This window comes from Molothrus aeneus, chromosome 3 (genome assembly GCF_037042795.1).
Source record: "Molothrus aeneus isolate 106 chromosome 3, BPBGC_Maene_1.0, whole genome shotgun sequence".
In the NCBI taxonomy this organism is placed as follows: domain Eukaryota; kingdom Metazoa; phylum Chordata; class Aves; order Passeriformes; family Icteridae; genus Molothrus; species Molothrus aeneus.
The window spans coordinates 7802613-7946791 of record NC_089648.1 but is presented as its reverse complement, the minus strand read 5'-3'; the positions used below and the strand labels follow the sequence as shown (position 1 = coordinate 7946791).

Genomic DNA, 144179 nt, shown 5'->3' with positions numbered 1-144179 from the left:
ATTAATTAGGAGGACTAACCACTTTAGAAGTTCACCCTGACACTTGTTCCTTCTTTGTTTTCAGCCTTATCCTGAAGCTTACATCACAGTGTCTATGAACATGATCATATGGCATTAATTAATTTTACATTTTCTCCTATTTAATTGCTTTTGTCTAGGAAAAAGAATTCCCTTTAGCTGTGACAACTAACCATCCATCAAAAAAGGTGGACAAGAAGGAAAATACTATGCCCTGACTTCATATTTGGGACTGAGTTTGGAGAAAAAAAAAACAAACAAACAAAACTACACAAAGCAAAATTAAAGTCACAGTGTTATAATAACCAGCCTTAAATTTGCAGAAATCAAAGTCCAGCAAAGAATTGGAATGACCCAGAATGTTGTAACTCACCAGAATTTCCACCTGGTGCTAGCTCCTCCTCGGGTGCTTTCAGGGATCGGACATACAGGTAAATGCTCAGTGCCAAGGAAAAAGCTGCAGCTGACACCGCAAACTGCATGAGGTGATCGTACAAATAATGGAGCTCAAACTCAAAGTACAACAAAACTCCAACAGCTGCAGCAGTCAAAATAAAAGCATAAAACCCTAAAGGATGCAGGAGAAAGACATATTAGTCAAAATAAAAAAAACCCAATTTATCTTTTTAGTAGGGCCTACCTAATCCAACCTTTCTGCACTTTTACTTCTTCCAATATTTGTCCATATTCCAGGAACATCTTGGACATCCCATGGTTCAAACTTCTGGGGCACAGCAATATAACTAAGGGACTCTAAGCCCTGAAGCTGTGCTCACCATAGGGACAAGAGGCAGGAACACTCTGAATACTTCTCAATTTTTTATGCCATAGGACCTACTTTCAGATTTTAGTGGGAAAATGGACACTGACACTACTAATGGATAATGAGAGCAGCTCACAAAGTCTCATCTTTGAATTATCTTCATATATAGCTTGGCACAGATAGCAGTAATTAAAGTATTAAAATGACTTATCAAGAAGGCAAAACTTGAACACAAAAACTTTTGCATACATTGAGAGTATCATTTCACACAGAATGGACTGATGCCCAAATAGGAGCAGGCAGTTCTCTGCTGCCCTCAGCTAAGGAGTTGCTATGGTTCCCTTCACAGGGTCACAGGGGGTGAGGTTAGAAGGAACCTCCAGAGTTCATCTGGTCTAGCTCAGATGGAACCTCCTGTGCTTCACTTTGTGCCCAGTGCCTCCTGTCCTTACCTTTCCTCAAGAAGGCTTTTAAATTTGCTTTTAAAATTAGCCTTTGAAGCAGCAAGACAAGGCTTTTCTTTTTTAACAGTCCAAATTATGTAGCTTATTTCCTCCCTTTATCAGAATGCAGGGCACAACTACAGACAAAAGTCCAAAACGAAGACAGGTATGAGAAGCCCCAAGGAGACTCACTTTTGCAGGATGCAATTCCCCTTGTTTGTTACTTACAGCCCTATTCCAACTTTAAAATGGTGCATCTTACCAGACTATGACAAAACTCAGCTTTGTACTGCAGTATTTGAGTTCCACTACCACCCCATCCAGTGTAATGTCTTGCTCTTGGGTCACTGAGTTCCTGATGATTACTAAGCACCTTCTTCCAAGACAAGGCTCATCTGATTTTATCCAAGATTTACGAGATCTGTTCTCTGGACAAACTGTATCTTTCAACATTTGTATTTTATGGTGCTGAGCTCTGCAAATCACACAATGGAATCAGTTCTGGAATAACCAGCTGCACCATGCTCACCATTTATCCGGTACTGCAGTCTCCTTCCACTGGAAAGAGGCAAGCCTTCCACAACCTAAGGAGAACAAAATATTAATGCTCAACAAAGTATTTTCTGTGGGCCCTTCAGGTGAGGAAAACCAAGCTCAACTCTGTCAGAAAGATATTCAGTCAAAGCAACCAGCTGGACACACTCAAACCTGAAGCTCATGCATTGTTCTAAAAAGCATACTCTGGATAGCAAATGAAAGAGATCAGCAGTTTCAAATAAAAACATTTTTAAAAATAAACCTCTTCTTAAGCAGCTCCAAGAAAGCAGAACTTCTCCAGTCATTGTGAACATGTGCAGCAATAAAACATGACTGATCTATTTCAGAGTGTCCTTCCAGAATCTGCCACTAACCCTCAAGTCCCAAGAGAGGGATGGAGAGCCTTTGCCTGATATTCATACATATGGCTAGAAAGGTTTAGATTCCTGTAAATGAAGATTGTATTCCAAAATGCTGGATATCCCTAAGAAACTGAGCATCAAGATAGTTTGTGAAATTAAAAGTCAGACACCTAAAATTCTTCTAGAATTCTATCAAGCAAAGTCTGTCCACACTTTGATCTGAATGCCTATAAAATGCCTTCTGCCTTCTCTACTGGAAGGCTCTGAAATGCAAAAATTCTGAAACAGCTGTGCTGTTTTAAGCTTACAGAAATCTGCAGCTGCTATATTCCAGTTTATTAAGAGAAACTCATTAAATTGCTTTCAAATTCACTGCACTTAGAACACACCCCACCTTCCAGCCAGCCTACCTTTCCAATTGGCAGCAAGTAAAACGCAGCTTGTAGGAAAAACCACAAGAGAACGACACCAAACACCCTCCAATCCCAAAGACTCTCAAGTGCTGGCAGAGGAGGCAAGTTCAGAAGACTTGGATCATCTTGTTTGCACATCAACAGCAGGTAGAATACAGTAGCAGGCAGAAAAAATATCAGCGTGAAGGTCCCTGGAAACATACACCATGGCGTGTTAGAAGGTAAGTATAGAAAATTTAAAAAATAGTTTCAATCCCGCTAAAAAAGCTCAATGTTAAGTAACAAAGAAGATGTTGCCATTAATTTCTCCTGAACAAGACAGCAGCAATCCCATAGTCACGTAACAGGACACTGAGACATTCTTCTCACTCCCATACATGGTCACTGCATCCCTCCAAAAATAATCCAAAAACTGTCTAAAAAATACTTTACTGTCAAGTTTCAAGCACCTACATTTTGAAAATGTAAAAGCTTTGCTGGTTAATTCTTAAATTTAACTTGGAAATATTTAAATCTCACTGTGCCAAGGGGTGGCACAAGATCTCTGCTGCATTTCACTTATGAACCAAGTGCAATAAAGGTTCTTTGCCACTAAATGAAGTGAAACACAACAATTTTACTCTGAATTCTGCAGCCAAGGTCCAAAAAGCAGTTCTTGACATGACAGTATGGTCAATAAGTACAAACCCACAAAATAGTACCAATTTTCAACTATTAAGACAATTTGCACACGTACCAATTCTTCCCCCAAACTCCAGCTCCTTTGTTTTTGTTGATACTTTCTCAATTGGTTTTACAGCCACAAAAGTTTTTTTCTCTGAATAGATCTCTTCTTTTTTCTTGTCATCTTTCCTCGAACGCAAGCTGTACTGCTCAAGCACACGCTTAATTTCCAGGTCTGGTTTTAACTTTTGCTGTAAATGAAAAAAACAATAATTTACTGAAAGGTTTCCCAGTGATTTTACTTTATTTGATATTTCAGAGGACATTACTCACTGTAAAACACCAATATACAATTATCCATTCCTACAAAGAGACTGCTAAAACCAGGCACTATAACTCTTAGGCTGTGATTACAGATCAGCAGCAGTTCCAGCACAGATCATCCATTGCCACCCTCCCCTTTCCCTTCTGCCATGTGCCTGCCCACTAGATAACAATCAGGACAATAAAAAATCCCTTTCTCTGTAACAACTTACTCAACCTCTAAGGGTTATGTTGCCTTCTGTTTCTGATAGATTACTGGATTGCCCTTTTCTAGGAATTTCTGAGAGAGCCAAGCTAGGAATGTGACAAAAAGCTAAGAGCAAATTCCAAGTTCCTACCTCCAAGATGATGCAGGATGTGGCATTTTTTTCTGTACTTTCAGGTTCACCATTGTACCTTTTGGTGTTATTCTCACTCGGTTTCTGGTCAAAACAAGAAGCACAGTTTAAGCTCTCAGTGTCCTCTATATGGCACTGTTCTGCAGAACTGAAAGTTTGAGTTTCTATAAAAGACCTTTGAAGAAATAAATTCTCTCATAAAAATTCTTCTCTAGTGAGTCTAGCTTACACAGCTCTGGGAAGACATGACTCACATGTTTTATTTCAACTAAAGTTTTGCTGAAGAGAACCTGGTCTTTCCAGTCTTACAAGAGCCAACAGATCAATCCTACTCCTCAGATAGAAGCCAGGACAAAACCACCAAACACTTTTTGACCCTTTTATCCCAAAAGACTAAAAGTATTAAAAGGAAACAGTAGCTGCTGGCTAAAAAACTACTTGAAACCAGATTGTGAACCACAGGCACTGGATCACACAGCTCAAAGGAGCTCACTGCAAAACAAACCCCACAACTATTTCAGTGCCTAAGAGTACCAATTTACTAAACCTACCTAGCTAATTTATATTAATCTGGTTTAGTCTAGCTGAAACCTAACTAAAACCTGTTCATTTTCAATAGATCAGCAGAATGCACTCCCAGTTCCAGGGACTGTGACTCAGACAAGTGAGAAACTATCTCAAGGGCACAAGAGGCACAAGAAATGCTGTTTTTCTCTTCACAGAGAAACACCATGTCTACTCCTCTTCACTTAAAAGATGACCAGAACCATTTTTAGCAATCAATCTAAAATAAAAAATGCTAAGAACAAACCTAATAAATTTCAGCTAGACACCAGATACTGCTAAACTTAGAAATCCTTACAGGTTAGTTTTTATAATGAAACCAGTTTTGCAATATTATCCATCACAATATTTAAATATTCCACACTGCCTGTTCTCCACTACTGTGGCAAAAAACTGTATATGGTACAGAACTCATTTTATTTCAAATCCTAATACCTACCTGCTATGTACCAATAAACTCACCTAAAAGTAAGCTAACTTCCACTGCCCCATTTCACAAGTGGAAGCACGTGGCTAACAATTACTTCAATATTAAGTATTTAAAAAATTTTGTTTGTTTGGATTCCGAGTTCTCAGTATCACCAAATTCAAGTGAAACTTTATAACCTTGGTTTACCTCTCAAGAATTTCCTCAAATTTTGCAAGCTAGAAACCCAGTATCTAAAGAAAAAAAAAAAAGGCAGTTCAGAGATATACTTTTGCAGGTAATTATGCTGTCTGGGGAACATAAACTGGCTTTTACAATGATAAACCTGGCCTGCAAAAACCAATCTCTCACAAACAGCAAAAGTTTCTTGAAATAAAAATCCAGCAAACCCACGCACAAAAAGCCAACGAACAGAACCAATACCGGTAGAGCTAAGCTGGTCTCCTGGATGGTTTTCTTTTTGTCCTCCTTGTGCTCCCTGCTTTGGGAAGCAGAACGACGCCTGCCCTTGGCTGGCCGGCCGGGAGACCGAGAGCGAGAGCGGCTGCTGCTTCTCCTGGAGGGAGAACTCGAGGAAGACTGGCTCTTCCTGTGCTTGAAGGATGACTGCGACTGAAACAAAGAGGGAAAGCAAGCAAAATCTTAGCTGTGTCCCTAAGAACAATTCTAGAAACAGGGGGGGTTTGTGATGAGGACTCTTGTGGTGAGTTCTGTAGATCTGTCTCGTATTTCCTCTACTGATGCTCTACAAAGGCTGTTAAGAAAGAGCAACTGCAGAATACTAATTTTGCTGGCAATTCCCAAAGAAGCCTGTTCCAAGTCCAACTGTTGAAGCTACAGAAATCAGGCTATGGATGTAAGCTACCAAAGTGAGCACCAAGCTGTTGAGCACACCACCCTCTCAATCCTGTGCACAGGGATAGGAATTCAGAGCTGTCTCTCAAGCCCTCAGTGGCTGCTCTCACTTCCACTGCTCAGCTTTATTAAAGCATTTGAGAGAGCGAGGTTCATCATCTGTGTGAGGCAACACAGGCTCAACACTACAAACCCAAGTCAGCCTAATCATTTAATTATATCTGGTAACTAATCTCATAAACAAAAGCACTTTACTCCAAAAGCACTGTTTGATTTCTCTGTGAAGTCTACAATGCTGATTTCCCCATGTAAGATTTCCACAATGCAACTTTTATAATGCATCAATGTTTCATGACAAAGAAAGGCATTTGCCCAGCTTGAGTCTGCTAATCTGCATGCAGAAGTAACAAATCCTAAAGTGTTGAAACAGTGAAAACAGCTGCCTACCTCAAGGCAGAAACATTTTGGTCCCAAAAGAGGCCAGTGACTGGGCATGGGGACTGCCACCCAGAAGTGGCACAACAGTTCACATAAAGGCACACAAACTGGCTTTGAACCTATGCAGGTTTCAGAGCAGGCCATAGAAATGAACCACAGTGAACATTCAAACAGGGTCTTTCCTCCTGCATTAATCATTTTAAACTGGCTATGAAGTTTTAAAGGTCTTTATTAACAACAAAAATTAAAATAATGATAAGTAAAGAGGAAGAAATATGCTTATATGACATGAACCTTTCTCAAGGGATTGCAATTGTCACAAATACAGCAAAATACCTGATGAAGCCTCTGAGGACCTCAACTAGTAGAAGCTATTTGCAGATGTTTTAAGTATGAGCTTGAAGGGCATGCACCGTTTAAATTTAGTGACATTTAACTGCATCTTCACATTTGTTATCAAATTTTCTTATTTAGAGATGGAAAGCCATCAAAATTAATATCAACCCATTGATTACTACCTTGGTAAGGTACCCAAACCAGTTTTTTATGAAAAATCAAGCTATAGAGTTCCTGATGGATCAGACTTGGTTTTCCTCAAAAATATGATACTTTTTTGACATAAATAAAACAACTATGAAACGTTAAAAATGAGGTCATTCTGAACTTCTACTTGAGGTGTCACACAGGAAGAAATTTTTACTTAGCACCAATTCCTTGAAGACACAGTTAACTAAAAACTTGCAAAATAACTACCCAGTCCTAAGCTGAAGTACTGAAAATTAAATCCATGTGTACTCATTGTGGAAAATGCCAATCACTTGGTTTCAAAATTTTAAAAGTTTAATAGTAATAAAGTGGCTATAAAAATAGTAATATAATTAGAGTGATAAAAATTTGGACAAATTGGATTAGGACAATATGAGACAATAAAAACAAAGAGTTATGGACAGTCTGGGTACCTTTTTCTGGGCAAAATAAGCCCGAAAAAGGACCCACATTAACAGAGGATTAACCCTTAAAAGCAGCAGCCTGTTGCATATTCATACACCTCATCCATGATGCATAAATTGCATTCAAACACAGGATTCTGTCTGGTCAGTGTCAGCTTCTTCCTCTGAATCCAGATGGCATCATCCTGCCTGAACAAGGCGGGAAGAAATTTGTTTCTTCTGATAATGGGGCAATAAATTCTCTTCCTCTGAAAGATTGAGGTGTCCTGTGGCTGCTATCTCAGTGGGAGTACCTCATTTCTTTCTTAAAAAAATATCCCACATACATAATTTCTATTTTAACATTATGTGATAACCAAAAACTATATTGAATACACTACTTAAAAAAATTAACACAGCATAACTTTCTAACGTAACAGATACAATATTCATTTGAATATTTGCCAAAAGCCAATCATAAACTACCATTTTTCACACTCACCCTTATATCACTTTCCTTCAGTGCAAGCTCAGTTCCATCTTTGTACTTGACAGTGTAGAGATGAGCCACATCATCGTAGCTGGTCACCTGCACCTCGTAGTACAGGACGCTGCCCGGCCAGCGGCCCATCACCACCTCGCCATCAGCAAACTTCCGGCTGGGCATTTTCCAAACACGGTCCCTGCAAAACACAGCACTCAGCGCACGTGGCAGCCACACCTCAGCCCTCATTCCCCTCCTCTCCTTCTGTATCTGTAACTGAAAAGGGGACACCTTCCAAAAGTCTTCACTTGAAACAGGGAAAAGGCTGTGTGGTAAGAAAACAGCAGTGATCTCTTCAAATAGAGAGGAGATTGGAGGTGCACATTCTGGACAAACATTCAGATCTATCAGACTAGCACTGAGCTACGACACACAATCTCCATCATCAGGCAAAGCACATCTTGGACCAAAATTACACAATGAAGCTCATCTTATCTAGAGAGAAATGCAAATTACATGGTACTGAAGTGTCCTCTAACCCTGGTTTCCTGTGGTTCTACAGAAATTACAGAAGTGATGATTTCTAAACATTAAACATCCCCAATCATTCAACACTTACAGCCACATTACAGTCTCTCTTTAATTTATTATGCCAAACACTCCAAAGTTGCAAAACTTCAGAATTTAAGCTCCTGTCTGGAGCTTTATTTTCCACCTCTTTAACAAAAGGGCATAATGCCTTTTCCAGGGCTCCATGGGAAAACAAAGCTCAGCATCACAGCAATCCCACAGCAACCTGAAAACTGAAACTCTATCTCCCATCTGCATCATCAGGTTTTTATTTGATATTAACAAAACGTGGTGTAAGTGACTACTACCCATGGGCCACCCACCATGAGCTGGGAAAAACCACAACTACAACTCAGAGGAAGCTGCTTTCAAGTGTAAACGCCTGCAGAACTGTTTGTATAGTGCCCTGTGTTATGTCACTGCCTTCTGAAAACGGGTATCCCAAGCAGAATATACTTTTAATCTCAATGTATCAAGTGAGACTATCTTAAAAGTCTAAGGGGAAATACAAACTAACTAACACTAAGGTGAAGTACACACTAACACTGAGGTGAAATGCACACTCATACTAAGGTGAAATGCTCACTCATACTAAGGTGAAATGCACACTACCATTTGTACTGGCACCACGTGTACAACCAACATTGGAACTCAGAGGGGATGGCAGGGACAGGGAACAGACACAAACCACAAAATGTTGGTGTCAAAGCATTTCATTTTAACTTGTTTGATTTATCAATTTTGTTTGATAAGAAAGTGAAACCAAACAACTAGGGTAAATACAAGTCTGTAACTAGTTAATCATTACATATGAACTAACCTGCAGTGAAAAGTTAAGATTCTTGGGGAAAAATACTGTTAATATTCAATCACAGACCTTCATCACACACTGGGGGATGGGGCCCAGTGAGGTTTTACATCCAACATTCATTCTGGCATTTCCTGACATTGCTGCTGATGATAAATTTTACACCTGTGTAGCTCTCCAAGTCAAAAACCTAAAAAGTTCAGCAGAATTCCCTCATATGGATTTTATTACTAAAACACCAAACTGCTTCAGACCAGAAATATTTGGCCATCTCCTGTGCTGTATAATACTTGAAGGAGAAAAAACAAAGATTTATAATTTGGTTTCACTGACACTTGCCAGTCAGAAAAATGATGAGTTCTAGTCTATGCTTGTCAGATGTGTGCTATTCCAGCTCTTCTGCCTTCTAACAAGTGTTTGCTGTCCCAGTTTCTTGTTTTCTGTCTTATTCTTTCTGAATTCTCACTCCTCCAAGTTTCTTTTATCCCAGTCAGCTTAACCCCTTCAAATTCATAGCCCTGCTTCTTATGCTTTGTTTCTTATGAAAAGTTCTCCCTTTTCTCCTTAGCCCCAATCTTGGAGTCTTTGTGGATTTTCTGCCCTTGCTGACCAAAGCAGTCCTGGCTCCCCTTTGCCACCTCTGCCTAAATCTGATCTCACTCCCCATTTCTGTCTCCCTGCCCAGCTTCCTCACCCACAGGCAGTTCTTCAGGAGATCCAGAGCTACCACTGCTCTTTGCCAGCCTCCTGCAGCCACAGCTTCTTCCTGTTCTTCCAGAAATAATCTGAACCCAGGAGCACCTGAGTGCACTCAGAGCTGTCCCCAGATGCCACCATGACTTCACTTCCCCTCTGCTTGCTGCACTTCCTGCACCCCAGCCAACTTTTCTCCTCCTGACCTGCAGCACCTCAGGCACAGCTGCAAACCTGCAGCCTGAGCAGGACAAAGCTGGCTGATCTCACACAGAGTTGGACAAAACAGGATCTTTTTTCAAAAAGGGTAACATTTTTTCATGAAGTTGTTACTGAGGACATGTACACTGTTTTTTTTTCCAATTTACAGCAACCACTTCAGAATTTAGATACAATTTCTGAATTTGAATTCATAAGGATAATAAAAAGCAATTCTCTGCCAGATTTCAAAACCCAGCACTTCTGCATGCAAACACAAAGTCTAAAGAAAAAGTGACTTGATGAATTAATTACTGTGAAAGGCAGAAAGACCTTCCCTTCCTCCAACCTTGTTCTCAAAAGGAGCTGAAGTTAGTTTTAAAAAATTGAAAAACGTGGTTGAAAGACCTGTAGCTAAATCCATGTCATGTAATTCAGCCTGAGGTAGATACTGCCAATATGAGATTCCAAAATAATAAATGAGCAAGTGGAAATATCTTCTGACTCAAAAGTACAATCTTATTAATGGCAAAATTTATGTATTTTTCAATTCTTTGCCTTAAATATTACAGCTTAATAATAAGCTCAAACACTAAACATTAAAATAAGTAAATGTAACTTCTTACCCTCTTCCTCATTCCTTACATCCCACTTCAAAAAGCTGCACCTTTTAAAGGCAGCCTTCATCTGTTCAGATGAACACACACAATTTCTGGCATCCAGAAGAGAAAAGACAGGAAGTCTTTCCAAAAAAAATTGGGTTTAGAGATTACATTTTTAATGTACTGCTCTTTCAAGCTCTACACACCCCTGATGATTTTCATGGTATCAGCTGGCATCAGCCTATATTCCCAGCAGCTCTGCACAAACTTTTGAATTCCCATGGCTTTAAAACATAAATCCAAAGAAAATAATCTCATACAATGAACCCTGAACTGTACACACACCTGACTGCAAGTTTAACCACTGACTCAGGAGATGAAATTTGTATTTTCTCAACCATTACAATTTTCCCTTAGGAATCTAGATTCTAAGAGAAAGGCTCAAAAGGACTTTGTATCCTATACCAAGCCAAGCCAATTAATGCAAATCTCCCTGGAGCTTGAAAGTGGGTAAAGAACAAAAGTTTCTGCTGACTCAAACAAGAATGAAATAATTAAAAAGAAACTTGGCTGAGAAACATTATTGCCCCATGCATGCATTTCTGGTCTTCTTCATGACTCTCTCACTAGAGATGTAGGAAGATATTTCAGTGTGGAGAAAGTGATGACTGTTACCTTGTAGCCACAGGGAGATCACACCCCCATCAGCACAAGTTGGACCCGGAGTTTTAATAATAAATAAACAAGTTTTCCCTCTTGGGAGAAAAAAATTCACACACATTCAATGATTCCATTTACTAATTCTGACATTTCACCACTCTTAAGTAACGTTCTGGATGTCAGAGGAGGGAGCCAGCTGAATGCAAGAAGAAATGCAGGAAAATACAGAAAAAGCTGACAGTCAAGGCTAACAACACATGGAAAGTTATACTGAATTCACCACAGTGAGCTGTGCAGGACCTTTCCAGCAACACCACTATTCTCTCCACATCCAGAACAGTGGAGGCACCTACCCCTGTCCAAACCAACTTAACTTCACCGCTAAAAACAAGCGCCAATACGCCTCGAGGCAAAAATAACAACCCATCAACCCCAGGGCCGGGAACCGCGGATCTTCCCTGCAAAGAGCCTTTCTACCGGAAACCTCGCTAGCGGAGGGGACGCGGCAGGGCCCGGAGCGCGGCAGGGCGGGCCCGAGAGCGGCGGGCGCTGTTGACAGGAAGGGCCCCACGTGCCGGCCGAGGCCCGGCCCCTCAGCCCCGCCCCGCCCGCGGCCCGGGCCTGGCGCGGGGCCTCCGCCGCGGGGGAAGGGAGGGGCCGGGCCGCACCGCCCCTCAGCGGCCTACTCCCGCTCGGAGCCCGGCGCGGCGGAGCCGAACAAAGCGGGGCCGCTCAACCCCGCCACCTCCGGTGCTCCAAGCGAGGGGCCCGCGCCGTCCGCCCGCCCGCCCGCCGGGAGCGAGGCCCGAGGCGATCGGCCGGAGCGCTTCCCGCCGGGAAAGCCGCCAAGGAAAAGCTGCGGGGGAGGGGAGGGGGTGGGAGGTGGGGGTATCCGGGCCCGCCCGCGCCGCCGTTCCCGTTACCTGGAGCCCGCCCGCGCCGGGCCGGGCCGGAGGCGGTTCCGCGGAGCGGCGGGAGCGGGGCCCGAGCGCGCGCCGCTCTCCGCTGAGGGGAACAACCGCCCCGCCGAGCGACGGTTACGGCCGCGCGCACGGCCCCGCCCCCTCGCCCGCCCCGCCAAGCGCGCCCATTGGCCGGGACGCGCCGTTTGAATCGCGGGGTGGCCGCGCGCCATTGGCTGCGCCGGCGATGGCGCGGTCCGCCCTCCCCGCCCCGCGGCGCGCGCACGGCCCCGCCCCGGCGTGAGGGGACGGAGGGGGGGGGGGAAGGGGCGCGCTCAGCCCCCCCCCCCCCGCCGCCGCCGCCCCTCACGGCGGGTGATGGCGGGAGGGGAGGGGGAACGGGGCGGAAAGGTCGCTGTCGTGGCGATGGGGGCAGGCTCAGACCGCCTGCGCCACCCAGGCCCCGCCGCCCGGGTAAACAAAACGGAGGGTTTTGTTTACGGAGCGCTCGCGGTCTCGCCGCCTCCGCCGCCGCGAGTACTCCTACACTGTCCGAACAACAGCCTCTGTTCCTTCCAGCCCTGCACCCCCAGCACTCAACAATGACAGAATGTGGTAAAAATGCAGAACACAACGTCCCTTCTCGCTCAAAAAGAAAAATTAGAAAGGGCTTAAAAGCGGAGGTGGCGAGGCAGCGAGTGCTGCTACACTGACCGAACAACAGGCTGTGCTCCCTCCAGCACTAAAGAAAGCCAAAATGTGGTAAAAATGCGGTGAAAACGCACTGAAACACCCGTTTCTCTCCAAAAGAAAAACAAAAATAAAAGCAGAGGAGGCTTTTGAAGCCGTGAGATGACAAGTGCGCCTGCACTGACAGAACAACAGGCTGTGCTCCCTCCAGCCCTGCACCTCAAGCACTCGGCAAAGCCAAAATGTGGTAAAAATACAGTAAGAAAAGTGCAGTAAAAGACAGCACTATGCAGTGTGGTTACCCCTGTGCTTTTGGGGCAACTTTTCCAGAAAGGTTATTTGAGTTCCTGGCCAGATTTTGAAATCAGGAAGTCTAAGCAATACTTGAGCAGGCAGAAACAAAATGTGTTATGAAAAAGTTAACAAATCGTCCTTAACATTGAGGTTCAGCGTTCAAATGAGTTGTTTCCAGTGTTGAGATGTTTAAAGTGGTGTTAAGAAGTGTTAAGAGTGAAATACTGAGTGTTTGTGTCCGCACAATTTTTATGGACCTCCCAAATTTTCTAAATTTGGCTAACAAGTGATGCTCTGTGCTAATAAAGCTTCCCAAACGAAGGGAAATTCCCTAAAGACAAGACCACCATTGTCCCGTACAGAAAACTGCCAGTGCCGTACAGACACACCAAAAATCTCAGATAAAAAAGAACCCTGAAACAACAGCAACATCATAAAATAAAAAACGAAAAAAAAAACACCAGACCAAAAAACCACAGCCAAAATGAACTGACATAAACAGGCCCCATGGTAGTCATGAGCTTAACTTGTCTGAGACATTATTGTTGTATTTGGGGGGTTGTTTTTGCTGTTGCTGGTTGGTTTGTTTGTTTATTTCTATTGGGGTTTAAGTTTCTAGCTATAATTTTTGAATTAAGAGTAGGCCAAGCTTGTTTCTTCTAAGTGATTGCAGGAAAGGGGACATCCTGAGTGAATTATAAAAAAAATGGATATATTTTATTATTTATTCTGCTTATCTTATCCTTGAACTTTTAATTTTCACAAACAATTCTTTTTAAATTGTGTTTGTATGTCCCCGATTTTTGTACTACAGAGGCCCAGTTTAATTTATCAAGGATTCATTGTATTTTTCACTACGTGATACAGTAAAAGATGTCTAAAGAAGGTTAAGAGTTACTCAGTCAAACCAGAGCCACATGTAAGCATAGATTTTAATAAATGCAGTCAGAATAAATTTGGATATTAATTGTGTTAAGGCAATCAGCTCTATCTGAGAGACATTTGATAATTTACTACACAAAAGAGTGCAAATGAAGCTTGATTTCTGGCTTCAGATAATGAATATTTTGGTTCCAGCTCAGATTTCTGCTTTGCTTACTATTGCAAAGTTTACAACTGTACTGTTAAGAACTGTTTTCAGCAGTTCAGTCTAAATTACAGCAGGTATTGCTTGGAATGGACCTGCTTTGTTTTGTTGGCAGCAGAGGCCTACAATTAATATGTTTAAATAATGAAGGGTTTCAGTTGAAATTTTGTTTAGAAAATAAACTTGCCTTCAGAGAAATGGTTTGGGTTTGGGATTGTTTACTCAACTTGGATTAGAAAGCTCTTGGGCCACTAAGAACTGTTTATTTCAATTCTGCCAGTGATAATTGAGATACATTTGAGAGATTAGTTCAGAAATATTTATGGGACAACAATAGAATGGGACAAATGTGAAATCCAATCAGCATCACCACCACCAAAATGATCTGCTGCAAGTTAGGTCTGAAATTTGCCAAGATCTAATAAAGCATCCCAACCCCACACTATAAAACTAAGAAAATAATTCCATTTTAATGAGAATCCCAGAATCATCAAGGTTGGAAGAGATCTTTAATGTCCCTTAGTCCAGCCACCACCCCAGCCACCACCGTAATCACCCATAACCCAAAAAAAGTTGCAAAAACCTAAAGCTGCCAACACAAGAAGGTTGAGAAACATTCTGATAAATGCCTTTAGCAGAGGCTGCTGGGATGGGTGGGGTAATAAGCTTCTATTTCCTCTCCTGATTAGGCCTTTGCTAAGAAAACACCCATAAGACTCAGTAGTGTGGTGGGTTTTATAGTCTGTTAAACAATCCATGTATTCATATATATTCATATATATATATGTGTGTGTGTACATTCTATGTGTACATATATAAAAATGTGTGTACATCTATAAATATTTATATGTATATATGCTTTCTCTTTTTCCTTCTGTCATATTGGATCAAAGCATCCCAGCCTGTCTGTTGAAAATGTATCTACTTTTTGGAGGAAAATTCTTGGCTGGCAGCTGTGCTCCTGACATGAAGCCAAGAACTCACCTGCCACAGCCAAGCTGGTGATGAGGAACACATGCGCTGTGTCACATCACAAAACTGCTGGAAGGAAAGGCAGGCTGAATTCTGCATGTGGACAAAACCCATCTCCTCTCTGCTTCTCAAACGTTGAAAAGCTGATGATCCGCTTCTTAAAGGTGTCTGAGTGTGCTCAGGCATTTTGGGGATTTCCATTATTATATATAATTTGCTTCCTAGCTTTTTCAGTGGTTGAATGCTTCTTATTGAAGGAGCAGGAGATTTGGGATTAACCTCTGAATGTTACCTAACTAAATCAATAAAGGTTTTGTTTGCACAGACCTCAATAAGGCAGGGACTCCACCCTTGACCATGGAAAAAGTTTCTCACTGTATATTCATTTATGATGTAGAGATTGGAACTTCAGCCTGCCTATAAAGGAGCAGCCTGCTAACAAACACTGCTGCTCTGGGCAAATTAGGTTGAACACTTGCATTCTGGGAAGCTTTGCAAAATGTTTATCTTTGGAAACAGCTTTAAAAAAATACTCAAGGCTATCAACCATGCTGGGCTCAGCAATAAGAAGAGGGACACAGACACATGCAAACTGACTCCAGTTCTCTAAACAGGAGAAGGAGACAAAAAAGCACATTGAAACTTTGATCTCCACAACAGTGCAACAAATTTCCTTTCTGTATTGTATGTGAATTTATAAATAAGACTCATTATTAACTGAGGGAAGTTGATGCACTTCACCAAGAAATGGCTCTTGAGATAAGAGGTTTGGCTGCTGTATCTTCTGCTGGGCTGCTCACCTTGCCATTTCTGCAGCATGGCAGTTCAATTACTCCAGCAGAAAGCCCTGGGGACAGTCGAGTTTCTGCAGGTTTATGGAAAACACAGACTACAGGATTTCCAAGCATTGGTAATCCAGACCCATTTCTATGTAGCAAAGTTATGTCCTTGAAAGGGTTGTAAATGTTTAAACAGAAAGTGGCTTTCATTGTAGAGAAAGAGAGAAAATGTCAGCGTTTAAATGGCTTATTCTGAATACAAAGAAAAGCCACGCTCTTCCCCTGGGTACTCCTGACTCACAAGCAGTGTCCCAGAAGACTTCTGGCTTTTAAACCTGTGTTTTAGTCTTCAGAAAGAGGTTACAGAGCAGAGTGACTTCTGCAGGGATCTCCACAGGAAGGGAGGGACAGAACCTACCTTTTCCTGGTTCCTGTGTGACAACCTGCCCTGCATGAAGGGAGAAGCCTCAATCCCCACTTCTGGCACATTAACAATGTTCCATCCCTAAACATGAAGGCAATCTGGTACCTGAGGAAAAAGAAACAAATGAAACACGTGGCAAATGCAAAACAGAGAGAGCCCAAAGGCTTTGAAGTGTCAGCACAAACAAGTACACATGCCTATATGTGCATGTGTATGTGTATATAATACACATAAATATTTATGTATATAGATAAAGAATGAAAACAACATTCACTTTCCAGCCTTATTTTTGCAACCAGCACATGATTTTTATGCCCATGGCTGGCACTGTACACAACTCCCTGCAGTAAGACAAAAACTAACATTTCAAATTTATTTATTTATTTGTAAAACAGGCTGAAGAGGCTGCTGGTCCAGAGTGAGCAGGCATTGGAGCACCCATGGGACACAGCCAGGCAGGGATCAGCAGGGATCAGAGGCTGCTGACTGGGTCAGTGGCAAACGAGGCCCTGCATCAAGGCACAGTGTTGCAGCCACCTCCAGTTTTCTAAACTGTGTTTAAAATTCACTGCACTATGGGGGAATATTTAAGGAAAATGACTAGGGTAAATTTGGACAATTTGTAACAAATATTTATAACACTGGGATATGTGGAATAGATGATAATTCTTACCAGGGTACAGACACCAAAGATATGATTTTATTTAACATGGCATTCATATTCTGTCTCTTGTATTTGGTGCTACTGCTATCTTCCCACCTCTCATCTTATTCTAGAAAAAAAAAAAAAATCTAATTACTCCAAACATGCAGGCCCAAACCAGAAGTGGTAAATGAAGTAATCAGCTCAATGCATCTAGCAAAAGATGAGCTCACATATTTTGGCTTTAGAAGCTGGTATCACTGCATATCTACTCTCAATAAAATTTACTTCTTCTCTGATTAAACCTGCTCAACTAGTCCTGTTTATAATTTTTTAAAGCACAGTAATTTAAATATTAATTAACTCTTGGAACTTAGACATCTATATTTCTAATAACATGATAAGATATATATTCATATATGTATCTTATATATCTTATTAATGTATCTACTGTGGTTTATGAAAATGCAGGGTTTAAACTGATTCAGATGTGGTGTTTACTTTTTAGAAGAGATTTCTGAAAACCAAACTAGCATACATGCATCAAGTTCAGCATTTCCAGAAGTATTAGTAAGAAGTGTTAGAGAAGGGCTTCAATATATGTGTGATCCTTGTTCATTGTTTAATATTTAAAATCCTTGTTTCAAAAAATGTTCACATGGATTTAGTTCTGTTAGAAGCAATTTCAGTAAATTAATCAAGATACTTCAGGGTAGGATTTGCATGTACAAGCCTACACCTCCCTCATCTCCACACATCTCTCTTACCTTCCTTCCCTACATTTTACAGTCTGTTTGCTCTGGCCATAGCTTTATATGTGGACCATTTATGACAAAAATGCACAATGACAAATCTGTGTCCAGATTCTTGGTGAAGCACTGAGCATCCAACAGCTGGATCAGAACTGTTTATTTGAAAGACACTGAAAGACACTGTCAGTGTGAAAACTTCCCATGAGCCAGCACCTGGAGACAGATAAGGAGCAAAGATTGATACTTGAGAGTCTTATTTTTTTCTCTCTCCCTTGTTTCTCTCCTTTTACCAGGCAGGACAAGCTCAGCCCAAAACATGAGTTACAGCAAGCAGAGCCTAATGGCAAACCTCTCATTTAATTAAAGGAGAAAGGAGAGTTAGGATGATTCCTTACCTAAACTATACTAAACACAGAATTACCATAATACCATAATGAATTCTGGTACTAGGCACAACGCCAGTTTTCAGACATTTCTATGCTTAATTTCAACTGCAGAACCATCCCTGATGTTATTGCAATAGTTGTCTGTTCCCACCATGGATACCTCTGTAGTTTTTGAGTTTCACAAACCAGTCACAGCCATTCCCAAGGATCATTCTGGAAAAAAAAAGTTACTTGGATATTAAAAAAAAAAAAAAGATTTCTGTTAGGACCAATTCCCACACAATGTTTGTTTGTTCAGCACACAAAAGGAAACTGCACTTTGTTCTCCAAGAAAGCTGGCTGTGCTGCAGACATCATTACACTGGCTGAGAGTCCCAGTAGGGCAATTCAGATGGCTCACAGGATATTTTTCCCAACCTGTGCAGAGCTGACCAGACCACCAGTCCCAGAGAGCTTTGATGAGGTTTTTGAGTCCAAAATGAGACTGCTGTGCACACACCACATCTGGCATTTTCATGAGCAGTAAGTAAGTAGCAGGATGCTGGTTTAAGATTCAGTGTTGTTAAATACAATGTTAAAAACAAAAAGCAAAATCTTGGGTACCTGATACTGAACTGCATGAAACTGTTTCCCCTTGCCAGGTAGGATGATGATGCTGCTGGGGCAAGCCCTTATTTTGCTAGCCAGAAATGCACCTCAGTGATAACCTCCCCTGAGCACACTCCCCTGCACAAAAACAAAGACACTTCCTGCTGCTCCTACGTACTTTGTATTTATGCCAACAGGCAACGTGACTCACTCCCTTCACTTTTAAATTGTGTTTTTCCCTTCAAAACGGCTCTGGCTGACCTGGTGTGGATGGATCCCTCCTGCTACAACAGGTGGTGCCCAAGTCCACCTGCTGGAACCCCCGTGGATCTTAACTGTGCATAACATGGTGCTGCACTGGAGTTATTTATCCTTTTCCTCTCTTGTTTCATGAAGAAAATCCCACTGTGGCGTGGCTCAGAGGTTATTGCTGTAAAACTCTGGTGTTCCTTGCCTCACACAGCCCTGGTGGAGGCAGGAGGGCCTCGTGGTGCAAAGGGATTGGGCAAGCAGGGCTGAAAACCAGACTGCAATTGAAAAGCTTGGTTACTTCTCTGTTCCCTTCCTCTCTGCTATATATAATGACATTTCTCAGAGCACGTTTCCTCCAGTTACAACCATTGCACCAGCCTTGGGTGAAGCTGTGGTGGCTGCAAAGCCACTTCCTGGACTGGCTGAGTTCAGGCTCTGCAGAGGCGCTGCAGCCGCCCCATCTTCCCCTGCCACTTCAGCACTGCTTTGAGCTTTCATCTGATGGAGGGAGAAAAAGACACAACCCAGGCAGAATTACAGAGCAGCTCCTGATGGCCAAAAAAAGCCAGGGCTGCTTCTGCAGGCTGCAGCAGGCAAGGCTAAACAGAAATCAGGAGATCAACGCTGAAGCTTTGCTTCAAAGCTGGGGTTTTACAGCATTTTTGAGTTTGAAGGAGAGGGTTTTTTGTTTTGTTTTGTTTTGGTTTTTTTGGGGGGGGCGGTTCTGTGCATAAATCAGCATTACTTGGCTTGAAAATATGTTTTTCAGAAACACTATAATCTTCAGACCACTAAAGCCAATTTGTAGACAGCTACTGATCCAGCATCTCTCGCAGCTCCCCCTCTCTCACTTCAAAAAGGTCAATTTCATAAATGCACAAAATCTGGGGAGGCTTCTCCCATTCCTGCAAAGGAAAACCTCAGGGAAAGGCCTTTCTGTATATCCTTTCTTGCCTACATATTGACATTTCAGTGAAGGAACTGTGCAGCTCACCCAAACTGCAGACTTTGCCAGTGACACTGCCCTGCTCTGCTGTTCATTTGAAAGCCAGTTTTGCTTTCAAGTTCAAAATGAAATGCTTTTCTCTTCCTGCTCACAGCAGCCAAATGCTCATCGAGCCTTCTGAGGCACAGCACATTTCCTTCGCTGGGAGAGGGGAATTTCCTCTTTTCAAAGCACCAAATCCCTTTCCACACCACAGTCTATATCTGGTTACTGTATACAGCCTCTCAGAAAACTGAAAAAAATGTGAAATGCTACTTGTTTGGCCCCTTTGTATGTATTCAGTAGTTTTGGTTGTTAATTGTACTAGTCTAAACTTTCCTTTCCTTGCAGGGGTGGGGATAAGGACTTCAAATCATCACTTTTAAGACCAAAGGGAGCCCAGTTTCTGCTTTGCTTCATGCTCCCCAGGTGTCCATAAGTCAGCACCAAAGATTTCCACTGACTTCCCTTTGCAAAATGAGAGCCCTGCTAGTCTTTAGTGGCTTATTCCTACTCATTCTCTTTCTTCTGGCTTATTTTTACTGGCATGGTAGAGCTGTTATGGCTCTGCCATAGCTTTTCATGTGCAGGCAAACAAAGTGTCACAGCTCCCAAGGGGCATGGGAGGAATGGAGTCATACACTGGAGAGAAGTTTTCTATAACTCAACAGTTAAAACAAATCAGAGCTTATAGGCTTATAAACATGCAAGAAACTGCTTATAAATACATAAGAAATCTGTAACTGCAAATTTATCTCATTATATAGGCTATATATTGCAAATAACCCACAATATATTACTGCTATAGAATTCATTACTATACAGTTATGCAGGATGACATGATTTATAATATAAAACTCCCATGTGTTTATATATATATATATATATATATATATATATATATATATACACATATATATGTGTTTGTGTGTGTGTGCAATATAAACACTTTTTAAGTTTTATAATATAAAACTTACATGGTAAAGACAGCTATGAGCCTTCTCTGAAATTCCTGAAAGTACTTTCTGCTTGAAATCTGCTCAGCCCTCTTAACATCTAGTTTATAGTTTCAGCAAGCACATTCGATGTGTAAGAAGTTTGCCTGTGTTTCCAGAAGCCATGTGTTTGAGCCTTATTGTTTTGTTTCTCAGACAGGAAAAGTATTGTATCCCTGGCATCCTGAGCAGCTGCTCCAAGGAGGGCAATTCCAAGATACAGTCTTGAGCCATGCTGCCTGTCACAGCAATTTCTCCTAAGCTCCTGCAAATGACCCCGTTTGAGAGCACGGCACAGCGCAAGCGTGAAACAAAACACAAAAAAGAAAGGGGGTAAAAAAAAAGAAAGTAAAAAAATGAGAAAGAAAAAAGAAGAAAGAAAAAAGTGAGAAAAGAGAAAGAAAGAAAAAAAGAAAAAAGCACTTCAAGCTTCTGATTTTAATCTGTTTGGTTTCTTTCATTACTTGTTTGCATATTTCTTCCCACCTCTCATTATCCCTTTACAAAGCAGCCAAACTTGCTGAACATCTACGCTGGTGGCACGGGAGCAGAGCTGAGCTTTGATGTTGTGCTCTGGATAGGTATAACTTCATGTGAGGAGCAAAACAAACCCTCAGCCATTCCTGCACCCTAAATTTCATGCTCAGGGTGTGAGTTCTGGGCTGCATGGCACAGCAGGGCCACAGGGAGGGAAGATGCAGCTCTGTGCCCTTCCCCAGAGCAGCTTTACTGCAGTGACACCAAAACCATACAGGGCAGTTTCCAACCTGAGGCATTGAGGGGCTTAGATTTGGGACCATTCCCACAAATTGGAGATCTTTTTTTAATTTATTTTTTTTGTTTTAATGCAGGCTGTCACATCTCAGTAGAAATAGCTTTGAGAGATGTTATCAAAGAAACCACAGACACCAAGATCATGATGAGCTGCCTCTGGGTTTCACCTTGTGGTCTCAGGGGGTGGCTTCCTGCAGGATCATAGAGATGGGGGGAAAATTGGACAAGGCAGAGAGGAGAACTCTATAATGAATTTGTCCTCTTTTGCACAAAACCCAGCTGCTTTATTCCTAGCTGTGGTACCCTTGCAGTCTAGTCTACCCAGTCTAATCTGGGCTATATTTGCTCTTTGGTATACAGAACAAAATAATTTTAAAATAGCAGGGGTAAAATGAACAAATACACAGATCAATTAGGAAGAATCTGATTTTGGTAATGAGAATAAGACCTCCACCTAAACTGGTGAAAGCTGGAGAACTATGCTGGTAGGAAACATGGGAGCATTATCCTTAATGCAGCAGGACATGGAGGCTGTGGGCTATCCCATGTCTCACTGGCATTACTGTAATTCCACAGTCCTTTGGAATACCTATTTCCACTGCTGCAGTTTGTGTGAGATTGCCACTGGGCAGATGCCAACAGCCCCCTGCCCTGCCTGCTTTATGTGCCCACACCAAGGGAGGGCCTGCCTTGGTGACCCAGTGACATTGGCTGCTGCAGGCTGGCAGCTTGTTTTGGGGATGAGCAGCCCACACAATGCTCACAGCATGGAAGGAAAAGGCACACACAACTATCCTGGTTTCTTCCCTCTCCTTCATTCAAATTCTCACCTCTCAGCTGCAGGACCAGGTTGTTGCAGGGTTTTTGGATCTGAGCTGGCTCTCACTGGGTTTGGGGGAGGATCCATTGTCCTGCTGCCACAGCCAGCTCTCCCTCTCCTGTGCTTTCTGAGGCCCCTTGGAAACGCTTTCACGGAGACAGAAGAAAGAAGAGCAACTCTTACATCATAGTCCTGATATCTGGACAACCCCAGGAACTGTTGAGACCTAAAAAAAAAAAAAAGAAAAAACAAACCAACAACTTTGTTTCACTAGCTTGATTTTTTTTTTTTTTTTTTTTTGCAGGAAACAAAGTTTCCTCTACATTTTATCTATTGAAATTGTAGCAGCAAATTCCATCTGTAACAGCTTCGGCGGCTGTTGCAGCTCTCCCTTCTAAGGGATTTCATTACTAAAGCTTGCAGGGGACATTTATCACTGGATAAAACCACAAAATTCAGTGACTGCAGAACCAGCATTGTGTGACTTCGTGCCGTGATTTCTGAACCTGCACCTAGTGCCCTCTCAATAGATGTACTTCTTTTATCTCTTCTTTGAGGAAGCTATCTGCAAGCCACCTCAAGTGCAACTTGAGGCAGAGGCAAACCTATTTTTCCACATTCTACCTGAAAAATGGGATTTATTGGTCGTGTACATCTAACAAGCTGACAATACAGCACTGGTATGAGCTGAGAAATACTGCCCTGTGCTGGTGCTATTAATATATTATTAACTGAAGGATACCTCTCAGTATTAAAATGGCCTCTTTTGAAATGCCCACCTGGGGATCAGAGATATTCTCCGAGTGCTTTTGTGTCCAGCACCAACACCCTGCAACAGCCTGCAGATCTCATGAAGCAGCAGGTCGGCCAAGGCTGAACAAGCGAGTTCCCTTCACTCTTGGATGTACTCCCCTCATTAAAAATCCATCTGAATCAGCAGCTCACGGGTGTGTGCCAGCCTATAAAGACCAGGGCTGTGGGCAGGGTTTGCATCATCAGCAGCTCTTTCTGATGGAGGATCACACAGTACTCAGAGAGCTCCAAGTAAATGACACTTCTCTCAGCAAAGCCCACGTCCACAGCAACCTCACACACGAAACCAGAGAGGATAACACTCTCAGAGCACCAGAGACCATTCACCAGACCCTGCCTTGCACGTTGGAGCACGAACCATGAACATGTGGTTTCTGGCTTGACAGACTGCAATTAGAGCAGGGGAAAGCCAAGCAGTCAGTGCCTGCTGTGACCTCTCACGCTAGGTGTGTGTTAAACACATCGCAATCATCGTGCTAATTATCTGTGAGGAAAACTGCTGCAAGGCTCCAGCCCTGCCTTCTCCTGGGAAAGGGAGAAAGTACTTGCTAGATGCAAGGTATCTCACAGAATTCAACTTTTTTCCTATTTTCAGTGGAAGTCACTGCTTTGCAGAGGTAGAACTGGACAAAAGGCTTGAGTTTCTTCATTTTCCTCTGTTCTCCTCAGTCACTAGCAGATCATCGAGGGCACTGCTGAGAATGGCAGCACTTCCTTGCAAGGCTGTTTGACCTTGGCTGCCACCAAGGCATGGCCTGGGGTACCCTCCCTGCAGTGGTCCAGGATACTCCCCTGGGCTCGATTCCAGAGCCAGGAGCCTGTGGGAGAATGTGTGCCTGTGTGGTGGGTTTGGGAGCCAGGGTTTGTGCTGCCTTCCCCAGCACACAGCTGTGACCTCATCCTGCCCTACTTTAGATGTTGTTCTTGGGCTTATGCCCCGCTTAGCCAAGTAAAGCCAAGTCTGATTTATGAGGTGTTGGTCTTTAACAGGCTGTGCAAAAAAAAAATACCAAGGCTGAGACACTTCTCATCCCTGCTCCTTCTCCCTTCCCACCCGTGTTTGTGGGAAATAACTTACAGTATAAAATCTTGCCCTGATGCTTCTTCCATGGTCTCTTCCCCACCTGTATTTGATGCTGCTTAGAGGCCTCCAAGAGCAAAGCCTCATTTGCTGTGCCACAGCACTGCTGTGTTATTTATTATACCAGCATTATCCTATACTACACTGGTATAGTATTATACCACACTATACTGGTACTTTACTATACTGGTATAGTAAATATCCAGTTATTACCGGTCTATTATTTACCATATTGTACTTCTGAAACGTAGTTTTAATGACCCAAAATGCAGGAATCTTTCTCTACCACTTTACAAGAGTAATTTCAGTCTGTGGTGATAAAAGGTACCAGTTTTTAGCTGGGATTTCAGCATTGTGAGGTTCACAGTTTGCACTTAGGCTAATGCACACGTGAGGATGCTGAGCAGCACAGAAAGGATTGGTCTTGTGCTGCCTGGATCCACCCTCAGCTTCCACACAGTGCAGAAAACAGGGAAGGCTGCTTTGGCTGCCAAATTGGAGGAATTTGTTGGGCACACACTTTGATCAGTATTGCAATGCTGTGATGGCCCCGATGAGGGGAGAGAATGATGCATCTGACTCCATGGATATCAGAAGGCCAATTAATTATTATACCATATTATTCGATACATCTAAAACTGAACCTGCCAAGCACTCAGAATCTCGTGACTGTCACCCAACAGTCCCCACACACACACACTTGGCCCTGACAGGCCAAGGAAACAAAACACCATCACTGTGGGTAAACAATCTCCATACTGCATTCTCCTTTTGCACAAACACGGGCACAGCAAATGATAAGAATTGTGTTTTCTTTCTCTGAGGTTCAGAGAATGCGAAACCCAGAAATATTCTTGGGAAGTGGGGCTACAGATCAGGAAACAGCATCCAGCTCAGACCAGCATGCTTTGAACAAGCAGATGAATTTTTATCTGGAGAGAGTGCATGAAAACACCAAACCTTGAGGACCCGGAGGGAGCAGATCTCCGCAGAAGCTGCGGGTGCTGCACACATCAAAAGGAGCATAAACACACAAGAACCTGCTCCTCTTGAAAGCCCGGGAGACTCCAAGGGAATCAGAGGTTGTGAAGCCGATGCAAACCCCCCCTGGCCCCACCGCTGCCCCCAGAGGGGGATCCCGGCCCCGCTGTGACCTACATTGCTGTTCCCTACAGCGCGTTCTGCAGGGCGAGCACGCTGCCCTCGCCTCCCGCAGCACCCGCAGCATCATTAGCGGCCCTGGCAGCCCACGGAGCAATAATTGCAGGCATTATGAGGCAGCCACAGCCGTGACAGCCTCAGAGGGCAGTGCCATAATCGAGGGAACGTATAGATAAGAACAATAATAGCATCCGGGAACTCGGAGGGAGAAAACAAGAGGGTTATTGAAACGTGCTTCGAGGAGGAGGAAGATCAACTCAGATAGGAGGGAATCAAACTGGCATTTCTTTGAATTCAAGTTTGATCTCAGCTGTAATCTGTACATTCAGGGCTAGCTCCAGCTCAGACTACCAACAAACACATGCACACCCCACTGCTTCACGTATGGGATCGAGCTAGATCACTTCAGGCCTCAGCTGTTACAGACACATTTTATGAAAAACCCTTTCCTTAGGATTTTTTCTCCTGAGAAGCTGAGAGGCCTCAGGAACAAAATGTAAGCAATGGTTATCTGCTGCTGTGGAATGCAACAGGTGCATCTGTGATTGGTCTCATGTGGTTGTTTCTAATTAATGGCCAATCACAGTCCAGCTGGCTCAGACTCTCTATCCAAGACAGAAGCTTTTGTTATCATTCTTTCTTTTTCTATTCTTAGCCAGCCTTCTGATGAAATCCTTTCTTCTATTCTTTTAGTATAGTTTTAATATAATATATATCATAAAATAATAAATCAGCCTTCTGGAACATGGAGTCAGATCCTCGTCTCTTCCCTCATCCTTGGACCCCTGTGAACACCGTCACACTCAGCTGCACTATAAATATTTTTAAATGTGGATTTATATAAAGTTCTGAAAATATTCAGGAGTAAATTTTTCTCTAGAAGGTGTTTGTGTTGCTAGGCAAAAATGCAGGAATCATTCTGATTAAACCTTAGGGGACAAAATGATGATTTAAATTTTGATTATTGAAATACATATTTTGTGAGAGATTTTTCAAGAGTTGACAATGTTCAGAAAATCTGAAGTTTTAACAAACGGGAAGCTACACATGAAAAAGCAGTAGCATCCCTTCAACATTACACCTGTGGCCTGATCAGCTGCACTTGGTAGCAACTTGTGCATGGTTTGATTTTGGGGTGAGATACAGCATTTTATGCCAAGCCCCAGAGCCTGCCAGGTTTTATTGTACCCCATTTACAGTGGGATACTTCTAGACAAGCATGCAGCAGAGCAGCATCAGTTCTAGAAGAACCTGCCTTAGGAAAAAGGAACAGAGGCTAGTTCCTGGAATATCCTGGGTGCAGATACACCTCCAGTATGGTAATTTAGTGCTTGCTTTCCTCCCCTTCCCCAAAATAAACAGCACACACTTCAATGTCACGTATTTAAATTCCTAGAATTCAAATAACCAGGGCAGGGCCTTCCCAAAAACAGGACCCAAAGCACAGCTAAGCCGAGGTGCTGGCACCACTGTACCTCCAGGACTCCCCAACCATTTTCCCCCTGGGCTGTGGGAATTCAGAGCCTCTTCCCCAGTGTGAAAAATGCCAATCACTTGGTTTTAAAATTTTAAAAGTTTAATAGTAATAAAATGGCTATAAAAATAGTAATATAATTAGAGTGATAAAAATTTGGACAAATTGGATTAGGACAATATGAGACAATAAAAACAAAGAGTTATGGACAGTCTGGGTACCTCTTTCTGGGCAAAATAAGCCCGAAAAAGGACCCACATTAACAGAGGATTAACCCTTAAAAGCAGCAGCCTGTTGCATATTCATACACCTCATACACGATGCATCAATTCCATTCAAACACAGGATTCTGGTCAGTGTCAGCTTCTTCCTCTGAATCCTGACTGCATCCTCAGGGCTGAGCAAGGTGGGAAGTTGATTTCTCCTGATAATGGGGCAATAAATTCTCTTTCTCTGAAAGATTGAGGTGTCCTGTGGCTGCTATCTCGGTGTGAGTCCTCTCTTTAGAAAAAGTATCTTACATAGCATAGTTTCTATTTCAACATTACGTTATAACCCAAAACTATATTTAACACACTACTTAAGAAAATTAACACAGCATAACTTTCCAACACAACACATGCAATATTCATTTCAATATTTGCCAAAAGCCAGTCATAAAACACGCATTTTCCACAGCCAGCTCTCGGATTAGCAAGAAGCCCTTGCTCCTGCCAAGCCCAAAGAGTACGGAAACTGCGGCGGAGGTTCAGAGGGAGTTCAGGGCTGGCTTTGCAGCCGGGGCCGGGCACGGAGCGCTCGGCAGGAAATGAATCCTGGAGCTCGCCGGGGCTGCTGCGCCGAGCGCCCGCCCACGCCCGGCCAAGCTTCCAGCTCCACTCGGCATTTCCTGGCCCCCAGGACAAGCTGGTGGCACCTGGGAGGTGCGGGGCAAGCGGCCAGCGGTGTTGCTGGGGTTTTTATCGGAGTTTTTTGGTGCTGTGGCCGACGGCAGCGCCGGTCCCCGCGCCCCCGATGGTTTCCCGTGCGCTGCTGTCGCTCCGCTGCTCGCCCTGCAGCTTTCCCCAAGGACAGCGCGTTTCTGTAATCTGCCGGGATTCGCCCCCCACATGGCAGGGCAAGAGTTTTTAAAAAGGAATATATTGGGTTATTTAGGTCAGCGCTAAGCTGCTTTATGCCTTTTGTTCTTCTGTTCCCGCACAGATCCCGTGGTAGTGTTCCCAGAGTGTGGCATGCTGTATCGGAGCATCGGTCCTGTTGAGTTGTCTCTGTGAAAACCTCTGACACTGCTCAGACAAAAATTGCTCCCTATGAAAATAATCTGAGTTGTGCTGGGTTTGTGCTGTTGCAGCTCTGAAACAACACCACGACACGAAAACCTTTTTTTTTTTCTTTTTTTCAGAGCACATTAGGCTTCTTCACAAAGGTCCAGCAGTGCTTTGCTGTGTCATTTCTCATTTCCTGCTGTAGAGGATAAGTTACACATGGAAATGGCTCTTGAAACTCTGCAGGAAAAAGGTAAATGGTATTGTTATGCAGTACAGCAGTAGGCCCATCTAGCTAATTGTGAAAAATGAGTATTTTATGATTGGCTTTTCGCAATATTAAAATGAATATTATATGTGTTGTGTTAGAAAGTAATGCTGTATTAATTTTCTTAAGTAGTGTGTTAAATATAGTTTAGGTTATAACAAAATGTTAAAATAGAAACTATGCTATGTAAGATACTTTTTTCTAAAGAAAGGACTCGCAGCGAGACAGCAGCCACAGGACACCTCAATCTTTCAGAGAAAGAGAATTTATTGCCCCATTATCAGGAGAAATCAACTTCCCACCTCACTTGGGCAGGATGACACTGTTAGGATTCAGAGGAAGAAGCTGACACTGACCAGACAGAATCCTGTGTTTGAATGGAATTGATGCATCGTGTATGAGGTGTATGAATATGCAACAGGCTGCTGCTTTTAAGGGTTAATCCTCTGTTAACGTGGGTCCTTTTTCAGGCTTATTTTGCCCAGAAAGAGGTACCCTGACTGTCCTTAACTCTTTGTTTTTATTGTCTCATATTGTCCTAATCCAATTTGTCCAAATTTTTATCACTCTAATTATATTACTATTTTTATAGCTATTTTATTACTATTAAACTTTTAAAATTTTAAAACCAAGTGATTGGCATTTTTCACACTAATTTTGTGTTTCACTGTATAATTATAAATCATAGGTAGATCTCTTCTACAGAGATCTGAAACACCGAACCCAAAGAGCATCTGTGCAGGTCTACTATGCCAAGTTAAAATTTTCCCAGGGGAAAAACATGTATTTCAGATGATTGCTTTCCCCCTCCTTTTTTTGTAATTATGTATTTACTACTATAATAATTACTTGTTGTTTAAAATACATTTAATGCCATTTTAGATAAAATATGCAGCTTGAAACCAAACATGTAATTTGGGTCTTCAAAGACAGCAGTACCAGACTGCTGCTATGAATTATACAATGAAATGAGCTACAAGAATTTAAAGCTTCTATTACAATTGTTTCTCATTTACCAGTGATTTTACATATGAAGAGGTGTGTTAACTGAACTGAGTGCATCTTTTTACATCACCTGGAGAACAGTGAGTCCCTTCTGCTCTGAAAGCAGACTCTGTGTTCATTCACATGACGTGTGAGATTCAGTCGACTCCGTGTCTTTTCTGCTGGGGAGCCTTGGGGGTGAGTAAAGCAGAGTTTTTCCTGTTTAGTTCAAATCACTGAATATTTGTCTCCAAAGTGACTTCTTGCAGCACTTGAAACAAGGTCTGTCCCTGGTGGTGAAGGACAATTCCCTAAGCTTGCACGGTGTTTGATGGGTTTCCACAGCAATCTTAATTCTTTTTGCATGACGTCTGTTCTCTCTTCCACACATCAGCAACTCAGGGTGACCTCAGAGGGGCTGCACACATCTGGATGAGTGCCAGGGAAACTCTCACACAGCTGGAGATGGGCTCAGGACCCTTCAGTCCCTCCTCCTCCTCCTTGCATTGCTCCTGTCCTGGGACATATTCCTTCCTTGGACAGTATCCCAGTGAAGAGCATTGAAATTACCCAGCCTGGCTAGGGAAACACATCTGCCATTTTTCATTTGTGACAGACATCAGAGAAAAGTGACCTCAGCTGGCCTGAGATGTTCCAGGACTGACATTCATTCAAGGAAAGCAAATCCTTAAAGTAAATAAAGTAAATGAAATCTTAAAGTAAATAAGAATCAGTTTTGTTCCGTGATATTTAAAGCAAAGAATCAAACTCATAAAGTGGATTGCAGGGAAATTCCAGCTGGAACAGAGCCAGGCCTCATCTAACCTTCATCTCAAAACAAGGTCAGCTGTGAGGCCAGGCCTGCTCACTCAGAGCTTCCACTGTCCCTGATAAGGCATTTTAAATAGGTCAGCAGAACATTCCCTAGGGCCTGTACCAACACCCAGCAGTCCCACCCTGCATCACATCACTGCAAACTCTGCAGCTGCTAACCTTGCCAGCAGATGCCACTGCAGGAAATTTGGTATAAAATACATAAACCAGTCAAGATTAGGACTTTTTGTTACTTGGTATGTCACGGGGCCTGCCCAGCAGCTTTCCAGAATTGCTTAGATCAAAAGATGATGATTGGGAAAAAACTCCTAAGTCCTGCATCACTGTTCTCCCTCTCAAGGGACTGAGTTCTCTTGGGGTTGGTGCAGAAATGGCAGAGAGGGGCTGGACAGGGCAGATGCTGCTCGCTGCCTTTAACCCCCTCTGGCAGATGCCAGATGGACAATGAGGGACACAACAGAAACCTCAAGGAGCAGCCAACAGAAACCTCAAGGAGCAGCCACACTGCCTACAGTTTGTGCTGCCCAAATCCTCAGAGACCTGCTGCTGCTCAGCAGCCTGAAGTGTCACAGAACCAGGGAAGAAGGTGAGTTGGAAGGGATCCATCAGGATCACTGAGTCCAGCTCCTGGTCCTGCACAGGACATCCCAATAATCCTACCCTGTGTCTCAGCTCCTTCCATAAGGAAGGGGCTAGGAAAGGGTTTGGGGTTTTGTTAGCTTCTTTTCTGAAGTTTCACTGTGAGCTGTTGGTTCTTGATACAAGAAACCTGGCCGGGCACACACATGGAAATCCAGCAATCATCAGGCACCAGCAGCCACCTCTGGGCAAGATCAGGCTCCACCTCTGCTGGAGCATTTTCCTGCTGAGGCTCTCAGTCCCTGCACATCCTGACGCTGCTCAGAGCAGGGAAGAGCAGCACTGTTGCCAGTGAACTGTCCAGACAATGCATGCCTGTCCCTGAAGAGGTTGTGGGAGAACCCATCTGCTTTTCTTGGCCTACATTCTCTGGAGACAGACACTGACAGGAGCAGCCCAGCTGCTGGAGCACTCCTGCCTGCTCCCAGCTCAGCAGCCTGAGAAGCCTTGATAAGGCCCAAAATGCTGTGTGGGGCTTGGCAGTGGTGGCCTGTGACTTATCCAGGCAGCAGCACCCCAGCAGCCAGGCAGGAGTCACCACGCCCCAGCCTCCCCCTGCTCCTTGGCTTTGCTCTTAAATGAAACTCTGGGTGCAGAGGCTGTGGTGGGAGATCAGCTGTGGTGGGTCCTGTGCTCTGATAAAGGCTGGGTGATGTGGAGATGGACCTGCAAATTGCAGAGCAATAATTAAGGGGCCATTGCTTCTGAGGAGAGTGGTGGTGAGAACAGGAAGGTGAGAAAACCCACTTAGAAAAGAACTTCAAAAACCCACTTAGAGAAAAACTTTGAAAACCCACTTAGAGAAAAACTTAGAAAGGAGCAAGATGGATCCTTAAACAACAAGGTGTCCACATAGTTCCTGGACATCCTCTGGACTGAGGGATCCTACCAGTTTCTGGAGGAGGTGGAGAGAGACATAGGAGAGATACACTCACCTCCCAGCAGAAGATTCTACCCCAGGCTCCTGGATTTTTCAGAAGGGAATTTCTTTGCAGGTGCATCCACAGGAGTCCATTCCTTGTGCAATGAGGCTCTTTTCCTTCTTAATCTCCCTGATCTCAAGTTAAATGATTAAAACTGCCCAGCAGCAGCACAGCAGTCAGGGAACTGGAACAAATCCCATGGCATGAAGAGCCCAAAGGCTCTTCTTGGGCAAATAAGGGCCCCTCTTGTCAAGCCACAGTCTGAGAGGGATGGATGAAGCCTCCATCCTCTGGAGATGCTGGTTCTCTCCAGAGCTTTGTCTAGGCTGGGCAGTTTGGAGCTGGAGGCCTAAGCAAGATGGGGAAGCTGAGGTGGTGCCAGTCCCTCCTGGAGCTGTAGGTTTCCCTTGGGGCTCCCAGCATGACCCTTGGCATCCATAGCTCAGGACTTGTTCCTGTTCCCAAGATGCTTTCTCCCAGCCACAGGAAAAGAGGATTGTCCCCTCTCCCTCAGCCCCTCTCCTGGTTACTGCTCCCTCTCTCCATGGGCAGAGCAGACTGTGAGGCAGATGAGGGTGGCATCTGTCCTGCAGCAGGGTGTGACCCCCCAGCACACCCCACGGGGCAGCAGCACCAACGTTCACCTAACAAATAATATTTCTCACTTTACCACCTCCCCAGAGCCTTTTTGCCCTTCCAGCCTCCAACCCCACTGGCCATGGGATGGTACCACCTGTACATCTCTAGTCTGGAAACATGGGCAGGGTCAGGAGCTCACAAGACAGTTTTCTGCTAACTTTGGTGAACTGTGTGTTTGTGGCACACAAAGATGTTGCCTCATGGCAGGAAATAACTCAAACCACAGAGTTTCCTTTCCTTTCTTTTTCTCTTGAAATTTTAGCAGCATGTTTTGGGGTCAGCCCCTCAGAAATGTAGAAATGTCACTCAGGTTTGTGCTAGAAGGTAAAATGCATATAATTTTTTTTACTGGGTGATTATTTGAGAGATTTTTATTTTTGCCCTTCAGAAAATTCTACCTGAATGTAACATCAACAGCTGAGTTCGAGGCCACTCAGTCACTGGAGAAAACCAAAAGAAACAGAGGAATAATTTAATAAAATCCCTTAGAAGAATGAATGCACTTGAGCAAAACCATCACTAACGTGCACCAACTGCATATTTGGCAGAACTGAAGCAGCAGATGCAGATTTTTCTTTTTCCCCCAGCAACTATTACTGTTCAGTGGTGCCCTACCATCTCCACTTTTTGTTTTAACAGACCTTTTGGAACATGACACAGGATCTGTGCAGGCTCAATATCAATTTTGGTCCACGGGCAAAACAGACTAAACACCCAGAGTCCATCTGGCTGTCCACAGACAGAGTTCTCTCATCTGCAACTTTTTTTGCACTTGAAAAATGTGGAAATTGTTAACCATGGGCTTAAGCAGGAGTTCAGATTTATGGATGAAAAGCCTATCAAGAATTAAATTGCTTTTCTAGACTAAGAAAATAACAATTTCTTGTGATATCCCCTATGTAGTTTGCTAGGAATATTTAGCCTGAGTTTGGAAAATTCCTCTTAAATTGTAGTCCTCACACAAGCAAAGCTTTAGTTTTGAATGAGACCAAACGAATCAGATCCTGTAATCAAAATATCTCTATTGCCACATTCTACTTTGATGGTGTGCTTTTCATAGGAAATAGTGGAAATGAGTGGTTTCCCTGCATGACCCATCCATAGCCACATTTTTGTTACATTTTTCCAGAGAAAATCCATGCAAAAACACAAAGTAGATGGATGGATTTTCTTTGGAAAGGGCTCAAAAAGGAGCCCTGACTTGTCAGTAATTGCTGTTAATTTATCCAGTATCTCTACCTCAGCTATTCCAGCTATTCAGCAGGAAAAAAAAAAAAGGTGCCATTTCCTGCAATTCACATTATACTTTATTGCTTAAAATATTTTTCATAGATGCATAAAAAATGCTGGGCAATTACTAAATTTACTAATTGCTACAATTACTAGATTGTAGTAACTACAAGACAATTACATCTGATGGCTGGGAACATTTCAGACTAAAAAAACCCCAAACTAGTATTGACTTCAGAGAAGCTGAGAATACTCAGGGCTTGAACATGGGCAATGTTTTTCATCCTGATAGGTGAGAGTTATACAGGGAAACCTCCATGATTTGGGTCCAGTAAACAAATCACAAACCCTTTTGCCTTTAGAGTGACATGGAAGGTAAATTTGGTCTTTTCATTGACCTATTTGCTCTAAAGGTTGCAGGCTGACAGGGAGGAGGAGCAATGACTTCATGGCCATGAAGCTGTCCTTCAGCAGATACATAAAATGCAATTATTGCACAAATGCCAAAGATTTCCTGGTGGTGCTCAGGGATTCAGGGCCAGGCTGTGCTGGAGCCTGCAGGGCTCAGCCCAAGCTCTGCCCCAGCCAGGCTCTGCCCCCACTCCTGAACTCATCTCCCTTTGTGCTAACCAGATAAGTGAAAGGCATGATTTTGGTTATGTAGTTCACCTCTAATGAACAAATAAAGGCATAAAAGTGAAAAAAAAAACTCAGCAAGAAATTGCAGGAATTTTAAAGTGCTCATTCCACTTCTCTTCTTCTCCTCTGGCTTTCCTCACACACAAAACCCAGATGCTCCAACCAACATTAATTGTTTTGACCACGCTAAGTCTGCCACCACCTTTGAAGCCCTTTGCAACTCTACTCCTTCATTTTCAAGGAAGGAATTTACATTTTTGGCTGCCAAAACCCCTCTCTTGTGGAGTCCTCTCATTGCCCACCGCTGCTGAGGACTTGTGACTTCTCTACCTATTTTCCCTGAGGCTGCAGTACCCCAATTCCATCCCTAAGCCAACCAATAAATTGCACAACTGCCACGTTTTCAGCTTGCAAGTGATTTTGTAAAAGCCCTCAAAGAATGCTTTTATTTGTCTTTTAAAAAATAAGAGTTTAAAGAGTATTTGAAAGCTGTCACTGGTATGCAATGTGTTCCCCTTCCTTGCACTCTCAGATCTGTGTATGTGACCTTGTGAAGATTTGGGGTTAATTTGCCACCACGGCTCCACAAAAGCTCTCCTGACTCCAGAGTACCTCAGAAGAGTGTTTAAATCTTTTAAATCTGAAGGATTTTGTTTCCCCTCAAGGAACAGAACAACCAAAGCAAATCCAAAGCAAATGTTAAGGCCTCACTCAGCATTGCTGCCTCCAGAAATGTCTCGTGCACGCCCTGAGCTGCCAGGTTAGGGAGATCCCCCAGTCTCCAGCTTTGCTGGGTACCACTGACACATCTCTTTAAGGTGAGAACAAAAGAAAAAAGGTGACAAGCAGTGGATTTCCTTTCTCTGCTGGGCCATCAGCCAAAGCCTGAAGCTGCATCCTTGGCTGACTGCACTCCTCTCCCTCTGGGGGCACAGAATTCATCAGGCACTGCCCCTCCCATGTCCCTGAACTTCCAGTGCCCAACAGGAGCGAGCTCCTCACTGCTCCTGGGCGTGGTGGGCACCTCCTCCTCCCTTCCTGAAGGCACAGAACAGCCAAAATCTCAGTTTCCTGAGTGCCCAACTCCTGTTTCAAGTCACTCTGGGCAGGTGGAACACATGAACTGGCTCTGTGACTGAGACATTCACTCCCAGAAGAAGGAAGGTAAGAGCAGGCAATAAAAAGGTTCTCACCTCAGAGAACCCAAACCCTGGCTGCACTTGTGTCTCCCTTCACTCTGAACACAAGGATTTTTCACTCACCCCACAAACTCCTTGGTGAACCAGCTCCATCAGCACTGGACTCCTGGGACCCCTCTCAGCCTCCAGCAGTGCAGAATCCCCCTGTGGGACTGAGAGCCAGGCAGAGCTTTTCTCATCACTGCAGCAAAGATCACTGAGCTCGTGTCTGATGCTCACCTTTGAGCACGGGCAGAAAGAAAGATTTCAGCCTAAAAGCCATGGGAAATTGTGTTTCTCAACCTCTCCAGCCACAAGGCTTCCTGGCAGTGACAGACACCCCTGGATCCAGTCAGGAGGGAGTTAGGAGTGTGTGTGCACCCCCCTTTTCCTCAGGAGGGCTTTTGGGGCTGGTTCTGCAGCATCACAGGGCTCACTGAGCTATGTGGGGTCTAAGGGGTTTCACAAGAACAGGACTGGGGAAAAAATGCCAAGTAGCAGAAAATTTACATTTAACACAGAGATTTATTTTTTTTCTTTTACTTCCTAGCCCTAGAGTGATGGACAAGCAGCCTTCAGACTGCTCAGAAAGCCTGACTATCTCAATTTATGGATTCCATCAGCATCCAGAGTAGGTTTAAAAGCTGTTTGTGTTTTCCAGCCCCATTCATTCCAGCAGCACCCTTCCCTGCAGACAGCCTGAACACTTCCAGACTCCCCTACACCACTTTCTCCTCCTGTACCCACTTCCTCACCTCTATTTTTTTTTTCCCTCTGCCTGTGTCAGCAGCACAATTCCCAGAGACTCTGCAAGGAAAAGCAGTTCAGCACACTCCCAGCACATTAGCACAGACAGCTTTATTGCTGAGCTGATGTTGTTCAGGGAACAGCTGGGGACTTGGTGATAAAAAGTTACATTAAAGATGGCAAACATCAGATGATGATGGGAGATCCCTTCCAACTCTGCTGTGCTTGAGCAGCTGAGGCAGACAGAGAGACCTGCAGTCACAAAGAGAGGTGAAATTGTCACACAGGTGACAGCTCTAAAACAGGCTGAGAAGGGAGGAGAAGGTGGTGCCCACCCCTGAGTAACAATGATGGCAAAATGAAGCATCTCAGAGAAGATGTGAGCTTGCAGCTGCCACGGCCAGAGCAGCAGCACAGCCCAGCTGCAGCAGCTGCTCCACATCTCCTCCACTGAGCATTTAGCAGCAGGACATGAGAGCAACACTCACTGAGATCCTGGACACCGAGTTCTACAATGTAAATGTTAGAAAACACAGTTACATAATGACAGCGTTCAGCTGGGATCCAGTCATAGAAGGGAGGCAATTTCCAAAGCTGCTTGACTTTGAGCATCACTGTGACAACCAACCATCCAAGGAAGGCCCTATGCAATGAAGATGCTGATCACCAGGTATCCTGCACATTTCTGGGTTTGCCTGAGCTTTTCCAACATCCAGAACCACCCCTCCTCCGCCATAACTCGGAAAATTACATCCATTTCTATTGTACACAGTTTTAGTGAAGATTATAAACCTAGAATGATTTGAATATATCTCCTGACATATTCAACAGTCTCAGGTCACCATTTCCACTGTGTTCAAATAAATATTAACTCCTGGTAGGCCCTCCAAGAGGCTGACTTCAAAACATGCTCTTCTGAGTGTGCCAATGCATGTTGTGACAGCACTGACTGCCCACACAACTTCTCTCTCCCTTAAGGCTCACAGATAGCATGCAAAAGAAGCCTCATTTCCCAAAATCACCCCTTAAGACAATTTAAGTGATCTTTAGCCCATTCTTCAAGAACTTTGAAGTGGCCCCAGTTCCCCCAAAATCACCACCTTTTCCCTTTGTACCTTCTCTCCATCACCTCCTGCCCAGCAACAGCCTACAGAACCAAGAAAATTTTACAGCTTCAAAAGGAATTGTTAAGTCTTTGGTAAAAAAACAGTTGGGGGAAAATTTTTCTTGCTTCCCATCTTGGTCACCTACTGAAAACAGGGAATCTTCTTGATTTTGCATTTTCTTTGTATGACTAGATGTAAAAGACATTGGCAAGTAATATCCAGCACTGGAACTGAGCCAAACTGAACATTTTGAGAAGAGCCCATGGCAATCCTCACTTTGATCAACCAGTGACATCTCCCTACCTTTTCATGAACAACTTTAAAAAGCAGCTGCCATCCATCTCTTGACACCAATGGACTGAGTTGGTAACACTGTTAGGACATTTAAATCAGAAATGTTTACACCTGGTGCCTAAACACTGCCCCAAGGACAGCAGACCATTTCAGAATCTAGTGATAATTTTATTTTAAACACCCCAAACCTTTATAACTCACTGAGGTTGGTGCCAAACTTGGCACTGGGACCAAGGTTTGCCAAACAACAGCAGCAGTGAAGTACAGCCTCAGGATGTCAAGTTAAGGACATTTGAGCAGCTCTGCTCAGGATTCTGCTGTAAGATAAATTGAGGAAACTGTCCTTAGTGCACAGAAACCTCTAATGATCTGCCATGGTAGATCATTGCTTTATTACCAGTACTGAAAATAAGTCATGAACATAAAAGCAGCAAGAGAAAAAGTCAGACTGGCTGCAATTATTTCCCTCCCAGTCTTTCCTTCTCCCTCCATGTTCTCCATGGATACAGAGACCAAAGTGTGTACATGGCATGTGAGAATGTAAATCACATCATATGTTTGAAATTAATTTTAATTTATGTACAGCAGTCACTGTTCATGGATGTACACAGTCCCTGCAGTTACATTCTTTATAAGGTTAAAGTCTTCACTGTTCTCTACTGGATCTTCTGATGGAGAAACAGAAAGGAGAGGTGGAATCAAGGAGTAAGGAATGATCACAGTCATTAAAAATCTGGGGACTTTGAGCAGTAAATCTCAGAGAGTCTTCTATGAGGTTCCAGAAATAAATGGTGGCAACGTGTATATATTGCAATTTTATTTCATTCGCTCAAACAAAACGTTAGCATGTAAGAAATTTAAAATGACACAATATGATAAAAATAGCAGAGAATGAACTGAGAAACTAAAAAGAAGGTAAACCTAAATGCATGAAAAGTCAACATTCATTAGTGAACAGCTTCAGTCTTTGATTGACACTTGGTAACTTTAAAACAAGGAACTGGAAATCATTGTGACTGTCTGAAGAGATTTCAGCACCAGCACTAAGGGTTTTACATTCAGTTGGTTTGCGGTTGACTCGGGAGCCACTCGTCTCTAGTGCAGGTTTATCACAGGTCAGATCACAGTGTTGAGGAAAGCAACGCCCTCCTGGCATTAGGAAGGATCCCTTAAACTGCCCTCAGCTTAAGACATCCATTGTACAAAAGCACAGAACCACCACAATATGGTTTTTAAAGGACTTAGTCACCGGAAAGCAAAGTAATCGAAGCTTCTGCAGTTCATTTTCAATACTGAAATCTCTGGAAACGGTGCAACTGTCAGTAGGTCAGGAAATGTCTACAGTAATCTTTAATTCAATCCAATTTCCTGGAAAGAACCAGTTCTGCAGGTTGGGATTACAGAAAGTATGTATGTAGAAGCAGCACAAAAAGACAACATCTGTTCCTTTTTCTTTTAAACAGAAATCATGTTAATTGTAGACCAAGGCACAAAACGTTTAGTGCATAAGCCAGTTCCTTGCACAATCTAGAAGTTCAGCCTTTAAATTTTGGACCACTTATAGCCATCCATGCTATTCCACTGTGTAACTCCTGAACCCTCCTAGAAACGAATCAAACGTGATTTCTGACAAGGGTAAACATCCTTACTGCTCCAAAAGTCTGTGTAAAACAAAAAGCTACATCAACAAAGATGAAAATGCCTCCTCTTGTTTTGAGAAAAACAGTACTTGACAAGCTTACTATGGATTTTTTCTTTTTAATGCCTTCAATAAATGCATGCAGAAAAGTGATGTTGTTTCTCCTCTTTATTAAAAAAATAATAAAAAAATTAATAAACGGAGTTAGGCAATATTTCCACTGTCATCTTCCCTTAGAATCTGAACCTAAAAAGGATCAGGCAATGTTTGAATGGGAAAAAGATTTCCTAGTGAAGCCTTTCTGAAGCTGTTGAGTGCTGTTTTGCTTTGGTGTTCAACACTCTAGACAGTCTGTTATTGAAAGCATCTGTGCCACGAATGGAGCTGCCTGTACTCGTAAGCAAATCTCTCCAGAAGTTGTAAGTAAGCTTTTCTTCTGGATCAGCACAGATTCCAAAGCAAACAGGGCTTGGAAAAGTGGATAGTGCAAGGAAAAAAGGGAAGATTTTGATCCATATTTTTTGTTCAAAGCACTACAAAGCCAATTTGCAGAATTTCTATTCCACTGAACTTTACCACATTAAAAAACAAAATTAAAAAAAATAAAATTTACACTCATAAGACTGAAAACCCTGGGAAAGAGAGAGGTATCACCTCACCTCCCCTAAAAATGACTCTCAAACTGTTGAGCAAAACCAATAGCATTTCACTGCTATTTTTCAGGGTTTGTCTCGTGTGGAGCTGTGGGGGGTTTTTGTTGGCTTTGAGTTTTTTTGGAAAGGAGGGTGGCAGAGAAATTAGGAGGAGAAGGGGCCATTTACTGTGACCTGCTGGTTCTCAGGTAACTCCTGCTCTTCTGTTTCATTAAACAACCAAAACAAATGGAGTCTCAGAAAAGAGTGAAGCAGAGGGTCATGGTGAAAAGGTGAAGGACAATGCACTTACACAGGGGCATCCTCAGCAAGTCAGATGCCTACAACGTTTTTTCTCTCACCGAGAAACGAGTTTGGTTCACCTGGGAGTTTCAGAACCATTACTGGAAGTTATTACTGAATTTCAAATAGAAAACTGAAAAAAGATACAAAAGGATCAAGTACCTGGTTCCATTAACATGGTTACTGATAAAAGTCATGTTTTCCTCATTATTACACATGCATGTAAGATGAAGAAAAAGTGTAGAAAGTAATAAAAATGTGTCACCTTCCCCCTCCCTCTTCCCACATCTTCCTGGGCATAAATTAAGCCTTACAAATGAAAAGGCTACTCTGTGACATGCAATTTTTCTTTTAATTAAAAAGCTGGCTGTGTTGTGTTACATTACAAAATGTCCACATGCATAAATCTAAAAAAAGCCCCAAAATCTACTGTAAATCTACAACATACTAATGATTTACATTTGACTGCTGATTCGCTTTATGTCGAAGTCTTAGATTTGGTAAAGCATCGTAACAATGTAGGAAGGCATCTACATCTTTAAACTCTGGACTGTATTTGCTTTTTTTCTTTTTTTAAATTTTCCTAGAAAATTGCATGAAGGCTAACTAGAGAGGCTTCCTATCATAAAATTCCAAAATCTTGATATGTCATCACCGTCTAGGTCACCCTCACTTACAAATATTGCCCTTTCAAAGCACGTGTCTCCAATTGCTCCTTGTCTCGTGAACCGAACTTCTACACATCTGATCTTTTAAATTACTCATGGAAATATCAGATATGATAGGAAGACAAACCTGAGATACATTTGAAGTACAACAGTATAACTTGCTAACTCCTTCATTAATAAAGAAAACCTCTCTGAAAAGCCTTCCCAAGCTTTTCCCTGTTGTTTTTTTTTTTTTGTCTCAACAACAAATTCTGAAACGTGTGCAATTTTATCTTGACATGAGTAGACTTCAAAGCACTGTGATCTTGTCTGATAGATGTAGGAATTTCTGCATAATCATTACAGTAACTTTAAGAGTCTTTTCCACCCTGCTGTAAAGGTCAGAAAAAAGCTGCAAACTAGGAGGGGAATAGCATTATCACCAGAGTGATGTGTCTGAAGCTTTTCAGAATAGGTTGTTTCTCCCTCCTTCCAAGTGTCTGTCTGTCTGTCTCCGTTTTCTTCTACCAGCTCACAAAACGTAGTCAGTTTTATATCAAGTTAAAGAGTCACATCGGCTTAGTACGAGTCTTTCTATGCAGTATTGGACTTGCTGAGTTCCTGCCTGATAGCTGCAGAGAGACAGAGACAGGGTTAGCAGATCAAAGAAAGGATTCTTTACTTTAGGACAGCAAGCTGGAACACACAAGTGATCCCTCAAAGCAGGCTCACCCTGCTCTCACAACATGAAGAGCCAGCACCTAAGGCAGCCCCATGTGGCTTCAGGCAAGTGGCATTATCAACCAGGCACTGCCTTTTTTATTCCTGTAAAATTTATGTTGAAATCTTAATTTTTAGTTCCCACCTCCAGCAAGCCTGTGGGAAACACTACCATTGGGGTTTTCGATGAGTTTAAGTATGGACTCATTTATTTTATTTATTTAAGAGCAGCCTCAGGGGCCTGTTTGCACTCTATTGGTCTAAAAGGCCGTGGTATAATACAACACAAACAAAATAAGGGGAAAAGCACTACATTCTCCTTTGTCCCAAACCAGCCAGTTCTTTCTAGGTCAGTTGATGACATTCAGTATTTTATCAGCAGTGCTGTTAGATTAATATGACTTTTTTTCCTCCCCACACTTTGTTCGGGTACATTCCACAAAGCCAAAAAGAACAAAAGGCCCACCAAGGTAGTAAATCATACACAGAGTTTTGCCTAATTTCTGATAGGTGAACCTTTAGGATTATGTTTTCGCAATGATTTCCCTTAAGTAGAGAAGACTACATAGGAAAATAGCTTCTGTTAAAATAAAAATAAAAACTGTGAGACTTCTTTTCTTTGAATCATATGTTACAGACCAAAGAGGTAACTGAAAGCTAGAAGCTTTCATTAAAATTCTTTCAAATTCTCTTCTAAATATTTCTAGTTTTGAAATACATACCTCAGCAGCTCTGGATTATTTAAAAATAACCCACCTACCACCACATGATATTAAGGATAACTTCAAATCACTCAAATACAGCATCACTTCAACCACTCTTAAAAGACACATTGGTGTCAACATTCTACTAAAACAAAACCTCCAGGAGGGAAATCCCTGAAGCACATCAACTGGAACAGGTCTGGCACCAGTGCTTTGCCATCAGACAAAGAACAAAGCTACTTTTACCAATAAATCACTCTCAGGCTACCAATACATTGCATTTACATTTTAAAGCACCTGCAGCTACCCTAAAACTGAGCAGCATCAGTGAACAGAGCAATACTTACCATCAATGAGTTCTTCCTTTAATTTCGTTAACTCCTTCCTCATTTCATCTAAAATATCCTAAAATGTGTCAGAGCATAAATAACAGATTAGTTTTAGCAAACTGTAAATTTCTGTGGAGAGAAATCCAGAATTATCCCACTACAATTCTTCCCATTAATCCTTAACCCTTCTGAGCATAACCCACTCCTCAGCTTCCAAGTTAATCCTCAAAACCTGAGGCATCCCTAGAACATTATTAGTGCAGTTACAATACAGAAAAAACAGTCCCTAGAAGTGCCACAAATTGATTCCTGTAGAATTTATGAGAGGAGAAGGGATAAGAACGAGAAAGCTTTGCTACAGGTGAAATGTGATGTGGAATGCAAAGAAAGGAGCTCACTAAACGCCACAAGCCAAGGAAATATTTCAAGGAAACAAAAAAAAAAAAGGTAATCAAGGTATCAAGGTCCCAATCCCAGTGGAATGTGATGGAATGAAGAGAGCAGAGAGAAGTGCTGTCCCTGCTTGATGTTTTTTCCACCCTTTTCTCCAAGCTCCTCCAGAACCACTCCCCAGGCCAGAAGCCACTCTAGAACTGTTGAACCAGGACCCAATCCAGAACCAACCAAAACTGATCCATAAACCAACCTAAAGCCAACTACCACTGTGTGGGGATATGGTCTAGAAGCAACTAAAAGTTGTTACCAAAGTAGAAGTGGCCCTAGAATTACCCACTGAGCTGCAGCCTGCACCAGAATCTCTCTCCCCACTTGGGGATGATTGATCCAACCACCACTGGAGATCCTTCACCTCCAACTCCACAACTCCCACAGGATTCCTCTGCTCTTGAACTGGAGAGCTGCACAAAATGCAGCATCCCTGGGTGCTCTTCCACCACCCAACTTGTGACCACAGGTGCTGACATCTGATATTAAAACATGGTGGTACTGCTAGAGCTGCCCCAAGAGCTTGGTGTTTGCTTGGAAACAGAGAAGAGAAGGAAAGGTTTTCCAGGCAAACTGATTTCCCAGTTCCATTTATAATGTCAACACCATCCTATGAGTGCTGCCTCATGCAAAAGCAGGAACTTTGTGAGAAACTAACAGGGCTGTCTAAGCCTCCATCCTACAGCTCCAGCTCCTAAGAACACTGACACATGCCTGGGCAAAAATAAAGACTAGTAATTACTAAATCATTAAAACTTTGCAACTAACAAAACAGTTTAAATTTTGGTATTGGACAGCTGCAAGTTCTTATATCCAACTTCCACAGCAACCTTTTTTAAAGCATTATCCACATACCTGCTTCAATCTGTCATAATCTAGACCTTCTGACTGTACTCCGTTGGCACTGGGCTGTCCCGTTGGTGTAGATTTTGGTCTGCAGCACAAAAACACATCCAGGAGTTACTGGTTGCTCATTATTACAGGATACATAAGAGATTCCCCCATCAAAATTGCTGACATTTGTCTAACAAAAACATAGTAAAAAAAATCAGAATGGAAAACAAAAACTGTTGGGAGTGGGAGGATGGGAAAAATCAAGCAGACCCAAAATACCACACAGAATAGAAAGCAACACCCAAGAATGTTTTCCACGCACTGGAAATATTAATTACCGTAAGAGTTATTAGTTCAAAACAAGAACTTTCAAAGCAGCAGACAGATTTCACTGTCAGTGGTTTCTGATTTCCTCATAATGGGCATGAAAAGCTGAATGCCTTCCAATGTCAAGCTCTTTCCTTTTGTAACTGCCTGCTCATTCAAAAGAGGGTCTGTCTCCCAAGGAAGCACTCCCACTAACTAATGACTGCATGCTGATGCTGACTATGCTGAGCAATCACCCTGGGGCATTTTCAACACTTGACAGACCCAAGCAATGTTATCCAACTCCTCTGCAACCTCAATTAGTCCATCAGTTGCTTTCTAAAGCTACTGAAAGCAAATACTGTAACAGCAGCAAGATTTATCTTTATTTATGTTAACTGAGAGGAAGTTCTAATGTTTTGGATTATGTCATATTTCATGTTTGCTTATGAAATACTCTCTTTCAGATATCAAAAACTTGCTTACCCAGATCACCTTGCATTTTAAACACAGATTCCAAGAGAAGGGGTTTTTCCTGCCTTTCCACTTCTCTTTCCTGATCCCCTCTTTAATTTAAGGGGTAATTCAGACTCATGGACTTCCAGAGCTGTGAGCAGAGACAGAGCCTGGATGTTCACAGCAGGAGTACAAAGGAGTTCTCCCAAGAGGGAGGAAAGTTCTGCTGTTCTTAAATACATTTTACACCTTGGCTAACATTCTCCCTCCTTTACCTATAAAACTTCAAGCCAAAAAGAAGCTGTGGATAAAATTCCTGACAATTCATCTCAAGGGGCTTCCCTGATGTTTAGAATTATCACAGTATGCTAATTTTAAGGAAGGGCAGAGAATAAAGTAGACTAAGCTGGGTCCTATTTCATTGCCCTTGTATGTGGCATCTCTGAACAAAATAGCCTGGCCTACACTCAGTGTGTCCCTTCAAAATTCCTGCATAGGAGAAATTCATTCAGCACTGCATTTTTCTGCATTTGTTACATGAGGGTGCAGACAGATTTACTGCCACAAAGCTGGATAAAAATGAAAAAAAGACTTTACTTCTTCGTTTGTTTTACAAAATCACTGCCTTGAGCTTCCCATGCATCTTCCCTTACAAGACAGGAGTTTATCCATAAGGAAATGATCCTATTCTGCTGGTTTTGTTCAGTAAGAGCTGAATGAACCTCACACTAGGCTGTCTTGTTGGCTTTTACAACCTGACAGGACTGTGTTCTGACTTGCTAACTGGAGAACAACACTCCAAGTGTGATTCCCACAGAAAAGGGTGCACACATCAAAATGTTGGTTTGATACTTGTTCTTCCCTAGGATCACAGACCTCAACTGTCCCAGCTGTAAAGAATTAAGTCCACACAGCTTAAATGTAAATTCCCAGAGAGAAATTGCTAATTACTGTTCTTGAAACACACCAAACTTAAACACACAATCCACTGAGTAAGACAGAAGATGAAATATTGAGTAACTTGATAGTGAAAGCAGCTGGAAAATAGAATTCACCTTGCAACCACCAGAGAACCTACAGTGTGCACTGATGCTATGAAGGCAAACCACAGTTTAGGATCTTTTACAGAACTGTTTACATGTTACAGTGCTCAGTTCACTATGGAAGAATTCCTTGCTCAAAAACACTCATCTGCTGAGATCTTTGGCCACTGCTGGTTCATCTGGTATTTAAAGAGTTACTTGCAGTTTACACCTGAAATTGTGAGCCCTGACCTACTCCAGGCAGAACACTGATTTTTTCAGGTAGTTCATATATAGTTTCTGATAATTTCCATTGACTGTAGTTCTGTTCCCATACACTGTGGCATGACATCATTTATCCAACATGACTGAAAAAAATCCTCTTAAATGCAGCTCCTGGCAATTGGTAACAGTCACCCAGTATCTGCCTTAATGGAAAAACCCAATCAATAGCATGCTTTAATATTTTTTTTTAATTACTTATGAGTTCAATGTACTAATAAGATGACTTCAAAAAGAAGCTCTACACAAACTGACTGCTTCCTTTTCTTCATATCTTTGGAACAGAAGGTCAGTTTTATCCACCATAACTATTTTACCCACCATAACTATATTATTTTACCCACCATAACTATATTATCTACTGCTTCTATCTGTTAAAAATCTCCACAGGAAAGCTTCTTTATGAACACTGCCCCTCAATCTTGACAATGTGCTCACTTTTTGCTTTCCAAAATGCAAGACATTCTTAATTCAAACACTGAAATACCATAATTAGCAAAACAGATAATTTCTAATCTCAGGAAAATCTAGCTGCGTTCCTCCCCAAGTGATGCTAATGGTTTTTTTCCCTTTTTCAGCTTGAATGCAGCTGTCATTTAGGCAAACGTTAACTATTGAAATTGAGTGAATGCAAACATCCCAACGTGGCTGAAGAGCTCTCCCGTGTGGTTTTTCATAGCATTGCCTGACAGTCCCTAACACACCTTCAACCAAGCATGCAGAGGAAAGATCTTACCCATGCCAACATGCAGAATACAGCACCCAAGATAAGTAGCTAAAAGGGGAACTTTTCATACAAAAAGATTAAGTAATCACCACAACAAGTGCCTTCATGAGGAACAAAGCTGGAATTTGACTCAGTAATTCTGAGAGGCTCTGGAACAACATTTACCTCTGGAAAGCTCTCAAAGCCTGAAGGGGTTCAATGTCAGCACTTTATGACCACTAGAGAGTGAAACTTAAGATCTCCAGCAAAAAATACACATGATGCTAACCAACTTGTGAATATGTTCCAAGTAGAAATATTAATTTATGTTTTAAAAGTCTTTAATGAAAAAGCAGGTGTAAAAACACACCCAGAAAATTAATTCCTGTTCCTCTGTATCTGAACTAGCAGTTTTGAAAACCTGCTTCTTAAAACACTGCAAATGGTCCACTAAATCCTGGCATATTCAACAGGAATTTGTACCTTTGCAGGTGGAGACTGCCAAAAATCCAGTATTTTCTATGAATTCATACCTGGTTCTTAAGCCATCTCAATTTGCCTTTGACACCATCTGCTTTTAACCAGTCCAAAAATGGGCTCAACTGGACAAACAAAATGTGGGGGAGGAACCTGCTGGTGCATGTGGTGATTACCAACCCATGTAGAAAAAGTCCCACCCTGAACTGGTCAAAGGGGTTGTTAGGAAGTCTCAAATCCCAACAGGATGATACCTGTTTAATGAATCATAGAACCTGTTTTCAGAAGCAAGCAGATTTTTCCATGGAGATTCCCGTCTATTAGGGGGAGAAACACTACCTTTAAAAGCTATTATAGGTCTTCATTTTGTTCACTTTTAGCACCTTAAACACCATGGGGTTTCAGTAGATTCAAGAGTTCTACTTGCATGTTTCAGGAAATATTAAAAACCCACAGCTTCAGTCTTTTCTGTTTGCTCCAAAAAGCAAAGGCCTGATTTTAGACAGGACACTAACTTGTTTTAAAATACTTATAACATTCTCTCTGGATAACAACAACTTCATCCTCTATCTCTGGAGAGAAAATTTTGCTGACTTGCCAGTTTCTTAAGTGTGTAATCCCTGTGTGTGACTCACATGCTCTCCCTGCAGAGGTCAGGTGAAAGCAATCCTCACATCCTACCAGGTGAAAACAAATCCCCTCCTGGCAGACACAGTGTTAGTGTCTCAAACTGCAGCTCCCCTTGACTAAACAAGGCTAGCTGAACAAGCTGCTTGCTGAGAGAGACTTGGCAAATGGAGAGAGCTAAGAGAAATACCAGGATAGTCAAGAGAGACTTCTTCTAACAGCTTCTCCTTGTATGAAAATTTCCTCATCCTGGCAGAGAAAGCCATCAACACTGACTAGAAAATTGTATCAGCAGGCCTGAAGTATGGACTATGGCACCTTCCAACAGGTTATGACAGCACTGAGAAAGAAAATTGACATTAAATAAACACAGAATTCCTATTTTGGATTAGAGTATACAGCCAGGGAAGTTCATATCAAGTTAAATTCTATCTGCATTATCCACTGGATGAATGAAGACAAAAGCTTGATGGAGAGAGTGCCCCAATAAATCTAAGAGAGATCTGAAAAATCCTCTGTACTCCTCTAGGTCAGAAAACATTTTTAAACAGACCTCAGCAACCTCTGAATTTCATCAGCTGGAAAAAGATCAGAGAAACTGGAAGCATGAAACAGTTTACAAAAACCTACTGTAGAATTCAGACTTCAGAACATCCCAGACTCCCCAAAAGAGTCAGATATTGAGAGTTGCCCTACTTACTAATCCCTTTACCCTATGGATAAGCAATTTGAGCAAAGTATCTAGAGCCAAAGGGCCAGGTCAGCCCCTGTCTCACACAATATGAACTCTAAAATGCTCTCTAGGACTCCTTACACCAATTATTTCTGTGACAAGCTCCCCCTCAATGCCACCTTTTGAAGCAGATCAAAATATCAGCACAAGGGACCTTGGTCAAAGCATGTCAGAGCTCCTGGGGAGGAGGGGGAGAGGGCAGGGAAAGCCAAGGCCAAAGGTGATGCAGGATTTTGTTCCCCTGACAGGGTGGCAGAGGGAATATCACCACCAATGGCACCTGCTTCTTGACAAAAAACACAGCAAGCAACCAGAACCAAGGCTGCACACACCTCAAACTCCTGGATTTATTCTAAAATAAGAGATACTTCCTTCACAAGAGAGTGTTTAGTGCTGCATTTTAGAACTGAAGACCCCAAGGGCAATCTCAACTACAAGTGAGGCCACTCACAGAACAACTCTTTTTTAATAATCTGATCACCAAATCTTTTCTAGCTGTGCCCAACAGCCAGATTTTCATGAGAATTCAAGTAATTTCAAACACAGCATTCCCAAGTTGAACATGTTTCTCTTGCTTTCTCTCAAGAAATTCAGGGAACTTCCTCAGAATATATCAGGGGTCAGAACACTTGAACCTCTGTGTACAATACACAGGAATTCTAAATGAACAAGCCTCCTGCCTAAAGTCAATTACAATCAAATATATATCCAAAAACTTGCTAAAGTAGCCATTTCACTTGCTGAAAATGCCTTTCAAAACACTGCCTGCCTACCAGAGTTCCAGCTGACAAGTTATCAAAGATGGTAGATGCACTGAAGGATGTAAAACATTTCTATACTTCTTTAGGATGGACTTTCTTAGACTGGTATGAGAGCTACTGAAAATTGTCACAGAATCAAATCTTACCAAGATAACTGAAATATCCATAAAGGCACTCTGTGAGTGGCAGAGAAATAGAAAGAACATCTATTCTCTAGATTTACTACTGAACATGTGAACTGCAGCACTGAATTTGGTTTCACCTTGCTGGAAATTTCAGACTTCAAATAAAAAATTAAACATTGCTGTAGGCAAATATAGACCTTATTAATTGAGGTTATACACCAAAAATTGTTAAAAGAAACTTTTTTGGGTAAAACTTTTGATTTTACTGTCAAAAATTTCCCTTATTAGCATTCTCCAAAAGTAACTCTTCAGTCCTACTTAAAACTACTAAAAGCAGTTTCACAGCAGCAATTTTAAACTCATGAAGATGATCTTTACTATTCTAGTCCAGTATCTTTAGCAGCATGTGCAACAATAACAAATGTAAGGAAAAGCAGCTGGTACAAAAGGGGAGTACCTGGAAATAACAGGTGACTTGCTTCCATTCACTGTATTTGTCCTTTCCCAAGGCTTTCTTGTTAGTTCTGGAAAACAGAGTGAGGAGATGAAAAACTGGTTTTTTCTATCCACTGTGTAATTTATGTGAGGAAACTTCAAGCATCTGGCAACTCAAGTCAGCTGCTTGGTGTTTTGCTCTTTTTATTACATTCAGCTTCCCCTTGTACTCATCTGTGAATGCATCAAATGAGAGCATCTTGAAGTGTCACTGGTCTCCCAGACCCTGCAAATGCCATTTGATTCCTAATCTAGCTGGGAGAAGGTCTGCCTGTACTTTATAGGCATTGGATTTATTTCTAGGTATTTATAGGTACTGGATGGCTTCAGCTGTGAACCATGGAATTGTGTAACCAGTCAGCTGCAAACACTTGAGGAATAGGTTTCTATTCTATTCTATTCTATTTTCTATTCTATTCTAAAAGGAGTTTTCTTAAACTCTTCATGATAGAAAATTAATTCAGTGCCAGTTTCAGTGAAGTGCCAGCAGATAGAACCTGACACAACCAGAGTATCCTTTCAGCAACAAGAAAGAAGGAGGTTCATTCCTTACAACCTGCACAAGGTCAAACAGCCTTTCTGTAGTGTGGATTGTTATTAATTGCCATCATTACTTACTCAGGACTTCAGTGTGCCAGTGATCTTATCAGTCTTCACTTCAGATTTGGAGTTTGTTTAGTGTGCTCCCTTTCTTTCATATTGCTTAACTCTGCTAAGCTGGGCAAGCAGAGAGGCAGAAAGGCCCTTGCAGAGTCTCTTACTGACCAGAAAATTCCCTGGGATGCAGCTGGATACTGAGAATATCTAAATTGCAGTAGTCTGCCAGCACAGTCTGTAACCCAGCCAAGTGCAGGCTACTTATGCTAATAATAAGCCTTAAACTTAATTTTATACACCAGTTTTCAGGACTTGTCCTGCCCAGGAGTTATTTTAGTAGGATTTTAGCTATATCTGTAAAACTGTGAAACTTCTGCTATGGCTGCAGTTTGCTCAAGGATACCAAGCATTCCTCTTAAAACACTTTAAAGACCTGTTCCAGCAATGAGGCTCAGCATAACCAGAGCATCTCACAGCAAGAAACAAAGAAAACTTTCTCAACTGGAAGGGAATGGTCAAATTCTGAATGCATTTGACATTTTGAACAGCTTTGGTGAGGCTTCTTATCATCACCAATTAAAGAAACCAGTTCCAGAGGTTTTATTTTCCATCTTTTTGGGCCTATATTATCAGAAGTGTTCCAAAAGCAGTCATTTTCCCAAGGCTAATGTCCTTTCTGTTTAACACAATGCATTTAACAAAATGAAGCAGACTCTTGTAAAAGAAGAGAAAAATAAAGGAGATGTGTGTGAAAACCTTGATTTGTGTGATGTCATTTATTTCCTTGCAGTCTGACTCCTCTAGATGAGTGCCTGTATCTCAGGACTAAATTTGCCAGTTATTTCCATCTGGACACACAACTCCTAGCACTCCTTTTTATTCCCCAGCCAGGTTTTGTTCACACTACAGCAGTGGTTTTCAATATTAAAGGCCTGCACATCATCAAGTGGTTGAATCATCTGGAGGAGAAGTGCACACATGGGCAAGCAATCAGCAGAGGGAGCTGGACAGGCTGAAAGTTGGTGTATTCATTATCCAGTTATTTCCTTTCTGCTTCCACTGCCTTTTGGGGTGACAGACTGCAGGGTTAAATGGCACAGCCCCCCCTTTTGCAGGTATGTACTGAGAGGTGCTCAGGGAAACTGAGGGTACAACAAGGGACTACTAAAGGACAGGAAAACAAAGTCCTGAGTGTCTCTTGAGGGACAATAATTTACAATATTTTACATCTGCATGCTGACAATACCTCTTGGCCAGCTGCAGAATGTGTAAGTTTTCCTTACTGACTGTGTTGGCTACACAGCTCCAAACACTGCCCCTTCAGCAGAGGGATCATGGGCTAAGAATTTCAGCACTCTGCATTTATATTCTTTATTCACTTATGGTCTTTTTATCCATCATCTTCTGAACCAGGACCTATTCTACAGTAAAACCCCAGGCTGTAATCATGGGAGAAGAGGCATGCTCCAAAATTCAGCAGAGGTGACTGAGATTTGTCACTAGATTTTAGCATTACAAAGACCCAGAGTTCACAAACCTGAGCTACTTACCAGGTGTGCTTGTTGAAGAAACCTTAGAAGATGAAGACTCTGATTCTTCCTGATTAAAATGGAGAAGAGAGGGAACAGAGAGAGAGGAGGGAAGGAGAAAAATAATCTTTATAATCTGTTAGATTCACAAGAACCAATCTCAACTGTTTAAATATTTCAGTTTTTATATAAATATATTTAAAATGGCTCTGCACAACTGTATATAGAAAATGAGCAAGCACTTCACAGAGGAGTGGTTATATGTATATTTTATACAGTAAAGTATAAATAATCCCTTGTACACCACTGGAATCTCTCTGCTAATCCTTGTATTGAGTAATGTGAATCAGATAAAATTTCTCAACTCACAGCTTTATCTTCTTTCTGCTCTGGTTCTGTTGATCCCTTTTCAGCAATTCTTCTCCTGTAAGCAGAGACAAAAGTTACCAAGCTCATCATGGCTTTAAGATGGAAGAATGTTGTTTACTGCAATTAAAGACTTACACAGCCTCATGAAAAATAGTGTTTTAAGAAGTACTTTCAAAACACCTTCAAAGGCAAAGCCCTCCTGCCAAAGCAACTGTGCAATTTGAAGTCTGCATGCACTCCCTTACTGCTGCACAAAGGCTTACACAGAAGTACTGGATTACACTCAAATAAAAATGGCTATTCATGAAACATGATCAGCTTCCCAAAGCAACCCCGAGCTGCTCTCCATCTGATCCTCAGCCAGCTGCAAGCCCAAATCCCACCTGTGTGATGACTAAGCAGCTGGAGCAGAGCAGGAACAGCTCCTCACCTCCTGGCCAGCAGGGCACTCATTTCTTCCATCAACCCACTGCCTCCCAAGGGAAGGGGTCCATTTCCACGGCCACCGTCTGTTTTGGATGAAGCAGAGCCTCCTCCTCCTCCTCCTCCTCCACTCGAACTGGAGGAGTCTTCACCCTTCAGAGCACACAAAAAGACAGCAGATGTGCCAACAGAATGAGAGCTGACTTCATGGAACCAGCAAAGTTCACGTGCAAGAAAGGCACATATTGTATTTGCTGGGAATGTCCCGACAAAGGCAGGAATGATGAATCTGACTCCATGTTCTCAGAAGGCTAATTTATTACTTTATAATATTATATTATAATAAAGAATACTATACTAGACTAAAGAATACAGAAAGGATACTTAACTCAATGCTAAAAAGATGATAATGAAAACTTATGACTCTTTCTAGAGTCTTGACACAGCTTGGCCCCAGTTGGCCAAAGAGTCAAAACAACCCACACCAGAATCTAATGACTCCAAACACATTCCACATGTGAGCACAACACAGGAGAAGCAAATGAGATAAGAATTGTTTTCCTTTTCTCTGAGGCTCCTCAGCTTCCCAGGAGAAAAATCCTGGGTGAAGGGATTTTTTTCAGAGAATGTGAATGAAACAAACGTCTTACTTCCATTGAAATGGTGGCTATTTTGCTCAGGGTATGAGACATTAAAACTGGTAAGATACTGGGCAAGAAAATACTGAATTTCAGCAGGAGAGAAGAGCATTCTTATCCATTCTTATCCTTTTCTCTGAGGCTTCTCAGCTTCCCAGGAGAGAAATCCTGGGTGAAGGGATTTTTTCAGAGAACGTGAATGCTACAGGCACAAGTGCATAAAGGATGGTATGGGCTGGGAGCACATCCTGTAATGCTTTTTCCTTCATGAACCAAGCCTACCCCAAATGCCTTGATCCTGCTGCTGACCTTGACCAAAGCTTAGAAGCGGGGGGACAGGAAGGTGAAAAAGAAACCAGAGTTCTATTTACCCTTGAGACTTTCCTAAGTTTGGCTCCAGCGAGTGCAGCTGCTAGTCCAGTTAGAGGGCGATTATCCTCGGCCACGAATCCCGCTGAAAAGCCCGAGGCTGGCAGGGGGGGAGCCGGAGGGGGCAGGGGAACGGGAGGGGCTTGGCTGGGCAGCGGAGGAGGCGGCGGCGGCGGCGGGGGCGGCCCCGAAGGTGGCAGGGGAGGAGGTGGTGGAGGGCCAGGAGGAGCTGGGGCTGCTACTGAAGACTGAGCTGGGCCAGGGGGCAGGGGAGGTGGAGGAGGAGGTGCAGGTGGTCCTTGGACAACACCTAGTGTCAGAGAGAAAACAAACAGAAGACATTAAGGATTTAGAAAACAAAGGTCTCGCTCCCATTGAAATGGTGGTTCTTTTGCTCAGTGTACAAGACATTAAAACTGGTAAGATAATGGGCAAGGAAACACTGAATTTCAGCAGGAGAGAAGCATTCTTAAATAATGAGCTAAAAAAATTACACAGTATCCTGTGAGAGATCAGACAGTTCCAGAGACATTTACATGAAACCCCTCCAGTCAGGTTCTGTGCTGCAACCAAGAGCAGCTTTACACCAGGGAACAGGCAGAGAGTAAAGTCAGGCATGAGCATCGTAGCAGGAGAACAACAGGGTGTGCTCACATGGTGCTGAACAGTACCTCACTGCATTAACAAGCACTGACACATCACCCAAACATCTGAGCCCCTGGACTGGTCCAGTGGCAATGCTAATTTCTAAGCTGTATGTAAATCTTTCCTTTAAAATAATTCCAGTAATCAACTTTTACAATTTAATACAAACAGTAATTAGTGAGTTAGAAGACCGACATATTTCAAGCTAATGGGAAGAAGCCCTTCTATTTTTTATCTATCATTCTTCTACTTAATTAAATTCACATTGTTATCCAAATACAAAGTGTACTTTGAAAAAAGAATATTCTGATGATCACTGTACTATTATTATTATTATTATTGGAAGAGTTTAAGAAATCTTGACGTAGACAACAGCTCCACACCTCCACAGATCCTACCTCTGTCTCACCAAAACCACCAAGAGGCAGGAAAAATACTGCACAACTACCTTAATCTCTAAAGGCAGGAATTTCACATATGAGCCTTCCTGGTTTCCTGCTCTGCTACCCACTGCAGAAATTCAAAAGCCTTTTAAACGCTCTTGGCATCACTCACTGTCCAAGTGCACAATTTTATTCCATAGTAGAAGTGAGGCCATTTATTCTATTTCCACTCCATCCCAAAGCAGTTCAGACCTTCATTTCAGACAGGAGGATATAAACAGGGTCCATTCTGCAGGGCTTGTATCAAGCTGCTTATCCCCCAGGAGCCCTTCTGCCCACACCTTTGGAGCTACTGCAGAGTTCTGTACAAAGACCTACATCTACTAAATCCACCTAAATCTGTTAAATCAGTATAAAAGCAGGCTAACAAAAACATGTATTACCATGTAAAATGCATTTCTATCATATTGGTGGAGTGTTCCTTAAGGCTGTCACCTTCTTAATCAAACTTTTTGTCCAAAGTCTTCTTAGCTACACTGGTAAAATACTGCAGAAAGACCTGTCTCTCTCTCTCTGTATCTAAATACAAATGTACATATGTATGTGCACACAGCAACGGAACAAAATACAACCACTGCCCAGAAAGAAATGCTGTAGGTGTCACACGTTACTTTCTAAATATGAATTGTTCCTCACTGAAGGCCACTTACATGTCCAAAGCCACACATGTGCTCCTGTATGTTGGCTGCCATTAGGAAATGGATGATCTATGAACTAATGAAGTGGTAACACCACTTCCCAAATAAACCATGACCTCACTAAAGGTCATTTACATGTCCAAAGCCACACATGTGCTCCTCTATGTTGGCTGCCATTAGGAAATGGATGATCTATGAACTATGAAGCGGTAACACCACTTCCCAAATAAACCAACAGTGCAGGGTTTACCAAGCAAGAATGTGACCAACTCTGTTCTCCAAAGACGAGTTCTTAAGAAATTAGGACTTTACTCACAACGGGCCACAGAACAGTGGCTCCTAAGCCCAGAGCTCTTCCATTTCCCTTACCCCAGCAGTGTTTGGCATTGGGATCAGTGCAGCTTGGGAAGCACCGTGCTCATGCCTGGCGGCAGTCAGGGCTCTGCCCCTTAGCGCATTAGTAGCAATAACAGAAAGCCTTACCCTGCTGGCTCGGAGCTTCAACCGGCTGAGAGGCTGCCTGCAAGACTGGCTCAGAAGCAGAGGAGTCTCCCAGCACAGAGTTTAGAGAGTTCTCAACAGAGGCAGGGGTAGCTGCAGAGGGAGAAGGGAGAACACTAGGCTTGGATGAGGGAGTCGAGGCATTCGGGGAGTTGGGAGAAGGAGAAGCTTGAGGCCCAGAGAGTGACAGAGGCGGAAAGGAAGGCAGCGGGGGGGGAGGAGGTGGCGGAGGCGGCGTTGGACCTGAGGTAGAAGGTGAAGGAACCGGATAAGCCAGGTTTTCGGGAAGCCCGTTGGGAGCCGTGGGAGAAGACGTGGACGCTTGGGCCGCCGCGTTGGAGGCCGCCACGGGCAGGACGGGTCTGGGGCCGGCGGCTTTGCCCGGCGGGCTGCTGATCATGACCGGAGGAGACGGGGGCAGGGGCGCGAAGCTGGGCGCGGCCCAGGCCGCGGGCCTGCTGCTGGGAGGCAACGTGGCCGCGGCGCCCACGGGAGAAGGGGGCCGGGAGCTTTTGTTCACGGGCCGAGGAACCGTGGCGTAATGGGGGAGAACGGGGTGGAAAGCCGAGCCTAGGGATGTAGCAAAACGCGATGCAGAGTGCCTTAGAGGCGGTGTAGGGGGAGTGGAGGTCGGTGGTGCAGAAGTCACTACAGCGTACTCCGGTGTGGCCTCGGCCATTGGCGCTGAGACTGCTTTTGCATATGATGGAGGAGGTGCTGAAGGAGGCTGGCAACTGGAGTATTCAGGAAGTGGAGTGCTATACGGGGAGTTGTCGAAAGATGGAGCTGGACAGAAGATGGAAAGCAGCAGCAAAGGCAGGATAAAAAAAGGAGAAAGAGAAAAAGGGAGCTAATGAAGCAACAAAACCAGCATTCGAACAAAATGTAAAAATGTAGACTACAGTTAGTACCAGAGGATTAGGCACAAGTGAAAATACTGTTAGGAAAGTTTTACATATTATCAACAGCTGCTCTTAAATTCTACCAACTCTTCTTGTGCCAACATTTGAATTTACGAGTACGTTCTAGAGAAAGTTTTATCAAATCCCATCTGTGAGATTGGTTAGATATAGGGTTGAGCAATCAGTCTTTTACCAGCTTTTATTGTCTTGTTTGGTTGCAAACTGCAAGCAAATGGAGTGATCTTAACATTTGTTTCAACTCCACTAATAAAACTCTTACCATAGGCAGCAAGTGACATCTCCCTATTCCCCAGAGAAAGCTGCATAGCAAATATTAAAAGTACTGGGAATAAAACTACCAATAAAATCCTCCGCTCTAAAATGACTTACATAGTATTCCTTGACTTTCACCATGAGCTGACTTATGTAAATTGAGTTTGAGACTGAAGAACAACCAAGCACTTGACTAATGTTCCATTGTATTACCAAAATGAGAAAGCTTTCAGTTATCACTGGATACATTTCCACAGGCAGTGCATAATCTTATCTACAAATACAACACATTTCACTGAAATGTTACTACAATGATAGATTAAGCAAGGCTTCAGACTGAAAAGCATTTCTCACACTATTACTTTGCCTTATATAGCAACATACCCTCTATGTTAACACACTCAACCTGATACATTTTAGGGGTTTTTCCCAGCTTATGTAATGACAATACATTTGTTGAATAGAGCAAACAATGATAAGGTATTTAGAAAGTTTAACTCATCACACTTCAACCAATGTTGGAGGTGCCCAAAATGATTCAAGCTCTTCCATGCAATCAGAGAGTGTGGCAACGGAGTGAGCAAAGAATGCAAAAAAAATTTATTTCAGAATTAATGGAAAATTATGACAGGAAAGTCAAATATCTTAGACTTCTTGCCATAACAAAAGGGAAGGAATTCCAGCAAAATGAAGCCTGAAATACTGACTGTTGCTAACAGCTGTACACCCTTGCCATTTGTTGGTTCTCTCCCACTCCATCACCCAAACACATCAAGAGCGGTCTGGTGGTAGAACACGCTCGGATTTTGAAATTCTTACCAGCATTTGAAATTCTTCTCTCTCTTTCCCATTCCAACTGTTCCCTTTCCAACTGTTCTTGCCGTTCTCTCTCTTGCCTCTCCCGTTCGAGTCGTTCCAGTCTCTCGCGGTCCTGCCTCTCCTTCTCCTGTCTCTCCCTCTCCAGGCGCTCCTGCCGTTCCCTCTCCTGCCGTTCCCTCTCCAGCTGCTCCTGCTCCAGGCGCTCTCTTTCCAGCCTTTCCCTTTCCAGCCTCTCTCTCTCCAGCCTCTCCCGTTCCATCCGCTCGCGATCCAGCCTCTCCCGTTCCAGCTCCTTCTGCCTCTGCTGCTCTTGTAATTGTCTGCAGTGGTGAGAAAAGGAAAGAGACTAAGCTGCAAAGTGGAAACCTAAAACATCAGGCAGCTCTTCAAAGGACAAGGAGATAAACCCATCGACAATCCTGGTAGCAGCCAGAACAAAAGCACAGCATTTGTACCTACCTGGAAGTCTTAATCCTTGCACGCCACTTTTCTGAGCTGGATAATAGTTTTATTATATTTACAGTAAAAAGAATCACATATCTGATTTCCTCTTCACTAACTGAACATTCTGAGAGACAGACTTCAAGGGGTAATTTACTGCTAATTTACTAACTGATACAATCTTCCCAGTTTGGGATATGGAGTTACATTTGTTCTTTGCACGGTATTTTATACTCACAGCAGTGAACAGAAGTGCAGTGAAACAGCAGTAACACAAACACTCATTAAAAAAAGAAACACCTCAAATAAATTATGGTTTTTGGATTAACTAGTCAGATAGAATTTATCCATATTTTATTTTATTCCATATCCATCAAAATGCACACGTGTCCATCCCCACTTGCATCTTAACAGACATACACACAGCTGAACTGGCAACAACATGAAAACACCCTGAAGGCAGAGAAAAAATGGACATGGTCAAAAAAAATCCAGGGTGCAGCAGCCAAGGAAACACTGCAGGGAGCTGGCAGGGCTTCCAGCTCATGGGAGGCTTTGCAAAGCAAAGCAGAGAGGGGGAAGATGTGAAGAGGAAGAAAACAAGTAAAAGCCAGGCAGTGGAAATACCCTAAGGGTAAGAAGAAACCTTGCAAAATTCTCTGCCAAAGCCACTGGGTTGGCTGAAAGGACTTTCCTGGAAAAAAAAAATGCAGTGGGAAAAGCTATATACCACCTGTCTGATCCTTCCTCCTCAACTTGTTCTGTATTTTCTTTAGGGTTTTTTAGGGCTTTTTATATCTTCCTAGCTGGTTAAAATACAGCTTCTTGATTTTCAAGGCTTTTTCATCTCTTGGGGATAACTCAGTGATGAAACAAAATTAGGCTGATCCTCCTCCCAGCTGTGGCCAGTATGTTCCTGTCAGTACATAACACTGAAAATGCTGCTAGGTCTTGTTCTCTATTTAATTCTTGTTTCCAAAAATAAAAATCAAAATCATAACAGCTAGAAAGAAAATCTGGTCTACAAAGCACAGAGCCATTTTTTCTGCCATGTTTCAGAAGCAAACTGATGACAGCTTCTCAACAAACAAAAAGCACATCCAGCTCTTAACTATAAAGCAGAGAGGAGATCTGAATTTTGACATCTCAAGTTAACACATGTGTGTTTTCTATACTATGCCACTGGGCAATTTAATTTGGACAGTCATTGGCAATGCTATGCTGTATATGTAGAGTCATAAGGACAGAATTCTGAAAAGGAAGGGAAGTTCAGCTGTTTCACTCCTTTTCTTGCCCAGAAAATACCAGCATAACTGCAAACTCCAGCCCATGAACCATTGTTATTGAAATCCATTCAATTTTCAGACCATTGTTTTTCCTTTACAAACAAAAAAAATTACAAATTTTGAAATTTTATTATTTCTATAACCAAGTAAGTTCCTGTTGTGCACAACAAAGGGACTTTTTTCACTACTTAACTCATTACCCATCAGAAGCAAAAAACCCAGTTCTGTTCCTTGACCATTTCCTCCCTCAGCCACAAATCAAAGCTGTAAGAACAGACACTATGAAACCAGAGCTGCAACCCAGCTTTTGTTAAATGACTGATTTTTAGCATCTGAAGTCCACTAAAAAGTCTGGTGATTGACCCATACAGATTTGGAGCCAGTAGAGGAGTTCTAGAAATGTTAATATAATACAATATAATATAATGAATATAACACAAACCACAGAAATATTAATTTAATACCTCCAAGAGGTATTAAAAATATTTTTGATGTTACACTTTTGCTTGTTCTGTACAAAACTAACTTGACTATGTGCTCTTTTTTCCCCTCAGATCAAACCTATTATTAGAGGAAAACAGGGTTTTCATCAAGGCTAACTTCAGCTTGGTCATGTTGAAATTCTTTTTTTTTTTTTTTCCATAAAGGAGAGGTGGATGCACATGTTTGTATCTAAAAGACTGTTCAGAGCAGAAGACAACACTGACAGATTCCAAAACAGCTTTGTTTATTTTTGTCATTCTTTTGCAGCCATTTGCCAGAAATGAGCATATTCCACCTAGAAATGCACACTCTGTTCATCCTAAACCTAAAATGTAGATATGACATTTGAGATCATGAACATTTCACGTTATATTTAGTTTATAATACTGGAAGGTATCAATTCCCTGGGTTTAACAACAACACATCAAGCAACTGCCAGAAAATTTCTTTTGCTTAAGTTCTTAATTTCTTTACATAAATAGAAGCTCAATATAGGTCACTCCTCACACAAGGGCAGCATTGCCAAGGCTGGTTTGGAATAACCATACCATACCAAGGGCTCTGCCATAATTTTGTATTTCCATAAGCAACCAGGAAAAGGAACAGTGAGGTGCTTGTCATAAAGCTCCTTAATAATATTTAGTTATTTAGGACAGCAAGGCTGATGGCTGATTATAAAGAATTACTGATCTTCTAATTCCAACTAACCTGGGAATAAAATTGGCAAATAAACCTCAACTGAAGTGAAGCAGGACAGAGAGAGTGAAGTATCTGCTGAATGAATTTACAAAGTGCTGGACTTTGGGTTGCTTGTGGACCCAGGAGTGAGGTATTAGGGTTACAACAATTCATTGATGTGTCCTGTTCAAGAAACCCAACCAGATGCTATTCATGAAGAAAGGATTATGGACAGTACAGAAATAGCACCACCCTGCCTCACAAGCCCTGCATCCCTGCTCCCACCTCAAAACAGGAAGAAAATCAGAACTGAAAAGATTTTAAGAGCAGTAGAAAACTGTTATCAAATGTACCCAGCGCCTTCCATCGAAAAATAATTTATAAAGCTGTAATTCTGCATTCTGGGAAAGACAACTGGAGCTCTGAGTGATGGGGACACTCCTTCAGAACAGCTGGGAGGAAAGAGTCAATGCAAATACTGAGAGCAAAGAAGAAAAGAGCAGCCCTGCCCATCAGGCAGATGAGCTGTGGAACTCCTTGCCAGAGTGATTCAAAGAAAAAGCAGGAAAAAGCCCACAGGGGGGAAAAACCCCCCAAGAACCATGGGAAATAATTTGGAAAACAGAAACTCCATCATGCAGAAGCTGTTGAAGCAAGGGATGCCCAGAGGATGGAAGAGCAGCAGAGGGAAGCATTCCAGGTGTTTGGCCTGGCCCAGAAGGGTTTGTGTCATAACAAAATGCATCCAAGTGTTTAAATTTAGTCTGAAGCAAAAATTATTGCAACTGGCAATGAACACTATCAAATTGTATTGACTAAATAAAATTAAGATGAAAGACAGTGAAATAACCACTTTTATCCACACAGGACTTGAATAACAAAGTACTCATTATTTAGTAAATATTGAGTAAGGCCATATTTAACATTTCTTTCTTTCTTTCTTTTTTTTTTTTTTTTGGTAAAAGAATCGCCATTTCCCATTTCTTCAGAAAATAAAAGGAATAAACCCAGAATTTTTTGCCAGGAACAAAGTTAAGCACTTTGCTTACAATACAAAAGCTCTACCAAGAGAGGGCAGCAAAATACCTTGCAAGCATATCTTATACATATGAGATTAAATACACCATTGTTGAGAATAATTTCTCATTATATGTCACTGAAGCATCCCTTTGTCAACAAAGAAAAAAAAAAAAGAAGCCAAAACAACAAACAAACAAAAAAAAAATAAAACCCCAACCAAAAAAACCCACACCTCACAACACTTCTGATGTCATTTCAACAATTTTAATAAATCTTTTGAATAACAAACCAAAAGGTGCACAGGTCAGATGCCAGTACTGCAATCAAGCTGCTTGGACACAACTTAATAAGCAAGGAAGAATTCCATAAGCTACACACTACACTAGATCTTAGTGTACAAGTGTTACAGTTGTAGCTAAAAAAGATTAAAACCACATTTGATTATTCAAAAAAAAAAAAAAGGCATTAAATCCCTCTGGCTTTGTTTAGTCAGCATTAGATAGTATAATTTTATTTTTGAATTTTGTCAGAGATCAAAATCATATTAGACAAAAGCATTAGCAGATTAAGGAGAGTCATCACACAGCAATTAAAGTACATCTGAATGTCAAGACTGGCAGTTCAAGAACCCTGTGAAAGCAATACCTGCAAACCCTTCAGTCTTAGAAAGCGCATCTGGCCACCAGGACAACTTTTGAAAAAGCTAAAGAGACACTCAAAATGCCCCAGAGAGCTGTCTTGTAGTGAAATGCTTGTTATGCAAAGACAATGTGATTATTCCAACTATTTTAGAAGTGTGACTTATTAAATGGAAGAGGTAATTTCCATGAAATAGCTGAGCCTGCTGTAGAAGTGCACGTCAGTCACACACAAGGTGCTGTTACTCATGTTTAGATTCAGAGTCAACTTCAGAATCTCAGAATAGCTGGGACCTTTATCTCAGTGACTGTTCATGACACTTTCTTTGTGGATTTTAATGAGCTTCATGCCAAAAGCATTTTGGGAAGCTTCACTTTGGGGTGTTTTGGGAGAGGCTCTCAGTTATTTTTTTTGGTGGTGCTGTTTTTAAATTAGCTTACTTTAATACTGTACCACCTTTTAAAATTATTTCCCCTCTTGCCCTTATACTTTTGTCCAGTTAAGGAGATACTGGCTGAGGATAAAGAAAGAATCATATTTACAGTATTAACTTGTGACTTAATATGAGCATTAATCCTGCAGTTCTTTGGGCAGCCAAGCAGCAGGAGCATGACTACATTCTTGAAATAACACATGGGGAAAAAAAAAAAGATGCAATGAGCAGAATTAAGCACACACTGTTGCATCCCTGCTGGAAAAAATCCCCCCACATTCTGAGATGGTGACAATGTTTAGAATTTCTTCTACGTGACAACTGTAAAACAGAATTGCAGTTAATTTACTTACTCAGGTACACACACAGCCTTCCTGCCTTGCTCTTGATCATAAAAAGGAATAACAATTCAGCAGCCCTGCTGTCTCAGCTCCTGTTATTCTATGAAATGAGCCAGCACCACATGCACACTGAGATCACTTTCCATTTAGCAAAGCACCACTACATTCAAAGCCCAGTGTGTGTGATGGGTGACTAGGAAGCTGTCTCAAATGAATACTATTTATTATTTTTCATCTGTATTGGGGAAGGGGAAGGGAACAGATGGTTTTTTTTAACTTCTGCTCCTGAAGGTGAATGACTGTGAGATCCTGGGGCCTTCTGCTGAAGACCTCAACATAGTCAATCAAAAGAATGGAGCCCTCAGTTAATTGTCTTAAAATATGGCCATTACCACACAGGCTGAAGAGAAGACACAGATCTCAACTAGATTAAGAAACTTCAGTGTTTACTGGTAAAACAATACTCTGGTTCAGAGCAGAGTTAACAGCCAGAGGGAAACTGTCCTTTCCTGGGACACTTTCCACATCTAAGCCTCCATATCTTTGTCACCTGCAGCAGAGTTACTGGATTTGTGCAAAGACTCCTTCCACCAGAGCAAGGATGCCTTGAAACATGAAGAAACTCCAGCTGTGTCAAAACCCAGAGCTTCTGTCACAAGGGCACCAAGAGGGAAAAAAAACAAAAAAAAAAAAACCTATGAGTAACAAATCCAGAAGTGAAACAGTTTGCAAAAGCAAAGAGCTGCCTGCTCTGGCAGGTCACCTTGCCTCCTCAAGTGGAAGTTGTGCTATACATTCACATAAATCTTCAGGAATCTAACACTAGCTTGCTTTGCTCTTGGCTGTGAGATCAAGCCATTACATTTTTTCCTAAAAAGATGATAGGAAACTGCACTGAGGAGCCCATATATCAACCTGAATAACAGAGTTCAGCCACGAACCTGGAAGGCTTCTTGTCACAAAGCCAGATACATTAAAAACAGAGGTATTTCCATGAACAGTACAAAGGCATCTTTGTATCACATCCAAATTCAGGAGGCACTGAGCTGACAGACATTTCAAGATGAACAGAAACTTGTTTGAAGTATTTAATTTTAAAACTCACTGTAGAAAACAAAGATCCAAGACAAAGCCTGCAGAAAACAAAATATCTTGAGGAACAGACCTGACTGAAGGAATTGCTGCATTGAATGAAGAGGTCAGCTGCAGGCAGATAATTCATAGTATTTGACAGCTGTTAGTTGTCATTTATGAACACACCAATTTCATATTTCATTCTTTCTTGGCAGAAAAACTGTGTCAAAGCAGGGCATCAAATCACTCAAAGATCAATATGAACACTATCCCTGTTTTGTCTGCTTAAAGATACAAAAACAAGGCAAATGAGGGGGAAAAAAAATTCAATATGTGTATTGAAAGAAGACACCAAAAACTATCACTTGAGTTATTAAAAAACAACGTGGACTTAAAAACATACAATTGAGGGGAGATTTTCTGTGTCACTCACAGTGGTTTTTTTGCTTTTTTTGAAAAACAGTTTCTTGCTTGTGCTGTTCCTTTTTCTGAAATGACAAAGTGTGTCAGAAGAGAGACATAAGGATGACACTAAGAAGGCAGCATGAAGGTTGCCAGACTATTGCTGGTTATAACCATTGCAGTAATATTCTGCACTTATTGTTCTGAAAGTTACCATTCAGGCATTCAGTAGAAGAAACCAAATGTGGTTCTAAGGAAGTACTCAACAGCTTATACATCTTTCTTTCTGTGTTTCACTAGGGGTTTTTTTTAAGTTTTAAAGGCAAGAAATCTAGGAATAACTACTATGCTAAATTGGAGAAGTAAATGTATCACATCAGCTATGATTAAAGCTGGGCTCATCAATCCAAACCAACTGAGCTGCTCAACCTGAAGCTTCAGTGTACCCAAACTTTTGGGGCTGCCCTGAGCTCCTCTAACCCTGCCTCCAACTGCAGAGCAACAACCAAGCCAGCAATGTTTGGAGTTTGATTCTCAAATGCTGTTAGCCCCAGCATGTGGGCACAGATAGCATTATCTAATCCAACAGTCACTACTCACTAGAATACATCTCACATGATGGTTCTCCTCCTCCCAGCACTGAGTCACTGCAGCAAACACAGCAGCTGGCTGCAGACAGGCTACACAATGTCTGCCTGAGCCACAGGCACCAGCAGCAGAGGCAGGCTGACCTCAGCTCCATCTGAAGCACGCTGTCCTCTACCTTGTGGTCACCAGGAACTCTTCTCTGGACATCCACAGAAGTAGATAAAGTGGATACAGACACAGCCAAGCTACTTTAGCCTTGTTGAAACTATTATAGGGAAAACAAAAGTGCTTTGACATGTTATTTTGAACTTAGCTCCCCTAGCCACAGGCACCAGCAGTAGATGCAGGCTGACCTCAGCTCCATCTGAAGCACCTTGTCCTCTATCTTGTGGTCACCAGGAACACTCTCTGGACATCCACAGAAGTAGATACAGATAACCTACTTTAACCTTGTTGAAACTATTACAGGGAAAAAAAAAATGCTTTGACATGTTATTTTGAACTTAGCTCCTAGCCACAGGCACCAGCAGCAGATGCAGGCTGACCTCAGCTCCATCTGAAGCACGCTGTCCTCTACCTTGTGATCACCAGGAACATCTGGACATCCACAGAAGTAGATGAAGTGGATACAGACACAGCCAAGCTACTTTAGCCCTATTGAAACTATTACAGGGAAAAAAAAATGCTTTGACATGTTATTTTGAACTTAGCTCCCCTAGTCACAGACACCAGCAGCAGATGCAGGCTGACCTCAGCTCCACCTGAAGCATGCTGTCCTCTACACCTTGTGATCATCAGGAATCCACAGAAGTCCAGACACAGACACAGCCAACTTACTTTAGCCTTGTTGAAACTATTACAGGGGGAAGAAAGTGCTTTGGCATGTTATTTTGTACTTAGCTCCTAGCTTGATTTTTAATAGTTTAATCCTCTGATCATCTTCTGTACCAGTTCAGGAAAGTGTGTCCTGTTATGGCTCTTCAAATTTGCAGGAATTTATCTGAGTAATCAAAACTGAGTACCAGCATTAAACTTGCTCTTCCATCTCTAATATTAAATATTTATTCACCACTCCAAAATTCAGCATTTGCCACAGAGCTCACTCTCCTGTATGGTCATGCAAACCTACTGAATATTTACAATATCTCAGTGCCTACACATTATGTACCATGGAATGAACACACACCACCCCCCAAATTTCATAATTCATGTACAAAGAGAAAATACATCCACATCTTGGAAATTTGCAAGCTGTATTGACATCAAACACAGGCAGCCTCCACAGAGACTGAGAATCTTCATAAATAAGAAGTACAGGATGCACCAATAACAGTAGCTCAGCAGAGGTGATCAATATTTAACCTCTTTGCATCTTCCTAAACAATCTCAGCTGCATAAACTTCACTTTGCATTATCTAAACTTAACTCCTGCTCTAAAACTCTCACCAAGTCAGCTTTATTTTCTGTCAAGTGCTTGACACTCAGGACAGTTTCTACCTGAGCATAATCCACATGGTGTCAGAGAAGACCAGACCAGACTTGGTCAGCTTGGTACAATGAGCAGGACACAGGGACTCAGAAGATCTGCCAAGCCTGACTGTTAAAGGCCAGAGGTTTGTGAAGTGAGTTGATGTATATGCTCTGGAACTGACAATTTCTGCCACTCTGAATTGTGCTCTGCACCTTTGGTTCTTTCAGCAGCACCGAGAGGTGAGACTGGTTCAAATTATGGTTTGTATCAAACACTTGACACAGGGTGAAATGATGATGTAATTAACTGCATTTATCATGATTTTGAATCACTGCACAAATCCAGGTCCTTACAGCTATTTCCAGGTTCAGGCAGCTTTCTCTTGATCAGACACCATTGCATGTAACACTTCCAATGTCCATTTGATTTTTCCCTGTACACTAATGTGGTCTACAGGTTGGTGGTATTCCCCTCTAAAAACAGGACACCTACTATGAGAACTCTCATTCTATTCTGATCATCAAAATCTGCAATATCATCCAACCCCTCTTGTTCTCCTTCATTCTCACGTAACTCAACTCACATCAGCCACAAGGACTTGCTTTGTTCAGCAAAACACCAAAAGAAATTTGATTGCTACAGGTCCCATTGGTGCACTGATGCCTGTTCTTGTGCTCCTCACACTTCCACAGCAATCCTCCTCTCTTCCACATGGCCTGAAAATTCCCTCTTGGTATCTGTCAAATGCCTTACCAAGGCCCAGGAACAGCCTGTTTTTGTGAAGAAAATACTGTCTGGGTCCAGTTTACTGTCCAATGTTTTATCTGTTACCAAAGTCAAATTAACAGGCTTTCATCTCCTTGATCAAAAGGGATTTAAGGTTTAAGAAGAAGCTTTTATGTTATAAGCTAAAAATGCATTAGCTGCAAGTAGCAAGAACTAGGTTTTATCAGTCAAGCAAAAATTAGTAGCCAGTCACTATGATAAAGACATGAAGAGACAAGTAGAAACTTGAAATGGATTAGATAGAGGAATTCTAACAGACTGAGGGATCTGTTAATGCTCTTGGATCACACCTCATTAAACCTAATTCTCCTCATCTACATCTTTTCAATATATTATCTCAAACTAAGAGAACATGAGCTTTCCTGGCAGATGCTAGATCACAGAAAGACACCTGTACTCATGGAATTTGAAAAAAAAGAAGAATCTCAGCAGTAGAAAAACCTACTTTCATTGGCAACTCCCTCTCAGTAGTGAATTCCAGTGAGTACAACTGGAACACAATTTCTTAAAAGGGAACCACAATAACAAAAAATCTGGGAAAATGTAGAGCAACTTTCAACTCCAATTTCATGTTCTGCATTAAACAGAAAAAAAGCTCACAGAACTGAAAGATTTGAAAGCAATTCTATCAATGTCATCAGAATACTGCTTAATGGAAGAGTGGTCTTCTCAATAGATCAATGTTACCAGCATCTACAATTATGCTGTAACCACACAACACCCATTACACCTGCCCATAAGACAGGTTAGTCTCTGAAAACTTTATTACAAATGGAAAGAAAATGAGACACGAAAAAAAAAATCTTAAAAAAAAAGGGGGGGAAAAGCCCCTTTTGATTCCATCTAAACCACAGCTATGCAAACAATACAATCATATGAGTGGATTCTACTGACCTCTCAAACCCTAAACCAAAAAGCCAACAACTCCATCATATTCATGTGTATCTCAGCTTAGAGCTGTGTGCTCAGTTATAATCTAATCAATCCATTTGCCTTTTAAAGAAACCCTACTTCCTTGAAAGAAGCTGTTGGATAAGTGGCACCATTTCAGAAGCAAAGGGAAGCTGGAAGCTGTACATCTGGCCACTAACCAGGGAAAAGTTACAGGCTGTGGGAAATCAGTACAAACAAGGCTACCAGGGACACACAGCCATGGGCAAACTTTGATTCCCTTAAACTACAATAGCTACATTGACACTGAATTGCAGGATATTTTTTTTTCTTAGCATTTCTACATATGTTTTCAAAACAGCTCAGGAGTATGTAATAATTACTAAGTTACAAGGAGGAAAACATTTTACTATAGTTGAAGAACAAGATTAGCAAAATTCAGAAAAAATTTCATCTGTAAAATAAAAATATTGCCTTCAAGTCTCTTATTTACTAAGAAACTGCTACATTTGACAGCCTCTGAACTTGTACTAAAACTAAGAATCCTTCCACAGGATGTTACGAAACCCACACCATATTAATACTAAATTCTAGCACAGGCATACCTGTGTTTTCTTTAACAGTATCACCACAAACCAAACTAAACCAAAGCAAAGAAAGTATTTAATAAGTACAATCCCTCCTACTATTCTGCTGTTGCATTTTCCAAACCTGTAATGTTTTTGAGTACTTACGAAAGAATTCGGTCGAGTTTTGGTCCATGACGCCCCTGAAGGGCAGTGGGAGGCTTGTACACCCTCATCATTCCTTACTATCTGTACAGTTCCTCTGTTCCTGGAGCTCTTTATTTATGAAGCAGTGACCATTTTGAAGTTATTTATAAACATTAACTCATTAAATTCCCAAGTGTCATATTAGATACCAACTCAGTGACTCATATTCCTGACAATGTATTTACCACGGCTGGGAGAGAAGGTAAATTTACATGCACCAGTAGCACACACAGGCATGCCATGAACTAATCTTGTATTTTAAAATGGTCTTTGGCATTAGGTAACTCTGCAGTTATTAACAAATATGTATGTCAACTGAAGCTGGCTCATTATCAATCAGTGGAATTTATAAACACTGCCTGGCCACCACTCTGACAAAATTAAAAACAACTCACAGAACAAAATATCCCTTCAGTTTTGAGGATCAAAATGGAAGCTGGAGTGTTTTAAAGCCTGCTATTACTGTACTGAAGTGAGTGCAAATTAAGGAAAATTACAGCTAGCATCAAGTACCCCCTGAGAGGGAAAGCATCCACCATGTGTTAAGGTTTCTTAAAAGACAGTAACAAAGTTATCAATTCACCAGAAAAAATTAGTTCATTATACCTTATGTGTAATCTTGGCCTTATAAAAACCTCAGTGTTTCAGATGGCACATCTGGTCCTAGCAGCCTTAGGAACTGTATCACTGCCCAGTAAGCAATACAAATATTCAAGTAGGAAGCTCTGCAGCAAAATAAACAAAGCAGTTTTACCCAAAATGTAAGGGCATCTAAATCTTTTCTAAAAACAGAGAAAAATCTCTGAACCAAAATAATGTACTTCTGCTGGCAATGAACTAATTTCACTCTTCAATTCCCAATTTTCCCAAGATTCCTGAACACTGGTTATGAAAGCAAAGGAAAACATCAGACCCTGATGGCTGAAGAGCTCTCTTTATTATGCCACTCTTCACTGGTCAGTCCTTTGGCAAAATACTTCTGAAGAAATGTTTCTATTTCTGCCTAAGAAAACCCTGAAGCTCCAAGCCACATAATTTAACTTTGAAATTAGTCCTTCTCTGAGCAGAGGGTTAGACTAGACCTCCACAGGGTCCCTTTAATTTTCACACAAGCAGATATTTTTCTCCAGCTTAGAATAATTTAAAAAACCATTTTCCTGCACTTAACACAGGAGTCAGTTACACACTGCTAAATCCAGGCACACCTAAGAGGAGGGATGGGAGAGCAGAATTCAAAGACAACTATTACCAAGCCACACTTCCAAGAAAACCCCCACCCAACAGACACACATTCCACAAGGCACAGACTTGGCACAGCCTTTCTCCTGCTCCATCACAAACCCCATGTCCCTGCCCACGCAGTAACATTTATTCCCATTTCTTGCATTCCCTGTAGTCTTGCTGCTCCCCACAGGATTCAAGCCTGCCCACACTGCTTTTACCCTTTAGTGAGATTGGAAATGTCACTTGGAGATATGTTCAAAGTAATCCATACTTAAACCTTTTCTTCCCAACTATTTACTACTCTCTACATGATGGTAGTAACTCTTGCTCTTAGAGTCTGAAAGCTGCAAGACAGTTACTACAGAAGAGAAGGTCTAGCTTAGAGTTAATTGAACTTTGTTTTTACCATGTAGTTAGAGGAGTCATGAGACTGAAGAAGCATTTGTGAAATGTTTTAACAAAATTACATGTTCTTCTTAAGCTTAATGACACAGCAGCAATAGTCCTTCCACGGGCAATCTGTCTAGCAGCATGAGTAAAACACTCATTCCAGTGCTCCATCCTTGTTTCAGGGAAAAACAAAACAAACCCAGAAGCAGACTTCAAAGAGGACACTGCATTAAATGGAAACAAGTCGAGCACACTGATCAAAAAAGCCAAGCCATAAGAATGCCATCTGATAGGATGTCCTTCACATACCAAAAATTTCAAGAGACTTTCAGAGCTCTTAATATAGGGCAGCACTTATTCTGAGGAGATGCCAGTCTACAATGCTTCTCTCAAAAGTATTTCAGCATTATAAATTTCAGATAATGCAGCTTTCTAAAGGAACAGACAGCAAATAAAAATACTAAAAACCACTAATGTAGGACAGAAAAAAAAATCGAAAGAAAAAAGGCTTTTTAAAAGTCTGTCAAAAGAAGTGACATAAAAGACTTTTATCATGACAGCAAACTTGCACATAAACACATCAAACAGACAGATTTGTAATGAGGTTCTTGCTATTTGTTCTTAAACAAGGTAACTTTCAGATAAAGTGGTTCCTGCTCAGATTTAAGAAGACACAGAAGAAAAGAGACAGACAAGTATGATGCCAATTTTGATGGCAACCCTTTGTTCAACATATATAGCTTCTTTATCAAATGAATTATTCCTAAATTGGCAATTTGGTTCTGCTCACCTCTAAATGCTGAATAGCAAAATAGAGAAAGCTTCAGTGCTAATTAGAGCCAACATGTTGAAGCATTCTTCCAGTCAGCACAAAAAGCTGTTAGGTGCATTTACACCATCAGCCTGGACCACCTCCCATTTGTCCAAGGCTCCTGTTCCCTGGATCTGTCCTGCATGTGACCTGAATCATTCCCAGCATCCCTTCAGGAAGGGAACAGCTAATCTCCTGGGAGTGTTTTGATGGTAAAATAATCCAGGATTGCAGCACAGGCAGTGTGCTTGGGACAGCCCAAGGTCTTGCTGTTTTCCCCTAGCCCAGTGGGACAGCACTGTCCTACAAGCCTCTGCCATGTCAGACACCCATAACCCCCACACTCACCCCACACTGCCACAAAGCAAAACTGGGAATATGGCAACCACTGAGTTTGTAGAAAATGGGCACTTCATCAATACATAATGATTATTAAAAGAAATGTGAAAAGACTCTGTATGTTTAAAATGCTACAGGTGTGAAAAAATATCCCACAGGGATAGAAATGGAATGGAACAGCTAAACTTGGAGGAAGCCCCAGTTGGCCAGGGGAACACAGACCAGTCACTGAGGGCAGCACAGATATAACCAGCAATGCTTCAGTTGAAAATTAAACTGCTAAAGGCTCCATCAATTTATACACTAAAAGCAGAAAATGAAGGGGTTTTGCTAAAGAATACAGTGTAAAGGCAAACAAGATTTCCAATAGAATGTTCTGATCTAGCACATCCACACTCAGGACAAAAGCCCTGTCATTCATGATGACTCAGTTCTCTGCTTCCAAAGCTTCCTTCCTCACTTGCTGCTTTTTTCAGTGTCAAAAACTGAGCACACAACAGTCACTGGAAAATGAATTAGCCTGGTTGAAAATGACAACAGTGAAATCTCCCAAGGCTTCCTCTCTGATCTTCAACTCTTTCCTGGCATGCCAATTCCAACTGCATTGTTTGAATGGGTGGAGAGCAGGAACAAGGGATCCAGCAAGAAAGTTTTTACAGTGGCACTGAGAACGGCACACACAAATGCTGCCCTCGTGCAGGAGAGCAATTCTAAGTCCTTGACATTTATTTTCTCCTCATTAAGAGTTATCACTTCCTTGAACTGAACAAGCTGTTCACTTTTAATACCATACCTTCTCTGGATTTCCATTTCTTCTTGTGATGGACCATTTTGTACTTGAGAGGGAAGCTGTGAATTCTGTCGAGGCAATGTAGGACCTAAGAGCAAAAACAGATCATAAATTAATGGTTTGAAATTTTACCATGGAAAAAAAAAAAAAAAAAAAGGCACAAAAATCAAAGAAAAAAGCCAGCCATCACACAACATTTTAAGAACTGCTCACTTTTGCTTTTTAAGCCAAACAAGCTCAACAGCATAATGCAGCAAACAAAAACTGCAACCTCACACATGTACAACGTTACCTCACACATCTGCAGAATGAATTTATTTCACATGGATGGAAAGGTCTCACAAAAATGCAAAACAAACTCTTTGCATGATGGAATTTGACAAAAGCTTTGAAAAGCACTCTGAGGCTGATTGTTTTTCTTAAAACAATGAACAAATACTCTTGGAGGAGCAGGAAAGGCTCAAAAAATTAAACCACTCACCTAAATAGAACACTGGAAAGGGGGGAGAAAACAGAAAAAGGAAAAAAAAAAAAAAAAACAAAAAAAACCAAACCAAAACAAAACAAAAGAACAGGAGAAAAACCATCAGAACCATACCACCACACTGAGAGAAGGAAGATAAAGCATGTTTCTAAAGGTCACACCAAAATTTACTCAGATTTCAGGTCATCAACTTGGATCAAAGACCTTTTTTGCACTGATAAGTATTGTGTCCAAAGGAATTTTGAATTGGTAAGTATTGTGTCCAAAGGAATGGGGGCATATAACAAATGTGCAAACTGTGAATTCTGCTAAGCACAAGAGATGCAAAAGGGAAGGTGGTCATGCAAAATCATCTTCAGCCTTTACTGATGGGAAATTCTGAACCATACCACTTCCAAGTAATTGTCTATGTGAGATCTGTATTCTAGAAACAAAAAAAGCTTTACCATTTTAATCACAAATGTATTTACAGCACAAAACTGTGTAAAAAGAAGTGAAGAACAACAGAGTGTGGAATGAAATATAGGAGACCATGGATGCATTGCTGCTGTCAGGTGGTAATCCAGGAAATTATTTAGACTACAGCTATGCTCAAGATTATGGGATTTATAAGAAAAAAGAATTAAAATCAATTAAAACATAGAGTTTTGAAAATGTCCAAGAGCAAAGCAGTGATTTCCCACTGATATTCCACCAAACTAGTTAGAGTTATGGAGTTGTAATGAGATCTTCCCCATCTCAAATATCAAAATGCAAAATTTTTTCCTATCTGAATTTGTGAAAGTCACCCAAAAAGAGTGATAAAAAGACCACATGTGATACACTGACACATCAAGGACAGGCAACTTGCTTGAGACACAGCCAACAAGTGCCTTGTCTAAAAGCCCTACAAAAAGGTTAATTTCCTCAGAATGCCACAGTTTTGTGTCCACTGTGATCTTTAATCATGAAAATTATAAAAGTGTACACTATCTATGTACCCTACAATTACAAAAAGTAATGGGATTTAATTGTGGAGGATGAAAGCAGGCAGTGTACCCCAGATGTGGTGTCTTCCTTAGTTATTCTTTCAGCAAGCACTAGGCCCTTGTACCTAATGCCTTGATGCTGCTTGAGTATCTCCAAGAGACACCCCCAGGTATAAAACCTATATTTTAATGCAATATTTAAAAAACTATATATTTAAAATTCAATATTAAAAAACTATATATTTTTAACCTGTATTATAAATGCAAAAAAATTTTAATTATTAATTCCTCATTGCAGTTAAATGACCATTAAACAGAAACATCTGCCACACGGCTCATCTGGAAAACTTTTCTGCTTGAAAACTTGTGTAGGACACACATCCTCCTCTCCTCTGCCCTGTGAGACAGGTGGAAAGCTTTAATGCCCATGACAGCAGCTCCCAGGCAGCTGGGCTATTTGCTGCCTGCAGCCTCTGGTGGCCTTTCACAAGCAGACACAATCCAGCAGCACTGAAAGGTGCTGGAAACACCAGCTCTGCTGCTTGCCATGCCCAGCACAACACTTGGAGTAAGTCAAGGCTCACAGCTTGAGCTGCAAACTGCAAGCAGCACTTTTGAGTATCAGATATAGGATGAAATTCCTGGCTTATTCCTCAGAATGGAACACGCTGACTGAAAATTAATAATGAAAAAGAAAAATGAAAAGAAATGGTCACAATGTGTCCATATTGTAGAAACTGAGAACTAGAACCAGAACTATTTTGTGCTGAAAACGCAGTAGAAATGAAAAGATCAAACTTCAGCCAATTTAATCTTTAAGACCATTTAAAAGGTTTTTTTTGAAGAAGGTATTATCATGCTGCAGTAGCTGGGTGCAGACCACAACTCTCTAACCTTTTAAATCATTCTTTAGCCAACATCTGCAGAAAGTAAACACCAACCTTCATCTGCACTGGCTATTCCAACACACCTAGTTGTGAGAAAAACCTGTTCCTAATAGCCTCAAACTTTGTTCCAGAGCAGTGTCCTTCAGAAAACCATGTTATCCACCAATTCTGCACATGGCAAACACGAGCAAGCCCAGGCAGCTTTAGCTTGGCCAGCCTACTCCAGGGATGGGCTTCTTTCACAGCTATGCACACAGAAAAGGAAAAAAATCCCCTGCTGGCAATTAACCTGCTGGTTCCAGTACTTCTTACACATTTTTTGCCTTAAGGAAATGCAATCTGAGTATACCAAAGGCTTTCAGGAAAAGGGAAGTTCAGCTCCCAAGTCATTTGTCCTGTTTTCTCATGAAATTTCCCTCTGCAGCCACCCTGCTAATGAACATTATAAAATTAAAGGTACATGCCAGGTGGAAAAGCATGTTTTATCCTAGAAGGTTTATTACAGCAAGCCAAGACTACCACTTTACTGCTAAAATATAACTGCCTGGGTAGCATGACAGGTGGTATATTAAATAAACAGGAACTAGGTAGTGAAAACCTCTCTCAGAGGCTTCTGAACATTTTAAGATACCTCAGAAACACAAACCCCCATGAGAAATATTCAGATACTGCCTGGAAAAGAACTCTGATCCTTTTACAGGATCACTTTATCTTCAGAAGCCAATATAAGCCAAGTGAGAGATGAGGCTGAATGGTCTATTCATTCTGAGTTTTAAAGAAAACCTAACATCTCTCTTTTTCTAAAAAAGCACAGATGGTGCACTCTGCAGCACATTCTGACAGACAGAGGATATAATTTTATACTAATTTGTTCAGCAGCCATTCCAGTTTCAGTGCTTTCTGGTTTTTCAGCTTATTTTCACCTTTGCATCACCCTTCCTCTATGACAGTTCAGGCAAGTGTGTGGTGAGAGATGGACTGGCAATCTACCACATTAAAAATCTCAGGGGAAAAAAAGCCCTGCATGAAGCATTTCCACCAGCTAGATGACAGCCAGACCTGGTGCTTCATGCAGTAACAATGACAATTATAGTGGCATCAACATCAGAACACCAACATCAGACTGCTGGGCACTGCCTGAACCAAATCAAGCATCCCAACATCACCCTTTTAAACCACAACCAGAGTTGGAGTTTATCAAACTCCTTAATTTTTTTAGCCCTAACTGACTGGTTACTTTGTATCTCTGTTCAAAAGCCAAACAATTTCAGTTGCAGGTCCCTATGAAAGCATAGGAAGGAAACACAGGGTTTGTCCTCCCTCAATGCCTTTTGTTCCTCTGTTTTGTTCCTCTTTTGTGACCGTGGTTCACAGGGGTCCCAGGATGAGGGAAGAGACCAGGATCTGACTCCATGTTCCAGAAGGCTGATTTATTATTTTATGATATATATTACATTAAAACTATACTAAAAGAATAGAAGAAAGGATTTCATCAGAAGGCTAGCAAGGAATAGAGTAGGAAAGAATGATAACAAAGGTTTGTGGCTTGGGCTCTCTGTCTGAGCCAGCTGGGCTGTGATTGGCCATTCATTAGAAACAACCAACATGGGCCAATCCCAGATGCACCTGTTGCATTCCACAGCAGCAGATAACCATTGCTTACAGTTTGTTCCTGAGGCCTCTCAGCTTCTCAGGAGGAAAGGATTTTCCATAAAAGATGTCTGTGACACTCTCTCAGTTACCTCCTCTCTTTTGGAGTGTCACACCACACCCTACCGCACTTCTTTTCCTGCCAGCTGCATTGTATGTTATCAGTGTTGACACTGACTGATATTGAAAATATCACATTCCTGGAGCCCTAAAAAACCCCCCAAGCATCAGCTGCTCAAGATTGGCACAAGACATGTCCTGCAAATTATACACTGAGCTGCAGTGGGTGTTTTCCTTTGGCTGGACAGGCTCACTTGGGAGCTGGTAACACAAGGATGGATGAGAAGGGGCAGTCAGATCATGTGAAATCTTCCTCAGAACCTCACATGCCCTAAAAATCAAGAAGGCAAAACCACAAAGAAAACCTCCCACCTGCAATTACTGTGCTTCAGAGTACAGCTTATTCTCAGCCTAAGTTTTGAATAAATCTGCTAAGGCTGGTCAACTATCACACATAAGAATTTTAGTTTGAGGTAAAGATCTCCATTTTCTCCCCAGAGGAAAAGTTTATATAAACAACTCAGTAACTAAGAAATCCCACTCCTTCACTTCTCAGTATGTTAGTGCCAAAACTAAGCAGTGTTCCAATTATACAGTCTGATATCCAAATCAAAGTGGGACTTGTCTTTTAGAAGTCTTTTCCAAGACTGAAAGTGGACAGCAAATTTATTTATACATTTATATGATATAAACATAAGTGACCTGGCTAATTATAATCTTTAGAAAATATTTTCTTTAAGGACAGTTTGAATACTCCTACTAAACAAAGCCCACACCACAGGCAAGAGTTCAAAGCTACAGCCAAAAAGATTTATTTTTGTTAGGGTATATAAGAACTTAAAAAAAAAAAAAAAGTGTATTTAAATGGTTAAAGGTTTTCTGAATGAATGGAAAGCAGGCTTTTCAGAGATCTGTGCAGGAAGCAGTAAGAACAACAACTGTGGTATCCCTCTTTGATGTGTCTCCAGCTCCATTCAGAGCCTGTCCTGCTCCAGGCCATGCCAGAACAAAGGCTGGGTTGATTTTCTAACCAGCCTTGAGCAGAACCAAAACCAAGTCACTGCTCAAGCCACAGGAATTTATTTAAAATAATAGAGACAAGTTGTCATCTTCCAGTACAGATTTTTGATGCAGTATCATCAAAATACCAATGAGGACAGCATGGGTTAGAAATTTTTAAAACCCAAGCAGATACACTGAAAGAAACAAAACAAAACTAACCATAAATAATGTATTGATCATCATATCAGTGTAAAAGTTTATTTTATGACACATACCCTCCCAGCTGGTGTTATGGGTTTATATGCAGGACCATGATGGCCAAAAACCAGGGCATTAGCTAGTGACAAAATCTTCTCCAGTACTTCTGGTAGGGTGAATCATCTCCCAGCCAAGGCTGCCCCTCCCTTCAAGCCCCTGCTTCACTCACAGCTCCCTTCAGCTGAGTTAATTCACTCATCACTCCAAATTTCAAACTGAACACTTTCCACGTCAATCCACAAGCTCTTTTAACTTGATCAAGGCAATAAAAGGCAACAAGAACAACAAAACTATTCATTAAAGCACACGTGAATTTAAGTAGAGCTAAGCCTCCTATCAGTGCCAGCAGAAGCCCCTATCAGGGCCAGCAGTGCCTTGGAAACCAAGCTCTGATAACCTGGGAGCCAGGCTTGGCTCAAACCCAATTTTCTGGGGGACATCAGCAGCTCCCAGTGTCCCTCTGCCACCCTCCCATGCCCAGGGCCACAGCTTCACCAGCAGGAACTGCAGCTGCTGGATGAAACTGCAATAGCACAAACATAAAGGAGCAAATATTGAAGTTAAATCTATCAATAGCATCCACTGTGGGATTTTTAGAGCTCCCCCTCCACCCTCAGCTGTGCCAAAATTTGAGTAAATGATCAAATAGCAATGTTATAGGTGATGGCTGTCACTACTGGGGGATAACAATACAGAATTGAGCCTACCCAAGGTGTATTTCACAGCTATCTTCATGGCTTTCATGAAAACACCCTGCTCCCAAAAGCAGATTAAATCTATCCACAACTTCTACTGATAATATTTTTAAAGACAACACTATAAACCCCCACCTGTAAAATATGCTGACATTCCTCCATGTTTATGAAACAAAACTTTATCCACAAATTAATGTACTTCTATTAATATTTGCCATGCAGTTTAGACCAGCTACCAGATTTTAATTAAATCCTTCAGATTGTTCACCTAAAACTTAATGCTTTCACATGATACACCACTAATTCTGAAGAACCAAAAGAAAAAAATCAGCAACACCATACAGGCAACTCTTAAAAGTTTGTATAACTCCGAAAACTTAGCAACCCTCCCTTCACTTCCAAACACCACAGCCAACACTGATGATGCTTTCACTAATCTTATCTGCAATTACAATGCAGAGGAAATACTCTGCCTAATAAACAGGTAGAACTTCCTGCAGGATCAGCATTTTGGCACATAAATCAGGATTACCTAATCAGTATCAGCTATTGTAAACACCTAGAAACGACCTAAAAAAATTATTTAATCAATCCCACATTTAAAAGGAAGGGAAAAATCTTGTTAGCAAGACCAGAGATATTATCCAACATTTGACAACACAGGTAATAAAAATACCACCATGTTACTCCTGTTCTGACAGGGAGTGCTGACAGCCTGTTCCAGAGGCTTCCTAAGAGTACAGGTATAGCATCATTACTTCACTGCTGTAGAATTTTTATTCTCCCAAAACAAGTTTTAGCATGACATGAACCAAAGCAGTACAAAGAAAAGCAGCCCCCAAGCTCCACTTTTCTCATTTCAGTCTTCTGCAGTCTCTCTATATATTCCAATTAGGCAACCCCAATTTTTGTTTCAGTTTGCATTTCCCAAAGATATTAAATTATTCAATCCATTATTTGAGTGCATTCCTCTATCAGCAAGGATTTAATTACCTATCTCTGCTGGAAGAGAAGGGACTGAACATTAATGTACAGCTGTGAATAAAGATTTGTTTATTTAATAACTGGACAACCTAACTTCTAAATTTACTCATTCAAGAGAAACTCAAAAAACTTGAACCACAGGGGCTTTTTCCCCTCCAAGGTCAGAAGGATAAAATAATGAGACCTTGGAAACAAAAAAACCCCTCTGGTTCTTTTTCCTCCTCCCCATTTTCCTATGAATTACACTGTGATCTAAGGCAACACTAGAACAGATGCACTGAAGCCCTTCATGACCTTGCCTTTATATCCAGAACATTCCAAAATCTTTTCAAGAACCAATATATATATATAACTGCTACAGATTAGCACAAAAAGCATCACAAATCTTACATCTATGGAATTCTATGAGAAAGAATGAAAATAGATTGATTTACTGTTGTCACATCCTTGCTTCAGTTCTTCTGCTGCTTTCATCTTCTGCAACAAACAACTCCCAGGACCTCCCCAGGTGCAAATCACACATCTAGAAAGCCCACAGTTGGTTTCCTATTCTCTTAGCAAGGCTTTCCTGAGGTTGAAGACAGATGCCACACAAAGCAACACTGATTCCAGCTGAACTAGGAGGTGTTTTTTGCAGCAGTGCTGAGTATGATGCTCCTTTGTTCCTCCCAACACAAGCTTCCCTTCCGTGACCTTATTCCTTCAAAGAAATAATCCATTGTCTCACACATCAGAGAATTCTCAGCTGTCTGATTTCCCTTCATTGAAGCTTTTCTCTCATTCCAGAGCCACTTTGATTGCAGCAATGAGCCCTACTTAATGCAGATATGAAAATTTCCTTTGTAATGCAATGCAAAACCTTTGCAGCAAGCTGTCATCTCCAGACAAGACAATTACTGAATATCTGAACACACTGCACACAGCCTAAGAGCCAGAAATCCTCTCCATTTGACCTCTTAAACTTGATGACATGCACTTGGCATTTGATGAAGGTGTCACTTTTGACCATGTCAAACAGTTATTTAATGTAATGAGTAGTGAGTCTTTCCAAATTTTCCCAAATGAGGGCCAGAAATAAAACCCTGGTTCACTTTTAATGTATTTCTGAAACAGTGTGGGGCAGGAACCTGCAATATTCAATTTTATTTAATTAATAATTTTTATTTAATTCTCTTTAAAATTCCAGGAAAAAATGCAGTCCTGTGTTGTCCTACTCTTCTGGATTTGCTGGTTGCCTACAATCTGCCCAACTAGCCTGCAGGAAAATAGGGTTTGCTAATGCAGTCATTCGAACCAGAATAGAGCTAAAATAAAATAAATGCATTTAAATAAGCAGAGTTCAACCATTTGAGAAGTTAGCACGTTCATTTACCAGACCTATAACACAGGGAGAGGGTAAAATCCTCCATCAGCAGAGCATTTGCAGCAGTTTCACTGAGAAGGCAGCCATTGCTTCCCTGCCCTCTGAGACAAACCTGCGCTGGTTTCTTAGCAGAAAGCTGCCACTTGCAGTAAAGCCTTTGCTCTTAACTTCAGAGATTCTCACTCTGAACTCATCAGAAGGACAAAAACCTGTCCCTGAGAGCTCAGCAGCACCTCGACTCCAGCAGATCCACTAGAGGGAGATCCTAAATTAAACAAGCTCCAATTTTGCCAGCAGGCAGCAGAACAGCTGAGGATGCCAACTAAAAGATCAATGGCATTTTTCAAATATATGCAAGAGAAAGAGACCATGATTTAATTTTATTTTGAAAAGAGAGAGCCATACCCAACAGCTGACTTGCAAACCAAAAGGATGTACACAACTTAATCTTTAATATCCCTCAGAAGTCGTTTAGATTTCTGTGAACCCTTGCATAAAATTTAAAATTCATCTGCAGCTTTATGAATTTCTGAATAGTATGCTCAGCTAACATTAAAACTGCTTTCCTTTTATGAATAAAATACAACATAAAATAAGGGAGCTAATAAAAGAAATTGCCAAAATGAGAAAGCACAGCAGAAAATAAGGATACTGCAAGAATCTAACTTTAACTGGATGCAATTCTATAATAAAAGGGAAGCTATCTATGTAGGATCTCTTTATTTCAGTTGGAGGTTCTATATGCCATTTTGGATACACTAGGAAACACAGCAATTTATTTAAACTAACAGAGACAAGTTGTCATCTTCAAGTACAGATTTTTGAAGCAGTGTCATCCAAACACCAACAAGGATAGCATGGGTTAGGAATTTTTAAAAGCCAACCAGATACATTGAAAGAAACAAAACTAATCATATATAATGTATTGATCATCATATGTCAGTGTAAGTTTATTTTATGACACATACCCTCTCAACACCTTTTCAGAAAGAGTAATTTGTTTATAAAAGAGAGGCAGCTGCAATCCATTTCCTAAAATGAAGAGCTAATATTAGAGCCTCAGAGCCAGTGACCTGTCTAAGTAAATATTCATCTATTTCAGAGATGCTAGGGGGGGGAACCTAACACCAAGGATTCATTTCTAGCTGCACTTTTAGGAAATTATACCAGCTACAGAGAAACAAAATTCACTGAGCTTTGAGCAAGGAGCACAATTAATGAGTTTCTGAACTGCAAGCCACTTAGCAACCTATCTCCATTATTGAAGCAGCATGTTCAGAAAGATACTTTTCCACTGACACAGGTCAGAAAAATTAAGTAATATCTACATCAGACAGTGACAAACTTCCCAGCTGATAAAACTTGTTGACAGTAGTCTAACACAGAAACATTATGAACATTTATCTTTAAACATTGTCTGGGAGTGAGATGAGGCTGAGAGAGCAATTCCCTGTGCCTTATTAGGAATTTTTTTTTAGAAGCAGCAGCGCAAAACTGCTCATCTGTTGAAACAATGCTGATAATGTGAAGGTTTGGTTTTATTTCAGCTGGATGGAAGCTAGAGCACCTCTCTGCCTGTGGCACAGGTGACAGCTCTTCTAAAACCAGCACAGCCCTTGGCTGACAGCAGCCAGGGAAGAACAATTATCTCCTTTGCTCACCATTAGCTTGTGATGCAGCTAATTAATGCATTTTGACTTCTGCCTGCTGCTACCACCGAATTAAATTCACAACAAGGAGAAACAAAGTGACAATGCTGTAATTCAGAAATATTTAAAGGTTAACCCAGTCACTTTCAAACATAGTTACAAAGCTTAATTCGTGTCAATCTGAGAATTGTTGAGAACAAACCAGAGGACAACAGCACTGTAGTCAGCAACCAGGCTGTGATAAGTCATACACAGTTATGAAATTTTACAGTCATAAAATTTTAGTTTTATCCAAGTCTTTACAAAGTGAACTGGCACCTCTGTTTATAATAAAATTTCTACTACTGAGCAATATAAAAATGCAGCAGCACACAAATACCTTGCATAAAGTAGGAAGATAACAAGTCATTAGACAAATTACAAGCCACAAAATTTAAAAAGGACACACTGTCTAAGAAATGAGCAACGCCATGCCTGCCTATGTCATTTCAGCCTCTCTAGCAGCTCGGGTTCAGTGTTATGAGGAGTTAAACTGAACTACAAAGATGTGCATATGCATATATACACACTGAAACACAAATTCTTCAATTCTACAGGTAATGGGAAAGAACTTGAACCCCCCAAATCTGTGGTTACTACCATCAATCAGGCCTTTTCATCAAAAGAGTACAAACCAACACTTCATATGTTCCCAAATACTGGCTGGGAGACAGGTGATGAACACTCAGAATGCATGAAAAGTTTACAGCTGAGTAACCCTTAGGGAAAGCAGAACTGAGGGATGTAGAAGAGAAAAGACCCAGCTGAGAGGTGGGAGACTGGGAATCACAACTGGGTTATTTTAGCAGGCAAAAAGAAACCTCCTAACTCCAGCTACCATTTCTATTTTGGCCTCCTGTGTTGTGTAACAATGTAAGCGCTGCAGAATTTATCATCCACAGCCTAGACAGATTAGTTTCAAAAGGTAAGTCTTGAAAGAACTACCAGAAAAAACGCCAACTTGATAAAACCACCTTTTTTGCTGTAGCTGAGACAGCCCTGGTTATAGTTATCTACAGCCTCTCTTCTACACCAGAGAAAGGAAACTGGCACACAAGTACTATCTCTTGTTACACAGGCAATCTTGAAACTTTAATGAGGACAAAAGAATTCTATTTGGTTACAAGAACACAAAAGACTCTCAGTCTTTTAAAAGAAACTCCCTCTGTGTGTGTCACAGTGTTATACTGATCAATTTGCTGTAGAGCCTACCCAGAATATGTTACAGATATCAGCAGAATACTGACAGGCAGGGATTTTTCCACCACTGTTTTAAAGCCTATGTCACCCTGAACTTCAAACAAATGAAATTACAGACCTGGTGTCTAAATTGTATGTGCTCATCTGAATGTTAACCCTGGATTCAAGACTCTGCATGGTAAAAAGTGCCAGAGAATTGCAAAGTTTGGAGGAAAAAAACCTTCACAATTTTATAATAAACCAGTAACCAGTGAGAAGCAAAAATACCAAAACACAATAGGAACCTGGATGTGTCTAGAAATCCTGAAAAGTATCTTCCTTATGCTTCTCGGGCAGGTCTTTTTGTTTTGCTTCCTTAAAAAAAAAAAAAAAAAAAAGGCAAAGCCAGCAGTTTCTGTATGTAATATAGAAATATGTAAATTGATTTACTAGCTAGGAAGTGCAATTACAGAGATGCCAGTTCAGTTGAGAAGTACTGTTAAGAAGCAGTAATTAGGCAGACAAAACATCCAAATAATTCAAACACCTAGAGGCTTATTTATGATTAAAAACAAGACTTACAGACTTTTACACATAAACATTTGAATTTTTCTGTATTGGAGCAATCTTAGGGGAAGAAAATAAGTGAAGAGCCTCTTACCAGCTTCCTGTGAATTTAATACTTCTAAGGCATGCATCATGGCACTTGCGAAGACATTGGCATCTTCTTTGCTGCCAAAATTCAGACCATACACTTGCCTAGCATCACGCCACTGGTGGAAGGTCTGTGTAGCCTGATTGTACTTCAGCCCTTTTGGAATGGCACAATTTATTACCACCTATAATCATTAAAAAAAAAAAAAAAAATTTTACTTATGTTTCAAATTGCTGTTCCAGCAGAAGTTTCAGCTTTGTGTAGATTTTGTTCCTCCACCACGCGGGTTAATTCGTGAGCCATAATCTGTGAAACACAAGGCTGAAAGCACAAAACATTTCAATTTTGATTCCAACACTGTCTGTAATCAGTGGTGGGAATACACAAGGGGACTAATGAGATATTTTGTATCAACTTTTGTAGTTAAAGTGTTCTCACTTCAAAAGATGCAGCCATGTTTCCAAACAGCAAAATGCAGTAACATCAGCAGCAGATTACTGAAACACACATCTGAAATGCTGAAACTCATTTTCCCATGAATTTCACAGGGTATTTGTTGGGTTTCTTTTTTAACCAAGTTATCACCTTCTCCCTGTGGCTGCTGCACCCCTTGGTTTGCACAGCTTTGCTGGATTTGTACCATGGATCACAGGGTATCATTTTGCAAGATTGTTGTGGCTCACACAAAAGATGAAAATTTGAGCTATTAGGGCAGCCATTTACTACAAGCCATCCACTAAGAGGATCCCATTGCACTTGGATAACCATATCCTCTCACCTTTTTCTGCTGAATAATGGGACAAAAAAAACCCCAGATTCACTCTCAGATGAATGCACAGAGACCATTTATTACTTGGAGTAAGTATTTAGTAACAAATCACACAGGGGGTTACCAGTTTAGGCTTCAGGTGTGTAATAAATGACCAAAACCAGACCAAAATAATTCTTTTAAATGCTAGGAGGGAGGCAGGGAAACAAATATTAGCAGCTTTTCTCAAACAAAAGAGTAGGTTTTAACCCCATCCCAAGTATCCCATGGCAGAGCACATTTACAGACAGAGTGCTAATTTGCCATTTAATCATGATCCAGTAACTTCATCAAGGAAATAAAGATGTAATCCCTGTTACTCCCTTCTCACTCTCTTTAAGTGGTAGATGATCAGCATTACTAAACATCAGAAGGTTTTTTTGAGCAAAATGACCTGGGGAAATGAGACATCATGCATGCAAGTTTCCATGAGGTAGGAAGAGCTAAAAGAACTGCTGGTGTCTACACAGGCTGCAGCTCACAGTGCAGAGTGGGGGAGAGAAGCTTTCAGGTTGCCACTTTGCCTTAAAAAGAACCAGATGACTTCTGTGTACACCACTAGCCTTTATAAATAGATATCTGTAGGAAGGAATGGCAAAAGGACTATTGCCTTGGGGGTATGCAAAGTGCTTAGTTCACAGGGAAAAAGCAATAAAAGTTCTGCTACTTCAGTTAAAAAGCCACGATTTTTTTAAATTGCTCCCATAATTTTGCTGAAGACTTAATATTCTAAATTTTCAGAGCTTTCCTCACCTGATGATCCTGAATCTTCCTACCCACTACTCTGAATGTGTTGTTGCCTGTGTGATGATAGATGTGAACTCTGCTGAATCCAGTTGATCCTCCAGCTGGTACCCATTTCTTGTTGGCATCATCGTAGACCATGACAGCAGCTCGTGCTTGGCAGATACTCTGTTCACTGTTAACATACAAAGTGGAGGAGAAAATGAAATTACTTGTGGCAAAGCATCATCTTTCTGGTTAAGTTGTTTTAATTTAAAATGTTAAAGCATTAGCCCTTGCAACTTGCTGAAATTCCACCTTTCTGAACACAAAACCACCAGGATTTTGAGATTTTGCATATATGAGTTCATTCTGAAAAGCTGTGGTCCAGACAGACAGGCCTGACAACTAATAAAAGAGATTAAGAAGGTATTCACTTCTTCTTTTTGCACTTTTTCCCCCTTACAGTTTTTCCCCCCTCCTTTTCCTCACCACCAGCCATGAATTTTCATTAAATGCCATAACCATGTACAAAGCTTTCTGCAAAGAGCAAAGAATCTGGAGTTGCACAAGCTTCATACAATCTACACTTCCCAGTGGAAATTACTCCTACAAAAAATGAGAATTGGAAGGCCCTTGCACATTTTAACATATAGACAAGAAAACAAACACAGGGAATAAAGTCCAGCATAAAATTTTCATCAGCTTGCAAATGAAACACATTTTGGTTTTGACATATTTTACAACAGTTGACACCCAGATGTAACATTTGCTCCCTGAGAAAAGGTTCTACTGATCACCAGAAAGTGCAAATTCATCAGGAGATTGCTGTTGGTAGCTAATCCTGATTGTGCCAGTCATCTGGAAGCTGAGCTACAGCCTGAAGTTAAAAAGGAGCATATCATGAATGTCATCATCTATGAAACACATGAAATCAGACCACAGCAGAAACAGAGTATTTATTAGGAGAGGAAAGGGTGATACCATGCAGGTTCTCTTTGGGGGTAAGGTCCAGATGCAGACAGGAAACCAAAATAGAAAGGAATGATTTCTTATCAGTAAGTCAGATTCTGTGAACACAGCACTCCAGCACATCCAACATTATAGAAAGCACATGATGTCTGGCTTGCAAGGAATGTGGCCTAACATTTGGAAAACTGAGAAGGCTGAGGAGACATAGGAAAGTAAAGGATTATTTCTTCATATTTCATGGAAGAGGGAAAGGATTGCTTCCTCCACCCATCTTGTTTTTTGTGATTTTTATTGGTTGGTTGGTTTGGGAAGGGGTGTGTGTGTTTGTTGGGGTTTTTTTCCAAAGACCATGCTGGATTTTTCAGTATCTTATTCACATCTCTTGATACAAGAAAATTCCTAAGTACATCCAGCTGTTTTGTTAACTTTCAATCCTGATATTTTTGAGAAAACAGAATCAATTTCTATCACACTTTCCATGGCATTCTAACAATTCCAAAAGTGCTCAATACTGGGATGCTCTTTAGGGCTCATGGAGAAGAGAGAATACTGAGATCAAGTCTCTCATGCACATGGGAGATTCATGATCAAATGAGGAAATAGGTTCTTCATTTTCAAAATGCAAGTGTTCTAACCCCATCACCTATCCAACAACTAGATCAGAATGGGATTACAACCTTTAATTAGACCACCCTTCTTCTAGTTCAATTTAGGGATAATAAAGTAATAATATACATAACTAAAGTGCTTCTTTTCTGAGCAGAGTTTATAGCTTAGACTGGAAGGAGCACATTCAAAACAGGAAGACTAAATGCAAAGAAAATCAATTTTGGTACAGCTTTTAGGCATTTTGCAGTCTCATTAAATATATGCCACAGTGAAATACAGTTCACTCGAGAAGAGGACAGTGCAAGAACCTACTGGATTTCTTTATTTTTAGATATTTTTGGCACACATCTCAAAGTTCAAACCTAGAAACATTCTGTACTGTTCACAAAGTACATGACAAACAGTAGTGGTTTTTCTAAAATGCCTGATAGTAAACTTGGAAAACTTCTGATCCCATAATAAATTTTTGCTATATTTCAATTTGGATCAATCACAGGCATAATAAACCATAGGTGACAGGCCTAGATACTGATTTAGTTTGCAGAGTTCTGGCCAAAAAGTAACTTCTACTCAGTCATGTGCCAGACAGATTTAAAAAAAAAAAAAATTCTATTAAAAATGGAGACTGTGATTCTAAGATAATATGTTCCAATTACAACAAAGGTAGAACCAGAGTGTGACTGAGTAATGGTACAGTGAGCAGGAGACTTAACAGGACACACCATCAAATTTCAGGTGCTCTTATTCAGCCCAAGTTTATACAACTTTTGACATTATTTTATTTAACATACCAAAAAAAATTTAGAAATAAAGAAGAAGAACCTATTCATTTTAGAACTATTCAGTATTCAAGTGGCACTCTTCACAAGTGCAAATAAGATGGCCTTGAATTGAATTTCTAGTTTTTCTTTAACAACTGCTAAACTATTTTTAGTTCCACTTCTCTGGCCATGTCTTGTAACTGAAAGTATTAACCAAGTCTAGATCTCAACTGCTTCGTGTTCCATTTAAAACAACAATTTTCATAACAGGGGAATTAGTCCTATTCATATAATAATATGAGATGATTCCCAAACTTTAAAAAAATGACAAATACAAACCATTTCCAGCTGACCTTTTCAATCACTACATAATAAACCTTCTGCCTTCACTTCATACAAATGCTGTAACTAAAATTTCAGTGTTCCAAGTGTGTAATTTTCATATCCAGGTATCAATCTGAAGGTGACATGCTCCCCTCCTTCCAACAGTTCCCACCACACAGCACTTTGTTTATCAGAGTGCAAGAGTAAGATGGAAAAATGAAAGAAAGAAAAGATCCCTATCAGAAAGAAATTAAACCATCACAGGATGCTAGCCTGTTTCCAGGGTTCAATAATTATCAGGTGAAAGGCTGATTTATTCAATTATTCTCTCTTAGTAATGAGTTCTCTAAAATGAAGAAAAAAAGAAAAGCATGGAGGCATGAGCTTCAGTGAAAAGAATCATTAGTTCTGCTCTTCAATGGCAATTTGATAGTTTAGCATCTGAATATAGTATATTGTACATTATAATTAGACACCATAAAATATTTAAAAATGCAAAAAGAAAAGCATGCTAGAAATCCATTAACTTCAAAGGGTTACACCAAATCAAAAATCCACACTGTTAGCTCATGACTATCTTTGACAGGTCTAATGAAAAATACAGTTTAGGGTTTTTTTCTGAAGAGCCACTTTTTTCTAGGAAAATTCTAACTTTAACATACACACTGTTACTAGAACCAGTCTCTTGCATTCTACAAATATATATGAACTCCAGTGCAAAAGAGCAACAGCCAAGTGAATAAGAATAGTATCATTTATTGTATTTCTTGCTTTTCATGCTTATGACACTTCCCTGCTGTACTTGTATTAGGGAACAGGTATTCACTCAGTATTTATACATGAGTATGTACATATATATACATATATACATATATATATAGTATTTATATATATAGTATTTACTCATGTATATATATATATTCATATATATATACATGAGTAAATACTCCTGTATAAATACTCAGTATTTATACATGAGCTCCTCACAGTCCCCAGGGTTTGCTGTGACACCTGTGTCCCTTACATGACCTGTGCTAGGATGGCTTCCTTCATTCACTGCACCAGATTCACTTTGGTCTGATCACAAATGCAGATTTTTTTTTTTTTACATATTACCTTACACTGGTGGCAAATAAACAAATTGTCTCCAGTTATGTTGCAAGAGAAAAATGCCATGTCATTAGGCCTTCAAAAGCATCCTACTGGGTTTACTTGCCTATCTACAAATTTTCCTCTTCCTGGTGGGGTGTAATGGTTCCAGAAACCATTAGACTTGGATTAGCCTGCACCTTTTCAATATGTGAGTTGATTAGGGGATGTGGGAGATTGAGCATCTCCAGCTTCACAGGCTACTGCCAAAACGCACAGCTGCTCCAAGAACTGATTGCTGGATTATTAGGGCAGTGTGCTGGGGAACTACAGTGAAATATTAACAAAGAAAAACTGAGAATTCAGTATATTCCCAAGTAAATTTACTAAACTAAGTCTATGAAATTATTTGCAGAAAACATAAAATACATACGAGGGAACATTCATGCAAAAAAGTGCTTACCAAACCTTAGGAGACAAAGTGTACAAAGCTCTCTTCCCAAAATGTAAAGCTTGACAACTAGCTGGATAAATATATGTTAGGAGGAGCTATTCTCCAGACAAAGATGCAAGGCTCTGATTGTTAAAGCCAGCCATTATTCTGGGTAAGTCCACCTACAGCAGTACCATATAAAGCCAACGACAGGGTGGCTGGTTTTTATTTGGGGTGGAAGAGTGGGGGGAGGTCTGGCACTCAAAAGGCTCGCACAAAAAACCACAGTAGTAATGAATCATAAGATTATTCTTATGGGAGAATATACTTTCCTCCTCCAGTGATGAGATCATACAAAAAGCTCAAAACCCATAGCAAACTGAACCCTAGCAGACATCATTCTTTTGCCCAGATGGAATGTGTTCATTCTTTCACATCCCAAGTTCTTAAGCTCAATGCACAGTGACACCAATCCAGTCTGCTGACCTAAGCCTTTTTTTTTTTTCCCCTCTCCACAAGAAGTGGATGCTTGGTTTTCCTCCCTCAAGAAGTAAAAAGGATAAACATACTTGAAGGATCAAACTCATATGGAACACAGCACAATTGCAGCCACAGAAAAGGTCATTTAACTATACCAATAAAAGCTGTGACAGCTCTGATGCTCAACCTTTGCTATTTTTGTCAGTAATGTAACAATGAGGGTTTTGAAAAATTATATCCCATTACCACTGCCTCTGGTGATTCAGGTTGGTTTTTTTTTCCTGCTATGTTCTCAATTTACAGAGACATAACAACATGTTCTTAAAATGTGCAGTCTTTGCAGGGCAGAAGGAATGGGAAGAGACACTGATTCATCAAACGCCTGTTTAGGATTTTTCAAACCATGTGGCACAAAGCTAGAAAGAAACTCTAAACATTTCCAATTCTAACATCTTAAAAATACACATTTTTGAAAAGCAGCTAAATGCTGGTGGAGATATAAAGTTCTCTATCTTCGTGGTGGTGTTTTGCAAGGTAATTTTTCCTGCTTGTTCCTAAATCCCAACTGGCACATCACAGTGAAAATGTGTGTTCTCTGTTTTGCTATTAAAAAGTTAAAACCCAAAACATAAAAAAATCCCACACATACTGTACCACTACTTTCTATTAACTAAAGTAGACACTCTAGACAAAGTTGCCATGTATGCTAAGTTGCTCATCTGGCTTAACAGTTAGGCTGGTTTTCAGCATCTTGAAGTTAACACAGAAATATTTCCTATGCCCTCAAATGTGCTCCAGACTGAATTCAATTACACAGCTTAATATTTATTTTTTGGGAGTAGGGGGAAGGGCTTGGCTTTGCAGATGGGGATGGTGTGAGTGAGGAGAGGGGAAGAACTTTGGATTACTTGAGGTTTTTAACTCATAATCAGCTGCTTTAATTTTATTCATTTCTTGAATTTTAGCACTTCGGCCAGAAGGACATCTCAGAGGAGGCTGAGTACCAAAATTCTTCTCCTCCTTCTGCCAACAAGACATCCACACCATCAACAGGACATCATGGAAAAACACAAACCTTCAGGGCTCTGCAGAGGTGAACACAGCAGTTCAAGAAGTTAAGTTTCTCTAACTCATCCTCAGCTGGAAAAGAAGAATCTCAACTTTCCCTGCATTACTAAAAGCCAGTTAAACATGGTGCTGGCAAGGGAAAATCACATGCTTGGTACAGCAGCAGGAACTGAGCTGTGCTGTGCACTTGTATCCAGCTTCAAATGATGCAGCTTGCCCACTCCAACACTTCAGCCAGGACAGAATTTACTTGCTATTTAGGTTTTAAAGGAAGATTCAGTTAGGAGCAGCTGATTCATCTGACCTGCTTCCATGCAGATTTTTTTTCAGACACTACAACCCCCCACAGCACAAGAGTCCTTGCTGATTCCCTCCAGCAGATCCAATTCAAACAAGAGAGCCTGCTGGAACAGGAGGTGAATGCAGAGGGAAAAATCCCAGATTGCTTCACTAGCAGCTCTCCTGTCCTTGCCTGTGCCTGGAAAACTTTTGATTGATAACTGAGAGATTCATTCATCTCTCCCACTTTTCCGTCTCTGATAAGTGAGAGATTCATTCATCTCTCCCACTTTTTCTTCTCATGAATTACTCAGAATACAGATTAGCTGCAACAGCAGAAACCAGCAGAAAATCCTGCATGGAAAGTCCCAACTAGAAATAACACTAGTAGTGCTGAGAAGCAGGGGAAACTGAATCTTTGGGATTAATAGCTGGCAAAGGAAAGGTGCTTTGCTCTTGGCACAGGGTTCTGTAACACTCCAGAGTTTCAGCTGGTACACAGTTTGCTGAGGACAAACTTTCTTTGCTCAATGAGCACCTTCCACTGAAAGAAAATTGGTTTTCATCTTGTGCATAAAAGCATTTAACATTCATTTAGGAGAAGTCTGCTGTCAGAGCCAGAAAAGTCTCATAAATTTCTCTTGTTGCTATAAATCTGTTCCTTGATGATTCTGCATTTGTAGTTTGTTCCACAGCAGCAGGTGAATATCAAACAGCTGAAAGAAATCATTGCAGGACATTCAGGCAGAAAGAGAAATATTATTTAGAACAGCAGGTCGATGTCAAGTGAAAGCCTACTTTTCACACAGAATTCCCAAATTAAAACCCAAAGAAATTTTCTTTACCCGAACATTTCACATATTCATGTATTTCATGTTTTTATGCAATGGACAAAGCAATTTTGTGTTGGCAATTCAATATTGTCTCCAGGTTTGTCATATGCTGGTTCACATAAAAATTCACCTATTCCCTCAAAGGAAATCAGAAATATCTAGGAGAGAACACAACAAGTCAAACCAATAAACACTGACTCTACAGAGACAAACCTTAAAAAAACCCAGAAGTATTAATAGGAATTAAGAACAATAGACTGAAAAACATGGATTTTGAGTAGCATTAAACTAGTTGTATTAACAATGGCTAGCTATATATAAAATAATGTAGTGTAGGATTAATGAAATGTACATATGTGACTAATTTTAGCTACCCTTAAATTCAAAAATACTCTCTGAAGTCCAACCAAAGATGATGTTAAGATACTTCACTTCTCAGCTCTCAATTTAAACAGACTGTGTAGTTACCCAAAACCAGATACCAGTTTTTTAAGAGAAACAGACACTAAAATCCTTTCATACACAAAGGTAAGGGTGTTTTTTAAACAATTCCTTCAGCAGACAGAAGGAATAACCATTTGCTGTCTTCTTCCTTTAAAAAGTACAGAATTGTGAACTTTCATCATCCATCATTCCAATCTTGAGACAAAGAAGAATATATGCTAGAATTCTATATATACTAGAATTTTATACACAGATTCGGTCTTTGCCTTGTATGCAAACTTAGTGGTAACTTGATGGAAATACTTTATTAGAAGCCTTCATTATTTTAGCTTGGAGGTAAGATTTTCAAGGAAACCACCTGCAAGAGACAAGAGCAACGTTTTCCCACTTTCTTCCATTATTTTCTATATCTTTTCATCCCACAGAGAATCATGAAGATATTTTTTTCCAATAAATATTTCCAACAGATGTTTTGAAAAAAAAAAATCAGGACTATACAGAGGCCAAGGATTTCATTATAGCACATGTACACTGACAGGGGAAATCTTTCTAGCCATTATTTTTATACTGGTAAAATAAAGTCCTGCATTTAGACTCCACAGAACCATGAAATAAGATAATTCAGTTTATGCTTGCTCCATGCACTCATCCATATCCTTGTTTTCTTTTATCCTCTTACACAGGGGTGTTCCCTTAGACATGGCATTTTTGGTAATTTATCCTGATCTTTTCCTGAAAATATTACATTGTTATAATCAAATCCATTTTTCCACTGATTTTTCAAACATATTTCTTCAGGGCATTTCCCACTTTGCTTACACTAAAAGGCTGTGCAGAATCCATGCAGGAACTGAAGCAGATTCAATACTGTGGCATCACAAGCCAAAGGTTTTGCCACAGTAAAGGCTAATTCTGTCTGGGGAGTGATTTTACTCAACACTACAACAGGAGCAGAAGATTCCTACCATGACCTTTCACCTATCTCAAGACAGATTTTTATCAAAAATCAATCTCTTGGTTTGTCTCTGTTGTCAAAGCTAATGGAAAAAAACCTCCAGAGCAATATCTGGGAATGAAGCAACCTGCAAGCACCAGGGTACCCTGTAATTGAACAAAGCTACCAACCATAAAAATCAGTATCTTTACTGAATAGGAGCCATCATGATGGATTGAAAAGTTCAAAGCTTTTAACCTGAAGGCCTTAAAAGGCCAGGACCAAAAGCTAGCCAGACATATTAGTTCTTCCCTACAAACAGCCTATTTTTTGAGGGTTTGTTGCCTTCTTTGCTGCAATTCCATGAATCTGAGCCCAACATACTGTGGGGAAAGCATTTTAAGCAGGCATTGAAAAACAACATCTCCAACAACTAGACTGACAGCTGATGACTTCCTGTGAAAAACCACTTAACATCCATACATTTCCTATGTTCTATACATATTTTAACAAAAAAGTGACCTTCTTCTGTTATTTCCCAAGCTTTTGACACATGGTACAAATCACAGCTTTCAGAGCCCAGATTCCCCAGGCAATCCCAGTTCCTGAAGGTGCTGCCACAGAATCCATCATTACATTACCAGCAGCAGAGATCATGTAACTCATTTTACTTTCAGATAACCAATGCCCAGCTCCTCCTGAACAGCAAGAGAGCAGCATTTTTACATCACCTATTTAATATATAAGGGCAGCCTCTGATGTAGAGAGCTGTGTAAAGGGAAGGTGGCTGATCTCTGAGTGACACATTCTAGCCCCAGTGTTAACATATGAATATGCAATTCATGGTTCATTACAAAAAGATTCATTGCAAGAAGAAATTGTCTTCCTAAAATTTAATTTCACCTGGAAAGAAAAACAACCCAGCAGCCTATTTTGTTAATTTAACACTTGTTTTTAAACACCAGTTGACACTGACATGAGTGTAGGGCAGGTTGGACAGGGTCTAGGGGAAAGTGTCTGTGCCCATGGCACAGGGGTTGGAAATGGGTGATCTTTAAGGTCCCTTCCAACCCAAATCTTCTATGGTTTTATGGATTAATCATGAAAATGTGAGCAGGTGAGCAGCAAAGTACAAGAAAAGGCTTGTATATCTATATCTATATATATATATATCTATATATATATGTAATTGCCTTGGTCTCAAAGCCAAGTTCGGTCCCAGAGTTTCCAGGTTTCCATGAGTATTGCATTAGAGGGAAATAAAGTCAGGGGCTCCAGTTTGATAAACTGGATACAGAGAGTCCATCCAGTGAACAGCATGCACCCAACACAGGTGAAGGTGCCATGTGGTGACAACCTGAAGGTGCCCTGTGGTGACACCATGAGGCCACTCTAACAGCTCTACAGGGCAATCAAGAGAAGCTCCTGGCTGCCTGAAGAAGAGAAATGTCATGACCATCCTCCAGCAGAACAAGAACCAAGGCTTGGGGAGCCAGAGGCTCAGAGGGCTGCAGGGAGCAGTTTGACATCTCCCTGGTAAAGTGTCACCAGAGCTTTTCTCAGGGGGATCAATACCACCCCAATGCTGTTTAATGCATTTATCACCAGGAAAATGGGATGTAATGAAACTTCAGCCAGTCTGTGGATGCATTTCTGTCAATTGGGATAGACTGGTATGCTGGACAGCAGAGCTGCTGTTCAGAGGTTTCTCAACAGGCTGCAGAAATCAGGTGACAGAAACCTCAAGAAATCTGGAGGCAAGGGCTTAAAACTTGCACCCAGCACAAAATAACCTCAATGATGTAAGAAGTGATTGTTCCCCTCTATTCAGACTGCATCTGGCACATTGTGCCCAATTTTGGGCTCCCCAGTGGAAGGAACAACTTGGACAAATTGGAGCAAATCAAAGAGAAAACCATTAATGGGGCTAGAGGAAAAGATGCACTGGGAGTGGCTTCACAGCTGTGTTTGTTCAGTCTCCAGCTAAGGCAGAACATAATGGCCACTCTCAACTACTCAACAGGGAATTACAGGGAACAAGAGTCACAATCTTCTCAGAAGTGCACTACAGAAAGGTGGGAGATAATCAAAAAGTGCAGAAAAGGAGCTTTTAGCCAGGCACAGAGAAGCTGCACCAAGAAATCAGTGAAATACCAGGAGAGGCTGCCCAGAGGAGCTGTGGAATCTCCATCCTTTGAGACTTCAAAATTCATCCCAGCCAAGGTGATGGGAGCAGATGAACCCCAAGAACTCCCACCTTGACTAAGACAGTGTGTGGCTCAAGAAGAAATAAAATTCTTGGAGAACACCCCACTGAACTGCAGATATATAAGTACTTTATTTATGACAATTTCTGCCTTAGCACCTCATTTTATTGGAATGCTCTTCCCAAAAATAACAACATGCATTTCACACTTGAAGTTTCAAGCAGCCTCTCCTTCTGTAGCCTTTAAATGAAAATCTTAGAGACTGCTGGTGGTTCTAATATTCAAAGCCTAGAAGTAAGAGGTTTAAATAAACAACACAGTATTTATATCACTGATGTGTACTACCAAATAAATGTCAGAATATTTAATAATAAGCAATAATTTCTTTCACACTCTCCTCCCAACAAAACACATAAGATCGATTCATGAATTTCTGACATCTCTTAACAAGTCTGTACTACAAAATACTTCAACTATAAACAGAGCTCTTGACAATCCTGTCCTCATTTCCGAGGGCACCAGGATAAGGCAAAGTTCTGGGCCTTATTCAAGCAGCTCAAAACAAAGGAATCCTTAAGCAACCCAAGACCTGTCACAGTGTAGTAAGCAAACACTGATGTGTAAAAATTACCCCAGTTACAGCAGCTTCCTTGTACAGGAAAAGCTAATGAGCATCCTTATGTTGTGCATTCAGTAGAGATGTTTATGATAACGTGTAAAACAAAGGAATACTCAATTTCCACTTAAATGCCTCTCTACAGTAGAGGCCTGCTCTCCTCTTGGAGCACAGGTTTCCACACACAAATTTCACAAATCAAGGAGAGCTTATCATCATCAGGTTGACACAATCTGGAAGCATTCTGCTTTCACTTCAATTATGGGTTATTTACATTTGCCACTGAATGCAGTCAAAGTTACCACCTATATCGAAATATGAATTCAATTTTCCTGCCAAACTACTGCATTTACTCATGGAACAGCACATTTTTCTTGTACTCTCCTCTTCTTTGATCCAAATTACTTTTTGGCAAGGCTAAGTCAGTCTCATTTGAATAACTCTGATTTCTTTCCCACATCATTTTATCTCTCAATATCACTTTTTAAACTACTATTTTTTCACTCCTCCTATACCCTACATATTAGTAATATCCTTCCTGAAGTGGCTGCTCACACAGCTACTTCAGAAGCTCTTCTTCCAAGTCTGACTGCAAGTCAGTCAAGATTTTAACTTGAAGAAATTCCTGATTCCAACTCATCCACCACCCCCCAACTTCCTCCCTTCTTCCAGCAAGGCTTGCTAATACACTTCCCTCAAGCTACTAAGGCTTGCCATTAAAACCTAGTCCCTTAGGTAGAATCTCAATTGCATAGATTCTTTTATTAAATGCAGCTTAAATTAACCTATAATCATTCAAAACTGTGATCAGTTTTTTCCTCTGAATATCCTTCATATCCCAAAAAAATTCTGCAAAAAATTCTGCACTCCCTCAAGTCTGAATCTTGATTTCATCAGTTAACGACTTTGATAACAACAGGGTGGTAAAGGTAATATGATCTAAAAATTCTACCAGTATTTATACATTTATTTATAAATTAAATGCTTTTTCTGGAGCTGGCAGAAGGATTCAGAGGAATCTGTCCTGTCATGGATGTGCTGCTGTAATTCTAACAGAAGGGACAGGTTACTTGTACACTAATTGTTACTTGCACAAGCAATAGGCTTGAAGTGCTCTACTCTTCCTCTCCAGATTAGCAGGCAAAGAACAGCACAAGAAGAAACAGGAAAATCAATGTTAGAATTCATTGCAAAAGTATTTTCAGACTCAGTGACCCACTTTTAACTTTGAACACCAACAGACGACTGCAGTAACTAATTTCAATCTAGTTAATAATTAACATTTACATTTGTGCATTCAATACATCCAACGTTCTGTCCTAGAAAACTGGATGATCTAGATGCACCATGAAACACTGAGTAGAAGCTGTTTGATTTTCCCACAATGTCAGCTATTTCAAGCATCTCTTGCAATAAAAATTAAGCAGAGAGTGTGGTGGCAGTAAGCACACAGCCCTTGAACAGAAGTGTATCAACACAGATGTGTGCTTCAAACACTTGTTTGGAGGGGTTTTACCCACACAAAGCAGCCAGCACAAACGGACATTTGCACCATTGCAAAAACAAAAACTATTTTTCAACATCTCTCACCTCTCTCAAATAGGTCTGCATCAAAAATTCTAGCAAAATGGTTACACAGTAAAAATAAAAAAAAGAAAAAATGAAGGAGCAGTCTCACTCCAGAGCAGACAAAACCCACATAGAAAAAAATTACTAAAACACTATGCAAGGTCATCAAAGTTACTATATTGATCAACATCTTTCTCATGAGTTACACACCGGTTTTTCTTCTAGAGAGCAGCTCTTCTAGCATTTCAAACCTCTTGGCAAAGTAATTATTGCTTCAGACTGCAATACTTTGTTTCCCCCATTTTAGGATGCTTTGCTTGTTAGCTGCTTAAATGTTGTCACTGAGATCTGCCTTCACACCAGAAAAACAGTTCCCAAGTTAAACAGTGAGAAACTGTGTTTGCCTTGCTTTCCTGCTCCCAATTCCTCAGCAGTTCAGCTGTCTCTCCAGTTGTTCCCTTTGCTTTGCAAATGCTCATGTTTAGAGACAAAACCTCAATTTTAAGACTCGAAAGGCAACTCTCTTTCACATTTACTTTAATCTTAAATGTGTGTCCCAGCTGGAAACAGGACAATATGCTAATCTGTTAAACAGCAGGATCTACAGTAACAGGAACATATCCATGTTCTGTTCCATTAAAAGACCACCTACCTCTACCCCCAAGTTTTAGAGCAAATTGCATCATATCTACTGGTGATAGCAAAAGGAGATTGTATTTCCCAAGAGTCCTTTCATTTTAAACTTTCCCAGACATGACAAATCACACTTTCACGTATATCTGCATGAACAAATACAAATAATTATTCAACAAATCCAAAACCTCTGCATGTGAATTTCTATCTGTACTTGGGCACAGATAGAAATTGAGTCTTGACAATTAAGACTTGACTCCAGAACAGGTAAAATTTGATTAAAAACATCACTCAGAAGAAAAAAGCCTACAGATTTTTATGTTGTCATACATTACATTGTACACACAATACATGATTTTACAAAAAATTCCACTGTGCAAGTCCTTTGTACCCAATGGTATTACCAGGTCAGGAAATCCCTTAAAGTTCTGATAATTATTTTTTTTTTTTTAGGGCAAGGACAAAAGTAGTTACTGACTTCCTTTACTAGAAAAACAGGAAAATGAAGTTTTCAAAATAGCAATTAGATCCAAAACCCCCCTGATTTAGCAAGAGTACATTTATTACATTACTATCAAAACTGGGAGATATGTTTAGACATTTTCTTCTAATATTAGTTAGAATTGGATGTCAGTTATTCTATTTCTTCCTTTTCAAGGAGCATAACTGACTACACCTTATCTCACCCTGAGAGCCCAGTATTTAAACTGAAAATACTATTACTTTGTACTTAATTTTACTGCTTATCTCCTCTTACCCAAGTTTATTCAGTGAATCATTACATACAAGGAAGTAATTCTCATTAAACTGAAATTAGAAATTCAATCTAGAAAGTAGGAATACAAACAGCCCAAACAGAACAGCAGCTCTAGCCAGTTAATGCTTTTATTCTGTGGTTTTAAGTGTTAAAAATGCATCAGAGGAATAAAAAGGTAGAGGCCTGTACTAACCACTATACATTCCAAATGAAAAAACAAAAAAGACTTGCAAAACTGCAACTGGGATAAGAGTACTTAAAAGCAAATTTATATATTCATTGATTATTTGCAATGATAAATAATTTAGAGGAGAAACTACAATGCAAAGGTGAGCTGAAGAACAATTTTGCTCACACTAGAAAATCAAGACTCCTTATCAGCATATCCATTGTTTAGGGTTGTGCTAGCTGCAAGTGCCAGAAAGCTTTATCTGAGCAGGGATTTTCACTGGTTCAGCTAATCCAGCAGTAATTATCAGAAAATGCTCTTTTAACACATAAAGGCAGCACAATCCAGCTGGCATCCAGGGGCCTCTCCCATTGTACAAGACCAGGCTCCAAATGGAATGTGCCTTCCACTGCTCCAGATCAACACTCCAACCATTGTATTCTCCTCCCTCTCCAGCTTTTGGAAACCACCTTTTCCAGGCAGCCCTGCCTCGTTTGAACCTGCATTTTAGGATGCTGCTGTCTCTCATAACTCATTCCAGTGCTAAGATACCTTAAGATTTATGGCAGAGCACATTGGACTGCTGTTTGCAGCCCTTACTCCTAGGCTGGGTTTTTCCAGTGTCACGACACTCAACAGCTCCATTCAGAGGTTTAACCTTTAAACCACACAGGGAGTGTTCTGCACCTTCCCTCTTCATAGAAACTCTGGGAATCCTACTCTCCAACCAGGGCCTTCAGGTCTGCTTGCAAATAAGGACTTTTGAGGCAGTTTGGGTGGGGTTTGTCTGGGTTTTTTTATTTGTTTTGGGTTTTTCGGGTGCGTTGATGGGCGGTTGTTTGTTCTTTAACCCAAGAATATCTCCATGCTGTAGCACACACATCAGTTTGATAACACCAGCTACACACTTAGCAAGATTTAGCTCTCTTCAGTTGTTACCTGCCTCACAAAAGCCTTTTTTTAGGGAAATGATACACAAGACAAGGGGATTAACACCAAACAGCATTTTCAGACTAGTTTTGCATTCATACACCAGAATACATTATGTGATCAGCTGCTAAGCTAAGGTAAGCAAACAGACTGCACTACCAACCCCAAATAGGTATTTTGCAAGGAGACAGAGGGAAAAGAGAAGTTTTATTACCAGTTTTATGCCATATGTGGTTATATGTTAAAACCACAATTCAATTAGCTGGTCCCTGACATAGTCCAATTCAGATTCCATTTCTGCATATCCAATTGTCCAAATTAATTTCTTAAAAAGCAGGTGATGAAATGTAACGATAAAATTTGGTTAATGCAATGTGACACAAAGTCAACAGATCTCAGTTTACCCATCTCTGTGCATAAAACGAACAGGTAATGTTCCAGAAAACACTAACAACCTTTAAATAGGCAGCAAAAAATTACACACTTTCAACTTTTTTTCCACTGTGACCTTTTTCCTCCCCTACATCAGCATATTACTTGTGGGGTTGTTTTGTTTATAGAGTTTATCTTTAAAAGCAAAAAGGTAAACTGCCTGTTCTCCCTCCTCCCATGCACAAAGAACAGCATTCACTGCCTCTATGAAGGACCTAAGGGCTGTGAGTCATTTGTTTTGGAAAAAAGCTCCCAAAGGCTATCAAGCAAGACTGTTGAGATAAAGCCTTTCAAGACTTACATCAGGGTTTCCCAGACACTACGTGTACCAGTAAGTGCAGACTAATCACATTTTGTCAGACTGCTCCTGAAGCCATCCAGCAGCATGCCACCAAGGCTAATAATGTAACCATGAGCTATTAGGAGCACATGCTACTCCATGGAAGAGTTCTGCTGCTGCTGCTGCATCCTCATGCAAGCTGCTTCAGAAGCAAAATCCAATCTTTGAGTGACACACTGTAGCCCCATGAATATGCACTCCATGGTTCATTACAAGAAAGATTCGTTACCAGAAGGAATTTCTGCCTAAAACTTAATTTCACCTGGAAAGAAAAGCAACCCACCTGTGTATTTTGTTAATTTAACACTTGTTTTTGAACACCAGGTTTTTGTTAATTTAACACTTGTTTTTGAACACCAGGTTGGCACTGACATGAGTGTAGGGCAGGTTGGATGGGGCTCTGAGCAATCTGGTCCAGTGGAAAGTGTTAGGGGTTGGAACCAGGTGATGTTTTTCACAAAACTGAGACAAAATAGGAAGCAAAACCAAGCAGGGGGGACTTGGGGTTCCTATTACCAGCCAGACTGAACAAAGCAGAAAGCTGCAGAAAGGCTGCTCCAGTCTGAAGGAGAAAAGAAACCCCGGCAAACTGGTTAGCCACCCCAGCAGCACAATGCTCTGAATTAGCCAAAGCTCTGGTTTGGTTCAGAAACTTTTATTCCAGGCACCTAAGGCTGCCAGCAACCTGGGCAGCCTAATCAAAGCCAGGCCTTGTCAGAAGCAGTAGTTTGGATGTCAGTAGCTGTTTTCCTTATGGTTCTGGGTCAGACCTACAGCAGCACCCGCACTCAAAGCAGGACAGAGGTTATTTAAATCCAGCTATGGCAACACATCTCCCTCCACCAGCTGGGACATCAGGCAGTGTTTTTTAACAGCTAATATCTGCTAAATTAGGTGGACACACAGAGAAGTCCACAGGAGCAAGACTTCTCAAAAAAATAACCCAAATCCAACACAAAAGCACAGGCATTTTGAAGAAATATTCAAATGAAAAATACAATAACAAGCAGCAGCATGCAGCCTTACCTCTTCCTGCCTAACAATGGTCAGAAAAATAGCGAACACAATATAAGGGAGCATTCAAAGCAAATTGGAAAGTCTGGGAACAGGGCAAATGCTGTTCACAATTGCTCACAAAACACAGCATACAGTGGGACCCACCATGAGCACCTGTGTTTCCTTCACCTCAACAGCTAAAGAAACAAATAGAAAAAGCCTTCAAAGAGGTAAAGCAGCACCCTGAAAGACCTAAAAATACTGTTGCATCACATAAAGACATTCAGTTTATGGAACAGCCTCATGAAAAAACATGCATGTCTTTTATAGTGCAGTGTAAGCCCATAGGGAACACTTTTATACTATTTTTTTTAAAGATAAATAATTGTACTAAGTACAGATGTATCAAGCAATTTCTCCACCTCCATTAAGTAACCAACATTCACACTGCAAGATCTAGTGATATTAACAATGGCTTGGCCAAAACAATCCAAATAGTATTATTACTGCCAAGAGCAGAGGCTTCCTGTTGAGAGGCAAATCCACCTCCAAGTATGAAAAACATGCTCATAAAAACTAAGATTCCCAGTTACCTGTGAATGTAAGATTTACCACACTATAACCTTTTCTGTGACAAATCCATTGATGAGTAGGTTGTCATGAAATAGTGTATGGGAGGGGGAAAATAAAAGCTGTAGCTCCTAGTGGTCATTTGGGAACTATTTGTAACAATCTGGTTCAGGTAATGTGGGCACAAACAAGACTACAGGGGAAGTACCACCACCCTCCTGCCTGGAAGGACAAAAGATCACACAGAAGTGACAGGCACTGCCTTCCATCATCAGCCAGCTTGTTTAGGGCAGGGGGGAAGCACTGCATGCTAAGTATATGGTATTGACATCTATCCATATAATGTAAAATCTAAAGCATAAAGAGGAAGTAACTTCAGTTTGCTTTCTACAAACACGAGCACAAAGTAGCACACTTTGGACTAGAGCAGACACACAAACTGGGAAGACACTTGGCAAGGCAGAAGTGCATCAAAAAAAGACATGGGAGTCACAAGGTTACAAAATAAAAGAGTAAAACATTCCACACAGAGGGAAAAAAACCTGAGGATGGACTAATAACATCCTCTATAAACAAGAAAAACAGGAAAATTCCTCTAACAGTAACAGCAGTGAAATACTAGAACAGACTATGAAGAAATATTGTGAAATCTCATGGAAGAGTCTGAAGAAGTTACACATGTCAGGATAGGTGTATTGGATTCTTTCTTCCCAAGGTGCTATTTTTGGAGCACCCCTGTGCACAGGCAGCCCTTGACCTCACAGCCAGCAGGCAGAAGGTGCCAGCCCCCCTTTCTGAGCCCATCACAGGAACCCCTCCAGGCAGTGATGCAATTCCACAGGGATCCAGCCCAGGTGAGCCCTGGCGCAGGAGAGACCAGCGGTGGCAGAACAAGGTCAGGATCCAGCAGCAGAGTTACAAAATGTATTGCAGCACTCAGGTGCTGGTTTGAGGGCTCCCAGAGCAGCAGGAGGCTGTCTCAGAAGGCACAGAGGAAGAATCAATCAGCCAAATGTATCTGGCTCAGGTGTTCCCTGGCCATGGCTCTGCTCCCATGTCTGAGAAACACCCAAGGAGCATGCATAACTTCATTAGGATCCAAAGCTACAGCTCAACTCATTTGCAATTATGGCACCAGCTGGTGGCCCAAAGCACCGTGCTGTGTCATTTGAGCCTCTCAATGTCTGTGACAGTAAAAAAAACACCCATGCTTACAGTATCCCAACTTCCTTTAACATTCCAGAGACAAAGTTACATGTAGGAAATCAACTGAGCAAGGATCTAAACACTCACTTCTCATAGTTTAGGAAATGAGAAGTCTTGCCTGAATTCAGAATGCCTCATCAACATAAGTGAGACGCAGCTCAGCAGTGTTCTTACTGTTTTTTCTCACACTTCTCCAAGTGATTTTTTATTTTGACTTATCTGCCCAGGATAAACAGTCCCTCAAATGCAGCACTGTCTAGAAATGATGCTGGTAAATTATGAGCAGGCATCTGATTAATTCAGAGTCCCAGGATAACAGATTACAGAACAAACTCTTCATGGTTAGAGCAGAATGTTCTGCCTCCTTACACGTGTGACTTCACAACACACAGAGACTTTCAGGTTGCTGACAAAGGAACAAACAACCCCTCCCCACCAAAAAAAAAGAGGGCAGTGCTTGCATAATAATGATTCTAACTCAGTGTTTCCCATCCACTGGCAGAGAGACTAAATTGTCTGTTTTCAAGCTCAAAAAGCACTATTTTTCCTAAATATTTCAGACAATATGAAATATTTAGGAAATATTTCATATTTTCTATAAAAATGAAATAGGAAATTTGTCTCCATATAAGAGACAAATATTCCAAGTTTCAAATATTACACATGGTAGCACATGCAGAGATAATTTTTTGGGTAGGGGGGAAGAAACAAAACAGAAGTTCTTCCTTTACCATCATAGGAGGCATTTACTATTCTGAGAACCAGAAACTTGGTCCTCATAAACAATGAGGGACTGTGAAAAGTAAGGCTGAATAATCAACATCAAGTGTTATCTGTTTTTAGCATTTCTGGAACCCATTAACCTTTAGCAATAATATTCCTTAAGATGAAACAAAATGAAACCAATGAATCCCTAAATGAAACCAAATTAATCCCTAAACAGTCTAGAAACAGACTCCTGGTTACAGTTCCCAACATTTTTTAATATAGTAAAATAATAATTTTGGTTTTAGTATTATTCTGTTTAAGTTTCAGTGGTTTCAATTATTAAGGTGCCTGGTGAAACTCATTCCACTGTGGTTACCCAAATGGTATTTGTTCCAGCTGATAAGAATATGCAAATTTTTTGGTCAAACAGTCTGGATCTTTATCTGCTTCCTTTAAAAATTCTGGATTACAGATGGTTCTAACAAAGTCCTGAGTTCTCTTCATGTATTGTACGTGAAGAACTTTGTGTAGCTTTGCTGTCTGGAGCATCTCCCTTCTGAGGAAAGGCAGAGGGAGCTGGACCTGTCCAGCCCTGAGAAGGGACAACACAGAGGGGATGTCAACGTCATCAATGTCTCACTATCTGAGGGAGGGAGGGTGCCAGGAGGAAGGATCCAGGCTCTTCTCAGTGATGCCAGGCAACAGCACAAGAGGCAGAAACTCATGCACAGAAGTTTCACCTGAATATGAGAAAACACTTCTCCTGTGCAGTCCCTGAGCACTGGAACAGGTTGTCCAGAGAGGTTGTGAAGGTGTCCCCTTCACTGGGGACACACAAGAGCCATGTGGACACAATCCTGTGCCATCATGTGTGCTCTGGGCTGACCCAGCTTGAGCAGGGAGGTTGGACCAGACGACCCAGTGTGGTTCCCTCTGACCTGAGCCATGCTGTGAAAACATTCTGTGGCATCAAGGTTGTTCTAGAAACCCAAGGATGACACAAACACCTGCAAGTGCCTGGTTGTCGCAGACATCTTTCATGAAAAATCCTTTCTTAAGATTTTTCCTTGTGAGAAGCTGCAGTTTCAGCAACCAAAAGTGAACAATGGTTATCTGCTGCTGTAGAATGCAACAGGTAGACCCGTGACTGGTCTCCTGTAGATGTTTGGATTTCCTGACCACTCATGGCAGAGCTGGCTCTTGCTCTCTGTCTGAGACACAGATCTTTGTTATTCATTCTTTTCTATTCTTAGCTTAGCTAGCTTCTGAAGAAACCTTTTCCTTTCTATTTCTTTTTAGTATAGTCTTAATGTAACATATAAAATAATAAATCGAGCCTTCTGATCATAGAGTCAACATTCTCGTCTCTTCTTCATCCTGAAAACCCTTGTGACCACAGTCACACCTGGTAATTCCAACTATGTGAATTTGTGGCTGTTCACCACCTGCAGACATGCATTAGCTTCTCAGATGCTGCAGTCCACATTTAAGCCTAATTTAACTTCCATTATCAACCACTTCAGATGTTTATCCTCCAGCTGCTACTACTTCTGCCAGAGCATTAAGTGACAACAAATGGCCAAGCTGTCCATCTCACCAATGTCCCTGAGAAACTTGGTATCAGCTCTCCTGTGTCATTCTAGTGTCTGGATAAATTCTAACACCCTGGGACAACTCTGATAATTAGATTCAAACAACCTGACCACTGAAGGCTGAATAACTATTAAAACACTCTTCCTAAAAAGAGAGCTTGAGAATTCTGGGCTTGTGCTATTTGGTGTTGGTTCTGAAAGCAGATTTTGCTCTCTAAAGGTCCAGCCCCTATGAGTGGTCCTTCATGCCAGGTACATAAATACATATAAAGAGTGAAGAGGAGATGTTGAACCTTCTCTCCTCCTTTTTGTAACAGATTGGTCTGAATCTGTCTGCAGAAAACCAGAGAAGAAAATTGTGTAGGAAAGTTTGCATGGATGTTCTCTGTGTTAGAATCAGGTCGGTGCTATCCATGCTCCCCTTTCATATACAAAGTGACATTTTTAGAAATACTGGCTAAAGGAAGCTTAGAATTAAAACTTGCACATATCAGCAAATTTGTATTTTTGAAAGTCTTGACTTCAGCATATATGGAGGTTATATTTTTAACAAACTGCATTAAAAAAAAACCTGTCAGACGGTACACAAGGTCTGTTTGCAGAATGACTGCACAAATTCCTGCTCTGTGCGTGCCATTTGACTCAAAGTGCAATCCCAAAGACAACAGGTCTCTGTTTTTCACATACCAATTGTTGGCTTGAATCAGTGAATTCATTGTCTGAGCCTGCATGACCACAGCCATAGTGTAATTTAAATAAAGTTCTCGTTCCCCAAACTTTTACAAGTGCTTTGAATAGTTCTTGGTATCATAACATCACTGATTACTCTAAAGCAGCCTCCACACTTGAAAACTATATAACTTGATGAGGAAACAAAAACCAACCTACAAAGCCTCACATGCTTGATTCTAAGGCCTTTTAAAAGAGCTTTCCATCAAGTCCTACACCTTAAGAGACTTGCACTTGGTTTGTGAAGGTTCTTTAGGACCAGAAGGCAAAGCACCGACTTCTCCCCCTGTCCCACATCCCAGGTGGTGCCTGCAGAAACAGTGGCTTACTGCAGAGCCTGCAGGGCCCCTCCTGGCAGCCAGGGAACACCAGGGTGTGGCACTTGGTGTTACAGCAGCCAGGACAAAAAGCTCCCTCCAGATCCTTCTCCAGCGGATAACAACCCTGCAGGATGCTCACCAAGGAGAGCTGCAATACACCAGCCCTTCCTCTGGAGAGAAAGCCCCAGCATTATTGAATTATTATTGAATTATTATTGAATTATTATTGAATTATTATTGAATTATTATTGAATTAATACATCCTGTAGTATTAAGTGCTGGATTCTAAGTTGAATTTACTTGATGCAGCCTAGATTTAACTCACTCAAAATCTCTATGCTTACCTTCAGCTGACAATCCCATGACATCATTTTCATTGGAAAAAAAATCTTTATTGCTGCTTAACACTTTTTGTTCAGTTCCTTTGCTGTACATGCAGTGTAGAATCCCAACAGCCAAAAATGCTGTTCTTTGCAAAATTTATGCTGCAACAACAGCCAGAATCATGTCTAACCTTCATTAATATTCAGTTCTGGGTACTCCAGTGATAAAACTTAAACCAAGTGATTCAGTTATAATAGCAAGTACCTCTAGACAACATTTCATTATCAATTTGCTGTCACTGCAATTTGAGTAGGAATCCAAGTTTATTGCAGTATTTTTGGATTTTAATCTAGGTTCTAGTATTATTCACCTATGAAAAAATAACACTAGGTTCTAGTATTATTCACCTATTAGCAGAAAAAATATTCATTTATTAAATGGCCCCAAACAAAGAGTGAACACCTTTTCAGTCAAGAGTTCCATTTCCCAGGACAAAAAAAAAGGGCATGTGAAAAAAAGCTATGTTTAAAACACCTAAGTACACTCTGATTTTTGCAGCTAGCCATCAGCAACAATACTGCAGAGAAACTAAACAGCTAAACACAAAGTTGGGTCTCTTAATTGGATCAGAGAGGTAATGAATTAAGCTCACAACTGCTTTTAAAGGAAACACAAGGCAGAGGTTTTCTGTATCAAAAAGAGTTATCCACCTTAAAATGGGAGCTCAGTGTAAGTTATTTGTAAAGGCAACTCACTGTGGTCAGCAAATATCCTCACTAGGTGTTACCCCTCTGTGATTCTAAGAGACAAGTAAGGCCTTTCCTGCATCATTCACTGCTCCATTTTACAATCCAAAAGAACCTAATTTGGCCTAAATTTAAATTACATAACCTCCACTCCTTTCAATGGGAGCTTTACAACCGTAAATAAAGACAGCTTTTGGTCCTGACATGGAAACATCATTGAATTTTGAATTAACTAGAACACAAGCACATTTTCTTATACACAGCTACATTCTCTTTACAGCCAGCATCTAACAGACAAAAAAATAAGAATTCTGCTGTAGCTACCTGCACCTTCTGAGTGCACACTACCTGTGAAGGTTTTAAACAGTATTTCAGATTCCACACAACAAATCAGGAACTCATCAGTTTCTTGCCTGTACTTCAACACTAGATTGTTAACCTCTTCAATATCTAAAGCCTACAAAATTTCCACTTTCCATCACTGAAAAATTACTCCTACTCCTGTTTATTGCAAGCAAGGATATAAGAGAAATCAAGCTCAAAACCTTCATTAGTGTCAGATTAAGACTTAAAACATCCAGAAATGCTGTGAGAAAATTCCTGGAGTAATCCTAACATTCACAATACACAGACTATGCCAATCCACACATATCAGCAGCATGAATGCAATGGCCAGCATACAACTTAAAAGAGGAGTAAATTCAAGCATTTCACCAGACTTTAACCATATCATAGATGCTGGGGTTTTTTTCCAGTCAGTATTTCTCTTACACTGAAAAGCTTCTATCAAAGCCACAGCATACAGAGTGATGCCACTAGAACTATCTTCTGAGGTCACCATGCTTCCATTTTACAACTCTCATGTCAAGGAGATGAAGGGAAGGCAGGTTAAAGAGCCAACCAATACTACTACACCATAAGGATCTACTGACTTTCTCCTGACAAACAATGGTCCTGTGAATTTAAAGTTTAAGGTCTTGAAACTCACATTCCTGCATCACAGGTTCTAAGCTTAAAATTTTAATATTCCTCTGTGTCACAGGATTTCTATTCAGTTTTCTGTGCTTTGCTCTAAACACAGCTACCTAGGGACAGCTAAAAAAAGAAAAAGGGGGGGAGGAAAAAGAAAAACAAGCAAAACTGACCTGTAATCTGAATAATGAACCAGGTACAGCAGCAGGACAGTGACCTGGTGCAAGGAATAGCTGCAGGAAAGCCCTGTTCTTGCTCAGTGTAAATCATACACAGGAGCTGTGCAAGTTTCAGGCTCTTCCCTCCAGCCATAAAAATTACGCAACGTGCGCTGCCTCTGTGCTAGACACACAAAGAACACTTTTATAGAAACTGTGCCATAAAAATATTACAGACTGCTAGAGCAATCACCAAAGGAACCTGTCAAAAAATTGTCAAAATGTTTAGAAAGATCTTCCCTTACTAGTGCAGACCTTTATTTGCTAAAAGGAATAAACTGGAAGGTGCTGTTTGGATACTCCGAACTCCTTCATCTGCATATCCACTTAATCCACAGTGAGGAAAATTAACAATGCCCTTTTGGTTTTAGGAGCAACATGATTGCTCCTCCTTTTCATTTTACTTGCAAAGAAATATATTCACTGTATTGTACACCATAAACCAGGCTGCTTAAAAGAAGCAGAACTCACAATGACAGGGCAAAGGGAAGGAGTTGCAAATCTGAACTTCTGATTTGACTTCACCTAAATAAATCTCTACCACCCTAAAGGTTAAAAAGTTACATACAAAGATAGCGAATTTCTGGACTTTGTTGCTACAGGAAGTTATGGAGAGAGATAAGATCAGCAAGCTACAAAGGAATTTAGAGGAATTCATGGGTAACAGGTTCTTTAAAAAGAATAATAAAAGGAATCCATAGGCATGTTCCAAAACACCTCAAAACAGACAATGGATTCTAGGGTGCTGGCAGAGGGAGAGGAAAAGAGATCCCCACGGGGCTGCTGGCGATTTCTGCCAAGCAGCTTCTCCTGTTGCTGCTCTCCAGGATGGTGCATGGGACTGCACTGAGCAGTGCTCTGCCCCAGCACAGCACCTCTCCCATTTCTCCCATTAAAATTTTAATATTAAAATTATGCTATTCTAATATATGCTATTCTAATATTAAAATCTCTGGAGTTCACACAAAGCCTAACTCCCTCCACAGGCAGGGGATCACAGAAGGCTGGTATCTGTCTTGTTTAAATTACACATCCTGTTTTCTTCATCTTGTTATCAAGGCAGTTAAATCTAAGATAGGAAGCAAAGTCTTTTAGATAAAAAGCCATTTGCTATTGTTTTAAGTAGTCAGAAGGAAGTCCCAGTTTAAATAAACAGCCACTCTGCCAAGGGATCACCACTGGGGAAATGCTGACAAGCTTTCTTTTTTAATCTGATATTAATTTTAGATGTAACAGCTTTCAAACCTATTTGCATTATTTCATAAGTAATCTACTGCTACACTACTTTTGATAAATTTTTATCTATTATCTCATAACAAACCAACCAACCTAAATCCAGTCCCTACAAGCCCTGTTCTCTGGTTATCAGGTAACTCCAGAAAAGCACTGCCCCTCTAAGAACAGGCTGTCAGATGGAAGGAATTCAGAAAGCACAATCCAGAATAAGACTGAACCTGAGACAACTAACAGATCTGTGAGCTCTGTGAACAAACTGTGAGGAGTTCAACACCCAAATTTTATGCTGAAGAGAAAATAAAAGAAAAAAAGAGATGATGTCAGCAGCAAAGGAGCACGTGTTTGTGTGCTAGTGGGGCTGGTGTGTTTACAGGCAAGATGTGCCAATGTTGCCCTCATTACTATCACACACACAGTGTTTAATCTCTGTGGTAAGGAATTATCCAGGAAAAGAGCTTAGACTTCCAAGAGACACTAAACCCAACAGGAAAGCTGAACACTGTGAACTTCACAGGCTTGCAGGGAGGCACTGCCTGCAGTCCTCTGAAGAATTTTAAAGCCGTCCCAACTACCTAAGCTATGATCTCCCACATCTCAGCTACTAAAAGGATGGGAAGCTGGCCAACCCTATCACCTTTAACTACTCCAGACTGATACAGCAGCAGTGTCTGGCCAGAGCTGCTGCAGTGTCAAAAGAGAAAAACAACTCCAGCTCCTGCTTCAGCTGGAGAGCTAACAATAGATGCAGTGCATTCCACAGATCAAATAGAGCTGCAAATAATCCCAGCATTTTTTGCCATGGTCACAGGGAGAAAGAACACAGGCTGTCAATGAAGTTCTCCCCAAAGTGGGGAAATACTGGGGGAAGTCTTGAGGCTTCTGTGGCCACTTATTTTAAAATGGCTTTTTATACAATTATCTCTGAAGATGAGCAAATAGATTCTAAAGTGGTTTGAGCTGACCAAGCCTTGCCTAAACCATAGAGCAAGACATTCTAAAGCTAGGAAACAAAAATTCTCATTTTTAGACAACGACCTGTTTTGCAAACCAGGCATATAAAAGATCTTTTAAAATGCAAACTAAATTTAATATTGATGTTTCAGTTGCAGTTTGCCCAGTTAGTCAAAATCACAGAAAAAAAACCCACTAAAGATCTCTAGAGGAATAAAATGTTTTAAAAATTATTTTATTTAACATTAGAAAAATTGTTCCATTAACTTCAGAATTTTTAGGAAAAGAATGGCAAAAAAGCAGATAACTGTTTTTTCAGACAAAAATTCTGCTTCTAATTTCTACAAAGCTTGCAATGAAATACAATTTTAGCAAGTGCTAGGCATCACTCCTCAGCACTTAGTGAAGCTTAGACAAAGCAGTGATCAGGTAAGCCTTCAAAACAACATTTATTTTGACCAAGCATAATTAAATTCCAAAACCTTGAGCTAAGTTATTGGTAAAACACAGAAAAACAAGGAGGATGTCTAAATGCCTTACACAAGCTTGTAAAACACCACTACAAATCAAGTCCTCTTCATCCTATTACATTTTTTGGTAGCAGCTCCACAACTGCTGGGCTCTAAAGATGTGGATGCTCTGCTGCTCATCCCATCAACAGGTACCTGCAACCCTACAGCAATCACCTGGAAAGCATCCCAGGCAGAAAGCTGACAGAAAGGCACTCTCTGCCAAATGAACATTTGTTTCATTAAGAATACCACTGAGAGAGGTTTAAAATGCAAGCATCTATTTCAGGTTTTCACTTGTGCCTTTGCTGGCCCCAGTGGTGAAGAGGGGAGCAAAAGGCAGTGCTTGTTTTTGGAAGGCATGTGATAATCCTGATAGGAAAAATGGCCACTTACCTCAGCCTCTGGATTTTACTTAGAACAGTAATTTTAAATAAACAGTAATTAAAAAAACAAAAGAAAAAAAATTTAAAAAAAACACAAAAAAACCCCAAACACCCAAAAAAAACCCCCCAAAACAAACAAAAACAACAACAAAAAAACCAAAAACAAACAAAAAAAACCCCAAAAAACACAAAAAAAACCCCAAAAACAAAAAAACAAAAAAACAAAAAAAAACCACCAAAAAACCACCCCACAGACCAGTTAAGTTCTCTCTGTACACGGAATTTGCTGGATAAAAGGAAGGGCATTCTCCCCATTCCCACTCCTCTTCTGATCTCTTTTCCCATACTTTCTATGAAGTTTTTTAAACCTAACATCCAACAGGGAGACAAGCAGCTTGAAGTTACTCACTTAAGCCTGAAGATACTCAGCAGTGTACAGGAGATGAAAGGAATTCCATGGAAAGACCATAACTACAAATAGCAGCTTGTTGCAACACAAAAGGAAAGTAAAATACAAAGGTTCTCATGTTTTCAAGCTGTTTTGCAGACACGAGTGGTGATACTGTTTTTAATAAAAATTCAAATCGTTTCAAATAGAAGTAAATAATCCATGATTACCAGTTTAAAAGCTTATCCCCTAAGTGTACCAAGCAGCTAAACAGAAAATGAGTATTTGATAACCCAGTCTAGCAGTATTTCCAACACTTCCAGACAATTATGAAACACAAATAAGCTGGGTACAAAGGAGATAAACCACCTGCCTCTTCAACTAGTATTTTTGCTAGGTGCACAAGCCAGGAGCATTGCTAATTACATCTCAGCAAAATTACCCCTCATAGCACAAAGCTCCTTCAAGCACTGGTTTATTTTCAATTAAAACATTTTGTTTTAAAAAATGATTAAAAATTTATTTTATAAATAAATATATATTTTATAAATATATATATTTTATAAATAAATATATATTTTTAAATATTAAAAATTTAAAAATAATTTAAAAAATTTATACTTATAAACGTTATACTGTAGAAGAACATACTATAAATCACAAAACACCTCTCATGCATTAGACTTCCTTAAAGGTTTCTAAACTATGCAGATCCATTTTATGACAATATACCTCATTCTGATGAAGACATGGAATTTCTGCTGAAAGTCAGAGCAAATTTAAGATTCAGTAAAGAGCAAATATAAGATTCTGCTACAATGTACTGCAGCAAACAACAGCCTGGGCCAGACTGAAAGGATTTTAATCAGGTGCCTGCGACACACTGGTAGCACAGTAAGGGAATGAAATCTGAAGCACAGTGCAGTTGTGTAACTACAGCAAGAAGAGTTTATGGTAAAAAGAGGGTTATTCCTGCAAAACCAACCTCCTCCACACTTTCAGCCTGTCATCAGCAGGTTGTAGCCCAAGATTTTACCCCAAAAGCTGCTCCACCCTGCTTGGATCCCAGGCAGGTAATCCTTCACAAAGGAGCATTACCAGGGGAGCCCACACCACTCTCACTCTTCATGCTTCAGTCTTTTCCCTGCAGTACTGTCAGAGATACCAGCAACAGATTGCTCCCCACTGCTTTTTACAAAGCTCATCTTCTCAAATGTGCAAAAATTTGCAAGCTACAACCATGACTGATGACTTTTTTTTTTTTTTTGTATATTTTGTGTCTGCATTTACTATGTACCTTCTCCCCATGAGAAAAACCTGAATGTCACAGCTACGAGCCTCAGTTTTCAGGAGAGTGCAGTTGTTTGGCTTGCACTGAACAGATACAGCTCCAAGCTGTGAAATTCAGCAACATTTTCCAGGAAACTACTACATTTCAGCTGGTGCTCAGAAGCTCAGCCCATGGAGGGATGTCAGTCATGTTTGCAGAAGCCCATGGCCCAGTGTTACATCCAGAGCAGATGTGAGGTTTTGGATGGGGAAGTAGGCAGGCTGTCATGTCCATAAAGTGCCTATATTTAACTTCAATCACAAGAAAAACACCAGCACAAACTATTAGTAAAAACCTGCTAAAAGGTAACAATTGCATCTCCAATGCCACTTATGAACTAATGATGTCAAATAAGTTGAATTTCCTCCACTTCTTCTGGAGTTCTACAGGAATTAGCACAGAGGGCAGATGATGTCAAATGACTTTGTTCTTGACAGCATTCAAAGGGCATTTTTGTAAGAGATGTATGCACAAAATTACTGTAAGGAGAGCAGAAAGGAGATCTGAAAACCTTATTCTGACACCAGATACTCCACTCAGAGAAAATATATCAAGTGCAGCTTTGCAATGCCTGTGCTGCAGCAGAACCATGAAGAGATGGAAGAGTATTCTTGCTACCAGAGAGGACTGGAGCCCAGAAGATGATGCAAACAGGGTAAGAATTCTGACTAACATTGGCACACTGGAAGAGTGACAGAAAAAACAAGTTCAGGTCTATGTTTAGATACATGCCAGTGAACAGATGCAAATCAGGATGTGACAGAGGGGACAACAATCAGCCTTAGCTTCCAAATGAGGTGGACCAAGTGGAGAGTAACAACTGGCAGGAGGTCTTAAAAACAGACCACAATGAGAAATCAATGAAATTGGTGAGCTCAATCTTCAAAAGACTCAGGAGAAACACAAAGCCTCCCATACACTAGAGTAGCTTCAGAGAGAATAAGCTGGTCTGTACTATCCATGGTTAGTGAGTATGGAAGCATTAATACACAGAAGGAAGATTTAAATAATGTAGTGAGACAAAACCTCCAATCATAATTCAGAATGGGAAAAAGTTTCACAATAGAGGTGATACCATATTAGATTAAAGATATATTTAAATAAGGTGCCCGAACTGCAACCTACAGACCAGAGCCTGCAGGAAAAATCTGTCTGCCTGGATGGTCTCTGGCATCATTTTTCTCTGCAGCCTCCAAAGATTTAGGCAGAGAACGTGTACAGATATTTTGAAAAGCTGTCCCTTGCTGCTCAGAGGGTACCACAACACCTCCTTCCTTAATAACCAGGCCAACATCTGCCATGTAGCCAAAACTCACAACAGTGACCCATCTCATCATTTCCTGTAGGTGCACTCCAGTTATCTGAAAGGAGTCACTGAAGTGGACTGCCCCAGGCAGGTGAACATCATCCATCTTTTATCTGTATGGCAAAGGGGAGATCAATTTAATCCAATCCAAAGCACCTTCAGACAAAGCCACCAGGTCTCACCTACACAAAGCACTTGGACAGTGAACAAAATGTTCCAGTCCTGTCTTAAAAGCTGATGGATAACTATTGATGGATGTTAATTGGCTGAAGTTAGCAATTCTGATTAAGCTCAGTACAAGGAGAGCACAGATCCCTGGAGTTTGGGTTCCTGGCAAGCACACCTTGCTGTGATCACACTTTGTTTCCTTCATGAGCATGCTCTGCTGACAGGACAAGAACTCCCAAGAGTTACAGTGATTTTAGGCAACACAATCTGCTCCAAATCTAGCTGCCTTTCAAATATCATGGCACATTATATTTGGCCTATTATTTCCATTTTTAAAGAACATAAAAAACTACACTGGGTTCTGGTTTAAAAATAAACTCCAAAGTTTAAAAAAAGTATAGGAGTTAAGAGCACTGCAAAGTTCTGGTTGCTTATATATGAAGGAAGGAGTGACTTGCAGTTGTAAAACCATTAAAAAGTCTTAGTTACATACTTACTCCTCTCACCCCTCCTACCTTTTTTCTCAGACTGCCTCTGACTTTGGATAGATGAACTGAGGAGTAAACGAACAGCTAGTAGGTTTCTTCATTATTCAATGTGTAGTGACGTTTTTTGCACATTAATCAAAACTTGTTCTGAATACCAAATTCAAAAGTTATTCACAGTTTAAGCACAGTGTCACAAAATAAAGCATTTGAGAGCTGCAAACTTGAGCATAGCTTCTTTTTAAGAAATTAGCAAAAGTTGGAAAGTAAAAGAGAAATAGACAAAAAGTTGTTTCCTCCATGGGAGGGCTGAAGCACAACAGCTGGTGCACCCAGTCTTCTGATATTGCTCATTTAATCCAAGATGATCTAGGAGCCTTTGTCTTCAGTGGCCATCTAAGATTCTCTCTGCTTTGAAGGACTAAGGTAGATGCTGAATAATTTAATGTTTTGACAGATCAGGCCCACAGTCTTAAGTTAGTCAGTACGAAAACAAGCTGGGACACAGCTAATGAACACCCCTGACAACTCTCAAGCAGCACCAAAGGACAGAAATTCTTTGAAAAATAAGAAGCAGTCAGTGCTTGCAGAAAACACTGAGTCCATGAAACCATCTTACCTTCAAGCAATTCCCTATCTCATTCATTAGAGACTTTCCAACCTCTGCAACAGAGAAAGGCAAACTAAAAAACAAACAAACAAAACAAAGCAGGCTTCAAACCCCCATCTATTTCTAGCTGCAAACCAGAATCCAGGCTCTATTGTAGGGGAGGAAAAAATAGCATAAAATCATCCACATGCTCCAACATCCTTTCTGAGGTAATTCTGCATCTGGTGTATGCATGCAGGTATTAATCAATGACCAAGAACTAGCAGGGTAGTGGCACTGCTCACATATACACAAAGATTGTATTGATTTCTTTTCAACAGCCAAACAGAACTTTGGACCACTGGTATCAAACCTACAAGATTTGTCCCAGCTTAATTTCAGTTTGGGGGGGAAGATGATGGACAGAAAAAGCTGACTGCTTTGTCATAGCCCTATTATAGCAGCATAGCACCTGAAGCTAGCTTTTAAATGCTCTTTGTTCTATAATCAGAGTGTTCCCAGAACATCCACTTTCTACTCTGAGTTCCTTTAGGATTTACCTAAGCAGCCTGCCAGCACACTACTTAAAACTTACAGCTCAAATTTCTCACCTTCCTGGGTATATTCTACAACTTCTCCATCTACACACTAAAATAAGTTCATTTCATTAAAATTACAAATTAAAATATTATTTTCTCAATTAAATTTCATTCTGCCTCCTGTCTCAAGAAGTGGAGACATTTTTACAAATTCCTACTGTTTCCTGTGCCAAAAGACAGAACTAAAACAAGCCATCACAGCACTGAAAGTCACAAGCAGTTTTCTCATTCTCACCAAGCAGTTGTGCAACAGAAGCAGAGCTCCCTCTTTCCAAACAGAAAGCAAAAAGGCCCCAAGCATCCCCATCCATGTATTTAAATAATTTCTGTGACAGAGCTCAGGTTTGATCTCACCAAATGCCCCAAGAATTTTTTTAGGTTGCATCAAGTTCTCTTTGTGTACACCAAGGTTTTTTATTGGGCCTTCCTGAGAACAGGCACACAACTCCCTGGCATTGAGGTCTGAATTAAGCATCAGACTACCAGAAAGGCATTTGTGCTACTAAAGGCTGTTTGCTCAATGATGCTTTATAGATTAGAGACACCCCCTTGGCAAAACAAGCAAGAGAACAGTACTGAGAGGTGTTTTGAATCTTTTTCTAGCTTTACTTCAACTCTTCCTTTTGGTTTCTGCTTTATTAAGAAGCTACACATAAGTACATTTACTATAGTATTTTTTTAAAGAAAAGCTACTTTCCAATCTGCTTCAGATTTAAAGAGATGTTAGTTCTAAGAGCAAGAAAGTGACAGTATTTGACCTGCTAATTTAAATATCTACCTTAATTTCAGCTTCAATTTTGTGAATTGTCCTTCAAAACCCACAGGAAAATTCACAAAACTGACTAAAATAAGATGATTCCATAGTATAAACATCATGCCTGAGACACAATGCATATGTTACAAAACCACAGTATTACAAATCCTCAGCTTCCCAGTTTCTCTATTTCAGACATCTATACTTCTTGACAGATCAAATTATCATCCTCCTAGATTTCAAATATTACTTTTGCCTTGTTTTCCACTACAGAAGACTAACTAGATTATAAAATAATGCCTTACCAGATGTTGTCATTTGTCCATTACTTAATTACTGCTTCCAGAGCCACAGAGGGTAATTTTCCCCAACACGCTCTAAACATTTATTCCAGAATCCATTGAAAGCAAATGTGCAGAATTCAGATGCTGAGACTGGTTGGGTTTAGCACTGGAGGGAATGGGGAGGTAGGCAGAGGAGGTATGAACATATTCAAATATTAACATGAAATCTAATAATTAAAAATTAACCAGATATTTTGGTTTAAAGATTCAGATGATGCCATCTGCATCACGTATAAAGGTCTTCACAATTCACAGCCCAATCATCTTTCTCCCATGTAACAAATTTCTCCCTTTTGAAGTGCTAACATGTTGCTTGGCAATGCCATCCCACCTCGGGGAAGATAACCAGCAGCCCTTTTTTGTGTGCCTGGAAGCCTGATTGTGTTGCACAGGTGTCCCATCCATGCAAACAAAGAGAGGCTCTGCAAGTGCACTGACGTCACTGCAGCCCCAGAATAGCAGCTCCAATACACATTTCATACTCCAGTGCTACAGGAAACCAGAACCATCCCCTCCTGCTCAAGTATAAAATGAACGGGCACAGATATGTGCTGGGAATACCAATTTAATATATCCTGTACTAAGTGACATTCTGTTTGTTGCATAGCAACAGGAATCTACTGCAGAAAAACAATATGGAACTTTTTTTTTTATTTTCCCCCCACTTGCCAAGCTACAATTAACCCCAGTCTTCCTGAGAAACAGAATATCCACAGCATAAACATTACCTTTGTCACCAGTCCACCAAAGATGCCATCTCCAGCATTTACTCTGTTCTGTATTGAAATGATTTTGTGCATTTGAGAGGCTGGAGGGAAGGGTGCTGCCAAGAGAAAATTCCCTGCTGCAATGCATATGGCCAGCAACATTGTAATTCTTTAATAATGACCAAAAAAAAGTTCTTAGATGCACAAAACTTCCATTCTTAAGCAAGAAATGCTTTTGTCATTTTACAACATTTCTGTCATGCTATGTAAAAAAATTAAAGCACTCAGATTCTGAAAGAAAAGCCTATGGCTTTATTTCCAAATGGTTTTGCTTTGTTTTGTTTGGGGGATCCGTTTTGTCTTACGAAATATAAAAAATGAGCACCTACCCAAACTACTTTGAAGTTAAAATGCATTTATCTTCAATGTATGAACACTTAAACTCTGTGCCTCTTCATGGGAAGGTTTTTTGTAAGAATTGCACAAGATTTCCCCACGTTCCCAAAAGAAAAAGAAAATTACAATCACTCAAGAGGCTGAGAAATTGATACATTGATACATCATAAATTATATAATAATATGCAGCAGCAAATTGGAGAGAATACTCTCTCAGGCTTTTGTTTCTTTGCTAGTTCTTTCTTAAACACCCTCCCCATTCCAAGACAAGACCAGGCTAAGCTCACTGAGAGTTACAACCAAAATGCCTGATAAGTTTGGGCTTTGGGCTGAGTTGAGCCCCTAGAGCCACCCCAAGCACAGACACACTCAAGGCCCAGGAGATTAGTTCAACTCAAGATGAAAAAATGTTAGATTTCAAATACATGGATCCAAAATCTGGGGAATGCTGAGACTGGTAACACACAAGTCACCCAAGCTGCAAGCATTCCTCACAGTTACATGAACAGTCTCCATATCAAGATTTTCTTTTTATTTTTTGGGGCAGGGAGCACTACAAGAGGAGCGGTCCCTTGATTTCCATCCATCTGCCCTAAGAAAAGGAGGCCTGGAAATTCAAGGCAAGATATCCAGAGTACTCAGAATTGGCTTAACAGTACACTCCTCTATCCTGTGGTAACTGGGAATTTCAACAGGGAAAATAAAATCCTACTATTAAGTGTTATTAAGCATTAGTCATGTCTAAAGATGCAATGCAATCCACTTCTATCTGCATCCTACAGATTTACTACACAAAAGTCACACCAGTGACCAAGACTGTGTCTCCACAAAAATAACAGACATGTGCTCTTTAAAAAAGGCATTCCAAGCATCCTTTTCCCCCAATGGTTTCCAGTAGTCAGATGCTTCAAAGGAAAATATATCTTGATGCTTTACATGGAAACAGTGACATTTGAAAAGTATTTTCACAGGTTTACTTTCTGACATTGCTCTCTGCAATGCAATCTCCACTTCCTTTATGCAGACATCATCTTTGTAGAGTAATACAAAAACAAATTGCAGTTTAAATAGAACCTACAGCTGCTAACCTGCTTTCAAGCAGCCAATTCCTTAATCTCTGAAATAAGAATTACACCAAATATTGCTATGAGGTCAGATATCAAAACTATGAGCTATCTATAAAAAAATAAACCACACAGTAGCATTTACCTGTATCTGCAACATTCCACACAGTACAAAATCTCTATATGATGTCTCCAAATAATTGAGCAACTTTCTGAGGAACTCAGCCTTTGGGTGCGTGAAATTACCCATGTCCTGCTCCCCACCACTGCAGCAGGTGATGTAATAAAATATATTGCCTCTCCTTATAAAACCTTTGTCATGTTCATAAATTTAGAGCAACACAGCTACAGCAACAGCATTCATAACCTAGAAGGCAACCTTTGTGCTTGTCATATGCCATTCATTTGTGGGTTTAGCTATTGTTGGAAGCTATGCTCCTGTGACAATTACAGGAGCACAGACCTGTTCTATCAGTGACTAAGAAAGGTACACAAAATAAAAGGAATACCCTTTGGTTTCAAAGTCACCTTTGATAGTATGCCAAAGAAAAAGCCTGAAGCCACCCTACTCCTCCAAATTTTATGAACAGACTACTCAAAGATACTGCCAGAATACAAAATCAAATCCTTGAGTGCAGCAGTCCAGATTTCTTCATCTCACAATTAGATGCAAGGTCAGATGCTAAGTGCAGCAGAAATCATTCTGAGGATAATTCATACATGATGCAGTTAACACAGCTGATCACTAAAGCAAATCACTGGACTCATGACACCACAGTGTGAAACTGGAACAACAGTTCCACCACAATCCTTCAGATTGCAGCATGAGATCTTGAAGATGCAAAATCTTTTTGACTGACTTCTTTTATGCATTTACTGCTTTAGTCTTCTTCCTCAATCCCAAAGTAAACATTTCCAACCAAAAGCCACTACTGTATTTCCACTCAGTAGCTAAAAACCCAAGGAAACCATTGAAATGGCACAAAACCTCATTGCCAATTACTCCCCAAAACACGTAACACTGACAAAGCAGCTGGACAACTGGTGCTCAGGTTCAAACACTTACTACTCAAGTGCTCTCATCATTCATCTCCTCATCCTCCTACTCATGATTAGACACAGGTTCCCTGCTAGTTTTCCAAAATGGACCTCTCTTCTCAGCCTTCCCTTGGTGAGAACAGCACTGAGCTGGAAAGTTCAGTCTTCCCTGAGCCCTGGAACAGCAGGCTCCAACCAAGGGGCAAAAGCACTGACTGTACCAGAGACTAGGGACAGAACTACTGACTCCAGACCAGACTGGTCATATCTGACTGGGAAAGAAGTCCTGTGTTCCAAACACGTTTATTTCATATACATACATCAGACACCTCCTGCACCACCCTCCTGTTCTACTCACACTAATGTGATTCAACTAAGTAGATCAGTGTATAACAATAAATTGAAAGATAATATAATCTCTGACCATATTCAGAGATTTCTATCAAAGCAGAAGTATTCTCAAGTAGGAAAAAAAAGTACCTCTAAACATAATTTTTTTAAAAATAAGTCAGTATTTCTGCTAGAGTAGTACGTATCAAAAACCAAACCATACCTGCTCTTAAGTAGCACATTCAGTGATTAAACTTACATATACAAATGGTAAATTTCAATACTGTTCATTTTCCTAGTGCCGTCATTCACTATTTTGATCCATTATCTCTGCCAAAATTAGGCTCATTTGGATCAGCTTTCACTGTTTGGTCAGTCTGGCCACACCATCTATTTCAGACAATAGGTAACTATGTTTATTCTGAAGTTGTGAAGTTCATTTACCATCATCCACAGTAGCCAATTGCAGATTTCTAAAAACAGGCTTTGCAAATGCATTCAAGAACACAATACAAGTTTTCTAGGAAAGCTTCACTGTACAGTTTTAAATACAAATCCAACAAGATTTAAAAATAAAATCAGTTTTATTAAACTTAGGCTAGGTACTCTCAAAGAAGAGCCAGCATTGTTTAATGAACTAAGGCTTGCCAAATGGATCATACATTTTCCTCAAACACCAACAAGAGTTCAACACAGGAGATATAATAAAAGGTGTACACATCACTATGCACTGTTTATAGAAGACTCTTTTATAGAACCTTATAAAAGAAAGCAAAGGGCAATGAGATTTCCATAGAACAGGAAAATACAGGGAGAAAACAAGTTTTCAAAATGAGTAGCAGTGCATAGTGTTCATTGTAATGCATTATTGACATGAAAAACATACAGCAGCTAGAAAAGGAAAATTCTTGCTCATCTGGAGCTGGAAGCTTGGAGCCTGAAAAAAGCCACATATTCAACATAAGTTATTGGAAGAACTAGTGATTTTAGGCAGCACTACTGCCAGGTTCTATGCCCAGATTTACTCAGAGCATATGCTTAAGTCACATTTGCAAAGCCAACCAGAAAGCTGAAAGGAACCTAAAACTACCAACCACCTCTTTCCACCAGTGCCAGTAAAAATACCACTAATGCAGCAGTATTGAAAGTTTTGTTGGAAATACATGAACTACAACAGAGTCTTAAATCATCTTTCCATTTAGTACTTCCATTTTCAGTCCGTACGACAGGAAAAAAAAATGCAACTTAATGGAAATCTCCACAAAATATAATGTTCTAGCAGACATGACCACTTACAAAGACATATTGAACCAGAAAAGTGTTCACCAGGAGCCAGATGGGACCACAATAAAACTCTACCTAAACTATATGCCCTTCAAAGCATTTCAGTTTAAAAGCTGCTTTCACTGTATGGGAACCAGCAATAAACTGACAGAAGTCAGTTAAACTACATTTAAGGAAGCTGCTTTAAGGACACACATAGAGATTTATTTCCTCTAAAAAGAAAATTTAAATCTTTCCTTACTTGCTATAAAACTGCAACTAATGCATAATATAGGCCTCAGCTGTATCAATGATTACTCTTGCTCTTTTACCATTCTGCTGAATTCCAGGTTTTAAAAGTTCTGTTCTGAACTAGGTACCAAGTATACTTCAGCAAACAATAACCTTGCCTTACCTTCTGTATGGAATTTGCAGTAAGCATAGATCATTTTGTAACCCAGTTCAGGAAACAGAAATTTCAAATTTGTGAAGAAAAGACAATGAAGAACAATTTCAAACAATACCCTTCCAACTGCATTTGTGCTGCACACTAGAAGTTTAGAGTTATTTCTGGCAGCACACCAGTCCAGCAAAGTAGCATTTTTGTATCACCCTCTGGAGTGCAATCAGTTTCCACTTCTTTCTCCCATACTTCACCTGGTGTCAGCACCTTTCTTTACCATAATAAAAAAAAAAGTAAAAACACACAACACCAACTCACACACTTAGCAAAGCAGCAGACTAGTTTTGGACTAAACTGAAATTGTTTTTACTATTCTTCTTTTACATAAAACAGCTTTGCCTGGAGAATTTTCAATATGTGAAACTAAGAGCAGATTATTTCTTTTGCCTGAATATTGATGGTGTTTTCTTTTAATGAGCCTTGCCTAAAGATTACTCACAGAGACAAGAGAGCTGTACTTCAATTCCTCACATTAACTTGTGCATTGATTCCACAAACATGTGCTTGTTACAAGCAGTTCAGCTGGAAAGACTAATCCAAAATGGACTGACACATCATCTCACATCCCACTGAGCAGCCAGCCCCCTGTTCTCCACCAGGCTGTCACCAGCATTTGGGCAGGAGCCCCAGAGAGATGTCACATCACCTCCCCAGCAGCAGTTCCATGAGCTCCCATACAGAGCCATAACATCAGGAGCAGCACACACCAACACATAACACCATCACAGGCTGGTAAGCACAACATCCCCATTCTCCTCTGAAGTCTTCTAACACTTATCATGAAACAGCTACAAGTGAAGGAGACTTGTAATACATGATAGCAGGGAAAAGGTTTGGCAATTAGAAGGACAATTTATGAGGAGTATTTGAAGTAAAATTCAACATTTTCCTCTGTAACCAGTATTGCTACGGAGCATTTTCAAATCAGACTCAATTACTTAGACACATGTTTTTATTTCTCATGTTAGAAAATTTGAAAGGTAAAATAAGGTGGTGCAGCTATTTTTAAAAGGGGAAAAAGTTTCTGTATATTATTCAACCAAAAAAAAGCTCCATACAAACTATGTTCTTCTCCAGGTTTGTGGGAAGCCATGGGAAGTTAGGGCAGGAGAGGCACAGCAGGGAAACAACAGTGGCTCCTCACCTGCAGGTTTAAATACAGGCAGGTACAAAAGCAGCTTCACTCCCACATTAATCCCAAGGGAGATTCTAACAGCCCAAGAACACAAAGTAGCTGTATTGAATTCCCAAGGACTGGCAGGGCAAGGTGGGGTGGGAGAGCGAGGCAGGCACCAACAAATATAACACAGCTGACAGTTCAGCAAGGCTGATGTGACTTCAGTCTCTGCTACATTTAATTTGAGCTATGACTAGAAATCAATTTTTTATTAATTGAACACAAAAAGCACATATCTTCTGCTCTCTCTCACCACTACAGCACTCTTAAAACCTAAACATGCCTGGATGTTTAAAGAGCTGGCACATGGATTTCTCCACTGCTGAGCGGAAGCAGGCATGAACTGTCAAAAGCAATTCTAGATGAAAGGTCAAAGCAAAGAAAGGAATAATATCTGTTTCACAAAATACATTTGCTCTCTCTAGTAATGAGAGCAAATGACTCTATCCAGTGGTTCAATAACCTCCTTCTATAATAGTTCCACATGAGCTGCCCTGGCATGGCAAGGAGCAGCCCTCATTACAAAGTATTTCCAATCACATGCCTGAGGCAGAGCCCAGAGACGTCACTTAGGGCAAAGCATCCGCTGAAACAGGTGCTGGGAGAAAAATGTTTCTGCTTTTTATGGAAGTGGAGAAAAAAGGCTTTTAGGCTAGAGTGGCCTGAAGCAGGATGCCAGCTAACTCGCTCTTGTTTTCTGACCTCCAACAGCAAACATGAAACCCTGAACCAGAGTCAAGAAAAAACTTGTACATGCCCTTCCAGAGAGCATTCCTGAATTATACACACTCCCAGACTGTTTCTAATTTTTAGAGGCTGACAACATAATTGCTAAGATGGTCATAAATAGCTTTGTCTAAAAAAACTGGATTCTCATTCCTGCACTCTCCATTCACAGGGTAAATTTTTAAAAGATTTATACTTTTACTATCAAAATAATTCACTAAACTATCCAGAGGCCTTGGGGGCAAAACAGCTGTCAGATCCCATATCAGGTGGGCAGAAACAGCCTGTCCAAAAATTACTTGCAACTGTCACAAATAAAGTGCAAGCTAAAGACCACACTTCTATCAGACAGATGACTCAGTCCATCTGTTAGTATACTTAAGAACACGGAAAGTAACCTGAATTTTTGTATCCACCTGAAAAAAAAATAAAACCTGCCCACACCACCAATTTTTCTCTTGAGATACAAGCAATTTTAGGAACTGTGTTGCTTGCAGTTATGCATATCCAGTCTAATTTAACTGCCTGCTTGCACTTCCAACATTTTGTCAAATATTTCTCAACTAAATTAAGCCTCCTATTTCAAATACACCATTCGGGCAAGTATTAAAACTAAAGGCACAATTCCAAAGATTTACCTTACGTATCCAAGAATAACTTAATGCCACCATCAAATTGATGGCCTTGCTGCTGTGCTGTTTCACCACCTTAAATAACTGCAGTTATTGCAGCAGACTGAACTTACTATTGTCTCTAATAATGCTCTTGGTGTACCCACTTTCCTGGAAACCCCAGGAAATGTGTGTGGGTTCCTTCAAGCATTCCTAGCCCCTAATGGAGGTACATGTTTTGTTACTTGTGCTGTGGGCTTTCACTCAGTAAACACTGAGTATGGGATTAGTTTTCTTAACACAACACTTAAAATACAATGAAGGCTTACCAACCCAGGCATAAAAAATGCTGAGTTTTAAATAATAACATGAAGTGTACTCTGTAGCAATATATTTGAGCAGAAAAGCTGCTGATTGGAAGTAAGTGGAAATTTCAGTGTGGCTTAGAGACCACAAATTTAGCTACCTTTTTAGCTTGAAAACACAAGCAAGAATACAACGTGACTTTTCAGAAAAGGCAAAATCTATAGTGATTTAGCTGTTTGCCCTACCTAAACATGGAATGAAATTCACATACATATGATATACATAGTAGCCCATCATAAACACGAAGTATTATACTGGGCTCTGGAAATACTCAAATTTAAAATTTCTTTAAAATGCTGTTTCTTTCCCAGTTCTTGGGAATGTGGGTAATGAAACCCGACTAAGCAGTCTGCTTTCTGACCAGCACACTACTGAAAAACAATTCTTTCCCACACAAAGAAATGGATGTAGTAATCCCAAGAGAAGGCTGTACAGTTTGATTTTTAAAAAGTCAGTACCTTGTAAAGCTCATTTATTTTTATTGGAGTTAAAACTCAAAATGAGCCTGATATGCAAAAAAAAAATTTAAAAAAGAAGGTAATTCAGTTAACCTTCACTGCAGAATCCCAGCTCTAGCAGCAGAGTTGTGTTTACCAGCTTCTGTAACACAGACTTCAACATATGCTACAATAAAAGTCTGTTCACACACGTTCTTTCTTCTTGTACAAACAGGATGGGAAGTCATGCTTTTACTAGAACAGGGGCACCAAACTCTGTTGTTACCTGCATCTCCACCACCTTCCAGCCAGCTGGTGAATGGAAACTCCACTGAATATGCCCATTCCTGGATACCTATTATATTATAAGTGCTCTCAAGAAAGTGGATTAGGGGCAGCACTTCTGTCAGCTAAGCAGAGTACAAAGAGAGCAACAGGTGTCCGTGGGAATCAGCTGTTTACCTAGGGCAGGAGACACAGATACACACAGCCCTATTCAAGCTGGCTCCTCAACCAAGTAACTTCATACTCAGGCTAGAGCATTTCACTGGGATATTTAATATTCAGGGTTTCTCTGCAACCTAAAACCCCTAACAGATGTTATTCAAATAGCATATCATTTCAATTTGAATACAAAGCAGACTTCTGCAAGAATTAATTCTTGTGCAGCGTCGGTGTTTGTGTCTTACAGAACTGCTGATGATCTGAACATTCAAAGATGCTCTTCACAACTATCTTTAGTATTATCTGACAGAAGGAAAATCAGTTTCCTCTTTGGTAACTGACCAGCTAAACACCCAGACAAGACACAAGATCTTAACACAAAATCATCAGAGTTAGTTCAGGCTCATGATGGCTGAAGAAAAGCCAAAACATAGGAGAGAAAGTGAGGGTGCTTCCCCCCCCCCCCCCCCAGTTCATATATTCATTTTTTTGATTCTTTGGAGCACCAACTGCACACTTACCTGCCCAACAGCAATGACAGAATGCAGTTTACTCATTCCACGAGACCATCAATATTGTGCCAAAAGTATATTTTTAGTATGAACTGCTAAGATTTAACAGCATCTGCAAACACAGGAGCTGTGTATGAAATGCTGGTTGCTTGTCCCATCTACCCTGTCACTCCTCACCCATCAGACCTTGCCTTGACCAGCAAATGCACATTAAAAGTCATTGCCTGAACAATATACAGCATGAAGATATTGTTTAAACATGTTTCAGAAATATACCATCAACCATAGTCTAAACAAGCCCAAAGAGAGAGCAGAGCAGTGAAAGCTTGCCATCGTACTGGAGTCGGACCAATTAAACAAAACTGAGTGAGTTTAATAGTGCCTCTATAGAGAGAAAATACTTCTTTAACCACATCATTTTTTTTAGCCTGTGAAGTTTAATTGGTACAGCTTGTTTCTTTTTTTCCAGAGGGCTGGAACCAAGCGTTCTGGAAGTCAGTTTCCTTCTAAACACCCCACGACCACTCATCAGAGCAACCCTCCAAATCACAACTGCATCTCCCCCTTAGCAGCCTGATGCTCTCCAGGCAGGGCAGAAAGCTCCAAGGCCAGCAGTATAATTCATTTACCTACATTTACTCACTGCTGCAAGTCAGCTATTCAAACACCTAAATAAGCAACCTAAGGGTAGGTTCAACCTAGACACTTTCCTGTTGTGCTGGTTGAGAGAAATACTTGTGCTCCCTCCAAGCTGGCACAAGTCCTAGCACACATACAGTTACACAGTGAACAGTGAGCAGCCTTGCTGCTCTAGCTCTCTTCACTCAGCATCACCCTCACAATTAAAGAACCTTTTGCCAGCACGAAACCCAAACTTCCATGGGGCTTCCCAAGGTATTTGTGCCAAGCCTTGCTCGATTAGCAGCATTCGCTGTGCTGAAGGCTGTCAAGGTAATTAAAAAGAACACCTCTGCTTAAAGGATCTGGATACAAACTTGTAGGTTTTCCCAGCTGTAACTTTTCGTTTGCAGGATATCTGACTTCTACATGAGCAACGTGAATAACTGAAAATAAATTATCACAAGACAAAACAAAGCTTAAAATAACGCGGGACATAAATACCTACAGTTAACAAAGAAAACTAGAGGGAAATACAGGAACACAATTCTAAACAAAACAGCAGGGAGATTGTTCCCATGCTTCCCGCTGCAACGCTACCCTTTCCACTGAAGGTGCACTGAAAGAGGGAATCCTCACAGTACAAAAAATTTTATTAGGATTTTCCTGTAATCGACAAGGAATTCTAATGGCTCGTCAGTTTTAGGCAGCAGAGGAATTCGCCGACTTTGATCACGCAAACCTCGCCGGACCCCTACTCCAAAGGACCTTACAGTCGTGTCTTTAAGACAAAGAACCTTCATATCCAACTGCAAGGCAGACAATAACTTCCAGGCGGAAAAAAAAAAAAAAAAAAAAAAGGGAAGGCATGAGTAACTGGTTTCCCCAGCTGTCTGAGAGAGGGGCAGGCCTACAGGGAGCACGGCGTCCCCGGGCAGCCGGACCAGCGCTCGCTCGGCCACCGAGCCGCATTTCTCACCGGGTCCTGCACCAATCCAGAAAGGAGATTATGGAAACAGAACAGGCGCTAAAAGCGAGCTGGGGGGAGGACGGCGGGGGGAAGGGGGGAGGCAGAAAATCGCCTTCAAATGAATGAGCCGGCGGGGAGCGGGAGTTCCCGGCGGGAAGGCGGCAGGCACCCACCTCCCCGCCTGCCGCCCCCAGCCGCGGCCACCTCTGTGTTTACATCGCGAACCTCCAAACGCGACACTTCCCCGGCTGCCGAGAGGGGGATCCCCCCTCCCCGCTTGCCCCCGGCGCCTCTTTATTGATTACCCAGGGAAAAGCCCAGCTGCTGCTGCAATGCAACACGCGCCGGCTAAGGCGGAGGGAAAGGGGGAGAAAAAAAAAAAAAAATCACCACCGGCAGAGAAAGAAAGGAGCCGGGCGCCCGGGGCTCACGCCGTGCCCGGCCCGGGGGAGGCGCCGCAGCGGGGCCGCCCCCCGCCCCGGACTCGGGCCCCGCCGCCGCCCCCCGACCGCAACTTCGCCGCCGCCGCGGGGGGACGGGGACGGCGGGCCGCCCTTCCCCCGCCGCCACTAACAATGGGCCCTTCCCCCACCGCGGGGCTCCCCTCGGCCCGGCCCCCTCCCCCGCCGCCGGCCGATCCCCCCGGCTCCCACTGCCGTCCCCGTTCCCGGCCGTGCGCCGTCCGAGCCGGGGGGCGCAGAGCATCGCCCCCCACCCCGCGCCCGCCGCCCGCTCCGGAGCCGGCCGCTCACCTCATGGTGCTGCCCGCGGTCGGGGAGCCGCTCCCGCTGCCTCGCTCCCTGCTGCGCTGCCTCCCCCGCCCCGCTCCGCCGCTCGCCGCGTCCCCGCAGAGCGAGACCCCCGGAGAGCGAGACCCCCGCCCGGCAGCACCGCCCGCCCGCTCCGCCGCTCCCTCCGCCGCCGGGCCGGGCCAGACCACCGCGGGGAGCCGGGGGTGGGAGGGGACGGGAGAGGTGGGGGAAAGGGGCGGGGAGGAGCGAACCACCGCGCGGGAAGGGCGGGGGGAAAGGAGGAGGAGGAGACCGAGAGCGGGCGGGCGGGGGCGGCCGGAGACACCGGCGGGGCCGCGGGAGCGGCGGCGGCGGCCGGGGGTGCGGGAGCGGTGGCGGGCGGGAGGAAAGAGAGAGGGAGGGAGGAAGGGGCGGGCGGCGGAGGAGGAGGAGGCCGCGCCCACCGCCGCGCTGCGCCCGGGCGGCTCGCTGGGGCTCGGCGGCCCCGGCGCGGGGTGGCGGGGGTGGAGGGACGGGGCGGCCGCAGGTGAAGCGGCGGCTCCTCGGGAGAACCGCCCGACCGTGGCAGCGTCTTCCCCGGCGGCCTCGGGAGTCGCCCCGGAGCGGAGGGGCGGGATGGGCTCCCGGAGAGCCGCGTCCCGGCCGGCGGAGCCTCCCGGCGTGTGAACAGCTCCCCCGCCCGCTGAGCCTGCCCCGCTCGGCCCCACGCTGCCCGCACCCGGCTCGGTCCGGCCCGCAGTCCTCGCCCGGTGCGGCGCTGCCGGTGCGGAGGGAACACGGAGCCCCCCTGCCCGAGTTCGGCAGGTACCTGCGGGCAGCGGCCCCTCGGTGCCCCGGGAGCCGGTGGCCTAAGCCTTTCCCAGGAATTCTGCAGGAATGTTCTTTCTGCATGTTTGGGTAGCCCCGCGCCTGCCCTGAATGCGGGTTTACGTTCTGCTGTCGGTACCCGCAGCGGACCCATCGCACTGTGCAAGTAACTTTAACCCAGCTCCTTACTGTCAACTAGCGAGTGAATGCCCGTTCTCTTTCGTCTCGGTCAAAAGAAGTGATGAGCAAAGTGTCTTTGCAATTCCCAATGCCGTTAAGCCATCTTGGTGCTTTTGCACCTCCAATTTCATTTTTCCCTAATGAATACCAGGGTTTTCTACGGTCTAGAAAGAAACATCTTCTTTATAAGTATCTAGACTTCTAGATATAAAAAATGAAGAATTAAAAAAATATATGTGTATGTCTGATATAGGTTCCACACATGTAAGGGGATTGTACCATGAATCTCAGCTATTTGGCACCACCTCTTCCTTGATCAGTGAGGCAGAATCGCTCTCTGTCAATTAATGGTGTCAGTAGCACAGTAAGAGATGAACTAATCAATGAGGAAAAAAATGGCCAATTGTTAGAAAACACTAACTTGGGAACAAGGACAGGCTCTGAAACTGAAGCTAATGAAGAATAGTTTAGTAAGAAAACATGTTTTTACTGGCAAAGGGATGATGTCAATGAAAATGTTGCAGTAGAGGTGAATCACAAAATGCAGATGAGTAATCATAAGAAAAGCGACATTGTGATCTTAAAAATTGTGTACCTTTGTCGACAATGCAAAGACAGTCTGAAAAAGGGACACAATTGAATCTGATAAATAAAATTACCTTAATTGCTTTCAATGCTGAGGACTCTAATGACTGGCAGTGGACCTCAGTTCTTAAGGCATAATGAATTTTCTAAGATCTGGGCTTCCTACCACCAGAACATCCTCCAAATAAAAGGTTTGGAAAGAAAGCCATTCTGGCAGTGAAAAGTCTCTTGAAGGCAGCCAAGCAGAAATGTTAAAATCTGTATCTATATAGATACATCTAAGATGTGTGTCTAATGGGCTTCAGCAGGTACATCAGAAGGGATGGCAGAGACAGTCAGAAGGAGGAGGATTCTGTTCAAAGACACCAGTTGTTCTACAACAGAAAAAAATCAGCATCATAATGTGTCTGTCCTGATGCAACTGTCTGGTCTTATTAGTCAAACCTAAAAGAATTTTGACTGTGACAGGTATATAAAAAACACTGAAAGTATGCCTGGGCTCCAGGTCTGCCTGAGAGGGAATGAAAATAGCCAGAAGCTTTTACTCCTGCAAAATAACTATTATCGCTATTTGTGTTATATTACTCGGTGTTCTTAGCCAAATCAGATATGGTCATAGCTGGATTTCTCAAGACCTATTCAGTGGTACAATAGAATTTGTAAAAATGCCAGAAGAATCATTTTGCATGCTGGCATCGCAGATGCCACCAAGTGCAAAGTCATTTTGGACGCTAGCTTAGTCAAAAATCCCATTGAATTAATCTGTAACAAAATACTAAATCTGCAGTAACTCATATTAGCAGCTACATGAGAAGGAGAGGAGCCAAAATTATATAGGGCAGAAATGAAATTATAAACATTGAATGCCTCTTTCTTTCCAGGTCAATTTAGTGAGGTTATTGTCAAGAAATGAAAGTAGTCTGGCAGAAGAAGGAGTTAGTGTCATGTACATGCTTATGGTACTGAATTATGCATTGGGAAATCTGCCTGCTCTCACAGCAGCCTGTGTGCTCCCAAGCCGTAATTGCTCGGTGTGTCCTGTGTCCAAGTCACTTGGTGTGACCCTGCTGTCACCTCTCTGGCTGACAGGATCCTCCAGCAGCACAGCATGGGTGTCAATGCCCTCTGCATCCTCTCCCACTGCTCTCCCTTCTTCTGGCAGTGCCCAAACCAATGTGGCACAAAGCCTTCTTAGCTGGTGGTGTCACGCTAACAACCCGAGGTCCGTGACAACCCGCGTAATGGTTCTTCCACTCAGTGTCCAAGGATTGTGTTCATGCCCTTCCTCCTCTGGATCCAAGCAGCTCAGAATACCCCAAAACCACTTTGCATTCTTCCCTCCTGCGTTTTCTGCTGCTCAGCTGCAAGTTAGGACTGGAATTCAGGGGCTCTGAAAAGCTAAGCCAGCTCAGGTTGAGCAGTATGGTGTGCCTGCTCTCCAAGCAACCTGACTAATGAAGGCTTTCTGATGGCTACAGAAATGGCTCACCCAGGCATAAAGCAGAAGAGGATGTGCTCCAATTTCATATCAGCCAAATGCAAGAGGCTTGGCAGGCTACTCCTGAGTAAACCCAGCAGATCCCATCACATCTCATCAGTGTGGATCACCCTTGACACAGGGTCAGGAGGAGGATGCATGATGTTCTAATGTTCTGGAGACATTCAGGGAATCCAAAAGCTTCAAAAAGCAGAGTAATTCTTTATCTCACTGTGAGATATCCCCTGTCTTCTCTGAAACAATCTCCCACTTTCCAGTCTTTGTTTCTTCAGAAAGGAAAAAGTAGCTGAGATCTTCATATGGCTTACAAAAGTCAGTGTCCTAGGACAGCAGCTCATATGCAAAATTACTTTGGCTTTCTTCAATGGCTGTAAATAATATCATGCAGGATACAGTCAAAGAAGTTTCTGGCACAGGGGAAAGTGGGGTTTTTTTCTGGTGGTTTGGCTTTTTGAGGGTTATTGTTCTTTTCACTTAATACATCCAGAGTTTGGTTTTTGAATACATAAGAAAAGATACTTTATTTCACCTGTTTGGATTATTTTCTACAGAACTAGTATAGAAAGAAAACACAATTTGCTATATAATAGAAGTGAGACAGTTGCAACAACAAAGCATGAGCTTTCTCTCCAGAGAGAGTGAAGGGCTTTCCAAAAATGGTGAACTAAAAGAAAATAGCTCTGACACTGTGCTTCTGGTAGCATTGAAGATTATCAAAACAAAAGTGAATTAAGTAATTGAATATATTTTTCTCATCAGTGATTATATTAATCTAATTTATAAATACATCTGTTGCTCTGGACCAGACACAGAGCTGATGCCTGAACCAATTCTGTGAGGTCATGGTTAGTTGAACAAAATGAAGATCCAACTATTATATAGATAGTTAAAGTATACTGGCCAGTATAATTCTTCCTGTCCTCTTCTTGCTTTCCCTCCACCCCAAGTCATTTTCAATTTCAGGTTGCCATGAGTCAGCTGACTGCTGAACTGTTGCATAGCAGACCATTAAAGGAAATGCTTTCAACCAAAAACTCCTTAGTTTTATTTTATTTATGAAATTACACAGTTTTTCCTAACTGCCTTCTGGGGAAGGGGAAGTAAACTATCTCTAAAATTCTCTAGGAATGCTAAAATAAACAATTATTGGCATGACTCAGCAGATAACAACAACAATAGCCAAGAAGGTCTTTTCTTAAAGGAATAATATTTTTATTCTGTTGTAAAAAAGGCAAAAACAACATCACCAGCAAAGGAAGCAAATCTTTTGCTATCAAACACAGTCCTTTGACTCCCTAGGGTGAAACTTGGTCTTCCTACCAGCATACCCTGCTCCTTGTTGTCCAAGTAAACAACTCCTAGATCTTCCATCAGGCACCTCCAAAGAGGAATGAAAACAGCAGCTGAAGCTTTCTGCTGTGCTTCTTTCCACCAAGGTTCCTAAAAGTGCCCCCCACACTATCAAATAGCATCAGCACATCAAACCACCAGCCTCTGGAGATGCGAGTGGGGAGTATGGCATGTGTCTTTCAGGCTGTTCCCAGTAGACTCAAATACTTAAGTGAAAATTCCTTGTATAAAAAGGGATTGGTTTTCCCCCCTAGGTTTACCATGAAAAGAATTTGTGTTGTGCTGCAGGCTATTCAGGGAGGGTTGAAGTCTCTTTTTGTGTAAGTACTGTCTATCAAGTGTAAATTGATGTGTTGTGTACTTAGTGTAAAAATGCTTTTCTGACACTCAGATAAGTTATGATTGTTGTTTTGACCCTAGTCTTTCATTCGCCTCCACTCAGCTGCTGACTTTTGTGGTTTGTGAGATGAAATGTTGATTTAGGACCAGTGGAATTGACCAATCTCATCTCTTCCTTTCCATCTAATTTTATACTCTTATCCCCTAATAGTCTTATTTGCCACCACTCTGCATTCTTCTTGTGCATTACCAATAAAATGTATTCATTATGTCCTTCTCTCTCCCTTGCTAATGTCTTAGAACAAATTGTACTCTGCTGCTTTATCTTTTGCTGGAGCAAAGTCAAGGCACAAAGCTGGCCCAGGATTTGGTTAAGATTGTTTTGAGCCATCTTTTCTTACAACTCTAGATGAGTTGTTCTCTGAGGTCCTCAATCACAGCCAAGCATTCGGACCATTATTAATTAGTTATTATTAATGATTGGTAAGTGCCTACAGTGCTCTTGCAGCACAAAAAAGGGCAGGCTTCTTGCCTAGAAGAGCTATGTATGGGATGTCTACACTGCAATCTCCCATGTCCAAGCCAGCTTTAAAATACTCAGGTATTACTTATCTTACTTACCCTAACTTAAAGTGCACTGAGCTCTGCAAGCAGCTTCTGCAACCCCAGCTGAGCTTTGACTTCACCAGAGCACGTTCACTGCACTGAACCCCTTCATCCTGTCTGAGATCAGGCAGGCAGATGCCAAAGGAAATGCTGTAGCCTTTCAGCTGTACTGAATTTCACCAACTTCACATTACCTTGCAGTACCCTGGGGTTATTTTACTCAGACTCGTTTGCAAATACATTGCTCTGCATTTTGTCCATCTTTCTCCTTTCTCCTCCCTTCTATTTTAGATGAATGACAACACACTTGCTATTGCTGGTAAGTTTTCATTCACTACAAAGTTGGAATAACTTACCCTGGAAGTACTGTCCCAGTTATAGATGAATGACAACACTTTTACTATAGCTGGTTAGTTTCCATTGACTGCAAAGTCAGAATAACTTGCAGTAAAAATAATGTCCTGATTATAGATGAATTACCACACTTTTGCTATTGTGAGTGAGCACCTGTGGATTGCAAAGCTGTTAGTAACCTACAGTACAAATATTGTTCCAAGAAAGGTTGCAGCTTAGTCAGATGATAACCTTTTTAGTCCTTTTCCAGCACTGCAGATTCTGCTTTCTGGCAATAGCTATAGCCAGTTCCATAATTTGGATTTCAAATTTAGTAAGTGATAAATCATGCATGAGACCCAAAATATACAAAGCAGCAGTTGCAAAAATATTCTTCCTCAGTATTTTAGAAAGAACATCACAAATTTTTTTTTGCCAAAAGAATTAATGTTTCTATAAAAAGACCTGTGAAGAAATGAGCTCTTAAGAGATTACAACATTAACACATGCCATTATTATTACTATAACTAGCTAGAAACTGTTTCAGAATGTAGATATACTCTGTAAAATCAATGAGAAGGAATTCCTTGCAACTGGCCCTAAGTCATGCTCACAGGACTAGGGATCTCAACCATAATCACTCTCTGCTGAGTATTTATTTATTCTCCACTTCCTCTGTTAGTTCAGCTCCCATGTGTCACAAATACAACTACATAAACAGTGATGGATTTTCTCCAGCTCCTTCCACCCTCAGACAGCACAGAACCACCTCGTAGCCTATTTCCTGTGTCACAGGTTTATTTCTAAACAACTCATCCTGAGTGTTTGACACTGCCTGGAGTGCTGCAGTCAGGAATTCAGCTACTACACGGTCAACTGAGTGCTTTCCAAGAATACACTCATTAAACAGTACTGCTGGAGACTCTACATTCAAATCCTTGCTGAATGCTGGCCTTTCTTACTGTTAATAAGAAAGAATTCCTCTTCTGGAGAGTGTAAATAAGTAGAGGTAGGAAAAGACCAATAATATTCCGCACCAGGCTTTTTTCAGAGTTTTCAAAAAACAACCTTCTGCTATCTGGAATACATTTTACTGTCAGAAGTTCTTCTTTGTAAAACTTCTCTTGTTTCTCTTAGGCTTACTGTGTCTAGATAAATTCTATCTTCCCTGATTTTTTTCTCTTCTAAATAGCTGTAAATTTTATCACAGCTTTCTTCAGACATCAACTATCCCAAAAATATCAACTGCTCTCTGTCACCAAACAAAATTTTTCATTGTTCCCATAGCTCACTTTCTCAAAAGCTTCCACTGATACTTTGTGGTTTTGTTCTAGGCTCCCTCCCATGTCTCTAGTCCTGGGGACAAGGGCACAAAATTATTCTTTATTCAAGGTACAAACAACTGGTCTTTGCTTCTGAACATGGAAAGAGAAATCATATTTCAAGAGACTGTTTCCACTAAAGTTGTTGTCAGTCTTAAAGATTCTGTGGATTTCTAACAAAGCACAGGTAGCACCAACTGGAGACAGCATGATTTGTAACCCTAAGAGATGCTCAGCCAATAATTTTATTTAATTGTCATGACTGGTTGAACATTTCTAAACTTCCAATCGTGAATAGAGGTTGCTTTGTGCAGGGAAATGGCTCTTCTAACAATGATCCATTCATTCTGCTGTGACTACACCAGTGGGTGAAGGGGAAATGCCAGCTTTGCAATGTTTTAAATTATTATTATTATTAAAACAACTGTACTAGGGTATTGGCACATCCACAAAGAAATAAAACCCTTCCACTACTTACCTGTTCATGGTTTAGAATCATCCTAAACTGGTAGCAGCCATAACCATTAGCATCTGATAGGGTTGGTATATTCATAAAATCATCAATAAAATCCTCCAAGACCTCCTGGACAAAATCAAACAGAAAAAGGAAGTCTACAGAGGATCGAAGCAGGAACAGAGGAACAGGTAGCCTGAGAGGAATATAGACAGAATTGTATCCAGGGATCAGATTATGAAAGGCAAAACCCTGATGGAATTAAACCTGGCCAGGGACATCAAGGAGAACAAAAAAGGCCTCTACAGGTACATTGATGATAAAAGAAAAACCAAGGAAAATGTAGGCCATCTTCAGAAGGAAATGGAAGAGCTGGTTACCCAGGTGGGACATGGAGAAGGGTGAGATCTCAGTGATGGTTTTGCCTCCATTTTCACCTGCAGGGGCTCCAGCCACACCAGCCAAGTCACAGAAGGCAAAGGCAGTGACTGGGGGAATGAAGAACCACACAGTGTAAGGGAAGAACAGACACCAGAGCATCTAAGGAGTGTGAAGGTGTAAAATCCATGGAACCCGAGGAGATGCATGAGATGCATAGGTCCTGAGGGCACCAGTGGTTGAAGTGGCTGAGCCACTATCCATCCTATTTGAGAAATCATGGCAATCTGGTGAAGCTGGCAGTTGGTGGATAAGGAATTGGCTGGATGGTCACTCTGCAAGAGCTGTGGTCAGCAGCTCAGTGTCCAGGAGGAAACCAGCGGTGAGTGGTGCTCCTCAGGGGTCACTGTGGGGCCTGCTGCTGTCTAACACCTCCATCAGGGACAGGGACTGTGGATGGAGTGCACCCTCAGTGCACCCTCAGTCTGTTTGCTGGGGACACGGGCTGAGTGGTGCTGTCAAGGTGCTGGGGGGAAGGGACACAAGGGGGACCTTGACAGGGTTGGGCCCACGTGAACCTTATGAAGCTCAACAAGGCCAAGTGTAAGGTCCTGGATCTTGGCATCCATCCCTGGAAGTGTTCAAGGCCAGTTTAGGTAGGCCTTTGAGCAATCTGCTGTAGTGGAAGGTGTCCCTGCCTAAGGAACTAGATGGTCTTCAAGGTCTCTTCCAATTCAAGCCATCCTAGGATTCTGTGATTCTACAAATATGAGCTGATGTGTTGGTAAAGACATGTTCAGCTAAAAATGCTAGAAAGATAAGATGCCCATCTCTTTCCACGAGAAGTGGTGGATAAGGTGAAAAATGCATAACTGAATAGGAATCTCTGCAAGGTTACCAGCCTGTTCCTAGGACCCAGCAGCAAGGGCAATCCTTGTGTGCTCCTTTGGAGCAATGGCTGAGCAGGAAATGAAATGGGGCTTCAGCAAGAAGGTGGTGAGGTTACAACGCTAAAAATTGATAAAACCCTGTATGAATTCATCAGCATTTGTCCTGAGAAAAGAACAAGTCATTGATCTACAAAGGCAGGGAATTAATTTTTTTTTTAGGAATTACCATATAATCATGTTTCATAGACATTACTCTAAACATAACAACATTACTCTAAACCAAATCCAGAGAAAATATAATATAATAAAATATAATAAATATAACCAAAGTCAGTCTGCCATTGTAGAGGTGGGCTTTGCATTTATCAGTTTAATTTTGGCTTTAAAACCAAAGGAGGCCAGTTACTCTGATAAAGCTGCCCTATATTGCCCTCCCATCTCTTAACTTCATCAGAAAAACTCAAAAGGAGTTTTAAAGCAAATACATGACAAGATTCATTTGACAATAACCATCATGAACTTCACATTCTTCTCCATAATCTGGAACAGATGGAGTGTCCAGAGGACAGCTGAAAGCAGACATGTGCCTCCTGTCCCAGCAAAGCACAGAGATTCCTGTCTCATAATGCTCCTTTCAGGTAACTCACAGCAGGCTGGAAGCTGCTGCAGGATTTGCTAGGGAAGGGAGAGGAGTTAGGTAAAGCTCAGAAGATGAACAAGAGCCCAGGGAATCCCAGGGGGATTTCATGCATGATTCAGATCATGTTAGGTCAAAGCACACCACAAGAAGTGATGCCTTTGAACCTGAACAAAATAGGACTGAAAGCATTGCTTTGGAATCCTGGTCTGTGACTTCTACAGAGATGTAGGAAATTTCACCCCAGTAAATAAATTCTGGTTGCATTCATATTAAATTAAATAAGAAAGAAGTGCTCTTGCGTCCACTTACATTCAGTTCACTGAGGAAAGCCCAAAGCTGTTGATTTTTTTGGAAAGATCAGTCTGGTGTAGGCTGCAGGAAGGTCTTGGACACAGGAGTCCTTCTTGAGCACAGCTAAATCCACAAGCTTTCTCTATGAACCTCTTCATTTGTAGCATTTTCAGGCAATTTTTGGAATGGATTTTTTAAGTCACAGAAATAAGCGAGTTACCCTCATTATCAGTGCATTACAGCCTCACCCAGGACAGCAATGCTGGTTCATGTGCTACACAAGTACCTGAGCATGTCCTCTCTGTGTCAGTTAACCTTTAACACAGCTGAGAGTCAGACCCACATAAACTGTGACCTTACAACAGGGCATTTCTTCTTCCCTCCAGTTTCAAACACAGCAGCTCATCTTTTCATTTACATGAAGATCTTTTACATCAATTACAGCTGAATTTTATGCTATAATTAAGATCCCTTTGCACCAAAAAAAAAAGTGGTTCAAAATGCATTAATTAATTACATTAAATAAATAAGCACACAAGAGACTGCCTTGCATTTTTTGTTCCTCATCTAAGAATTCTGTGAAGCCAGCTGCAATTCATAAAATTGCTCAGCTTCACAAGCATTTCTCCCTCAAATTCTCAGACCTTTTGGACATCTTACTGGTTTCTGTGAGGGCTCTCAAGCAGCCAAAAATGCGTTTCTCTTCCTACATCCTGCTGTGTGTACTTTTGCGAAATCCTTCACAACAGGTTTTCCTCAAAAGCTGAGAATTTTCCATAGCTGAGGTTTTACCTACAAAGTTCTGCAGACAGGATCTCCTGAGATGCTGACCTCACTTGTTTAATGATTCCTCTCCAGCTACTGCATTCTTACAGCAACTGAACCAAGGAGTTCTGGCTGGTTGTAAGAACCAGGGAAAGGCTTGTCCAAGTGTAGTCAGGGGACTTAAATGTAACAGCAGAGACAATCCTGTTAATCTACAAGGCAATTTAAAAAGTTCGTCCTAAGCACCCAAGATTTTATCTTCATTGGCTCTTCTCCTTTATTCTGTAAAGAAAAATTTTGTTTAATGTTAAATTCATTATTATGGCTGTGACAGGTGGGTATAGAAACTATGGAGTAATTGCAGAAGGGTGGTCATTAGTAGGGAAAGACAGAAATGCTTAGTTGGAAACAGTGATCTTCCATAATCCATCAAAATGCCAAGATTGCTGAATATTTCCTTCAAAAGACAGATTCTTTACAGTGGGTTTGTCCAAATGGGAGTATTGTGCAGAATTCTGGTTTCTGCTGTCTTTAGCACAGTGGAAATAAATGCTGAAGAATCCCCATGCCTTTACAAAGCTTACTGGGAATCTTTGTGCAAGGAAAAGGGAAGGCTTGGAAGCTGTGACCACATGAGACACAAATCACAGTCCACATTCAGAATACCTGGCTGGCAGCACCCAAAGGGCTGGAGGATGGATCTGCTAATGCCATGTTCTCCCTCTGCACTGCCTGCTTAGCTCCTCTGGGATGGAAGGAAAGATAATGGCAGCCTTTGGCTCCGTGCCTCTCATTGCCATGACACTTCCATACGTTCCCTTCAGCACTGTGTATGTCTCCCTTCACCTCTCAGCAGCAGCAGCAGCAGCAGTTACTCCACAGGAAAGAGCTCGGAAATAAGCCTTTCATTTGAGGAGTCTGCCAAAATGAAAACACTTTTAGAAAGAGAAAACTGATCTGCTAAACAGAAATAAATCTGAAATTAACTGAAACCAAAATCACATGTTTCCCCCCTACGCCCCCACCCAGGTCTCTGGATGTTGGGAACCTTAAGCTCCACTCTGAAACTAAATTAGACTTGAAGTCTGAAAACTGACCTCAGAGTCAAACTTTGGTGGCTCGAGATGATATGTTCTCTACTTAGATATAAATGCACAACTTTAGATCCCCTGTACTCACAAGTTGTTTCCTAGAAACAAAATCTTATGATTTTCCATTCAATTAGATTGTGTATTTTAATTAATTCTCTAGTCTTCCTCTGGAAGCAAATCATCAAATAGAAGAGACATCTGCACTGTTCTAATTGACTTAAATAGAAATAATGAATGTACAACCTTTGGGTTGATTGGACACCTGGATTATTTCTCACTGAGAAAAATAATACATCTATCCACAAGCAAATTTTCAGAAGAGAGAGTGTGATAATTTCATCAAAAAAGCATTAAGATAAAAAAGTGGGCTAGAATTACACACATTTACTGAGTAAAGCCTCTACTCTATCCCCTGTTAGGGCTTCACTTTGAAGACTGAAGTGAAACAGCAACAGTTTATTTCTTTCTGAGATTTCCACAATAGAGGAGAAAGGAGTATCTGGTCCATGTATTTAGCTATAGACAATCTAGGAATTCTTCTGAGTAAAATACACCAGGATTTGCAGTTGCCACCTTTATTCCCTCTGACAGAAATAATTCCACTGAAATTTTTTTTTTCCAGAGCCATTTGGTTTACATTTTACTAAAAAGGATAAAGCTGTTGTTATATCTAGAAAGCAAGAAGCCTTTCCCAAAAAAAAGTACCTTGGACCAATTTTTACAGAACACAGACCATTTACTTCACAAAATTCATCTCTTGTATTTGGAATTTCATGTACAAAACACAAACCTTGGGAACAATTCCCATGAGGATTCATTTAACAGGCTTCATTATGTGGAAAGGGGATAAAGCAACCAAAAACCTAAAATGGCTGCTCTGCAATTCACTGTTCTGTGGCTGCAAGCATGATTTACAACAATGTATTTTCTGCTCTTGTTTCTTTAGCTTAGTGCTGAATTATAAATGAACAACTGGATCCTGGCATTCTTCTAGTGCGAAAATAAAATTAACCTGCTTGAGGGACACTTTTTTAACACATTCAGTTATTGAATTCTTTACAAGGAAATGCTTTATTTGAAGAAAAAAGACCCCAACCCATCTCAGACCTTTC

General features: G+C 41.2%; 2 protein-coding genes across 4 annotated transcripts in view; both read right to left on the bottom strand.

The window, feature by feature from the left end:
• Positions 1–12119, bottom strand: part of LBR (lamin B receptor) — an 18567-nt gene extending 6448 nt beyond the window's left edge. Inside the window, exons 1-8 of the mRNA XM_066546216.1 lie at positions 12013–12119; positions 7577–7757; positions 5276–5464; positions 3862–3945; positions 3273–3450; positions 2534–2727; positions 1754–1808; positions 392–586 (exon numbers count right to left, since the gene is read on the bottom strand). Of these exons, the coding sequence (XP_066402313.1) occupies positions 392–586; positions 1754–1808; positions 2534–2727; positions 3273–3450; positions 3862–3945; positions 5276–5464; positions 7577–7741 (1060 nt within the window). The 5' untranslated portion in view covers positions 7742–7757; positions 12013–12119. The remainder of the gene's footprint in view (positions 1–391; positions 587–1753; positions 1809–2533; positions 2728–3272; positions 3451–3861; positions 3946–5275; positions 5465–7576; positions 7758–12012) is intronic.
• Positions 12120–38507: 26388 nt separating this feature from the next.
• On the bottom strand, positions 38508–131640 carry ENAH (ENAH actin regulator). Of its 3 annotated transcripts, none has more exons than XM_066546213.1 (14): positions 131539–131640; positions 86390–86555; positions 84835–85012; positions 72959–73043; positions 58096–58415; positions 56084–56887; positions 53877–54184; positions 52875–53020; positions 52445–52499; positions 52097–52145; positions 49912–49978; positions 43981–44059; positions 42700–42757; positions 38508–41560 (listed from the first exon to the last, which is right to left on the bottom strand). In XM_066546213.1, the coding sequence occupies exons 1-14, from the start codon at positions 131541–131543 to the stop codon at positions 41523–41525; spliced, it is 2358 nt and encodes a 785-aa protein (XP_066402310.1). In that variant the 5' UTR covers positions 131544–131640; the 3' UTR covers positions 38508–41522. The 3 variants fall into 3 exon arrangements, with proteins under 3 accessions (XP_066402310.1, XP_066402311.1, XP_066402312.1); XM_066546214.1 differs by having other exon boundaries at positions 56084–56194; XM_066546215.1 differs by lacking the exon at positions 56084–56887.
• Between the last annotated feature and the right edge of the window lie 12539 nt (positions 131641–144179).

Excerpts from the sequence above, each read along its gene's own strand:
- ENAH (XM_066546213.1), bottom strand. Across the intron at positions 73,044-84,834 it reads ATTAAATTCACAGGAAGCTG|GTCCTACATTGCCTCGACAG; the intron begins GTAAGAGGCTCT and ends TTTTGCTCTTAG. Across the intron at positions 53,021-53,876 it reads AACTTAGGAAAGTCTCAAGG|GGTGAAGACTCCTCCAGTTC; the intron begins GTAAATAGAACT and ends TGTGCTCTGAAG.